Genomic DNA, 144,179 nt, shown 5'->3' with positions numbered 1-144,179 from the left:
TATTTTTCAAGAATAATTAAATAGATTCAACATCTTCCTTCTGCAGAATTGCAGACTGCACAGATGGTATCTTCGAAAGGACAAAGTAGTATTGCTTACTAGGGTATATTACACGTAACAGTTACTATATACAGTAATGGACTTCTAAACATTTTACATCCGATTAAAACTTTGTGTGTAACATTCAGATAATTATTTATTAAAAGCTAGACATTTTAAATGAGAATAAGAAAGAAAAGTATGTCTTTGTGCCCCACTTTTCTCTGTTAATGCCCTATCGGCCCCCCTGGCTAACTTTGCTAGATCCGCCCCTGCACAGTTACCAGCCGTCAGCTACGTAGAAAAGGATCCTGGTCTAGAAAGTAATATTAAATAAATTCTAACGACAGCTTATCAAGCTTAAACGTGCTGCTGTTATTCAGCCGCTGGTTTCCTCTTTCTGGTGCAAAGTGGGCCAAAAACAAAGAAGAGAGACGGACTCGCGACAGAAAAGCCGATCAGCTGATCATTAAGCAGGAAGCATTAAGCACGATTGATGTAGCAGCAGGAAGGGAGAGAGAGAGAGAGCAGAAGCAGTCGCTCCATATATCGGTTGTTAAGCTTAACGTAGGTACGCTTTACAAACATTCAGAGATGAACTTACACACTTGCTTTACTTCTCTCTGGGATTAACTTCCTCAGAGATGAAATGCTGGATTGCTAGCGAGGCTACAAATACACACAGCTGCTCTATCACGTGAGCACACTGCTCCGACGTGCTACGGTTGTGAGCCGAGTTACGCCGTGTCGCAAGTTTTGTGAGGTGCTTTTTTGATATTTAATGGATCGGATTATATTTTTTATTTCTCTCTGATATCCGATCCAGTAATTTACGTCAGTATCGGACCGATACCGATACCTAATATCGGATCGGTCCATCTCTACTCTGAACTGCCACTCGGCGCATAAGCGCAGATGACAGTCAGGGCCTGTTCCCCGACCCGAAGGCGAAAGGAACAAAACCTCTCATCCACCGGGAAGAACCCCAAAGTACATGCAGCAAGCCGAGGGGATATTGGAATACCCACCCCAGCCCGCCGCCTTTCACTAGGGGCAACTCCAGACTGAGACATAGTCCAGCCCCTCTCCAGGCGACTGGTTCCAGAGCCCAAGCCATGTGTTGAGGTGAGCCTGACTATATCTAGACAGTACCTCTCAACCTCACACACTAACTCAGGGTCCTTCCCCACCAGAGAGGTGACATTCCATGTCACAATTGCCAGTCTTGGTAACTGGGGATCAGTCCGCCATGGCCTCTGCTCCTGGCCGCCGCCCAGCACACAATGCACCCAAACTCTATGTTGCCTCCTGCAGACGGTGGGCCTGCAGGAGGCAGGTAAGGTAGGGATTCGCGGAGGGTTGTCATTCCAGTAGGAAGTTCAATTATTTTAGTTAACTGTGTGTGTTATTTAAAATCACACAGGGTATGGTCTATCTTAGCTCCTTGTCACACATGACACAGATTCTCAGGGAGCTAAGAGATGTCAGTTACCAACAATCCAGTACATAGCTTACACCCATGTTAACTTAACATGGATGTTTTATGTGAGTGTTTTGTAGGCCGATTACATCACAGTGACATGACGAAGTCTGTCCAAATTCGTAGACTCCTCTAAATTCAGCCGACAAATGCGTCCTCCTTTTCCCCAGATTTAAAGGATGGGTCGGGTGTATCCTTCCTGGCTCACCATATCCCAGAATTCATAGTATATACATGAAGCGTTCAGGTGGTGCATGGAAATTTGAGTGTCACTGTGAACCACAAGCTATTATGAGAATGAATTGAATTGCATTTCTTTCTTCATCTCTCTCAGCTTTTTTTAAAAAAAGAGCAGTTGAATACAATAAAGATTGATATTCCTAATTTCAATTGATATTGTAACTCTTCTGTATGTGAGAGAGTGAGAGAGAGAGAGAGCGAGAGAGAGACGTAATGAGTTTTCAGCTAAACTGACCTAAAATAAGCAGATAAAATACTTACTTACTTAAATTTAGTATCTGTGTTTTAGTGGCATAGTAACAAAATAAATAAATAAATCATACAAGAGACAAAAGACTACTGACTGACAATACAATGTATTTCAATGGGTCGGTTAGAAGGTTATCCCTCTACTTGGATCCACACAATTTAAAAAAATTTACATCTCTGAGCTTTGAAAGACACATTGATGGAAAGTGATCAACGATGGGTGTGTTTGAGGGTAAGATGATGGCTGTAGAGCAAACACTGTGGACACAGCAGCAGTTGAAACAGAAAATTTTAAGTTTAATTTTGGGAGAGTGACAGACAGAGTTCATTAACCCTTTAAGACTGACCATAGACGTCCACCAGAGCTTATGTTTATATTTTTAGATTCTTTAGTGCCATTATTGGGAGTATTTCAATTTGCTATACAGCAATACAACCGTTATATGTAAAATTGAAATAATATGTATGCATTAGGTCCATATTAACCACATAAATTGCAAAAAAGTGCAACAAACCACAAAAAAATTGAAAATGATTTATTTTTTTGTTACACATATTTCTATTTAGAGACATTTAAGGCGTATATCCCTCAAAACTGTAAATGCAAAAAAGTCGCACAAAATAGTTTCCAGCCACAGGAAATTTATTTGGGGGGTCTTTATAGTTTTATTTTCGAGATAGACCAATTTTTATATACTGTAGGTAAAAGGAAAATAAATACTATCACGTAAATTTGCAAAATCCCAGCATGTTCATCAAAATAAATTGTTTCCAACAGTGTAATTTGAGTTCTAAGCATCCCAGAAACTGTACAGAAAGGCATGAATTAATAAAAACACCAACATATCTTTGTAAATGCCCTATTAAAGTCACGTCATTTTTGCGGAAAGAGTACTTTTTTCCTAGTTTCAGGCAAGTAATGAAGGACATCAAATAGATAGTGCTGATGCTTATTCCAGTGTAGGAAGTGTTATGAACTGCTGATCAGAACAGCAAAGCATGTTTCTGGAATATTATGTTTTTGTTGCTGCAAATGCTTTTTACACAATTGTTGTTGAAGGAAAACATGACCTAGGACAAGCTGAATGGTAGATGTAAGATGTAAGATGTGTAGAATTAAAGAAATTAGTTTACTGCTGAACTGTATATAACCACCATCCTTATCATTACATTAATTATCATTTCATCAAAGCATTTATTGAAGATGTCGGCATGATGTTATAATTTGTATTACAGGGGTTATCATAATCAAATATTAACATGTTTATGACAGGTGCAGTTATAACCACTTTAAATCGTTGAGGTAAATCTATCATCTTAAAAGCTTATAGTTACAGGTGACACAAGGAGGACAAGTCCATGGAGACCTCAAAGGCCTGAGATCATCACCATATTTGAATGGATGCCAGAAAGGGGAACTTCTGTGTCTGCAGTTATCTCTTAAAATACATGAATGTTCTCTACATGCAAATTATGTGCTTGTAAACGCAAGAAGGGGCGTTACAATACCCTGATGTTATAAAAGCAATCTAGAGTGTATTTTGGGTAGAGATGTACAACTGATGTTTTGCAGTTTGCACCTCTCCACGCTGCGTGCATTCATTAAAATCAATTGTTTGACCGACCTCTTCTGGACCATCATTGTTTTACTCTCGTCCTCAATTTCGAACCCGTAACATTTGGTGCATTGGCCGAGGGTTGAGGGGAGAAAGTTGGAGATTGAGACCGAGAGGGTCTGATTTGCTCAAACGGGCAGACACGAGTCAGTGGTCGAAGTGAGTGGACATAAGCCGGCTTATTTAAAGGTAAGGCACTACCTGTTGAATTATTTCCAAACAGTGCTGAATTGGTTCTGACAAAATTGAAAGTCTACTCACTGAAAATTACTGGTAAAGGTCTGTTTTGATTTTGGTGAAAATCTCATGAGAATTGAAGTTGAAGTAATGATAATGTAAGGTTAAGTGACAGTACTGATTAAAGGAAATGCAGTTGGACTGCTAAGGAAAGAGAATTTAAAGTAGTTGGACTACTAAATAGGAATAGGTAAAAGTAACGGAAATAGGTAAAGGACAAGTTAAAGTAGTTGGACTACTGAATTTAGGAAATAGGTCATTTGAAATCTGTATATGGTCATACAGTTATAATTGAATATAAAGCTGGGCTTGGACATCAATATAGTCGGTTTTGTGGTTTCACAGGATGTCTTTAAAACACGATTAAATTTCTGTAGGACGGAACTGTGGGAAGTTCTAGGAAGTGCATTGCTCAGAGGTAACGCTTGCCAAGGTCAAGGACGCTTCGACCTTGTCCTCAGTTGAGGGATAGTCAGTTGGTCACTGTGGAGATTGGAGCACTCCAGAATAACTAGTGGTTGGACCACTTTGCCGTCCGGGACGGTGGTTTGCACTTTTTTGGTCAGTAGAAACCGGGTTTCGGGCGTGTAACTTGAATTAAAACTTCGGCGAAGCCTGGGATGTGAGGTGTCCCCAAAACAGAGCTTTTCCGCAAGGGTTTAGTTGGTTGACGCTTTTAAATTGTGTAGGGTCTTAGATATTTGACCACGGCCCGGGGCCGAGACTGGTTATAATTGATTACAAAAAACTCAGGGAGTTTATCGGTCGGACCGTTAGGATAAATTTTTCTAAATTTGGTAGGTTGTTCGCTTTCAGGCCTTGTAAATATTAGTCTATTTATGAGACGTCTCTGTGTTACAATTTATACTTATAATTTGTATGTTTGTATATATACTCTGTCTGCCACGGGCGCTGCAGCAAGCTGGTTATTTTGAGATTGTGTGTCTGTGTCTATGTAAATGAGATGCCTGTGACTTATTTAGAGTGACATTTCCTGTTTACTAATGAGTGGCTAATGACTGACTGCAGAGCCTGGGTTAAGGACGACTTGTATTGGTGTTTTAAGGGAAGAATTGCTTTTATTTCTACTTTGTTGGCAGTACGGTTGTTAGATACGATGACTACTTTATGATACATGTAGAATTGGAGTATGGGTTTTGCTTTACACGTGCTTGAACGACGTAATACTTGTTGAAAGTAATAGGACTTGTGTTTTATTGACTCTTTGTACTGACACCGTGTTTTTTGACTAACATTTTATAACAGTTTGTGTAAATACACATGTTGGATTCAGGGTATTGTGTAGTTGAATATACATGGACAGGAGATGTTTATGATGTAACCTGTCGATGTCACGCTGTGGTTTCAGATATTCATTACGGTGTTTTAGTAACTTCAGTAATAAGGCAATCAGAAGAAGCAGTATTAGATTTCGCATGTAGTAGTATTGTTATATTTCGGGCCCTGGAATTATACTGTAGGCAGGATAGAAATCTAAATCCCACTGACGCTGATTGAAAACACATAAGTATATGCACTTAGTACACCCACTCAAGAAATGATTGTGTGACTGATGCTACAAAACTGACCTAAAGAATGGTGATGTGTGTGGAGAAGTGTTAGTTGTCCTGATGTGTGAAAGAGCGCTATTAAAATGTGTGTGAGTGAAATGAAGGCATATTGCTTTTACATAAAGATTTAGTAGAATTACTGATTATTTGTAGACTGTGAAATTAAAAAGAAGTCTCTGCAGAAGCTGTAGAAACAGGAAACCGTGTGTGTGTCTGGGACAGGAAATGCATGCCCATAAAAGGGAAGCTCACGGTGACAAGTGTGCACCCAGAGTCGAGAGAGAGAGTTAACTGTGGGCAGATGAAGCAAAAGGGAGGTTTTAAGATAAACAATGAATATGATACTAATTATATGCTTTAGTGTGTTAATACAGGTGAACGTCTCTAAACCCGGAACCCTTGAGCACAGCAGCAAAAGCATAGATTAACACAATTGGGAAAAACAGGCCACTCTTTGGCTTAAAATTATAGCTTCACCTGGCACTTTGTCCTTGACTCTGAGAAGAAGCTCAAAGGCCAGCTAATCTCCTGATGAAGACCGACAGAACATCGTGGATCAACAGCAGACAAAAGTAACCGAACTATTAACACTGACGACGCCAGCAGCAGCATGTATGCAACATGTACTGTGAATTACAGGCTGGGCAGTTGAACAGTGGGATAAAGAACTGTGGAAAAGCATTGGGCACTGAGTTTCATGTTTGCCATGCTTGAAAGAGAAGACTGAAAGATGGCTGGAGAAGAACAAGAGAGTAAATGAAAATAAGATTGACTGACGACTCCAGAAGCAGAATGGAGGAAACCCCATGATAAAATATGCAGGGGGAACTGGAGGCTGGTCAAGAACAGTGTCAAATGACTGGGGGGCACTGAGGCGAAGGAACTGAATGTGGTATTTTGCCAGACTGGAACTTAACGTAAAAGAAGACGACGGAAAGATCAAGACAGAGAAGAAACAGACTGTGTTTGCTTTGAAGGCCGAACAGGACAGTGGGAAGAGAGGGACCAAGGTCAGGTGAACCAGGACAAGTTTGACTGCGAGCATATAGGATATGATTGGGTTGAAGTTGAACGCTGGACTCTTGAGGTTTTAGGGATGTCCACCACATCACAACAAAGAGGTAAACAATACAAAAGGTAAAGATAATGAAAATAACTGACAATTATATTAATGAATAGAAAACACACATATACAAACTGTTACATGTGAGCTTATTTTCGAAACGAATCAGAAGTGAGATAGTTTGAATGTAGAGCTCAGTGAAAAGATGCATAAATTAAATATGAATACATGAAAATGCAATGAATACATAAGGATGCAATGAAGAAGCAGCTTACACTCATGCAATGAAGAAAACAGCTTACACTGCATTTACATGACCATATAACGCAAGGAAGAACACGCTTACATACATGACATAATTGGTATTTTTGACTAGAAAAAGAGAAATGGGTCGTTTAGTGGGTTGTTTAGTGATAATAATGCAAATGTCTTAGTTTGTTATTTTCAGGAGTAAAGCAGACCCGGACCAATTCTCCAGATGCAGGAGTCTGAAGAAATTACAGGTTAACATGGATGGATATGTTAAGGCAAGTTTCTGGTTGAATTGTTTACAGTGTCCAGGAACCTGACAGCAAGCCCTAAGTGGTGGCGGAAGATCAGGAGGGCTGTGATTTAAGGTGGGGAAGTAAAATTTGGGTTAGTGATTGGGGGATGGAGAAAACTGACTCTTTAACTGGAGAATGGGAAAGTGTCTGAAAGACTGCGAAGCCATAGATGCATAAATAACACACACAAACAGAAAATGCATTAACTCTACAAAGACAAGCTCATGAAGTTTAATGCATAGAGACATTGAATAAACCTGGCTAAGAACATAAGCATATGCAATGAAGATCTGCTTGCTGCTTGTATGAGTGAGAGAATGGTGTGAATGGTTAATAAAATTGATGGAAAGATTTAAAAAGATGGAAAAAACATAAGAAAAGTATTAAAGCAGTTTTAAAAGGGTGACTTAGGAGCGCTGTTGCACTGATTGATAACAGCAAGTGATTAGTATAGAAAGAAAATGAAAATAATTGAATAATGTGATAAGGTTTAAACATGTATTTCTCTTGTGACTGAGTATGAAAATTAGTTGGAGAGCTAATGTGAGTGATGACAGAGGAGCTTGCTGTGTGTGTGTGATTGAGGCCTTCAAGGAGAAGTAGAGAGTTCAGAGGTGCAAATTTGATCAAGAGGTTTATAAATTAGTGTTGACATATTGTGAGAACGTGCTTATATGTTAGGTTGAATGTGAGTTTGGTAAAGTGCTTAAAGGGGGATATTGTGTACGAAACGGTGTAGCTTTTTACGTTTTGGGTGTGTTCTATGGGTGAAATTTAAGATTGTTAAAGATTTTTTGAGGTTGTTGTTTTATTTTTAAAGAGGGAGTTTTAATAAACATGGACATGTTTAAGGGGTTTTGTAACAGTGCACTTTGAAAGAAAAAACCTGTCAGGTGATTTTGTTTTGTACTTTGATGAGCTAATACTCAGCTCTCTTTTTTCTCATTTTTGTTCTAAGCAGGCCTGCAAAAGACAACAATGAATAACGGCGCCGACAATAGTCTCAGGAAAACAAAAAGTAAGGTGACCTTTTCCGAATTAAAATGGGTCAGATTGTGGGTCCCTGTCTAAAAGGATTGCAGCGAGCCAATCCAGTCCAAAAGTATAAAGAACTATTTTCTTAAGAAACGAGTAAAAAGAAAATAAATGATTATATAAATAAACTGAGTTTGCTGAAGGTGGTAAATCTGATTATTTGTGTGGAAGTCAACCAACACCCGATGTTAATGCGTGTGAGTGAATGTGTGGGAATGGACAGGTGAATGGACGGACCAGGCAGACCATAGGTTGGACCGACTGGACACTGACAAAAGACTGGACTAAGGTTGGACACATGACTGATAATTGTTCTGTTTTAACTTTTCTTTTATAACACAGGTTGGATAATAAGTGGAGAAACTGAGTATGAAAGGTGATGTTCTGTTTAACACACAGGCTTTTGTTTATAGGACGTTTCAAGGATGCAGGCTGTGGATGGACCCAAGAAGGGATTTTGACATGATGATTAATTTGATTTCATTCCTTAAACACAGGTTTGAAGGCCCGGAGCAACTATACCTAATATGATATGATTAACTTTTGTTTTAATTCCCTAACTTGAGTGAAGGATTTTGAGTTTGTAACACATGAGATGTGTCACAAAAAGGGGGGGAGTTACAGGATTGAGTGTTAATTTGAAATGGGTTTTAGGATTACTTGATGACGTTTGGGGTTTTTGATAATTTAGGTATGGTAAAACTGAGGCAGAAAGTGTTATTTTCAGGTTCTTTTTGATTTCTAGAATAAGAGGTTATAATTTAGGCGTGCACATACAGATATGTCAAAGGAAAATTGTATATATGTGATTAGCTACATGAAATGTGCTGTTTTAGGGTTACTAAGCAAATGTCTACGTGACCTTTACCTAATAACCTTTGTGATGATAAACTTGTTTACCGACTTGCTCTCTTGTAGAACATACAGACTTAGGAAAGGGGAACTTCAGCTCTGAGTTTTGAGAATAACTCTGTTAAGTTGACAGGAAACACGTCGGAATAGCCATATAGGGCAAATGTGTTAGAGCTTGTAATTAAATGTGGGACTTGAAAAGAGGAAGCAAATTTGGTACAGGACGTACTTGAGATGATCAGATGAGAGAAGGAGAAGGTTAGGAATAGTCTAAAGTAAGATTGTGAAATTAAATGGGGTAAAAGGGGGTGTAGCTTCAGGGCAGTTCACAGCCCGGCGTAAACGCAAGGTGCTGTCACACAGCTTAAGTTATTTGTTTGATTTATTTTATGACAAAATAATAAGGAAATATTAAAAATATACAACACGTTGAGGAGATCTCTTTTGTTATATTTTAGTGTTTAACATGAAAGATGCCTCTCTGGAGCTTCTCTCCTGATGCTACCCCACCAAAAGACGCTTATCCATAGAGACCATGTCAGCTCCCAAACAGACAACAACAAACCAAGACTAGCAATAAACAATCTAAACATAAATAATAACAAATAAAGAACAATACAGAATCCAGATCTGAACCGAAGAACAAAATAGTGAAATGTGGATTATTAAATATTAGGTCTCTCTGTTAAAAGAAGTCTCTGTTAGCTGACGCCAAGCGGTCGCAGCAGATGGCTGCCCGTACCTGAGCATGGTTCTGCCGGAGGTTTCTTCCTGTTAAAAGGGAGTTTTTCCTTCACACTGTTGCCAAAGTGCTTGCTCAAATAGGGGGTCACAAGATTGTTGGGTTTTTCTCTGTATATATGAAGCGCCATGAGGCAATTTTTGTTGTGATTTGGCGCTATATTTTTAATATGAATCTGCTCATTATCTTGTTTTATGTACTTTCATAATGAAGGCTGGCTTGTAGAGCAAGGCCACTTTTTACTGACAAACAAGTGCTCAGCCAGACTGAAAAACAGGAAATTTTAGTGCACAAGGCATATTAATAGATATAGACACAAAAAGAGGAACTCCCCATTTAAACAACATTCAAAATGTGTGAAGTATAAAGTACCGAAATAACACTATATAAGTCACAGCTGATGATTCTAATGTTAGAGAGCTCTTGCAACTGGCGTCTGAGCTGTGCAGAGGTCGCTCTTAAGACAGGTACTTATGTAGGTTAACATAAGGTTGAGTCCAACAGAAGCAAGGCACCCTAAATGCGCACAGCATGCAGCAGGGGTTGCCAAAATAATATAGGAAACAGCACATGTAGGGAGAGAACACTCACTAAAAGTTCTGACTACACATAGTGTGGTGGCTTATGTGAACTTGCAGGTTTTAATTATGACATCATTAGCACAACAGAGACTGAGTAAAGTTTTGGATGCTGGAAATGTGACACTTACACATGAAGGAATCAATATGGCAGATTTAATGGGATTAGGAGGACCTCATGATTGTACCAAGAAAGCAGAACTTGAAGGGAAAGTCAGGGAAGATTTAAAAGCAGGACCTGTTGGGATTTAGAGATTCTTTTATTGCTATCATATAATCTGCCTTATGATGACTGCATTAATAACAGGTTGTACAGTATTATTTTAATAGTATTGAATATGTTTATCATAACAGTGATGTCTCTATTTACAGGTTGAGTTGATTTCATACACAATGCATAACTGTGCTTGTTTAGAGTTGATGTTCCGTCCAAAAGGGTTTTAAGCTTCACTGGTGAGAGTGTCCAGGTGATACATGTTGAGGGAAGATGAGAACATAGCAGGTTAATTGCATGCACGCTTACAAACACACATGATTTAAATATAGGCCAGGCCGAAGGCCTGGACTTTATGTAGCTTTTAAATTTACAGCTCCTAACTTGCAGGAATGGCGTGGAGTGTAATAAATGAATGGAAAACATGATTACAGACACAAACATGTTATGGATTTATTTTGTAGGGTAAAGGTGGACCACATGTTGCTTTGTTTCTGCTTGGCAACTACTGAGCCGGGTGAAACAAAATGTTGTAGATAATGGAAACTTGTCTAAACTGGCATTAACAGTAACTTTTGCATGTTATGTATATGCTTGAAGCAAAAAGAGGCGTAAATGATGATAGAAAATTTTGAAGTGTGTTTTCTAGCGGAGATTTAGGCTGACATAGGGATGGTGTATATTTTACCCGGGGTGTTTTTAATAGAACTAAAAGCGTTGCTCACACACATAAAGAGTATTGAGATTAAGTAAAGTTAATATAATGGATAGAGCCCAGAACATGATATTGTCAACCGACTTTGAATAATTCAAGGAATATTAGATGAACACAGTAGGTTAGTGAGGTGTAGCAGAGAAAGGCTGTTTGTTTTTTATCCCTTACAGGAGAAGATTTCCACTAGAGAGGGACCCAGAAAAGGAGCAGAGACCACTTAAACATCAAGTGTTTTCAAGTGGGAGCTGGTGTTTTATTACTGGACCACCTAGAGGACATGAGGTGGTTGTCTGATTTGCTGAGTCAGAGCACGGCTAGAGAGGGTCAGAGCGAAGGCAGTGGACCTGGGAATGGTGGTTTCGGGGCCCATGATGCCATTAATGGATGTAGAGGTGACAGAGTGGGTCGAGGAGTGACACAAGGAAATGGTGTGGTGATGTCTCTGGAGAGACATCAAGAGAGGGAATTGTAGAATTAAAGAAATTAGTTTACTGCTGAACTGTATATAACCACTATCCTTATCATTACATTAATTATCATTTCATCAAAGCATTTATTGAAGATGTCGGCATGATGTTATAATTTGTATTACAGGGGTTATCATAATCAAATATTAACATGTTTATGACAGGTGCAGTTATAACCACTTTAAATCGTTGAGGTAAATCTATCATCTTAAAAGCTTATAGTTACAGGTGACACAAGGAGGACAAGTCCATGGAGACCTCAAAGGCCTGAGATCATCACCATATTTGAATGGATGCCAGAAAGGGGAACTTCTGTGTCTGCAGTTATCTCTTAAAATACATGAATGTTCTCTACATGCAAATTATGTGCTTGTAAACGCAAGAAGGGGCGTTACAATACCCTGATGTTATAAAAGCAATCTAGAGTGTATTTTGGGTAGAGATGTACAACTGATGTTTTGCAGTTTGCACCTCTCCACGCTGCGTGCATTCATTAAAATCAATTGTTTGACCGACCTCTTCTGGACCATCATTGTTTTACTCTCGTCCTCAATTTCGAACCCGTAACAGATGTAAGTAAATTTCCTCTGGTTTCATATGCAAAAAAAAAAAAAAAAAAAAATTGTGCTAACTTGTGCAGTTGCAATTCTGCTGGGTGTCTAAAATAGTTGCGCAACATGGAGTGTGCCGCTTCGATCGGCCATAAAGTGTTAACCCTCTAGAGTCCCGGTTATAATTGCCCGTTTTTGACTACTTTTGATTTTACCTCTATATTTCACCTTTAAAATATGTTTTTCTTGCCTTGTTTGGTATCATTATTTTCAGCACAACCTCAAATATCTGAAATTGGAGTTATATTTTTCATTTTGACATACTGTCTTAGCACAACTGATCTAAAGACAGACAACAAACTTAAAATCCGAGTAGAACAATGTTATATTTTTACTGTAAAAAACACAAGCATGTTTAACGAATCATTTTCATAACTTGAAATACAAATAGAAATTGTACATTTCTAAAATATATGCACAAGTTTTGCAAACAACAAAGGTATATGATACTATTTACCTGAAAATGCAGCCAAGGCCTGAGGTTTTTTTTTATCAAAACCATTTAAAACTATTCACAGAAAAATCAGATGTTCTGCATCAAATAAGAAGGCATATTATTTGTGCCACTTCAAAAACACTATAAGACAGAGGAGAACACCACAGGGATAAACTCTGCGGATCTGACAACATGAGATGTATCACTCCTGTTTTCCATGTGGAGACAGCGTTTACACTACAATCTGACTTTGGTAGCTTTTTTGGAGAAACTGTGACATTCACTAGTAGAACTGACACACAAAACAAAACAACTAAACTACACACTAACTATAGACTCCAAACACGCTAAACATCACAAATCTCTCGCGTATCAAAACCCAATCTATCTCTTTCCTTCGCTCGCTCTCTCTTGCTGGTGTCACTCCTAAAACTCCTCCCTCTTTCCAAACAACCAAATGTCACATGTTGCCATATCATTTTCTGATAGGTGGACATGGTACATTTTTCTACTAATAGGGAAGGGGTGTTTTTTCCTTTCCTTTTTTCACTCACAAGTTTGTCTGCTAGTGTTTGCTTGCGCTTTCTGTAAAAAATGCAGTTTTTACCTTTTCTTGCCACTGTAAACACCACTGTTTTAATCAGAAAAAAATATTACATGTATTTTTTATCATAACTCTGATTTTACTTGGCCTAACAACAGAATTCCTAAACTGGTATAAACTGGAGACTCTGGGTCGCTGCATCTTGTTGCTCTGTTGTTTTAAATTGGTCTTGTGATTTTGTCGACCCCCAAGGGTTAAACGACCCTCTTTCTGAAACTGTGACAAAACCCCTTTGGTAAACGAGTACAAGAGATCCACTCGCTTCCGCTTGTCCTTTTCAGGGTCGCAGGGGGCACTGGATCCTATCCCAGCTGTCAGTCTGCGACAGACTGACAGGTCGCCAGTCTGTCACAGGTGCTAACACAGAGAGACAGACAACCATTCATGCTCACATTCACACAGGCGATTTAGACTAATCAATGAACCTATCCCCACAAACTGCATGTCTTTGGATGGTGGGAGGTGTTTAAGTGAACTGTTAAATGCTGTCATTTTTATGCTTACCATCTCTACATTGTTTCAAACACTGCGAACAAAGGCATTCCTTTGTTCCCCTCCCCAGCCTCTCGAGGTTCTGGGGGGAGGCTGTAGTGTTTTATCACAAGCACATCCCATGTGAAGGTTTGTTTGATGTTTGGTAAGCGTCCTGCCTTGGCTTCACTGTGTTGTGTATGGTGAACCAATACAGGAATTGGGTGACCAAGGATGTTGTTAGAAACAGTTGTGATCAGGAAGTCACACATACAGACACACACACACATACACACACACACACACACACACACAGTGCCTGGTCTTTGTAACCAAGGAGGGTCTTATGAGGGGAGGCACTTGTGTAAACTATTTTTTATTGTAACATGATTTTTCAATAAAAGGCAGTGAGCGGAGGCAGGAGTCGGGGTCATTTGTGGTAGGATTCGAAGTGCGTTCCTGATACACCGACTGGCGCCTCCCTTGCGCAAGTAATATCGATCGATCGCTGACTGTCTTGTTTTCTTCATGAGGAATAAGTCTCTAAACTAGCGGGGCTTGTGGAAACACAGACTCAACAGGAGGAAGCCGGTGTACCCGAAGGGAACCCATGCAAACTCCACACAGAATCAACGTTTGAGTTAATGGGAAGATGCTCCAATTGTTCCCTCCTAGGGGTCTTTATACTGTGGATCCTATATAGTCCTGGCATGATTAAGAGTCCGAAATAACTCATACAATCAATGCTTTTCAAACACAGGGTTCTTCTGTATACGCATGGGTATAATAGGTTGTGTTGACTTACTGAGTTTAGTTGTAATGGAGACCTGCAGTGATGGTGTTAGCCCAGGGAGCTGCTGTAGTCCCATTAGCAGTGATGCTGCTAGCCTGGGGAGCTGTGGTAGCCAAGATAGCAATGATGAAATTAACCCAGGAAGCTGCTGTACCCCAGGTAGCAATGGTAGAATCAGCCCAGTGAACTGCTGTAACACCGGTAGCAGGGGTGATGTTATCCCAGGGAGCAGCAGCTGTAGCTGTAGTACCTGCCAGACTCTGTGGCTGCACCCTGGCGGCCATGTGGTTTACAAAGTGTAGGTATGTAATGGAGTGCCCTCCTGAAATCTGTAAAGAAATGCAAAAAATGCAAACATGCAAAGTTGTGAACAATTCAATTTATTTATGCAGCGCTAAATCACAACAAGAGTCACTTCAAGGTACTTTATATTGTAAGGCAGACCCTACAATAATACAAACAGAGAAAAACCCAACAATTGTATGACGCCCTATGTGCAAGCTCTTTGGTGGAAGTGGAAAGGAAAAACTCCCTTTTAACAGGAAGAAACAATACAATACAGTACATCTTTATTTATAGAGCAGATTTAAAAACCAGCGGTATTTGGTTTTTAAATGACATAAAATTAACATAAAAGATAGAAAGTAACATGAGTACAATAAGACCTTAGCAAAGTACCAAATATACTAACAGGTCATTGTCACTAATACACAGGGGTAGCATAAAATACATATCAAGTAAAAACATTGTAAAAGCGCAAGCCATAAAAGATATGTATAAAGGAAAATAGAGTAAGTCTAAGAGTAAGATACAGGCATTAACAAGCAGGAAAAGCAAGATTTAACAAATAGGTTTTTAACCGTGATTTAAATGATTGTATAGAATTGGACGCCTGGATAGCAATAGGAAGGTTATTCCACAACTCTGGTGCAGCCAAGGCAAACGCACCGTCACCTCTAGACTTTAGCCGAGATCTGGGCTGCACCAAAAGTAGATGAAAAAGTAGATGATCTTAGTGCTCTGCCGGGAACATACGATCGAAGAAGTTTGATAAGGTAGCTCGGTGCTGTGTTGTTGGTTATTTTAAATGTACGCAGCAGTATTTCAAATTGAATGCGGTATTTAATGGGTAGCCAATGCAGGTCAGCTGGAACTGGGGTAATAGAGACAAACCTCCCACTTCCGGTCAGAATGCATGCCACAGCATTTTGAACTGTTTGCAGTCTATGAAGAAGGGCAGAATGAAGACCAAAATAAAGTGAATTTTAGTGATCCAGCCTAGAGGTCACAAAGGCGTGGATGAGCTTTTCCAGGTCCTTATGTGGAACTGCCTAGCCTTGGAAATGACACACAGTTGGTAGAAACTAGATCTAATTACAACAGACACTTGTTTATCGAATTTGAAAGAGCTGTCCAGCAACATGCCCAAATTGCTAACGGTGTCAGAGAGGGAACTGGTAAGGGAACCAAAGGCATCATGAAGTTGGCCATGAGCGACGTTACTGTCAAATACCACAATTTCAGTTTTGTTATCATTTAGGATAAGAGAGTTTCCTAAGAGCCATTCTTTCACCTAACGCATGCACTCTTGAAAGCAGTGCAAGGACAAAGCAAGATCATCATTTAGTTCAAAGTAGATCTGTATATCATCATCATAGCAGTGAAAAGCGGTGTGGTATTTCTCAAAGATTGCATTTAGAGGGAGCATATACAGTGAGAAAAGAATACGGCCCAGCACAGATCCTTGTGGCATGCCACAGCAGATAGGAAAAGCAGGTGCCCAGGTTGACCAAGAAGGACCTATTGGAGAGGTATGATTTAAACCAATTAAGGGCAACACCTTTAATGCCTATAGTATGCTCAAGCCTTGCTAATAAGATGTTGTGATCTACCATATCGAAGGCAGAGGATAAATCCAATAAAACTAGGACCGCAGAGCGTGCAGTATCAGCGATTAGTAGAAGATCGTTAAGGACTCTAAGCAACGCTGTTTCGGTGCTATGATGTGGTTTGAAGGCAGACTGGAATTTATCATTAATGTCATTCTCCTCCAGGTACGCCTGGAGTTGTGAAAGAACTATCTTCTCAAGGATTTTAGACAGGAACGGGAGCTTAGAGATCGGCCTGTAATTCACATAATCATTATAAACAAGGTTCTTTTTTTAAGAACAGGCTGAACTATAGCATGTTTAAAAGCTGATGGGACGCAGCTAGAGAGTAAAGAAGAATTCAAGAACGATAAAATACTGGGTCCAATTACATCGAAGCAGTCCTTAACTATGCGAGAAGGGAGGGTATCATGTATAGGATTAGTATTGTTCAGTTATTCAACTAAACACTTAAGAGCCAGGAGTGACACGGGCTCAAATGGATGGAAAGTAGACGAACAACCAGGAGTTGAAAAAGGGTTTCACAATAAAGGAAGCGAAGACTTAACAGATGAAACTTTTTCTAAGAAGTGATTTAAAAATTGTTCATGAAGAGCTGGAGAGCACACCAGCGGCATATCAGGGCAGGGATTGACCACTGAATTAAAAATTTTAAATAGCGTTCGGGGGTTGTGACCATTAGCCATGATAATTTTTGATAAAAAAGCCGCTTTGGCCATTTTAGCAGCAGTTTGAAATTTCGAGCGCCTGGCATGTAGGATTTCATAAGATACCTGGAGTTAATCTTTTCTCCACCTCCTCTTATCACGGCGGCACACACTTTGTAAGGCATGTGTAGAGTCATTTAACCAACATTGGGAATAAGTTCTAGGGCGCTTCATTTTAATAGGTGCAACAGTGTCAAGGATAGAGGAGTATATGGTTAACAAGGTGTTAGATAAAGTCTTCCATATGAGAGGTAAAACATTCAAAAGTAGTGGATGCAGAATTCGAAAAAGAGACAGAAAAATTTTCCACAGTTTCAGCATTAACTATATGCATAGGGCGAAGGAGGGCATCAAGGCGCAGTTCAGTATTACCCAACTCAACATCAAAGATGACCGGGGAGTGGTCAGAGAAAACAGCATTGTTTATATCCTTGATGCAAATGTCCAAGCCATATGAAAAGATCAGGTCAAGGGTATGGCCTTTAGCATGGATTGGTACATTAACCCACTGACCAAGGTTAAAAGAGTCAGTTAATACAAGAAAGTCTTTAGTTAACAGGTCGTCCTTACAGCAGACATGTATATTAAAATTGCCAGTAATAAGAACACAGCCATATTTTAAAAGAACAGATCCTAAAAAGTCAGCAAATTCAGAAATAAAAGTCTTGTTGTATTTAGGTGGACGATAGACCACAACACACAGAGTAGTCAAAGAGTGAGTCATCTCCAGTAACTGAGCTTCAAAGCTGGGGTAGGTAGGGGAGGGTAGCAGCCGAACTTTATGGTTATTTTTAAAAAACGAAGCTAAGCCACCACCTCTGCCAGTGAGCCTAGCATATGGATAATCCGTAGCCTTGGCTTTAAGGTAAGCCTTGAGATGGACGCAAAGAGCACTCCTTTTACCCCGTTTCCTGTAACATTTCCTGTGCAGGTTGGAGAGGGGTAGGCAGGACATACTGGTGGAGGAGACCCGCCATAGAGGGGTGGCGTCCCCCAGGGTCCAATATGGATCCGAGCGATGCGAGTAAGAGAATTGTGTCATGGTCCGCGGCCCGGCACCCTAGGAGCTGATGGGATGCCCACGCCCACGGGCGTGGCTGTTAACTCCACACCTGCATCCCATCCCAGGCAATCGTCAGGTGGACTATTTGTTCCAGCCCAGCCTGCTGCTCCACGCCAGTCCGTTAGTCGTCTCACAGCGGTAACGTACACCTGCGGGAAAGCGATTGTGAAAACTCTCATCTGTCTGAACGAGCGCTAATTCTTTCCTGTGCACTCAGATAACAGCTCTGTGTGTTTTGAGCTACCTGCCTGTCCACCTGCCCATCTGGAGTCTGGATTGCCTTCAGCACCCTTCACCTCGACTTCCCTGGAGCTCCCCCCCGCGGACCCTCACCCCTCCCTCCGACTCCCACGGCCCCGCTTTCACCGTAAGACTCACTCTCTCCCCCACGTATGCTGCTATTTCCCCGCGCCCCTGTAATTCTTCTCCTTTTTTCTGTTGCAGCCTCCCACAGTCCCGTCCTCGGCGTTCCTGCGTTACTCATCTCCCGGTCCCTTGGTTTCTCTAGTTCCACGCGTGTTTTTCCTTCAACCCTCCCGGGACACCTTTAGTTAAAATAAAGTTTGTTTGCTCGTACTCCTGTGTGTGTTGGCTCTGCTTCTGGGTCCAGCCTGCGCTCTGAACTTCGGTTCATGACAAATTAGATATTTAAAAGCATTTGTCTGTCGTAAGTTATTAGTGCACAACCACCTGATGAGCATAAAACCAAACAATAAGGAGTACTATGTCAAAGCGCAGAAGAGGACGGCCTTCCATATACACCAGTGCCACCTTTTCTGAACCAGGCTGAGGGAGGGGCGGCCATCTGCCGTGACCGGTTGGGGTGAGAGAAGGAAGACACGATAAAAGACATGTTGTGGAAGAGAGCCAGAGATTATTAACAAGTATGATTCAGTGCAGATAGGGTCTATTAGGACATAATGAGTGAAGAAGAAACACCCAGTGCACCAAGGGAATTCCCCTGCAGCCTACGCCTATTGCAGGATAATAAAGCGATGATTCAGGGTCACCTGTTTCAGCCCTAAATATATTCTTTAGCAAAAAGGAAAGTTTTTAAGCCTAATCTTAAAAGTAGAGACAGTGTTTGTCTCCAGAATCCAAATTGGAAGCTGGTTCCATAGAAGAGGGGCCTGAAAACTGAAGGCTCTGCCTCTCATTCTACTTTTAAATACTCTAGGAACAACAAGGAAGCCTGCAGTGTGAGAGCGAAGTGCCTTAATGGGGTGATATCGGATTATATGGTTATTAAGATAAGATGGAGTCTGATTATTTAAGTACTTGTAAGTGATGAGCTGGAATTTGAATTCAATTCTGAATTTAACAGGGAGCCAATGAAGGGAAGCCAAAACAGGAGAAATCTGCTCTCTCTTTCTAGTCCCTGTCAGGACTCTTGCTGCAGCATTTTGGATTAACTAAAGGCTTTTCCAGGAGTTTTGAGGACATCCTGATAAAAATGAATTACAGTAGTCCAGCCTAGAAGTAATAGAAATATCCTGTCTCAGAGTGAAGCTGGAAAACTAGTTCATATATTTAATTTCAGAGATATTGCGCAAATGGAAGAAAGCAGTCCTACATATTTGTTTAATATGTGCATTGAAGGACATATCCTGGCCTAAAATGACTCCAAGGTTCCTCACAGCATTACTGGAGGCCAAGGTAATGCCATCCAGAGTAAGGATCTGCTTAGATACCATATTTCTAAGATTTTCAGGCCTGAGTACAATAATCTCAGTTTGATCTCAATTTAGTCTGTCTGAATTTAGTTAAACTAATTGGTGTGTGTTATCTGGCTTCATGGACAGCTAGAGTTGGGTGTCATCTGCATAGCAGTGAAAATGTACACTGTGTCTACTAATGTTACTTACTAGGGTAAGCATTTATAATGTAAATAGAATTGGTCCTAGCACGGAACCCTGTGGAACACCTTAATTGACCTTAGTGTGTGAAGAGGACTCTCCATTTACATGTACAAATTGGAGTCTATTAGATAGATATGATACAAACCACTGCAGTGCAGCACCTGTAATACCTACAGCATGTTCTAATCGCTCTAATAGGATATTATGGTCGACATTATCGAACGCTGCATTGAGGTCTAGCAGGACAAGCACAGAGATAGGTCCACTGTCAGAGGCCATAAGAAGATCATTTGTAACCTTCACTAAAGCTGTTTCTGTGCTGTGATGATCTCTGAAACCTGACTGAAACTCTTCAAATAAGCCATTCCTCTGCAGATGATCTGTTAGCTGTTTGACAACTACTCTTTCAAGGATTTTTGATATGAAAGGAAGGTTGGAGATTGGCCTATAATTAGCTAAGACAGCTGGGTCTAGGGAAGGCTTTTTAAGTAAAGGTATAACTACAGCCACCTTGAAGGCCTGTGGTACATAGCTGATTATTAGAGATAGGTTGATCATATTTAAGATTGAAGCATTAATTAATGTCAGAACTTCTTTGAGCAGTTTTTCGAGGAATGGGGTCTAAAAGACAAGTTGATGGTTTGGAGGAATAAATTATTGAAGTTAACTCAGAAAGATCAATTGGAAAAAGAGTCTAAATGAACATTAATGGTACTAAAAGTAGCTGTAGATGATATGACAACTGTGGGATGATTATTGCTAATTTTTTCTCGAATGATTGAAATTTTATTTGTAAGGAGTTCATGAAGTCGTTACTAGTTAACGTTAAAGGGATGGTTGACTCAACAGTATTCTGACTTTTTGTCAGCGTGGCTACAGTGCTGAAGAGAAACCTGGGGTTGTTCTTATTTTCTTCAATCAGTGATGAATAGTAAGATGTTCTGGCTTTGCGGAGGGCTTTCTTGTAAAGCAACAAACTATTTCTCCAGGCTAAATGATGATCTTCTAAATTTGTGACACACCATTTCCTCTCCAGCTTAAAAGTTATCTGCTTTAGGCTACGTGTTTGAGAATTATACCATGGAGTCAGGTACTTCTGATTTGACGTCTTAGTTTTCACAGGAGCTACAGTATCCAGAGTCGTACGTAGTGAGGAAGTAAAATTATTAACAAGATAATCGACCTCTGTTGGAGTAGCGTTCAGGTAGCTGCTCTGCTCTATGTTGGTACAGGGCATTGAAGATGATAACAGTGGGTGGATTATATTCTTAAACATATGACGGGTGTTACGGGTTCAAATATTGAGGGAGAGCACAAAAACAACAATTGGTCAAGGAGAGTCGGTCAAACAATGACTTTAATGAACACACGTGTGGGAGATGAACACTGTACGCAGACAGCATAAGATCTCAAAATGGTGGAGCATTGCTCAAACTCTTATAGCCTCTAGTGGCCCCCACCTAGTCATAAAAGCCTAAACATTCACATTCTTTCTCTCACATGGCGCCTAAGCTATGACCTTGGCTCCCTGTTTATCTGCTCCTGCTGAGATGGGGCAGAAAACCTCTCCGGTACATTCTGCTCTCTTCTAATCAGACAAATAAGATCATGACTCTCTGAAAACAGTATTTCTTATAACTCAGCCGTATAATGCATCATAAAACAATATCATTCATTCACAATAAATCAGCAGTCTAATGTAATGCAAATCAGTTTAACAAATGTAATAGTTATCACCTTCTTCTAATTCAGGAGAATAATGCAAACTAAAACTATATAAATATTTCACCATCTTTAATTAGGGGTTTAACATGGCATAAGGTAATATTATAATCCCACACGGGAAATTGTGTCAAATGCCGCACTGAGCTAGAGACGGATGAGAATGGTTAAAAGACCAGAATCAGCTGCCATGAGAAGGTCATTAGTACTCATTAACAAAGCAGTTTCAGTTTCTATGACTGGGGCGGAAACCAGACTGAAATTGTTCATAGAGATTATGATCATTGAGGTAAAGCTTGAAGGTAACAACTTTCTCAAGGATTTTCTAAATAAAAGGGAGGTTTGATATAGGGTGGAGATTATCAAAATTATTGGGATGTGCACCAGGCTTTTTGAGAATTGGAGTGACAGAAGCAGTTTTCAGGGATGAAGGAATAATTCCAGTGTTAAGGGAAGAGTGGATAATACTAGTGTTACGGCCGGTCTAGGAACCCCGACCCCAACACGAAAGAGTGATCCATCCCCTGCTCCACCCCAAGCAGCACATAACACCATAACTTAAAACATAAAATATTTTTATTTACAAACAAACCAAAGAGAAAAGATCACAGGAGTCACTCAGGCTTCGGGGTGGACCCACGCCAAAATAACAAACAAAAAGGGAAACTAACTCAAATGCTAACTCGTGTGCTTACCTAGCCCCAAAATAACATAACCAAACAACAGTCACTTACTTCCCTAACTAACGAAACATGAGAAAACTGTACCCAACAGAAAAGGCGATCCACCCCTACTTCCTCCTGGACCAGCAAAGCCACATATTGCATGTCGCAGCCCCTGCCGGTTGGGGTAAAACGGAGGATGGATGGCTGCCGTCTTCAATCGTGCCGCCTTATACTTCGCCTCCAGGGCAGCATCCAATCCTGGCGGACCGTCCTCAGGATCCACCACTCCCGGAGGCGCACCTGCACAGCCGTAACACCCCCCCACCCCAAGAATTAACATCCCACCACATGTTCAAGTCAACGAGAAAACTCCAGGGCTCTAGACAAAGTGTCGGCTAGCACATTATCCTGACCTTTCTTGTAGTGGAGCTTTAGGTTAAAGTCTTGCAGCAGCAGCAACCAGCGCATCAATCGCTGGTTGGAATTACGCATTTGAGACAGAAACACCAGTGGATTATGATCCGTGAACACCTGTACCGCTAACACTGTTGATCCAACATACACCTCAAAGTGCTGTAAAGCCAATAACAGGGCAAGAGCCTCCTTCTCGATAGTGCTGTAATGGCGTTGATGGTCATCAAACTTCTTAGAGAAGTAGCAAAAAGGATGATCGACCCCCTGCTTACTCTCTTGCAGCAAGACAGCCCCCGCACCAGACGCGCTAGCATCCACTTCCAACTTGAATGGGCGAGCGAAGTCAGGCGCTGCAAGTAAGGGCGCACTACACAACAAGGCCTTAACCGACCTGAACGCGGCTTGACATGCAGCAGACCACACAAAAGGCTTTGAGGGGCTGACTAGATCGGTTAGAGGGCTCACCACATCTAAAAAATGTTTTTACAAAACCCCCGAAAGAACCCGGCCATGCCCAGAAACCAACGCAACACGTGCCGGGTTTGTGGTACCGGAAAGTCCACCACGGCCTGCACCTTTGTGGTCACAGGTCGCACCTGCCCTTGTCCCACTTGCTTGCCCAAATAGGTAACAGTAGCTTTCCCAAACTCACATTTAGAGAGGTTGAGCGTGAGGGAGGCCTCGTTGAACCGCCGAAACACCTCAGAAAGTGTTGCCAGATGTTCAGGCCACGAAGAGGAATAGACGACAACATCATCCAAGTATGCTTCGCACCGAGACACTCCACACAGCACCTGCCGCATAAGGCGTTGGAACGTTGCAGGCGCATTACGTAATCCGAAAGGCATCACTGTGTACTGGAGGAAGTGATCGGGCGTTACGAACGCAGAGATCTCCGAAGCTCTGGGTGTTATTGGAACCTGCCAGTACCCCTTCAACAGGTCCAACTTTGTAACAAACTGCGCAGAGCCAACACGATTGAGGCAATCCTCCATCCGCAGGAGCGGAAACGAATCCGGTTTCGTTAACGCAATCAAAAGTCTGTGCATAAGCGGGGCGTGTTGTCCGCTTTCGGTACCAGAATACAAGGCGAGCTCCATGCGCTATGTCTGGGAATGGCAAGACCATGCTCAATAAGGTATTCAACCTCACGCTGCATCAAGCCTCGCTTTGTGGGGTTTACACGATAAGCGTGCTGTTTTATTGGCCTGTCAGTTTCTACCTCGATGTTGTGACACAGCACAGATGTTTGCCTAGGGTGGTCAGAAAACAGGGGTTGGTGAGCTGTCACTAACGATAGGATATCCGTGCGGGCAGGGAGTGGCAAATGAGAGAGGGAGGACTCCAAAGCTGCCAACCTCTCGGAATTCCTCAACTGAGCATACAGCCACTTTTCTCCATCAAACCATCCTCTTGTGGGTGGTACTCAGCCGGCCCAGCACACACCGAAATGGGCGCCACAGAGCAGATTACAACACCAGTGGTGGGCTCGTCGGACACATAGCGCTTGAGCATATTAACATGACACACACTCAACTTTCGCTTCCGATCTGGCGTTTTAATGACATAGTTAGTGTCGCTGAGTTTCCGATCCACCTCATAAGGACCAGAAAATCGAGCTCGAAGGCTAGACCCAGTCACCGGGAGCAGAACCAGCACCTTCTCCCCCGGGGCAAAAGTCTGAACCACGGATTTCTTATCAAACCGCGCTTTCATGCCACCCTGTGCTCGCCCTAAGTGGTCGCGGGCTAACTGCCATGCACGAGAGAGACATTCCTTAAAAGCACATACATAATCCAACACATTATGCTCCACCCGATGCGATTCAGACAACCATTTCTCCTTAAGTAATCGCAACGGCCTGCGTACCGTGTGTCCAAAAACGAGATGAGCTGGACTGAAACCGAGAGATTCCTGCTCCACTTCCCGAACGGCGAACAACAATAAGGGAAGGCCCTCATCCCACTCGTTACCAGTCTCGAAACAATACTTTGACAACATATACTTCAGTGTCTGGTGAAATCTCTCCAGAGCCCCTTGCGACTCAGGATGATATGGGCTAGATGTCTGATGCTCAACTCGCAGCTCCTTTAATACCTGCGCAAATATTTTTGACATGTGTTACGTCTGTGGCCATAAGATCTCTGTGTGGGCTGTTTTGTTCTGTCACTTTACTGTGCTTAAGACTCTTTGCAGGTCCCTCCCCTAATGAAGAGTAGTGAGCAGCTGATTGAACCGTGGAACACGTGACCGCGTTCAAAAAGCCGCTCTGACAGCTCCCGCCAGGCAGAGAGAGAGAGAGAGAGAGAAGCGAGCGAGCAAGCAGTTTGACAGCCGACGCGGTCCTGGCCCTGGTTTCCAGCCTATACTTTTGCTGTGTATTTGTGTGAGCATGTTCTGTGAGAGCCGCTCTCCGTGTGTTAACTTAGTGCTTAGGCACCCATAGGCTGAAGCGGAAGGGGTGAGCTGCCTTTTTCTTTGGGAACCGTTTTCTCCTGTTTTCCGGGTTAGGGAGCGAGGGTTAGTATTGTCTTTTGTTTGTTTTGTTTCTTTCCTAGGGTTTAGTTAGTTTTCTCTGGTGGGACTTAGTTGGTTTTGTTTATTATTATTTTGGCCTGGGTTCACCCTGGAGCTATGCTTCATTACCTTCAATAAAATGAGCTTTTTTTTACTCACAACTGGTTTTGGATGTTTGGCTTGGGAATCAGGGCGGGTACGTGTCTCTCTCTCCTCCAACCTTATGTGCGTCTCCACACGCCTAGACTAGGGGCGTAACACATGAAATTCGTGCCTTGATCAGTTTGGATTACCCTGCGCAGCCCAAAAGTGGAAAAAAACTTTGTGAGAGCCTTCACTATGCCTTTGGTCTTCACAGTACGCAACGGAAACGCCTCAGGAAAACGAGTAGCGGCACACATTACTGTCAACATATACTGATGGCCAGATTTCGTCTTCGGTAAGGGTCCCACACAATCTAACAATACATGCTCGAAGGGCTCCCCAACCACAGGGATAGGTTGGAGGGGCGCAGGCGGAATCGGCTTATTCGGTTTCCCCACCATTTGACATGTATGACACGAGCGACAATGCTTCGCCACATCGGCTTTAAGCCCCGGCCAAAAAAAATTATGCAGCACGCGCTGATACGTCTTGTTGATGCCAAGATGTCCAGCCTAGCTGGCATCGTGTGCAAGGCTCAAAACCCGAGATCGGTACTCCTTCGGCACTTTGTGCAGGCCAGTTGGATCAGGAGACCACTCTCTCTGTAACACGCCACTCTCAATAAAAAACACCACTGGCATGTCAGACTCCCCCTGTTTTGCAGCAGAAACGTAACAGGGCTTTAGCGTCACATCACGCTGCTGAGCTTCAATCAGCAGGTCCTTCGTGATGTTAAGGCTTAAATTCACATCAATGGGTAACATAGCCGAATCATCACCCCTCACCACACACTCAGAGCCCCCGCAAATCTCCACCCCGCGGCCTCCATCCGCAGTAGCCAAAAACGAATTCTCTAAATCTACCACTCCCTCCATTCTGCAAGCCTGGGCCCGCGCAGGAAGGGAACAAACCCAGTGGGAGGGAGGCAGGATCAGCAGCAGAAATGGGAATCCCCACAAGCTCCGGAGACGGGAAAACACGCCCGCCCACCAAATCATTCCCCAGGATGAAAGAATTTCCCGCGACCTCCGACTCCCGAAACGGAGGGACCAACGAAATGTGTTTGCTGATATCAAAGCTACTAGGAGTGGACACACTAACATTCGACATTATGAAAGGAGCCAATGAGGGAAGACAAGCTCTAACTAAAGCAGTGGGAAGATGGTCGAGCTGACAATTGGATGATTTGGATTTTTTAATAAGATTTGATACATCAGCTATTGAGGGAAGAGTAAAACTTCAAAATGACTGACAGGAAGACGGTGAGGAAAACAGAAAGTCTACTTCACAGTTAGAAGCTCCTACAGGGTTAAGTTGTTGGTGGATATCAGCAATTTTATGAGTGAAATAAGATATAAGACAGTTGCAAAAGTCTGCAGAGTCCATATGAGAGGGGAATGAGTGTGGAGGTTTTGTAATTTTACTAATCAATGAAAAGAGAGACCTGGAGTTACCTTTACTAGAACTAATTAAACCAGAATAGTATCCAGATTTGGCTGAAACAATGCAGTCCTTATACAACAAGATATGATCTCTATACATTTTTTGTGTATGGTAAGTCTTGAACAGACGTTCCAGTTGGCATCATTTAGCTTTGAGATGGTGCAGGTTAAGAGTAAACCATGGTGCTGAATGGGAAAATGAGACAGTTTAAGTGGAGCAAATATTTTAAGACGGTTATGGAGTTTGACATTATAGTGAGAGACAAGTTCATCAGGGGATGAGGAGCTGTGAATAGATGGAAGGTCATAAATGGCAGATGAAAGATCAGCAGGGTTTAATATAACTAATTTTCCTAAATGTGATGTCACAGGGAGTGACATCAACAGGTTTTGGAGGCTGTTGTATTTACAGTAAAAGACATAAACATATGATTGGATTGGGGAAACAAATGGGCTCTACAGTGAATCTGGGTAACACCAGAACAGCAGACCAAATCCAAGAAATGACCTTTAGAATGGTTAGAAAATTTTATATATTGTAGAAGCCCAAAACTGTCCAGACAAGAAGTTAAATCTCTGGAAAGAGGGATTTTTATCATTGTCCATATGGATATTGTAGTCACCAACAATTATCAAATTTGGGGAAAGTACAGAGAGATGAGTAAGAAGAACACCAAAGTCATTTAAAAAATCCTTATTTGGCTTAGGTAGCCAGTACACAGTACATATAATGGTGGGAGTAGATCCAAGGAGCTGTATTGCAATGTATTAAAATGAGTAGAAGGGTGGGGCAGAGACAGGGAGAACTTTCCAGTCCTTACGATGAATTATCGTGAGGCTGCCGCCCCTCTCCAGTTACGAGGTTGACAGATGTAAACAAACTTAGATGGTGTGGAGTGATTAAGTGAAACAAAATCACTAGGCTGTTGCCAAGTTTCAGTCAAGCAAAGAAAACCCGGTCAGTTTTTTTGGGGGGGGAGGATGACGAGTTTTGGACCAGATACACACTACTGAGTAATTGGTAGTGAAGTTTCGCCGGAAACTTCACTACTGAATGTAGACGGTTGGAAAAGACTGAGAGGCAGCTGAAGTGCAAGCAGTAAAAACCCGCAAAATTGCGAGAGCAAGTCAAAGCAGGATTACACTTTAAATACGCTTTAAATACTTGATTCAAGTTGTTGTCAATAACTTTAAAACAAGTAGAAACAAAACAACGAGAACAAATCGGTGAGCAGCGGCACCCAGACGCCCCAGCGTTCACTCAGCCGGTGATATTCTATAAGGATGTTATGTGTTTGTATACTTTCTGCCCAGTTTGACCCATTTAGCAGAATCAGTCTGTTTAAGGCTTTGATATCTATTCTGTATGACTTAAAGCAGTTATGACATGGTCTGATGTTCTCACCCAATAAAGTAATATTTAATATATCAGTCTACTCTTCATTTTATCAGAAGAAGTTATCACAGCTCGTAAATTTTGTGGTTACACATATACGTAAGCATTGAGCCAAATTTAGTAATGTCAACATAATGAAAGAACAATTTTTGTCTCTTATACATATAAATACACTGTAAAAGATACTTGTCTTTGAGTGAAGATTTAAGGTGATCGGAAATAAAAATAAGGGTGACATGTTATATGGTAAAATAGTAAATGGCCTGTATTTGTATAGCGCTTTACTTGGTCCCTAAGGACCCCAAAGTGCTTTACACATCCAGTCATCCACCCATTCACACACACATTCACACACTGGTGATGGCAAGCTACATTGTAGCTCGCATGGAATACCAGAAAACACACAGTTATCTTATGCTATGAACTTGTAGATCGATGACAGTCTCTTCCCAACACTTGAGCCATGATCGCCCCTGCTATGACATCATACTGATATTGCTAGGTTAAACACATGTTAATGCAAGAAAGTGTGAGTGGATAAGAATAGACTGTAGTGGATTCTTATCTGGAGTGCAGTCAATATAACCACGGAGTGGTGCCGGGGTCGCGGTAGAGCTATCCATCCACGTAGAGCCGGTTCACTGCAATGACAGCACGGGAGCCTTTCTGGAAGAAACTGTGTTGGACTGGTCGTTATGGTCATAACTGGTCGTTATGTTGGACTATGTTGCGGAACTAGTCATTCATGTTGAAGTCCGTTTCTTTCAGCTCCCTGCCGCGACTCTTCACCTCTTCCTTCTGTTTGAAGTGGCTGAATTTGGCCACAATTGGATGTGGTCTCCTGACCGCTGACCTTATGGCCCCCACACGATGCACTCTTTCAAAGGTGATGTTCTTCACGGTTTCCTCTGGCAGCTTCAAGTGGGTTTTAACGAAGGCTATCACCGTTGTTTCCAGCAGATTCTGGAATAAATTGGCCTGTACTTGTATAGCACTTTACTTAGTCCCTAAGGACCCCAAAGTGACCCTGAATCCTCCCTTAGTTATGCTACAATAGACGTAGGCTGCTGCGGATTCCCATGATGCACTGAGTTTTTCCTTTCCAGTCACCTTTCTCACTCACTATGTGTTAATAGACCTCTCTGCATTGAATCATATCTGTTATTAATCTCTGCCTCTCTTCCACAGCATGTCTTTTATCCTGTCTTCCTTCTCTCACCCCAACCGGTCGCAGCAGATGACCCCGCCCCTCCCTGAGCCTTGTTCTGCCGGAGGTTTCTTCCTGTTAAAAGGGAGGTTTTCCTTCCCACTGTTGCCAAAGTGCTTGCTCATAGGGGGTCATATGATTGTTGGGTGTTTCTCTGTATCTATGAAGCGCCTTGAGGTAACTTTTGTTGTGATTTGGCGCTATATAAAGAAAATTGAGTTGAAGTGTCTTGCCCAAGGACACAACAACCGAGCCTGTCGGAGCCAGGGCTCGAACCGGCAACCTTCCAATTATAAGAGAAACTACCAACTCTTAAGCCACGATCGCATGGAATTCCAGAAAACACACAGTTATCTCTTATGCTATGGACAGTCTCTTTTACTTTATTATTTTCTATGTTTAGCTGGGTCACATTTTCGTTGAGAGATTTGACCGGCTCCCGTAGCGAGGCATTTTCAGCGACAAGTGTTTCCACCTGCTCCTGGCTGAACTCCAGAGAACACCGTTTAAATGCCTCAGAGATTTCTAAGGAGCTTGGAAAGAAAAGCGTCTGGACTTCTTTATGTTGCCTGAAGATGTTTCACATCTCATCTGAGAAGCTTCTTCAGTTTAAGGTAAAGTGGTGGAGAGTCCCAGATTTAAACCCCGTGGGTGTATCGCCCCAAAAAGGGACAAAAGGACCCCCTGATGATCCTCTACCTAATCACATGAGCCAAGGTGTGAAGATGGGACCGGACCAGACGGTGTCTCACCCTCCTGCCTCAAGACCTGTGCTGAACAGCTGGCTCCCATCTTTACTTGCATCTTCAACAGATCCCTGGAACTGTGTGAAGTTCCCTCTTGCTTCAAACGCTCCACCATCATCCCTGTTCCCAAGAAACCCACCATCACAGGACTGAATGACTACAGACCTGTTGCCTTGACGTCTGTGGTCATGAAATCCTTTGAACAACTGGTGTTAGACCATCTGAAGGACATTACAGGCCACCAGCTGGACCCTCTGCAGTTTGCCTACCGGGCAAACAGGTCGGTGGATGATGCAGTGAATATGGGGCTGCATTACATCCTGCAACACCTCGACTGCCCGGGAACTTATGCCAGGATCCTGTTTGTGGACTTTAGTTCGGCTTTTAACACCATCGTGCCTGAACTTCTCTCTTCCAAACTCTTCCAGCTCAGCGTGTCTCCAGCTACCTGTCAGTGGATCACCAGCTTCTTGACAGACCGAAAGCAACAAGTGAGGCTGGGGGAGATCACCTCTGAAACTCGGTCCCTCAGTATTGGTGCCCCTCAAGGATGTGTCCTCTCACCACTACTGTTCTCCCTCTACACTAATGACTGCACCTCCAAGAACTCAGCTGTAAAACTCCTAAAGTTTGCAGATGACACCACCGTCATTGGCCTCATTCAGGATGGTGATGAGTCTGCATACCGGCAGGAAGTTGAGAGGCTGGTACTCTGGTGCAGTCAGCACAATCTGGAGCTGAACACTCTTAAAACTGTAGAGATGACAGTGGACTTCAGGAGACATCCCTCAACTCTGCCCCCCCTCATCATATCAGACAGCCCTGTGTCGACTGTGGAGATCTTCAAGTTCCTGGGTACCACCATCTCCCAGGAGCTGAAGTGGGAGACCAACATCAACTCCATCCTCAAAAAGACCCAGCAGAGGATGTACTTCCTGAGACAACTGGGGAAGTACAGTCTTCCACAGGAGCTGCTGATCCAGTTCTACACTGCAGTCATTGAGTCTGTCCTGTGCTCCTCCATCACAGTCTGGTATGGTGCAGCCACTAAACAGGACAGGAGCAGACTGCAGCGGACTGTACGGGCAGCAGAAAGGATCATCGGCGCCCCCCTGCCCTCCATCCAGAATCTGTACCTCTCAAGAACCAGGAAACGGGCAGGGAAAATCATCACAGACCACTCACACCCTGGAAACAGACTTTTTGATCTGCTGCCCTCTGGCAGACGATACAGAAGCCTGCAGACCAGGACCACCCAACACAGGAACAGTTTCTTTCCCCTCGCCATCTCCCTTCTAAACAGTTGACCTGTCACACTGCTCCCACTGCCAGACTGCAACTGCACCTTATGTACATTCTGTGGTATTCATTCCACCTCATTTCATTTCTGTATTTTATGTATATACGTTTAGATTAGTTATTTATAGTTGGTTTACACAGCTTTGTGTATGTATGTGTATGCATGTGTAATGTATATATAGATACGTGTGTGTGTGTGTGTGTGTGTGTGTGGGTGTGGGTGTGTGTGTGTGTGTGTGTGTGTGATTTACATTGCTGTGCTCGAGAGCCACCATCTACCGGAACCAAATTCCTTGTATTTGTCTGCACATATACTTGGCCAATAAACACGATTCTGATTCTGATGGGTGTGGGTCACAATCAGCCAGGGTTTCGGGTGAGTTCATTGTGAAATCTAGCCCCACCCTGTCATGTGATTTCCTGAGGTCAGATTGCGCAGGATGTGTGGTTTCTTTTTCTAGCTGGTGTCTGATCTTCTTATCTGTGCCTTCTTATCCTCTGGAGGATAAGAAGGCACAGATGCAATAACATTGTCATCCCATATGTAGCCAGTGTATCAAAGAAACTTCTCCAAGCACGACATCCCAGTGCATTTCAGACCCAGCAACACACTCAGACAAAAACTGGTTCACCCGAAAGATTCCCAGTTTCTTAGTTCTTAGGCCTTATTTTTCTTCGTTGCCTGAGATTGTGTATGATTAAGCTTCTAAATACAGCAATAAAGCTGCATATTTTAGTAAAAAAATTTTATCTCAGATTCCTGCAGTTGGGATCTACACTGCATGCAACACAGTATTTCCTGACAGATGTAGCTGCTCAGTAGTCCTGGATCTTTATTATATTTATTTGTTTCATGATGTGTCTGATGTTCTCAGTCTATCAAAGGGCTCACATTCTGAACTGCAGGCAGGTCAGTTTAGCACCTGGACTCTGGGTGCTGTAACTGGGCAAGACACTCAGCTGCATATTTGCTCAAAAGACAATGCCAGTATTCTCAGTTTGATCACCAATGCTTTGGAATCAGAGACTCTTTTCTAAGCACGCAGAAACTGAAAGATATTTTTATGAGTCACAGGGGACGGTCTGATGACTGTCTTCTTCTTTCTTCCAAGTCCCATTTTTCCCTTTGAACAATCAGAGATATAGAGAAACTTGGCAAAGTGCTATATAAATGCAATCCATTATTATTATTATTATTATTGCTATTATTATTAATAATAATCCAAACTGGTCTTGGACATTAAAGAATAAAAAAGAATTTAAAGAAGTCGAAATTTCAAATGTTAAAGTCAAATCAGAGAAGATTTGTGAAGACAGGTTGTCTGTTTCACTAAGGGCTTTTTGCCAGTGTGGAAATTATGAGTCAGACATTGTTTACTGTCATACTTTAATTAAAAATATGTCTCATATAGCCTCTTCATGTACAGTTATTTCTACAGACAATACACAATAACCATTATTGTCATTCTGATGTTTGATTCCAGCCATCAAGTGGAGTTTTATAAAGGAAGGCTTCAGAAAGTCACTGAACTGAAAAGACACAGATTTGCTTAATATGTTTTTTGAGCAAATATCATAGTGATGGAACTGTAAAGGCAAGTTTCACATTATGTGCAACTACACATAAACGATTTTTTCCTTTGCTTTGTGATCAAAACTTTCTACACTGACACTGAGTTATAAAACTGAGTTAAACACACTGAGGTAATATGTGCACATTATTATTAGTAAGATTCATTACCCTGTTTTTATTAAGTTGCATTATTTCCAATTAAATGTGCTGTGCTACCAGCTGCTTGTCACATTCAGGCTTGTGAAACAGGTGACGTGACTGTGTGGTGGCACTCTCAGAGAATTGTAGTCAGAATGCACTTTTTTTATTTACTAAATCTTATAAAGACTAATAATATTTTTTGTGGCCTGATGGACTTCTTTTGACAAATGTCCATACATCTGGCCCTCATGTGATTTTCACTTCCCAGTCTGGCCCTTACAGAAACTGTTTCAAAATATATAAAAATGAATAAAAGCAGGTAAGCTTTAAATCCTAGGTTTCTTTTAACATGTTACTGTAACTAAATTGCAAAACATTAGAGTTAGATTACTTTTATGACTCTAAAATATTTTAACAATGAATTTGAATTTGGAGCCAGTCTAACAGGGGTTATGTGATTCACCCTGTTTACACAGAAATTCACGGCAGACAGTGACACTACCTACAGGTTATTCTCTCTTAATTTTCATCATGAGAATATATTAAGGATACATTTAAGAATTTGCTACCTACCAGTCATGTTACTGATTTTGTTTGCACATGACACAAAGAAAGAGTGAAGAATACACAGCAGTGCATCATGGGTAACTGGAGCAAAGTTATCACCAAACCTGTTTTTTGTTTTTCAAACTGATCACATGACTGTCGGCTATGTGACAAAGTGGAAACTACAGTTAAATTGAAGATATAAAGATCAGAAATGCCTGAAGAAAATGGCAGCCCTGTCAATAAGACTGGATTGTATTATAACTCACCTTTGTCTTTTTGTTTTCTCTTTCAGAATAAGTTGTTCCCTCTGCCAAGTTTCTCTTTTATTTTTACAGTTTGTTCTCTGCAAACTGAAAGATGTGTCAGATAAGAACGAGGATGTTTTGTGAAACCTGTTGGTTTCTGTACATTCCTGAATGTTCGGTCTAAACAATTAAACTGTTGATATGATTCCCAGTAAACCCATGGAATTTAGTAGCTGCAGTAGCAGTTTTTGATATGGGTGACACAAAAAAAAAACCGTGCTTGCACCCATGCTGCCCTGAGATCATGCCAGCGCATTTTGGGGATTTCATGGGCACCGATCGGTTTCCTATTGCTCATTTGTGAGTAGTAAAGGCACCCTGCTGCTTTTTGCCACAAAATGAGGAGAGCGGAGGGACGGGGGATTCACTGGCTGGCTGGAGGGTTAGGGTAAGCCAGCTCGCAAAATAAAAACAAAATAAAAACAAACAAACAAACTTGGGCTGTCAGCGTTTTACGCTGTCATCATGATTAACATGAATAAAACTTTAAAGCAATTAATCCATCTGGAGTCCAGAATGAATCCCTGAAATGTCTCTGGACAAACTGCTTGAAATGCATTGACAAACCAAAGAAAACCAAACCAAACCATTCTGCACTCCAGATGGGTTGATTGTGTTAAAACTTCAATTCCGGTAATCATGATGACATCGTTAACATGTTAACATTGACAGCCCTACAAAAAACACAAAAACTGAAAACACTATGACATAGACATATAATTTCACCGATGTGTTTTCTCAATTCTATCACACACATATACGTGAAAAGTGGTGGAGGCCCTCTGAGAGGAGAAACAAGCAAAAGATACAGGTTTGTCTTTTTTTGTTAGCCATTTGTGTACTCTCTCTCTCTCACTATAAAAAATATATATTTGGTTAAATTCAATACAGTTACAACAACAGTTTTCATAATAACATATGTTAATGTACAATCCTTAATATGTCTTGTGTCTGTGTGAGTACGTGTGTGTGTGTCAGGGATGGGGGACAGGGGCGGCGGCGGAAGAGGGATTGTTCGCCCAGGGCACCAAACAGGCCAGGACCACCCTTGAGTAGACCTTTTAGAATAATTCACAGTCATAATGTTGTCACCATCAGTTTTATGTAAGTCAGTCTGTCTCAGATGCCTAATTTTTAGCCCAGGAGTTTCATGTTCTAAACCACTTTTTGTGGTGGAGAACCATGTATAAATCAGCATTCATGTAGTCTTTAGTACTGCTTGTTGTCAGTCTTCGTTAATACTAATGTGTTTGAGGATCCTGGATGTTCTGTGCACTTCTTTGGTATATCTGTGTCTCATCATTCTTTCAGTATCAGACTAACCTGTACCTAAGGACATTTAATATATGATAGCACTTGATTATTAAAGATTTGGTATATGGTTAATAGACTGTTCTAGAGAGCTTTTCTACTCTACTGAAGCATTGAACATGCTCCATAAAGCATGTGTCATTCACCGTTTCAAACAACCACTTTTTTCCCCATCTAACATTCACACCCCAATGAATGCATCAGAGAGCAACTTGGGGTTCAATATCTTTGGCTTGCAGACAGCCAGGGATCAAACCACCAACCTTCTCATCAGCAGATGGCCTAATCTACCCCCTCACCTACAGCTGCTCCAATGTATGAGTAGCAGGACTTTAAATTCATTTCTGGGGCTAATGAAGAGAAGCTAATACAAAAGAAATTTGCACTCCCATTCTAGTCTCTGTCATCTGCAGCATTGTGGATCCAAAGGCTTGTAAGCGAAATTTTAGGAAATACTGATAATAAAGATAATAAATGCATGAACTCCTTTTATAGCATCACTCTGAGATTCTTAATTTTGACAATGTTGGATAACTGAAAGAAGACACTGCTTAATATTTATTTAATATTCATGTCAAAAGACATATCCTGGTCAAACAAGTTGTTGAAAGTTGTTATACTTTCCTCTGCTCGATAGAAAAATGATAATATAATCACTTCCTACACAAATCAATAACATTTAGAGCTGGGAATTTAATGGGTTAATTGGAATTAATTAATTTGAAAAAAATAGCAAGTTAAAATTTTTTTACCCATTTAATCACACTTTGCATTCGAAGCAAAGAACAACTTTTTGTCTATGTACAGTATACCGACTACACAGATGCTACAAAAATGGAAGAATCAGAAGAAAGCCCGTTTCTAGGACTGATCAGAGGCAAATTTTATTTCTAAAGAGTACCCGATGGAAGCCTTGATAAAAGTGTGGTTTAGTGCAAACTGTGCAAAATATCTAATATCTAAATGCAAAATATGTTGCAGTGAGCACAGAAACTGTAGGAGCTGTTAGCGCTAGCAGTCCCAGATCAGCAGCCCAAACTTGATGAAATGACTGGCTTCAGGACCAAAATTAACAACTCAGCATCGGACAGTCTTACAAATTCTGATGCAAAATGGATTGCTCTGGACTGTAGACCACTATCAATGGGAGAAGTTAGGGGGTTAGAAAATGTGCTACAGATTCAGATTAGGAAGCCCTGTGTAACAGGGCCCTGAGTTTGTACAGAGCAGAATCCACCATCAGCGAGTCAGACTGCCCACTGCACTTGTGCCCAGTCGAGCAGGGACCCATCCACAGCTGTCTGTCTTGGCCTGCAAGTATTTGATAAGTCCTACCACTTCTGTCCCACGTGACAGACTGTTCTCACTTGCAGGTCACATAGTGAAAAAAACAGAGAGCTGCTCTGAAAATGTGAACAGGCTAGTTTGCCTAATTAACTGGTTGAAAGAGACAGACAGTAAATAAGCATGGAGGTATAGTGAATGGGTTTTTTGTTCTTGCATTAAAATGTTTGATGAACACACTGTTTTAGCCTAATGTATAAAATAATGTTGGCTAAGGTTACTCAGAGTTTAAAGGTGAAGCTGGTCAAATAACCTTCTATGTTTCTGCCTTAGTTTTTTTTAAAGAAGAAAAACTGCACTTCATGTTGACATTTTTATTATCATTCTTATTTAAAGACAATACCATTTTAAAAATGTACTGAAAGTATTTAAAATAGGAGTATCTTTTTAAATCTGCCCAATTTTGTCCCCTGCAGCGGCACTGCAGACCACGCCCCGCCACACACATCAAACACGTAAAATAAATATTTATGCACTTTTGCATTCACTTTTTGTTTTTTGTTATTTTTACACAGTGTTCTGAATGATTAACAATGGAGTACAGCCAATCTTGTGTATTATTATACAAACTTTGGTTGTAAGATTCAGATAACTATTTAATAAAAGCTAGATATTTTATATGAGAGTAAGAAAGAAAAGTATATCTTTGTGTCCACCTTTCCATGTTAACGCCCTACCTGGCCCCCTGGCAAAAGCTTTGCTAGATCCGCCCCTGCACAGTTACCAGCTGTCATGGTCATTGATCAGTTTCATGACTGAAGTTTCAACAGGCGAGAGAATGACAGGGGAGGCTGTCATAAAGTTCAACATCAGTAACTTAGCGCGCACCCAGCTGTATAGAAACTCCGTCGTGCTAGCTACCACGCAGTACGAGTTATTGTAAGTGATTGTAAAAAGTCAGCACAACGAAAATAAACTACACCTAAACTCGGTTTATATCTGACCCAAATAGAGTGCAGTTCATAACTTCTTACCTGAAATTCAGTTAACCTGACGCTCCAACCTCGCCTCTTTTTGAGCTCCGTGTTAGCCACCGCCGCCTCGTATGTCTCTTTCCCCCGCATGTCCTTTCTGTCACACACCGGTGGATAGCTGCCTTCTGTCGTAGCTCTGCGTTAGCCACCACCAAACAACTCAGTTATTTTTTCCACATCGACCAGCATCATCGGCCCAGCTGAGACACAGACTGTTTGCGAGCGATCGGGGGGTGAAAGGAGTTAGAGCCGCGTTTCTGTAAGCCAAGCCCGGATGCTTTTTAGCGAGCTAGCACGACTAGCGAGCTAGCACGGCTAGCTACACGTAAGAGAACTGTTGCTAATATGGGATGTCTTGATAAAACGAGCAGATATTTGAAGTTTACGCACCTACATTCTCACCTGAAAATGTCTTAAAAGTTTATTTTGTGACCTAGAAACACGAATAAAAGACATATAAAATGAAGTGGTGGCCGCCATTGTTTGACTCTGTAGAGGCATGCTATGAATTGTGGGATATGGTGTTTTCCACCAAGCATACACCCTTTCGGCCGTACTACTCCCAGTATACCACTAGAGAGAGCCAACACACCACACATGAAGTCTGTTTCTATGGGGCAAAAAGATAAATCTTTCTCATGGGCCTAGAAATTAGCCTAAATTTGCACTAAAATCTAAATATTTAAAAAACTATAAAAGTCATAAACACCAAAAGTCATAGCATGCTAGTCCAGATCCAGCCGCACAAAATGATATAACATATATAACCCTTGTGTCAAAACTGTGCGGCAGATAAGCGCGGGAAAATTTGCACTAAATTATTAATATTTAAAATACTAAAAAAGTCATGAACACCAAAAGTCATAGCACACCATTCCAGATCAAGCCGGACATAATGAGGTAACATATATGAAGCTTGTCTCAAAACTGGTGGGCTACGCTACAAAATCTCAGGCGGTTTAACTGGTAATGTAATTTATAGAAGTATGATAACATAAGTATTAGTGATCCAGATTGGGGAAGCAATCTTCTAGTGTAAAATGTGGAATTCTACATTCTGGACTAGACTAGACTAGAAGTCAATTCCATATACTGCATATCAGGCTGCACTATTCCTCTATCATCTTCTTTTTTCTGTCCATATCTTCTGATGATTGAATTATGCTTGCTTTGCTAAGTGCTAATGCTGCTATAAAAATGTTCAGGAGCCAAGCTAACATTAGCATTTCTGCCTTAGTTAACCCAACTTATCATCCATTCCTCGTTTTACTCTTTGAATTAGTAAAATACCTTTTTTTATTTCATTTACCATACCTCCTGACAATACATGCAATCAGAATCAGTGGGTGGGGCTTACAAAGAAAAGAAATGAGATAAATTCATGGTGACTACTGCTTACTGCCACTTTGACTTTTTTCAACAATCTCAACAAGCTGAACCTGTTTCTACAATGGGTGACTCATACATTATAGCAATAGACTTTGGCACTGCATACAGTGGTTATGCCTACACTGTAGCTCCCAAAGAGGAACAACTTGATCCCATTTTGAAGAAGTGGGGGAAAGAACATCGATTTGATACACCAAAGACTCCAACCTGCATTCTGCTCAATGAACATGAAGAATTTCTCAGTTTCGGTTATGATGCAAAAAAAATCTATATTAACTTGCGTGGAGAAGCGGCAAAAGCACACTACTTCTTTGAAAACTTCAAAATGGACATCTATGACTCAGTAAGAACATATGATTTACATTCATATCCCTTAAGGGTGTCTTCCTCATATGTAAGTTTTAACATCTTGATAAGTGCATTATTACCAGAGGATGGGATTTTTCAACAAAGAATTTCTCATGCTTGTAGTGTTCACAGAAGCAATAAATATAGTCAAGTAGTTACTTCTTCAATAACCAGAAGAAAAGCAAACAGTTACAAATTCAGGTTGTATATTAAAAGTAGAACTAGTTTATCACTTACGCTTGCAGTGATTGTTTCGTTTTACTGCATTTCTGTAAAAATCTGTGGTATTTGATTGACTAATGAATTCAACACCCAAAATCAGCTTATCAGGCATCCTACATGTGACTCCATTTTTGACATTCAGATATGTAACAATTTCTGAATATGAAATATGGCGGCAGGTACAAATATGAACTAACAACTTTTGAACTGGTTCCAGAAAATCAGCAGAGATGTGATGATTAAAGCTGCAAATGGCAAATCAGTTCCAGCCATGAAGGTGTTCACAGAATCACTGAGATACCTGAAAGAAGATGCACTGGAAACCATTAGTGGCAAAACTAAGAGGGAGTTCATAGCCTCTGACTTCACTTGGGTGCTGACTGTACCTGCCATCTGGGATCCTTCAGCAAAGCAGTTCATGAGAGAAGCTGCAACTCAGGTAACATAATTTTCTTGGGAAAAACAACATTTAGATTAAAAAATACTAAATAAAAAATAAATAAATTAATAAATTAAAATAAAAGGAAACAACCAAAAAAGATTACTATGGAAATCTGATATAAATTGATTCACACAGCTTTTGTTTTTGTAAGACTTTAATTTGCCCCTTGATGCTCTATATTGTTGTTTCACCCCTTTGCAATCTGCAAAATTTAAACATTTATTGAATCATTTATGAACGTTATTGACAATGTAACAAAAAGTCACCCCCTCTGCAGGAATAAAACTTTATTTGAGAAATGTGACACTGCGCTTGAGTTAGTTTGTGCAGTGTGACACACAGACTCAGGCACAGACCAGGTATCAGTTGTACAAATGATTACTTGGAGTTTTCACTGTAAACAAAATAACTGTTTTTCTGTATGGGGAGAGGTCTAGGGCTCTAGGGTCCGTGGGAAAAGACAGGGTCCACACAAACTCCTCTCTTCACAGAATTCCACTCCACTCTTCTCTGTGGCCACTCACACTTGCTCCTCGCTCGCCGGACTCTTGGGTTTACCCATCACCATTTTTTCCATCTGTATCTGGAAATCCCAAAGGATCTTAGTTTGGTCACTCTCTACCACCCTTGGGAGGGTCTCCCATTTTGACATCAGGACTTCCAGGCCATATTCGGCACATTTGTTTCTGTATACTGTGCCACCCACTTGCTTATGGCATTCCATATATGCCCTGCCTGCTAGCATCTTACACCCTGCTGTTATGTGCTCAATTGTCTCAGTAGTTGTGATATTATAGGGAAGAGAAGTTTAAACCATTACATTCATATGATCAGAAAAGACTGCATCATAATTTTTAAGGTTATAAACAGGTAAACCATGAGACAAAACCAGATCCAGAGTGTGTCCATTTTTATGTGTGTGACCAGTGACAGACTGCCAAACATTAAAAGCATCTAGTAGGTTTAAAAAGTCCTTTGCCAGTGGTTCAGTAGGACAGCACACATGAGCATTCATATCACCCTGTATTAAAACCTTGTCTTACTTTGTTAATGACTTCTCTGAGTTCTTGGCTGAAATAATGCCGAAGTTCCTGTTATATTTAGGTGGACAGTAGATCACATGACAAAGAAGGGGATGACTGCTACCAAGTTCAAACATTTTCAGTTCAAAACTGGAGAAGGTGACAGTTGACAGTTGACAACAGTGAAAAGTATTTTTGTAAATTGTTGCCACTCCTCCACCTTGGCCCGTAGTCCTTGGTGAGTTAAAATAGGAACAATCTGGTGGTAATAGTTCTAAAGAAGAGCTTAACTCACCGTCACTTTGCCAGGTTTCTGGCACACAGAGGAAATCCACATTATGAGCAGTGAAGAAATCCTTCAACATGAATGTTTTACTTGCTAACACCCTGGCGTTAGCCAGGGCAGTCCTGGTAGGCTCCATCGGACCGGTGACATCCATCCAAAGAACTTTTTTTAGTGGCTGGAGATTCCACGGATTCACTCCACCGCTGCGAAGACAAGGTAAGAGAAGGCGGGGAAGCTGGATCTCCTCAGCCGAGCTGATAACAGGTACCAGCCAGGTGCCAATAGGTTCCAGGAACACAAAACACTGGCCTGAATTCAGCCAGAGTGCATTGGAAAATTGTTCTGTTACTGCCAGATGAAAGAGCCAAATATGTTTTCAGTTTTACTAAGAGACGCTACGTTTTCCCCGATATCTAAAGTGCTTCTTCTTATGAGATGGGGTAGGGGTGTAGCCCAGGTGAGCCGGTACTCCAGATAGTAGCATGGGTGGAAAAAAGTCCTGTCCCCAAACGCTAGTCCTTACCAGTTTCTCTGTGGCAAGTCGAATATTTAAGAGAGTTTCACAATCATGGGTCAGTAGAGAGCCATGCACACCGGCGCCACCTTGGATCTGGCAGAGTTTGAGTTAAGATAAATGAGAGTATTATTATTATTGTTACGTTATTTACATTACTGTATTTTTGCACAACTCTGTTGCTTGAGAAGCTCGCACACAAGAATTTCACTCGCATGTACTGTACCAGTGTACCTGCACATGTGACGTGACAATAAAAGTGATTTGATTTGATTTGATTTGAGAGAAAAACAAGATTTTGTTTTACAATGACAACTCCTAAACAAAACCTTTCTTCTTCTGCTAACAAACAACAGAAAAAATCTAACAATTTGTTACAAGAAGTGAGCGTTCAAATAATTTTAAACCCCCTCAAAAACAAAATTAAAACTGAAGGCCAGCTTACAAAACAAGGGTATGCTGCCAAAACCTAAAGATAAGTTTTTGCCTGAGTATTTCCTCCATGTGTACTCAAATGCAGACACCTCACGGAGGCTCCAAATGGTACAGTGAAAACAAACGATTTATTTGGGCACTACAAGCAGCATATGGTGAAGTTGGAAAACGCAAGTAAAATACTAAACATGAACAAAGGGCGAACATGAACACTAGGAATTACTCCAGGCCAGGACCACAAGGTACAGGGCTACGCTCTCAGAGTCTCTGTAACAGAAGAGAGCAGAGTCAATGTGAGACCCACGCAGCACTCCGGGGAGTGAAGGCAACAAACTACACAGTCTTACTTTCAGGGTGGAAGGCGAGGCTTGGGGAGGAATAAAGGTGATGTTAAAGCAGTTCGCGTTCACTCACAGTGAGGTGCTGGGCAGGGAGGCAGGCAGGTGTGAACTGAGAACAGGAAAGCAAACCAGCGACGGGAGTTGGGTGCTAAATGACAGCCAGTTTCAAACATCAGTGAAGCTGTAGTGGGGAAAAGTCAAGGTTAGCTCAGAAAAAGACCTAAAACTATGAGTCTCACTAACATGGGTTAGCTGACGTTCCGGCGAGGAATGTTTGACAACACTGGTCTTAAGAGCCTGCCAGCTGATTACACACAGGTGCCCCAATTTGATATAAAATAACACTGGTTATATTTTAATCACACGTGTATAATTTTACAGGAATTTAACATTTATTGTTTATAGTCATTACATTTCTATACATCTTACGAATGATATTGTCATGGCTGGGGCAGCAGTCGTGTTGTGGATGAATGAGGACCCAAAATGCAAGCAAGCGACTGATGAAGAGTGTGACGTTTATTGACAAAAGTGGCAGGGTGGCAAACAGGCAGTGAGGCATGGCAAATAACTGAAGGAGACCTAAACTGGGATAAACTAAATAACAAACCTGAGAGCATACAAAAAGGCTGCGGGGCAGAGAGACACAGACAGGAACGCAGATTAACGCAGATAAACGCAGACGAGCCGACAACAGGCACAGACTGACACCCACTGTATATACACACACAAACAAGGAGAGCAGGTAATGACATACAGGTGGGAGTACAGCTGATTCTAATACACAAGACGACCTGAGGATACAAGCTGAACACGATGACAACAGACACAGACCTTCAGAATAAAACAGGAAATCCAGAACACGAACAGGGCACAAGGGGAGGACACAGAATTCAAAATCAGAATAACTAGAACAGAGGAAAATAATCATACAACTCAAAATGCTGGGTCAACGACCCAGCACCGTGACAGATATGGATTAAGTGTTTTTATTTTTGTTATTTTTCTGTAATAATACCAAATTTTTTAAGATAAAACACACCATTTGACAGTTTACTACTGCTTGCAGATGTTTTATGCTCATAAATATAAACATTTATTAAAAAAAATTATAAAAATTATAATGAAAAAAATCAAATAGTATTTTTCCCACCATTTTACTTTCTCAATAACAGAAATTTACTTCTTTTAATGTCATTTTACACTCAATACATCAAATTCTAGATATGCATTTAAAGCATAAAATTTAAAAGAATTTCAAAAAATTCCACATTTATTTAAAAAAATAAAATTGTTATCATGTACAGACAAATATATATTCTGTCTAGCTATAAGAACAGAATAACAAAATACAGAGAATTTTTAAATCTTAAAAATTTCTATCACAAGACCAAATACACATTAAAAAAAAAGGGGTTTGTGTCGGTATTCAGATATAAATGCATCGTAGGTTTTGTTTTCTTTTAAATTTGAGTCATAATTTCACAGGCAGGGATTGTTACAGAAGAAAGTCAGACAAAGCTGGTCATCGCACTGGAACCAGAGGCAGCCTCAGTCTGGTGCAAGAAGCTTCCAGCTGATGGCTTCATCACTCAGAACCATGATGGAGGATCACTGGATCAGTCTCCAGGAACACACTACATGGTGGTGGACTGTGGAGGTATATATTTGACTGTGTTACACTCTGTTAGACATTCATCCACAGACATGCTGTAAGCATCTTACACATCCAGGCACATCACTCCCATCAAACACAGTCGGAAGTGATTATTTGTAAGGGTGCCGCAAGAAATATTCAAAGACTAACAATAACTAATGATTAAATACGGAGAGGTGTATAAATACAAAGTGCCTTAAGAAGAAACATTTAGTGCATCATGGGAATCCCCCAATAGCCTGGAGCTATTGCAGCATAACGGCAAGCAATTGTCCTTTGTGTCTTCCCTGGTGAACTTGATGTTTTTATCCACGGCGTTAATGTGCGCAGTGAAGGATTCCACTTCTTGTTTTTTGATTTTGACCCAGGTGTCGTCTACATATCTGTACCAGTGGCTGGGTACTCTCCCTTTAAAAGAGCCAAGAGCCTTTCTTTCCACTTCCTCCATGTAAAGGTTGGCTACAATAGGTGACACGGGGGAGCCCATGGCGCAGCCATGTTTTTGTCTGTAGAAGCCCTCGTTGTATTTGTACAAATACGCCTTTCCTGGACTGCGCTGTGCACATTGAAGAGAATGGCAACCTCAACATTGAAGCCCACACACACGGACCAGTACCTCCTCTTTGACTCCCATCACCATCTGGAGCACAAACGTGTAGTAATTAGGACCCTACACCACCGGGCAGAACATGTTCCCTCTAAGCCTGAGGGAAAAAAGAAGGAACACACATGTAAAGGAAGCACTTAAAACATGTGGCTATCCTAACTGGGCGTTTATAAAGTCAGCAAAGATGCACAGAAAAGAAGATCAGACACCAGCGAGGGAGGATAAGAAAGACAGACGCAACAACATTGTCATCCCCTATGTAGCCGGTGTATCAGAGAAACTCAGGAGAGTTTTCTCCAAACACGACATCCCAGTGTACTTCAGACCCAGCAACACACTCAGACAGAAACTGGTTCACCCGAAAGACAAAACTCCTAAACACAAACTGAACAATGTGGTGTATGCTGTACAGTGCAGCGAGGAATGCCCAGACCTCTACATCGGAGAGACCAAACAGCCACTTCACAAGCGGATGGCACAAAATAGAAGAGCCACCTCCACAGGACAAGACTTATCTAAAGGTCAAAGGTCACTCTTTCGAGGATGCCAGCATTCACATTTTGGACAGAGAGGACAGATGGTTTGAAAGAGGAGTGAAAGAAGCCATTTACGTCCACTGTGAGCGACCATCTTTGAACAGAGGCGGTGGTTTACAACACCAACTGTCCGCCTCCAGCGGAGACAGAAGGATGAACGGGCCCCAGGGTCCCTCCAGGAGAGACACACAAAGGCTGGTGCGGTTCCCCAGAACCCCCAGTGGGAACAACACACGAAGGCCGGACGGGCCCCTCGGACCCCCCAGCAGGAACAGGTGACTGAGTAAATGACTGAGGAGGTAACTGAGCAGGTGGAAAATAGTCTTTTAAATCCAGAGAGGATGAAACAATTGGCTCTGAAATTAGTGCAGTCTGGGATTGAGATTCCACAGAACATGTCACAGACTCAGCATTACTGCAAATTGCTCTGTAATCCCGGATAAGGGCTGAGAAGAGGAGTATCGGTGGCAAGGGCGACGTTTCCTTCTGTAAGAGGGAACCGGTGGAGAAATGGAGAGCTCCTCCTCATCCTCCGACCACATAGCCCCCAAGAAAAAGGCAGGCTAGGAACTAGGACCCGGCCCTCGTGGGGAGGGAGACGAAAACCGTGGCAGCGGCACAGAATCTCTGTCCCACTATGGTGACCGCTGCAGACGCTGCTTTACGGCGAGCTCAGACTGCTACTGCGTTGGCGTGGTGAAAGAGGGGGCAAGCTCACGTGCCCTGACCTCCCCCCTCCACGCAGCTAGGGTGTCCGAAGCAAACTGCTGAAGCCGGGGGCTGGTTTTCACCATTGCTTCCACTTTGCTCAGACCCACAGACATAGCCCGTAGGCTGTCGGACTGGGATATACGGTCCAGCAATTTAACCAGCCTTTCCATCTCAGCATCCAACTCTGAAGTGAATAGGTCTGCGGGGTCCATGTTCTGGTGGTGATCTTCTCTCATCTGAAGGCTGTGTGCAGGCAGGAGGACCCGGCTTTAATGCTGAACTCAAACAGGGAGGCAGGGAGGCAGGGAGGCAGGGAGGCAGGGAGGCGGGCGGGCAGAACACACAGCATGAATGAGGGTAGATCGCAACCCTGGCACAGAGAAACACAGGGCTTAAATACACAGAGGGAGCAATCAGGGAATGGGTAACAGGAGGGAAACACAGCTGGGGCAAATCAGGCCTAACGAAACAGGGGAAGCAAAACCAGATACATTAACATAACATGGACCTTCAAAGTAAAACAGGAAACATAACACAGAGACGCAGTAACAGGGATACAGCAGCTATGGAACAGAACAGAAACCAGAAGGCAGAACCAGAAGGTTTATTAAGACTCTGACAAAGAAACCAAAAGACTACAAATGATAATTAAAGGCTAAAATCAAAGTACAATAAGAATGAAAACTCAAAACTCACCTGATCCAGCCCTAACTACGTGCTTTATCGAAGAAAAAAAAAAAATTGAAGCCTATTCTTAAAAGTAGATCGCACAATAATAAATACAGAGAAAAACCCAACAATCATATGACCCACTATGAGCAAGCACTTTGGAGACAGTGGGAAGGAAAAACTCCCTTTTAACAGGAAGAAACCTCCAGCAGAACCAGGCTCAGGGAGGGGCGGGGCCATCTGCTGTGATTGGTTGGGGTGAAAGAAGGAAAACAGGATAAAGACATGCTGTGGAAGAGAGACAGAGATTAATAACAGACATGATTCGATGCAGAGAGGTCTATTAACACATAGTGAGTGAGAAGGTGACTGGAAAGGAAAAACTCAATGCATCATGGGAATCCCCGGCAGCCTACGTCTATTGCAGCATAACTAAGGGAGGATTCAGGGTCACCTGGTCCAGCTCTAACTATATGCTTTAGCAAAAAGGAAAGTTTGAAGCCTAATCTTGAAAGTAGAGATAGTGTCTGTCTCCTGAATCCAAACTGGAAGCTGGTTCCACAGAAGAGGGGCCTGAAAACTGAAGGCTCTGCCTCCTATTCTACATTTACATATGCTAGGAACCACAGAGTGAAGAGCTGTAATGTGGTGTATTATTCAATACCTTTTATATGAGGATGTTTGCTTGCCCTTGTCTTGCAGGTGGAACAATTGACATCACTGTTCATGAAGTCCTGGATGGAGGAGGACTAAAGGAGCTGCAAAAGGCCTCAGGAAATAATCTGGGGGGACAAAATGTCGACAGAAAATACAAACAGTTCCTCAGAGAAATCTTCTGTGATGGTGTCTGGGATCAATATGAAGAAAACTTTCCAAGTGACGTTCAGAAAATGATGCATGACTTTATGTATCTCAAACAGGTAGATGATGATATTCAGGTGACCTGCCCATTTACTCTGGGAACATTGGCTCAGAAAAGTCAGGAAATAGAAAGGTTCTTCGAATCAGTGCAAGGTGCTTCTTGGGATGAAGGAGCAATCAGAATCTCCAAAGAGACACTGAGGTCTTTCTTTGCTGAGAGTCTTGAGGGCATCACTGACAGTCTCCGGCAAATCTTGAACAAAGATCTAAGTGTTGAGTACATTTTGTTAGTTGGGGGCTACGCTGAAAGCCAGATTCTACGTCAACACGTTATTGATCAGTTTGGTGATCAGTGTAAAGTTCTGTGTCCTTTTAGACCACAAGAAGCAATCGTGAAGGGAGCTGTAAAGTTTGGAAGAAACCCTGGGCTGGTGGCATCTCGAAAAAGTGCCTTTACTTACGGAGTTTCTGTTTATGAGAAGTTTGACCCATCAAAGCATAAGAAAGACAAGAAATTCACAAACAAAGAGGGTGAGTGGTGTAAAGACATTTTTATGAAACTGGTGGAAGAAGGTGAAGATGTGAAATGGAATGAAACAAGAAATCATATTTTATATCCACTAGAGAGAGATCAGAGAGTGGTAAACTTCACATTTTACTGCACAGAAAGAAAAATGCTCATGTATGTAGATGACTGGGGAGTAGAGGTAGTTGGATCTTTCGTTGTTGACATGCCTGATACTGTACAAGGCAGGAGGTGTGAAGTCAAACTGGAAATTAAGTTTGGTGCCACAGAGATAACAGCCACAGGCTTTGTGTCTGGGTCAAAAAATTCTGTCAAGATTGACTTTATGACCAAAGCATGAACATGTTTCAGAAACATCAAGAGTGCAGCAAATGACTTCCAAATGACAGAACAAATGAAAATAAAAAGTAGAAGGCTGATAGCAATCACTTCTCACATAATGACACAGCTTCAGCAGGGTTTATGGTTTGTTTTTGGTTAGTTTTGATTTTTATCATTGTCATTGACAATAACACCTTACATGAATGTTTTATCGCTTTGTTATGATACCTTTTTTATTAACTCATACATGTTCTAAACCTAGCAGAGCAAATCAAGATTTTATGCTTTTCAATTGCTGATGTGTCGTTCAGGGATGAGTCGACTCTAAGTGCCGATTCTTTGTACGGAACAACAGGATCTGACTCCCGCTGTACAGTACTATGTCATTAAGACAAAATGGGATGTGATTACATCCTTGTAATGTGAGGACCAGAATTTTAAACTTGATTCTGAAATTCATAGTCTCCTTATCAGATGGAAATATTAACAAATTTACTGTCTAGTCAAAAACATACTTTTGAGAACAGCTAAAAACCATTAGATAACAACAATATTGCGCCTGTTCTATAATTTGGATCCACATGCGTGCACATGTAGAGGCACATTTTTTTTTTATTATGTGCTTGAATATCAACCTATCTCTACTTTTCATGTTGAGGCGTTTTTTGTTATTTGTTTGTGCTAATTTTTTTGAAGAAACAATCAGATTGCTTATTATTGGCAAGGGTAAACTTCTTTCCTTGGTTAATTAAGTGGGAGTATTGTGAAAAGGACTTACATATATCTAACAGTTCAGCAAAGGAATGGTTCAGCAGTTCCTGGGGTAGCTGTTTACAAACTGTTGTATCCATTCCAAAAAATGATTGCAATTTTCTTGTGGCCTACATATGATACTAAGGCCACATCACTGTCCTTTTAAACATTTTATTTTTTTAAAATTCAGGTCTTTAGTGTATTAATTCATACAGAAAATAACAAGGCCATGTGGTTTACTTTTGAATTACCACCAGCAACTTAGGCTACTGGTGATTGGTACTGAAGGCCTGATCGTAGCCTGGCTGTTTTTCCTGTTTTATTGTTAGACACATAGCTCAGTTATTTCTGCAAAAAAAAAAAAAAAAGAACAATGGCTGTCTTTTTTTTTTTTTTAAGGGTTTTTATGTTTGTTGTTTTGGAGACTTTGGAGATCCTAAAGCTTACAGCCTTCCTGTGTTTGGTTATTTTTATTTTTATTATGTAATTGGTTGGTTTGCCTTAAATGTTAAATAAATATTTGTTTTATGCTGACATATTTTTAACTTTGTGTCACACCCTGTGCTAGATAAAATATTTGTTGTTTAGAACTGTTTCTAACATAAATCTGGGCTCAACTGGGATCATTTTGAACATGGCACTGTTCAGTCTGGTAAATTTAGTAAATAAATAACATTACAACAGTTTGATGTATGTCAAAATGATGATTTATGTGCAAGTGCCCCCATTATGGAATCTCTGTCTCTAAACCTGTGATAAAAAGTTAATTAAAATCCCTGTGTTTAGTAATTTGGAATAAAATGGGCTGTTCTCATTAGAAGTGGTTAAAGAGGATGCCACTTCAGTTTTTGAAGCTGTTGATAGCCTGAGGTTTGTGCTGAGGACTGACTGAGGACGCCTTGAGCGCATTACTGTTGTCTGGTACTCACCCAAGTGAGTTTGGTCCCTTTTGCCACAGTGCAAATTAGTTGATAAAGTGCAGGAAGTAGGTGCAGCTCTTACAATTACAGTTGCCCTTTGGGCATAGTGTATGACGGCTACTAAAAGGTCAAAAAGACCTGACACACAGCCATGTGGATCACATAGCTTGCGGTGTGTAAGGCCATATAACATGGAAACACTGGAAGATGGTAGGGAGATCATCATCACATTCAGCCAGTAGACAGCTAGCACATCTAACCAGAGGTTTGCTAACAAACTGTCAGAAGAAATGACCATGTCAAAGATGCACTCGCACTCTCCTTCTGTCTACTCTTGTACATCATAAACTGGGTCTGCTGCAGCCAAGGCAGACCCGAGGCACAAGCACATAAAGAAACACCAAAGGCTCGTCTTTCTTATGCTGAGGAGGAAATATACCCCAAAAAATGAAAAAAGGCTAAATTGGAAGCTTCAAGGCAAATGAATATAGAAGTTAAGAAAGAAACTGCTGCAGCCATTGCTGAGGCAGACGTGCTAGAAGCTGCAGTTCATATCTGTAGTGAAAGATGTAGTTGTGACCTCGAACTAGATTCCGGCCCTTCAGAAACCACTCGACGCACACCACAGTATATTGTGGACCAAGGCAACGAATCAGAGACAGAGAACCAGCGACATGAAAGTGTTACGCCAATAAATTCCCCAGATCACAGGGGATGCAGATCTATAAGGAGATGTTCACAGACTCAAAGGAACAATGGTGGTGCATTGTTCTTGGCCCAAGCCAAATGATTTTATGAGATATCTCGCACGCCATGAGCTTGTGTCTGCAGGTTTACTTCAGTCTAAGCACAACCCGCAGAATTACAGAGCCTGGAAATGCTCATTTCTGTCCGCAACCAGTGGATTAGGTTTAACAGCGAGTGAAGAAATGGGTCTTCTTTTAAAGTGGCTTGGCAAGAAGTCAAAAGAGCCCGCAGAGCAGATCAGAGAAATTCATGTTAATCGTCCAGGAGCTGGACTGAATATGATATGGGAAAGACACGATAGAACCTATGGCACAACAGAAGTAATAGAGGATTCTCTCTTCAATCGCACTGACACATTTCCAAAGGTAGGAAATTCAGACTGTGCTAAGTGAACAAAGTTGAGTGATCTTCTGATGGAACGTCTTTTTTCTAAGGATGAAGGAGACCAACCTGGACTTTTGCTCGTTGACATAGCAAGAGGGGTCAACCCAATTGTGCAGAAGCTCCCCTTTCATCTGCAAGAAAAGCGCGCTTCAGCTGGCATATTGTATAAAAGGTGAGAGCATGTGCCGTATCCGCCCTTTGAGTCCTGCACTCAATATGTTTTGGTGCAATGTGTTCAAGAGGAACAAAGAGGATAACCAAGTTGCTCCTTCAATTCAGGATGCTTCATTCATGAAAATAATGAAGGATGGGCTACAGAAAGACACAAATAACAGCTGGGTAGCCCCTTTATACTTCAAGAGTCCATGTCAGCCACTAACAACAGGCCTCAGGCACTGAGGCGTCTCAAGTTTCTCATGCACAACTTTGAGAGGAAGCGTGAAATGAGGGAACACTTCCTTAGCTTCATGGAACAGATGTTCAAAATGGCCATGCAGAGTTGGCTGACAATTGAGTGAGGAAGAAGAACGATGGTATTTACCAACATTGGGTGTGTACCATCCCAAGAAACCAAAGACAATCAGAATAGGTTTTGACCCTGGTCCTTAGAGCAAGATGTCTCCGACATCACCTTTGATCTTGTGGACCAAGGTTCAGATCTAGATCAGATCTATCCAACCGCTGGTGTCCACATTAAGCACTGTCACTGCATCCAAGCAGCTTGGTTCCCAGCAACAAAGTTTTCTTCGTGGAGGTCACTGGTTCGTGCCATGACCCATCTGAAACAAATTGCCAATTGTTATAACACGATCACAACAAACAAACCTTGTAAGGTGTTCTAAAAACTCTTGATCCCTTTATTGATGCACACAGCCTACTAAGAGTCGGAGGTCATCTTCACTATTCAGGTCTTGTTCAGAGTGAGAAGACTCCTTTGATTATTCAAGGCAATCATCATATTGCAAACCTATTCATTAGACCAGTCTTTCTCAAAGTCTAGTATGCGTACCACTAGTGGTACTTGGACTCTTTCTGGTGGTACGCGGGAAATCTCTAATTCTTTTTAGGATTAAATAATAAACCATTGTGAAGGTATGCAAAGACGACACAAGAGTTCCCAAGGCTCTTGTGGTAGCCGGAGTCAACCAGAAAACGTGTCCGTGAGTCATCTATTAGGGTAGCCTTTCTTTATTTCTAGGAGCGCGGGAGATGCCGTCAGTGAGTCAGGAACTATCGCCCAGATGCCAAAGCTCCTGGTAGCCAGTAGAATGTGATCCACTTCTTCTGCACTTGAGTGGTAATCCTTTGCGGCGAGCAGCAGCAGGGAGTTGACGAGGGCAGCACGCACGTAGCAAGGACAGCATGCTCTCCATGAGCTTGAGAGCAGTACCATCACCCAGGCCCTAGATAGAGAGGAGTTTCTCAGCCGCTCTGCATCGGAGAGGGAGTAGCGCTGCAGCAGCAGCACCTTGAGAACAGTGTATTTGCCTTGGTTGGGGGGTATCCTGGAGGAGGGTCATCACACGGCAGTTGGACAGTGGCTCGAGCAAGGCCACCACATGATTGCATTTCATGTCGTAGGCCAAAACGCTACAAAGCGCAAATTGAGGTTGGACGGGCATGAACCACAAAGGACAGTCGTGAAACCAAAAATCCAGCAGCTTAACCGCCACAGCAAAAATTTAAACGTACAGCTCTGCTATCACTTCCAACATAAATAAACACAGAAAACTAAACAGCAGTGGCATTTGTAGGGTTACTGAAGGTTACTGAAGTTGGGCTAGGTGGTACATAATGATGCGCTGCGTGGTGGCTTGCTACACAGCTATGGTTAGCATAACATAAACCAATTGAAGCTGGAGGATGAAAGCTAACTTTTTTCCACTTGATGAGGGTGTAGGAACAAATGTAACTGTATGGCAGGATGCAGTTAACGGACCAAACTTCAGTCAGGAGAACAACTGCAATATAAGGTCAGTCATTAATATACTGCTGCATGGGCTGGGCTGTAGTTACATTTTACGATTTTAAAAACTGATCTTTAAAATGAAGAGTGATAATAACAATCCAAGAGAGCCTGACAGTGATCACTGACATTTTTAGGGGCTTGGTCAGATTAAATAGAACAAAATACAAAGCATTAAAACATGTTAAAAACACAAACACCTTTAATAAAAGCAGAGTGGTTTGGATCCCGAAGCAGGTTTCATCAGGTCATCACTTAAAGATTGGATATCCCACCTGCTGTGAATGTTTTAATGCAGTACAGTTGTTTTTATTATCACTTGACACATCCTGTTTATGACAGTCAAAATAAATAACATTCATATAAGAAATAAAATTGTCTTGTACAAACTGTGTGTGGTGTTAAATAGGCCTATATTACTGTACTTTAATGTCGGTCATAAGGGTGGTACTTCAAGAGCCATATAGTTTATGAGGTGGTACTCGTTGTGAAAAGTTTGAGAACCACTGCACTAGACAGTACGATGAACAAGTTCACCATCTTTTGCTGTGAAGTAGCCAGACTTTTGACCGCTTCGCCTTGGGCATTTTTAATCTGTATCTCTGCTCTAAAAGAAAGTATGTACATGGGCCCGCCTACTATCTTTGGAAAGGTAAAATGATTGGCTAGAATCCAAAGTGTATGACATCTCAGGGAAAAAAAGCACCGAAATGTGCGCTGCTTTTCGGTCTGGTTAGTACCTTTTATGTCAGAACCAGTACCCATCCCTAGTCAGGGATAAATTGAGAAATTTAAAGTAGGCTTAGGCTACAAAAAGATTTCCCAAGCCTTGAACATCCCACGGAGCACTGTTAAAGCGATCATTTAGAAATGGAAGGAGTATGGCACAACTGTAAACCTACCAAGACAAGGCCGTCCACTTAAACTCACAGACCGAACAAGGACAGCGCTGATCAGAAATGCAGCCAAGAGGCCCATGGTGACTCTGGACGAGCTGCAGAGATCTACAGCTCAGGTGAGGGAATCTGTCCATAGGACAACTATTAGTCGTGCACTGCACAAAGTTGGCTTTTATGGAAGAGTGGCAAGAAGAAAGCCATTGTTAACAGAAAACTATAAGAAGTCTCGTTTGCAGTTTGCCACAAGCCATGTGGGGGACACAGCAAACATGTGGAAGAAGGTGCTCTGGTCAGATGAGACCAAAATGCAAAACGCTATGTGTGGCGGAAAACTAACACTGCACATCACTCTGAACACACCATCCCCACTGTCAAATATGGTGGTGGCAGCATCATGCTCTGGGGGTGCTTCTCTTCAGCAGGGACAGGGAAGCTGGTCAGAGTTGATGGGAAGATGGATGGAGCCAAATACAGGGCAATCTTGGAAGAAAACCTCTTGGAGTCTGCAAAAGTCTTGAGACTGGGGCGGAGGTTCACCTTCCAGCAGGACAACGACTCTAAACATGAAGCCAGGGCAACAATGGGATGGTTTAAAACAAAACATATCCATGTGTTAGAATGGCCCAGTCAAAGTCCAGATCTAAATCCAATCGAGAATCTGTGGCAAGATCTGAAAACTGCTGTTCACAAACGCTGTGCATCTAATCTGACTGAGCTGGAGCTGTTTTGCAAAGAAGAATGGGCAAGGATTTCAGTCTCTAGATGTGGAAAGCTGGTAGAGACATACTCTAAAAGACTGGCAGCTGTAATTGCAGTAAAAGGTGGTTCTATAAAGTATTGACTCAGGGGACCGAATAATTACGCACACCCCACTTTGCAGTTATTTATCTGTAAAAAATGTTTGAATGTTTGAAAATGTATGATTTTCGTTCCACTTCTCACGTGTACACCACTTTGTGTTGGTCTTTCACCTGGAATTCCAATAAAATTGATTCATGTTTGTGGCTGTAATGTGACAAAATGTGGTAAAAGTTCAAGGATACTGTTGCAAGCCACTGTATGTGTAGGACATATCTGCTTGTAGGTTGCATGATCTCCGTCTGCGCAGAGGTTTTAAATAAAAGTATTACAAGTGGGTGTGACTTCTGAGTTCTTCCTTTCAGCTGGGTGACAAAAGAACCGGAGGTATAGAGTGACAAAACAAGAGTGTCTTTGTTTTTTCTTATTTTTTTTGTTCTAGGTGCTGTGTGTTTGCTTTGTTTGTTTGTCTTTTGCAGGTGCAGTAGTTCGCAATACATTGTGCATTTCTGTTTGTTTCTTTCCCCCCTTTTTTGCCCGTTTTGCCTTAGTACATTATATGTGGTATAGTATGATAATATCTACCTGAAATAACACGAAAGGAAACAAATAAACAGATAAAAGATTCTCATTAAGAGGAGGAGCCTATAGAGATTCTACATAGCTATCCTTGCAAAAGGAAAAGGTGTTCAGCACCATGTTATGGAAATTTTAACAATAACCTGCAACACACCCAGTGAGCTTGATTTGAAGTGGGTTTAATAAACGCATTGCTATGTGGAGAGAGTATCTCAGTGAAGTACCAGGATAATCTCTGGGATGTGACCACATCTTATATACAGAGACACAGACAAAGAAAATTCCACAAACTCTTACTTGTTGGCCCCTGTTAAGAAATAAATATATATTCTCAATGCTTATTTGCTGATTATATTGTTTCTATGCATAAGAGAGGGCCAACTCTGAGTACAGTCTGTGCCAAAAAGTACAGACAGGAAACTGCATGCTTTTGCAGAGAATATGAGCTACAGGCAGAAAGTGAAACTAAGCAGAGTGTTTAATCAAAACTTAAAATGTGTGTAACGTACACATTGTTTTTAGAGAAAAGGGGTGTGGTGTGTGTGTGTGAGAGACGATTATCTTTTAAGGAAGTTCAGGGAAGTGTGCAAAATGCTGATGAAATTATTGTGTGAATGATGCTACAAAGCTGAGCTAAAGAATTGTGATATGTGTGGTAGTGATGCGCGAATCATGAACGAATCGTTCAATACTTGAGAATCACTTTACTGACTCATGAATGATGATTCACAAGCCCAACTGACTCAGTGACTCATCCCTGTTGCTGTTAGCAGCAATATATCTAGCTTATAATTGAAATTGTGGAGAAAAACGCAACATCCATTATCTTAACAAAAAAAATTCTGTGCTGAACTGGAAGAAAAAACCCTGAGTAGAAGCTCACATCAAGAAAATAGCTCCTCGGTTCACAGTAGCATCGCTCTGCTAACATGCTAACAGCACATTTGAGCTACTCACCCCCTCCCTCCGTTGCTGAATCGTAAGCGTAAGCAAATCACTCTGGACTCGCTCACCCCCTCCCTTCTGTGCTGAACCATAGCGCGAACGAATCACTCACTCACTCAGCCCCTCCCTCCTGGCTCACAGCTTCTTCTTCTTCTTCTTCTTGGTTGGCAACCAATGTTAAGGCGCATTACCGCCCCCTGGCTCACAGCTCAGTGGACATTTAGATGAGAAAATATATACTTGACACATTTAAGGAAAATACTAATAAAATAAAAATAAACAAAATACATATTTATTAAACAATTTTGATAGGAAATTGCTTAATTTTAGAAATGTTTTTGCTCTTTTTTGCTCTATAAAATAGTTGTTTTCTTTTAGAGTCACTCATCTTAGCAGTAGGATATACATGAAAAGAGAAACAAATTAAGTTTGAGTGAAAATGTACATTTTTTGCACTCTCTGGTCAACTGACTCAGTGAATCAAATGACTCAAAAAACCCGATTCACTTTGGTGAGTGACTGATTAAAACTCGATTCAGTAAAAAGAATCAAATTTACCATCACTAATGTGTGGAAAAAATAAAAAATAAAACAAAAAAAACCCAAAACTGTTAACTGTCCTGAGGTCTGAAAGAGCTCTGCTAAGCACGCTGAAGATTTTGATGTGAATGCTTGCAAATGCAAAGAGATTAGTATATTTAAGTATGTATGCATGTAATAAGGGTGTATTCTTTGTATTTCAACATTTAGCAGAGTTACAGAGGGTTTATAGACTGTAAATAAAAAAATAAGAGTTCGATTAGGCTGTAGAAACAGATCAAAATATGAGTGTGTGTGTGGCTGTGGGAGTGTGTCTGGCAGGAAGTGTGACTTTGCAACATGAAAACAGAGGAATTAGAGACTTGAATGTATTAAGACATAGCAATGAAAATGTTATTATTTAAATGTTTTAGTGTGTCAATACAGGTTGATTCTTCTAAACTTGAAAATATCAGTACACCGGCAAAATGATAGATTAACACAATTGGGATGGAAAACAGGCCAGGCTTTGGCTTAAAATTTGATAGCTTCACCTCTCATTCTGTCCTAATCCTGAGAAGAAGCTTAAAGGAGAGTCAATCTCCTGATGAAGACAGAAGACAGACAGAACATGTGAAATTATTTTTGGAGAGAATCAGAAGTGAGACAGTTTGAATCCACAGCTCAGTGCAAAGATGCATGAATTAAACCTGATTATAAAAACACATCGAGGCAACGAAGATCAGCTTACACTCAATATTAATCTGAATACAAATATATACACGCAATAAAGACACGTGAATACATGACATAAATGCTAAGTGGTGTAGATTGAACATACTTAAAGCTTGAAGTTGAGGAATAACTCAGGAAAGTTCCATGACAATAGAGTGATTTTTGTGAAAAGGAAAAATGATAAACTAGTGATTTAAAGCTTAAAGTAGTTTTAAAATAGTGAATTGGTAGTGCTCTCGTGCCAATTGAGCAAAAGAAGGGACTACGGTAAAAATAAAAATAATTTAATCATGTTGTAGTGTTTTAAATATGCATTTCTCTTGTCAAGACAACTTCTTGAGATATGACTCATTATGCAAATTAGCTGAAATCAGTGGTGACAAAGAAGCTTCCTGTCTGGCAGTGTCTCTGGGGCTTCAATGAAGGAAACGTAGCAGTGACTGAGAAGAATTACTTGCTAAAATATATAATGGCAAAATACTGGAAAATTAAATAAAGTGGTCTGGTCTGTCCAGAAGTGCAGATTTGGACAAGAAATTTATAATTTAGTGATGACACATTGTTATAACCTGTTTAGAAAGTGCTTAATGGGGAACATTACTGTTGTGCAAACTGTGTGGCTTTTAACAAGATTTTCTGTGTATTTAGCAGGTGAAATTATGTCAGTTGACCTCAGATTATCAGGATGCTGAAGAACCTGAGGCCAACATATGGATAGATTAATAAGCAAAACTTTTCTGTGATTAAGATTTTTGGGGTTGTTATTTTAGTGATGGGTTGATTCTGTCAGTTAGGTTTGCGTTGTTTTCTTATTTCAATAGAGGGAGTTTTACTAATCATGGACATGTTTATAACTGGGCACTTTAAAATTATAACAGTGCACTTCGAGAAATCCTGTCAGGTGATTATGTTTTGTGTTTCTTGAGCTACTAATCAGCTCTCTTTTTCTCTATTTTTTCTAAGCGGGCCTGCAAGATTGAATTAGCAGCGCTGTAAAAAAAAAAATACGGGAGAGCAAATATAAGGTGAGCTTTTCCAGATTACAATGGGCTGAGGAGAAGGCTACCTGTGGGGACCTGATCAGAGTGTGAGTCCCTGTCTAAAAGGATAGCAGCGAGTAAATCCAGTCCAAAATCATAAACAATAGTTTTGTTTTTTTCCTTTAAAAATGATGACGTGATCTTGCTGGTGATGGATTTCATTCAGATTTTCACTCAGATTTCTTCAGATTTCAAACTCTGGAAATGAGGCACTTTTTTCTCTCGTCATATCTTTTTGATAGATTTCCACAGAGACCTGAAAATTTCCGTGACTGTTCACCAAAGCCTGCTGTCTCTTACGGTGAAAGAATTATATCTATACTCCAAATAGATTTAGAGTTACAAAGCGTTGTTTGAGGGCAAGTCAAGGCAGTTTTTGCTTCGCCTCTACTCAGTTATGGTGCATTAGAAGTAAAATAGCTTCAATAATTCATATTATAATGATAAATTGTCAACACTTGCAGATTCCCCCATCTCTTCTGAACAAAACGGTGTAAGAATGACCGTTCTAGCCCCTACGGTTAGGAAATTATAGCCATTTGTTTGAGGGGAATCCTGACTACACAGCGTCTCTGATTGGTGGATTCAAATTTAGCAGCTCCCAGACTGCTTGACTGACCTAGAAACTTACTTTTCTCTTTGTGTGTGTGTGACAGAGAGAGAGAGATAGAGAGGGTGAGAGAGAGTTTTTATGGGAGCATCTTATTGTATGATTTAAATTCAATATATTTAGACTGGTTGACTGAATTTGATCCTGTGTGTATCTCTGTGCTTGTGTGTTTCCATATGTGTACATATTTGCGATTGTGTGACTGTTATACTTTTTTCTGCTGATTTCTTTTTCATTTAACAATAGCATGTTCAGCATTTTTTCAGCTGTCCATTTTGCTTTTCCAATTTTTCTATTTAAGTTATTAGCATTTCTGCTGCTTTTCAGTATTTGTGCTAAATAAAGCATTTGTGCTAAATCATACTATTTCTGCTATTTTATAGGATTTGTACTTAATATAATATTTCTGCTTAATTATAGTATTTCTGCCATTTTATAGTATTTGTGCTAAAACATAGTATTTCTCCTAAATGCAGTATTTCTGGGTAGTCATTGTATTTCTATATATTTTTGCCAGGTCCCCAGGGAGTCAGTCCTCTGTAAGGACTGTAATATTCAAATTTACATATCAGGACCTGGACGGCTTCCCAGCAAGCCAATCATATCTGAGCCCTGGCACATTCAAATTTGCGCATTGGGGCCTTGTGGCTTCTAAGACAACCAATCCAATCATCTATGTCATATATCTATGATATTTCATATTTTTATTTTAAATGGACCTAGAAACTTGATTTTCTCTCCCTGTGTGTGTGTCTGTGTGTGTGTGTGTGTGTGTTTGTTTTTCGTTTTAGGAGGACAATTTTCAAGACAAATCAAAGAGCAATGAGGACCCTCTGTTATAGGAGGACATTTTGCTGTCCTCATAAAATTGACCTTTTAAAATAGTTTGTGGGCATGTTGTAATACCCAAAAAGTGTTTTTCTCAAAAGTCTTTGTAAACCAAAAACTTGACATATGTTGTATATTTGTGTGTCCGCCACTGCCCCCTGTCGGTTGGAATTGTCCCCGCATGCCGCACACACAAGCGCGGGAAATTATACACCAGCGCGGGACATTATACACATGGCGCGAAATTGGAAGCTGCGCATGCGCATTTTAGCATTACCCATTTGGACCGTGGATATTTACATCAATGATTTAGACTGACTGATTGGGCGCTTCTTATTCATCCTTCAATTTTGGCAGAGTTTTGACACGCTTTGGAGAAAAGGTAAGAAGGTAATTATAAAACTTTTAAAAGACGGACGTTCTGACAGACACAGTGCTTCAGAGTAGGCACAGCCGTGGTGAGGCGGCAGGTGAGGGAACGACGACGAGGTACGGTGGAAAGCATACGGCGGAAAGCATACGGCGGAGAGCGCACCGCGGGGACCGGACCACGACGAGCGGACGGCGGAGAGCGCACCGCGGGGACCGGACCACGACGAGCGGACGGCGGAGAGCGCACCGCGGGGACCGGACCACGACGAGGTGAGGACGGCGGAGCGGGCCGGAGCACGTGGAACGGTTCACGGAGGTCACAGCAACACGCGGGGCGGGGATTCCCGGACCAAGCACCGGGATCGTTTTTTTTTTTTACCCTGGCCTAATCTCATCACTTGTTTCAAGGTAAGAAATTACACAAGTGTGTGATGTTTCACTGAGTTTGAAAGAAGGCCTTTTTCACTACAAGATCACTTGTTTAATGTAAAATGGCTGCTACTACTACAACTACTATAAGTACTACTTCTGTAACTAGTAGTTGTAGTAGATGCAGTTTGTAGTAGCAGTAGTACTCACACCTGTCTTTTTTGTGGTAGTTGGAGCCGTTTTCCTCCTGTTCTGTTTTGAGATGATTAAGATATTAAAAGATGATCTTTGCCCAAATACCAAGGAAACATTCGACGGCAAATACAAATAAACTTTTTTAGATTTATGAAATTAAATTGAGACAGTATTGATGTCACTCTGCACACATTTGTTTATAAAATATTGTAAAAAAAAAACAAAAAACATTATTTTTGTTTTGCTCTCTTATAGTTGTGTTGATGAAGCACATTATTCCTGAGAGATCTAAAGCTTAGTTTGACAGACAGGTTTAGGCTAAGTCAGAGTTGGGCTTTAGTTAAATTAGGACTTTTAAGTATCTTTAATATCTTCAAGTGCATGCTTTCTGTTAAAACAACTCAGACATCAGCCTTGTCTGTGTCTGTTATATGAATGTAATGAAAGCATAGAACTCAATTGAAACAGTTTCAGTATCCATGCTATTAGTGAAATAAGAAAAATTGGGTGGAGCATGTCAGATACTTGACTTAATCAACACAGGTGGAACACAGTCAAGTTAATCTGCACAAATACAGCCTCGCCCCCATCCATTTATCTGTTAACCAGAATCCCTCCAGCACTCATCACCAAACTAAAATAACCTTAAACTAATAATACGCTAACATGGGGGGTGCTTCTCATTCAGGCTTTACTAATGCCCTTGTAAGCATAAAGGCTTTAAGTTTTGATGTTGTTTACATTTTTATCTTAATTTCCTTAGCAAATCATGTCACGGAGAACCACTCCCCTTCAGGATGCCATTAATCACATCCTTGCAAGAAGAGACAAGAATTCAATGTTAGAAATCAAATTTATTAATTCAGTTAAAGGTGAGTGACTTTGACACACTGCAGGCTAGACTGAGGGGTTACGCATCACCAGTGGTGACCTGTACAAACATCAATATAAATTAAAATTAAAGGTATTTTAATAATAATTTAGTTATTAGCAAGCCTGGCTATTTATGTTTTCTGCAGTCGGACATGTTTTCTTTATTATATATGTAGAATTAAAAAAAGCACAACATTGCATACTTGCAATTTACAGATATACATATTTAATTAATTGATTATTTGCAGTGCTGCCACGCCTGTGTCTCTAATATGGTTGTGTTTTCAGGTCGTGGCATCTTCACTTTAGCCAATTTCAAACAAGGAGACTTTGTGGTCGAGTATAGAGGGGAGCTTATTGATGCAACTGAAGCTGAACACAGACGTAACCTGTACCACAGCGCATGTTCAGTCTTCATGTTTGAATTCATATGGAAGCAGAAGACATTGTGGTAAGTTCAAAATGACTGAATGTTTACATTTCTATTGCAAGGTCAGGATTTCTGAAGCAAACATCTCATATTGCTCTTTAACGAGTCCTTACCTCTAGTACCCGGCCCCGTCAGTCCCCAGAATCTATAGAAGGGGGAGTGACGGACCCGTGGAATAGCGGGATCTCATTTCCTGGTGACCCTGTGGTCCCCGGGAACTCGCTGTACTGGGGACGTACGGGACTCCCACATATGCTGAGGGCCCGTCAGTCCCCGTATTCAGCCTGTGTGTGCCTTCTCTAATACACACTCACGGGCGTAAAGTACGGGGTTAGAGGGGTAATAATATAAGCCTACATTTTACAGCTAAGACAGTGTGCTCACGCTGCTGTGAAGATTTAAAATATAATATAGAGATAGAGAAAATAATAAGAGAAAATTCAAATGGCCAGGGCTGAATGAGCGGCCCTGTGTCTGTGCGCATTTGGCACATGTGGACACGGAGACTCGTGCACTGTTATACTGTGTCCAAAACTACTGTATAATATGTACAATACCAAAATAGTACATGTCAAGTGTTCTCTGTCTGTGAGGTAGGTAGATGGATGGCTTGATGGATAGGTGAAAAACCTTTCAACACAAAAAATAAAGAACATTTCATTAATCATTCAGATAAATTAAATGCATTATACAGAAGACAAATGAAATAACAAAAATATACACTTCAGTAAAGCCACTTTTGTCTAAACTATCATTTATCCTAGTTTTAGTTTTACATTCATTAGTTTTTAAATCAGAGGTGAGTAATTTCAAACAACGAAGATGAAATAAACTGTGGTCTACCTTGCATTTTTTACACTTTCTGTAACAATTACATTTTTAAAGTATACATTTTAGAGTTTACAAATATTTTAATAAAGACTTTAACCAAGGATTTTTTTACAAAGAATTATTTTCCTTAAATTAAACCAAACATATTTACACTAGTTTTAAGATTTAACCAAGGATTTGGGGTAATTACTTTTAGTATTAATTAACATAAATGTGTGGGAAACACTAGCTACATAAACAATTTATTCAAACTTAAACATTTATTTTAATATCAATATAATTTTTTAAACTTAAATGCAGTAACTATTTCCCAAAGCATAAATACATTTCCACAATTGAGCTTCCATAGTTCCCAAACATAAGCAGCAAATATGAGTCCGAGCCTACCGATAGCCCGTCTAACTCAAAGTCTTCCTCACAGTGGAAAGTGGATTGTGCTTGGTTTGCTGTCCTCTCAGTATGTCGCACTCGGGTCAAATGACTGCTGCATGCATTTTAAGGTCTACTAGGCACGCCCGCCCTTGATTGCTCTAATTCAACTCACCTGGTGGAGCAGTGCGCACCAGGCTGCGCTTAGCTGTAGATTGCACAAGGTCTAATCAGCGGCCACGCGCAAGCAGCAGCAGCACAGAGCAGGTAGTGGGCAAGAGGAGGAAGAGAAGAGAAGAGTAACAGCCACACCTACTAGGTCAGCGCAACAGTACAACAAAACCACGTTTAAGCTCTAAGCCAGGGGTGCCCAATCCCAGTCCTTGAGAGCTACTGTCCTGCAGTTTTTAGATGCATCCCTACTCCAACACAGCTGAATCAAATAGTTGGATTACTTCTTCGGCATGCCATCAAGTCTGGCAAAGGCCTGATAACGAGGCATTCATTTGATTCAGGTGTGTTGGAACAAGGACGTATCTAAAAGCTGCAGGGCAGTAGTTCTCGAGGACTGGGATTGAGCACCCCTGCTCTAAGCACAAGTAGGAGCGCAAACACTTATCTCAGTCAGAAAGCAACGCGTCCTTGACTGATGGACCCTCTTTAACTTATCAACTATGCATTTAACAACTAAACTTGTATTGGATGTTGTATTTGTGTTGGTGCTTAAAAATTATAGTATAGTTCATAGGCGTGTCACTATAAATGTTTGTTTAATGTATGTTTCCAAATTTGCAGTATTGATGGAGCACTTGAAGATGGGTCATTTGGGCGACTAGTAAACGATGAACACAGGACACCAAATTGCAGAATGAAGTTGATTGAAGCAGAAGGGAAGCCACATCTCTGCCTTTTTGCACTGAAGGAAATTGCGGCAGGAAGTGAAATTACTTATGACTATGGTGGGAAAGAATGGCCCTGGCGGAAAAAGGTGGGTCATTTAAAAAAAATTTTCCCCCTATGAATTGTTGTTTAAAACCTACATATCTAGATGTCACAATTAGGGCTGCAACTAACGATTATTTCAATAATCGATTAGTTGTCGATTAGTTGTTTCAGCCCTAGTCACAATATTTAAATGTCCTCTTGGTGGTATTCAATCTGGTTTAACTAAATCTTGAATTTGTATGACTTTCCCAAGTGATGATTGCAAGCTTATCTGTTTTGTGTCCCCTCCACAAGTGTGTTTTACTGAGTGGCCACACACTGGAGGTGAAACAGTGAAAGCATCAGTTTGAGCTCAGATGTCATTATGAGGCTGATGGACAGTGTCCTTGAAAACCTTGGGTTTTTCTGTGTCAGACATATACATGCACCTTTTACTCACAGTCACTTTAGCTTCTTAGTATTGTCTTACTTTGGCTTTACTTTACTAGGTAAGGGTTAATCACTCCGTTTCCTTGCAGTTAGGGTGAGAGTTAGAACTGTATTTAACTGAAGGTGAAGCAGAAAATGCTTAACTATGTGTGTGTGTCTGACACAGACAAACTCAAGGTATGTGAGAACACTGTCCTGACATCTGAGCTCAAACAGAGTCTTTCACTGTTTCATCTCCAGTGTTTGGCATACTCAGAAAAACACACGGGTTGAGGGGACACTGGTTAGAAAAGACCACTCGTAGTGGATTAAATACATTTCCACTGTAGCTGCCAGATGTTTATAATATTTGTTCTACTTTTCATACCCAGCTAAAGATCGCAAGCATCCCTTCTGGTCAACAGTGTGTTGCAGAGCCTATTGCCCATGACGTGGAGCACCATGTGATCTCTACAGACTCATTCACAGGTGAGTCCCTGCTTGAGTAAGCACTACCTGTTAAACCCTGGGGTCTTGCAAAGCACTATGCCTCCATGTCTTGTGTTCTCTTCTACAGACAGAGAATTAAGAGCAGAGTGTCAGTCATCTAGACCTACAGCAGACAACTCTGAGCATGAGGTTAGCATGGATTCATCTGTTTACTAAACATTGTATCAATGTGTAGTTTGGTAAATAGTGTGGTTTGTAAAGATCATGTTTATCAATTGATTACAATTATACTGCATGTACAGTCTTTAAATCATGCACCTTTTACTCAGTCACTTTAGCTTCTTAGTATTTTACTTTTGCTTCATCTAAATAGATTCCCCTCTCTCTAACTCACAAATCTCAGGAATTGAATAGATATGCTTCACTATTTTATCTAAAAAGTAACTCCTATCTCCATTTCCATCTCTCCAGAAGGATTAGTAGAAAATATGTAAAACGGTCAAACATTATTTTTAATTCGTCATAAAATATTTGGGTAAAAATGTTTTGTTTCATTTCATGTTTTTAATTTTTTCCAGTGTACAATTCATAGGCTGGTATTTGAATCGGTGAAACTTGACAAATGCGGGATATGCCATTCACCTTTGACAGCTATCAGATGGCACGGTCTAAGATGCAAGCGTAAGTGTATTATTTATCTTGTGTTAATTAATGCATTTTTTCACTATACCATAAGTTACCATGAGTCAGGTCTACATTTTCATATGTAAAGAATAAAAAAAATCACTTCAAAGTTTTATCAATTCAAACCATTGCAATGATACTCAGTGTAATGGCAGATACTATCACATATCATGCATTTGAGTTTGTCTGCTTAGTGTGGCAGAGAACAGAGAGCATACTGTAATAATGTATATTGCCCTCTTACTCTTTGTTGATTAGACTGTTGAACTTTACAACTTTAAATCTTTGTTTCACTCTTTCAACATCAAGCTCATATAAGCTAAATAAGCATCTCACCGTGCGCAAGGCATGCCTGTCCGGGTCAAGGGTCACGACTACCCAGCGTGCATCGTAAACAGTAAACACGGCCGCGTGTGATAGCGATATTGAATATTTTGAGCGTCCTAAAGTCAATGTTTTAAAAGAATTTGGTACGAAACGGGGATACAGTGCTGCTGGGAAGAGAAAGAAAGAACTCGTGGCCCTCGCTTGGGCGTTTTCACTACAAAAAGCCCCTATAGTTTTAACAAAACAGCAGGAGCGGGAGGCTATGCTACCTTGGATATAAGTCTCTGCTCGAGATCGAGACTGACAGTTGTCAGATGACAATTCCAGATCCCTTAGAGCTGAGAGAAGGTTGGTACAATGAATCGACAGCTGCAAATAAACTTTCACTTTCAAAGCCTCATATCCGGAGCCATCAGCCTCTGTGGTGCCCGGAGACGCTCGTGCGGGGTTTGGCCACTGACGTCTGGCAACCCTGGCACAGCACTTCCCCGTAGGCCTATATCCATGGATGTATTAAAAGAACCAAGCCTTTATCTGACGGAGAAGTATAATTCAGCCTTTACATCGTGGGTAGTGGTGTACTCTGACCCGGCCGCGCCGTGCATGCGTACTGACAATGCTGATTTAGCTTATTTGTGATGTTACAATGCAAAAACCACAGTTCCTGATTTGATCTGTTATATAAAGATAAAGCAAAATGCACAAATCTTTAATTATATTTAAGAGAGTATCAACATGTATGAAGTAAACTGCCCTCAAGTCTGTTTGTCATTCTGTAATTACACATATACACACAAACTTGGAAGATGATGTTTGATGATAATAAACCCTTTGAGTAAACATTGCATCAAACTTGCAAACTTCTTACAATGTCAATATAGGAAGCCCAATAAGGTACTGGGTCTGATTAATCCAGACCTATTCCAATAGATCAATCAGGCAATTTGCAATACAAATGCTTGATGGTGTCTCTACATGGCCCATAATGAGTAGTTTGGTCAGGTCAAACTGACGAGAGAGAGAGAGAGAGAGAGAGAGAGAGAGAGAGAGAGAGAGAGAGAGAGAGAGAGAGAGAGAGAGAGAGAGAGAGAGAGAGAGAGAGAGAGAGAGAGAGAGAGAGAGAGAGAGAGAGAGAGAGAGAGAGAGAGAGAGAGAGAGAGAGAGAGAGAGAGAGAGAGAGAGAGAGAGAGAGAGAGAGAGAGAGAGAGAGAGAGAGAGAGAGAGAGAGAGAGAGAGAGAGAGAGAGAGAGAGAGAGAGAGAGAGAGAGAGAGAGAGAGAGAGAGAGAGAGAGAGAGAGAGAGAGAGAGAGAGAGAGAAATGTTTTATATCTCAAATCTGATGGAAAAAATTGATTATTAGGATGATGCAGTATATCATATTCATAAGTTTAAAATGTGTCTTAAACTTAAAACAAAATCTGCTTTTTATTCTGAATTATGCGTTTGTTTTAAATTCACTTTATGCTTGTTTATATTTAGTGGTCTTTGTGAATATAATTTGTGATGTGTGGGATCGCTACTTTTTAAATTATAACTTAATGAATCATCGGTTGTTGTCTAATGCTGTGGTTTCTTTGTATTTGTAGAATGCCGTTGTGTGTGGCATAAGATCTGCCTCCAGACATCTTCAGAAGACTGGGATATGTCCGACGTAAGTGTACAGTGAAATTCAACCTGGAAAGACTCAGATATGGAGAAAGAATTAGACATGCTTTATTGAACATTAAATATTTGGCGGTCAGACCCCAGCGGGAAAACTGTTGATAAAAGCATTGCTGATTGAAGTAGGAGGTGTTCCCCCGGGGTCTGGACACTGGTGGTGGTATGGAGGCAGGGGGCAAGCATGGGGTTGCAGGGGTGGTGGAGGGATGCAAAAACGCTGAGAGGCCGAGCTATGGGTGAAAGAGCTTAAATGCCCGGATGCTGAATGGAGGCGTAGGTGCGAGGGAGCTCCGGATTGGCTGCGCCGGAGTGAGCAGCTGAAGGGAGTTGAGGTGATGATGATGATGATGGAGACGATGTGCAGGTGTGTCTCCCAGGTTGAATTTACGCAGGCTTCATTATAATATAGTTAATATTGACGTAGATGCAGTTCGTGAAGATTGCCACATGTTGCTTGCTCTTCCTTTTTCTTTCATCACAAAATTATAAGGATAATCCGTTTTGTAAGTGTTGTCTCAGAGAATTGAAAGCAGAGAGATTTTGGACTGGATAGAGTGTAGAAGTTACGTGAGAGAGGCCAGAAATAAACACATTGTAAAAATATTACTTAGATTGTATTATAATCCTTTGTTAAAAAAAACAAAAAAAACAAAAAAAAAAAACAAAAACAAAAAAAAAAAACAAACAAACAAAAAAAACAGTTTCATACAATCTAGTCTCAAAAGTTTTACAAATTTTGATCTGTGGGGGTCATTGTGGGAGGGGCTCTGGGACCAGGTTAGGGCTGGTGTCTTAGTTTTTTTGTTTTGTTTGTTTTTTTTTTTTGTTAATGTCATTGTTCAAAAAATATAAATTGGATATTAGAAATGGGACAAATATCAAAAAAGTACTGAATCGATCACAGATTGCAAATTGATCAAGCAGAATCAAAATACTTGCACAAAATACATATCTGCTGCACATTTTCTTCTTTAAATCAGGAGGTATTTCTTAGTACTTTTAAGACATCTAGAGACTTTGGTTTACGTCCCGAGCTCTGTGACGTGAACAATTTAGCATTTATCCTTCCCATGTTTATTTCTGTTATTTAATCTATGCTGCATTTACGAACAGGGTGATGTCTCATCTGATGAAGAATACATCCCAAATTCTGCATCAGATTCAGAAAGCTCAGGAACAGAGTTGTCTATTGAGTTACCTGGACCATCAAAAAACTCCCATGCTGCTAGCATGCCTGATTTATGCGTTACTTTTGCTGAAAAAGAACAGACCATGGATGTTAAGAACAACTTTGAGCACATTTTGAATGATCTTGAAACTACTGATGATCTTCATCCCGACCAAGAACCAGACAGCTCAGAGTCATGCCAGCAGAAAACAAAAGATGCATGTAGCGAAAAGAGTACTGTGGATATTAGCCAAAATGAATCCCCAACCAAGTCAACAAAATTAATCAAAAGCACAGTCAATTTTTGTTTTGTGTGTGGAAAACCTCAAACAAAATTTGCACGTCATCTGGAGACGCATGTAAATGAAAATGCTGAAGTCGCCCAGGTGCTTCAGTTACCCAAATCATCAAAGGACAGAAAAGTTCATCTTGAAAGGTTACGAAACCTTGGTAACTTCAAGCACAACTCTGCTGTTAAAACCACAGGATCAGGTTGTCTTAAAGTGAAAAGGATCTCAAAAAAGAGCAGCAGCAGCGCTGAGACATACGAGTACTGCTTATACTGTAAGGGTATGATATCCAGAAAAGAAGTTTCTCGGCATATGAAAAGATGTGCTTTAAGACCAGAGAATAATGCTGAAGAGAAGCTGAAAGATAGAGTCTTTGGTATAGCATCTACTCAATCCACAATGTCTCAGCCAATTTCAAGTGAACTCTACTCAGTACTGGGCAAGATGCACAAGGATGATGTGTCTAGTGCAATAAGGAATGATCATTATATTATGCAGTTGGCTCAGTCTCTTTTTAATAAGCATGGAAGTGACAGATCAAAGCATGAGTATATAAGACAGAAAGTAAGGGAACTTGGGAGATTACTTGTGACTTTGCGTCACACAACAAGAATCCATAATATGGAAGAGGCAATAAAACCAGCCAACTTCTTTATTCTTACTAATGCTGTCAAGAGAGTTTCAGGTTTTGATACTGAAACCAGCACATTCAAAGCCCCAAGTTTGGCCCTGAAGCTTGGACATTCTCTCAGAAAAATAAGTGATATTATCATGTGTCGTGCTCTCATGGAAGAGGATCAAGAGGCGATCGATTCAATCAGGAGGTTTCACACACTTCATGAAACAAAGTGGTCTGAATTCGTTTCCCATTCAGCCTTATCAAACCTGAGTGAGGCAAAATACAACAAGGTCGACAGCCTTCCACTGACCAGAGATGTTCAGAAGCTGCAGTTATATCTTGGTCAGCAAGTGGAATCGGCTAGGGAGAAACTAGGTGATAACCCAACAGCAGGAACTTACGCAGCACTAGCAAAGGTGATCCTTTGTCAAGTGATTTTGTTCAATAGGAGGAGGGAAGGTGAAGTAGCACGTATGACTGTCAAAAATTTTGAAGATCGTGACATGTCCAAACTAAACGATGACATCAGCTCTGGGCTTACAGAAGTTGAGAAAAGGCTTTGCCAACAGTTTGCCAGAGTGGAACTGAAGGGGAAAAAAGGACGAAAGGTGGCTGTGATCCTGACTTCTGATATGACCGATAACCTGTCACTCCTCGTTAGTAAGAGGAAAGAGTGCGGGGTATCTGAAAACAATATGTACCTTTTCGCCATTCCTTGTAGTGATGGTCACTACAGAGGGCAGTTTGGTCAGTTTGCAGATGCTTGCGGAGCTGAACATCCTCAGAACCTCAGATCAACTAACCTTCGCAAACAGATTGCCACGATAAGCCAAGTCATGAACTTGAAAGATAATGAACTAGACCAGCTGGCCGATTTCCTCGGCCATGACATCAGGGTCCATAGAGAATACTATCGACTGCCCCAATCAACAATTCAGCTGGCTAAGATCTCCAAGTTGCTCATGGCCATGGAGAAGGGAAGTGTGAAGGACATTCAAGGAAAAACTCTGGATGAAATTGGTGGTATGCATGGTTTATATGTTGTTAAATCGGCTTGGTGTTTGTGAATATGGTTGGTCTAATAACATTTTTTCAATTTTATAGATGACATAGATGGGATGGCTACTGGATCACAGCAACTCCCTGATGCTTCCACATTGCGAGGTACTGAAATTATTGTATTCCGTGTTATAGACTTTGCAGTTGTATTGATAAAATATTTAAAATTTAAATTTTTATATATTTAGATAATGTTATTGCAGTTCTGTTTGTACTTTGCTGTGTAGTTAATACCATTTACAGTGAGGAAAGTAAGTATTTGCTATTTTGCAAGTTCTCCCACTTAGAAATCATGGAGGGATCTGAAATTTTCAGCATTGGTACATGTCCACTGTGAGAGACAGAATCTAAAAGAAAATTCCGGAAATCACAATGTATGATTTTATTAAAATATTTTTGTATATTACTGCTTAAAATAAGTATTTGAACACTTGCTTATCATGCAGATTTCTGACCCTCAAAGACCTGTTATTCTGCTTTTAAACAGTCCAACTACACTCTGCTCATGATTCTAATTTAGCAGCACCTGTTTGATGCCGTTAGCTTTCATAAAGACACATGCGCACCCCACAATCTGTCAAAAGTGTTGCAGCAACATGAGTAAAACCAAAGAGCTGTCCAACGACACAAGAGACAAAACTTTAGACCTTCACAGTGCGCGTGCACGCATGTGCGTGTGCGCGATGGAGCGTGTGCAGGTGACTGTGCGTACCCTCTGCAAGACTCCTGCAGGCGCCCCTGAATGGAAGAGGCTAATGTCTTCCTCGGACTGGAGCCCCACGTAAGATCTCAGCTCGTGGGGTGTCAGTGATGCTAAGAAAGGTGAAGAATCAGCCCAGAACTACACGGGACGAGCTGGTCAATGACCTGAAGAGAGCTGGGACCACCGTTGGCAAGGCTACTATCAGTAATACACTGAGACGTCATGGTTTAAAATCATTCATCACACTGAAGGTTCCCCTTCTTAAGCCAACCCATGTCCAGGCCCGTCTGAAGTTTGCCAGGGACCATCTGGATGATCCAGAGTCATGGGAGAAAGTCCTGTGGTCAGATGAGACCAAAATAAAACTTTTTGGTCTAAACTCCATTGTTGGGGTTTGGAGGAAGAAGAAGGATGAGTCTCATCCCGATAATACCATCCTACAGTGAAGCATGAGGGTGGAAACATCATGCTCTGGGCTGTTTTTCTGCACAGGGGACAGGACCACTGCACTGTATTAAGGAGAAGATAAACGGGGACATGGATTGTGAGATTTTGGGCCAAAACGTCCTTCCCTCAGTCAGAGCATTGAAGATGGGTTCTGGCTGGGTCTTTCAACAAGACAAAGACCTGAAGCACTCAGCCAGGAAAACCAAGGAGTGGCTCCGTAAGAGGCATTTCAAGGTTCTGGAGTGGCCTCACTAGTCTCCAGACCTCTGTCCAATAGAAAATCTGTGGATGGAGTTAAAAGTCTGTGTTGGCCCAAAACATGACAGATCTACAGAAGATCTGTGTGGAGGAGTGGGTCAAAAGACCTTCTTCAATGTGTGCAAACCTGGTGAAGAACTACAGGAACTGTTTGGCCGCTGTAATTGTTAACAAAGGCAATATTAATATAGTTTGACTCAAGTGTTCAAATACTTATTTTACAAAGAAATATACAAAAAACTTGTTATAAAATCATACAATGTGATTTCTGGAATTTTCTTTTAGATTACGTCTCTCACAGTGGACATGTACCTATGATGAAAATTTCAGACCCCTCCATGATTTGTAAGTGGGAGAACTCGCAAAATAGCAGGGTGTTCAAATACTTACTTTCCTCACTGTATGTAAAATATATATATATATAAAATAAATAAAATTTTTATTATTTTTTTTGCTAGAAAAATCTATCAATGACAATGAAGAAATATTAACTTCTGTGACTTCTGATTTGCCTCACTTCTCCGAGACTGCAGCTCAAGGTACATTTTCAATGTTGTACTCAAAGTTTGCCCAACATATCTTATGTAATGAGCTGGGATCTGTGAGTTAGTCCTGTTCAGAGACAAATCCAGTGAAATGTGCAGTAACGTATTTTAACAGCGCACATCACGTATGATAACGATGCTCTCTTGTTTCATTAATGCCACTTGCATCTCTGTTTTTCATTGCATTAAAAATGAAATCAGACTTTACTATTAACACTACTATGCTGATTACGATAACCTGGGATTGTGTATAGAACAATATTACTAACCATCAGTACATTTTTACATGGTCGATTGTTAGTTGTTCCATTCCTTATTGTGACACTAATGCTTTATGACTAGTATTTTGATGCTTCATCAGTTTTGGCCAAGCAAGATTTGGCCTGTACAAAATCTACATCATTTCCCAGTAAACTTATTACCCAAGGTATTGTTGACTTCATCCAGTTCAGCAGCACTGCCATGTGTATAGTTATTATAATAGAACTGGCTGTCACTGTCCCCTCTGTGCCCATGGTGTTTGATTGGTAGGCAGAAAGCCTCTTTAAGCCCATACATTTATACTGTGCAATATTTTTTAGATGACCAGGGGACTGATGCCTGTGTGACTTCTGGTTCACCTCCTGTCCCTGACTCAGTTACTAAAGGTATGATACAAATCAGATGCCATGTCCATCACTAGGCACTATGTGCAGTCAACACCAACATCATGTGGTTAGACATTATATAACATATAAAGAAGCTGAATGTATTTTGTGTTTACCAAGCAGTGTGATGAACTATCATGTTAATGAAAACAATCAAACTTTAAATTTTATCAGGTCTACAGTCTATTTATTATCACACACAATTTGTTTAGACAAGTACCAGCTTGTTTTCACAGTTTTGAACACCATCTCTACCTACAAGTGCATCTCACATGATCTTTTTAAACTTCAAATTTGTTTTGTTTTATTGAACAGGTTTACGTGTTTCAGCAAGGCGGTGTGTGAAGAGACCATGGTCTGAGGAGGAGATAGGAGCGGTGATGAAACATATGAAGCCTTTTATTGAAAACGGTATCACTGTCACCAACCAGCAGTGTCTGAAGTGCAAAGAAAAGGAACAACCTATCTTGGAGACGAGATCTATTCAAAACATTCGAGATTTTGTGCGCAACAGAGGACTGGCCTTTAAAAAAAATAAATAAATGTTAAACACTAAATGCACTTTTTTACAGTCTGAGCCTTTACCTTTCTGGGCCTGATTTCAAGGTTAGTGTTCTCCATTCAAAAAGTATGTAGTTGACTTCACTGTGCTCACAGGCAGTGTTTTGTTTTGATGTGTGGTTAGCCTGAGTCTTTTAATGCCAGGATTCACTTTTATTTTCCTTCAATAATTGTTACAATGCTGTCCTTTTAAGGAATTGATTATTGAGTTGGTTATATTAAATATAGTTCAGTAATTCAACAAATGTGTTGTGTGTTGATATAAGTCTTATGTATAAGTCATGGTGTCAGCCCGACTCACCCCTGGTGTGCAAAGGTGCTGTTTTATTGGTCAGCCACTCAGTGCCAGTTTCTTCAGGACAATGAAAAACTCTATAATACATAGTTTGTTCTAGTTGATGCAAGCACTGTTGTGTTATGCTTCTAGTTGTTTTAATGACACTTTGACCACCTGTTAGTAGATCACAACAGATATGATCTGCGGTGTTTTATGTAAGCTTGTATGTCAGATTGTAATGCTCATCAGAAAAAACCAAAATATAGTCTTTTTATTATTTTTTTAATTTATTCATCCATCCATCCATCTTCAACCGCTTATCCGAGGCCGGGTCGCGGGGGCAGCAGCCTAAGCAAATTTATTCAATTTTACTATAATGATGTATCAGTCACAGTCTTATAATACACGTTCTTTTCTAAGAAGGTTATACTTAGTGCATGTGTGAGTATATGTATAGTGAACTGGCTTTACACACCATGTGTCCTTTTAAACCAGATTTACTCAGAGTGTGTGTGTGTGTACAGTAGACTGGCTTTACACACCATGTGTCCCTTCAGAACAGACTATACTTTGTGTATATGTATGATGACATCACTGACCTTGTACACCAGACTGTCCTTATAGACCGAGCTACAGAAAAGTCTCTACAAACCACCAGAATGTCTGGAAAAAATAGCCTTTTTTATATCTCAGTTGAGCAAAGAAAATGTTTAAATTTTAAGTTGTGTATAGGTTTGCTGATTTTTTTCATGATTTTTGATATGCATATTGTAGCTCTAGCACCTCTGGAACCCGGTGTCCCCATAGCCCTATGTCCAGTCTAATTTGCCAAAAATTTCAGAAATTGTCCCTCTAACCCAAGAAACGGGTATAGGTGTGTGTGTGTGTGTGTGTGTGTGTGTGTGCGTCTATGTGGTATGGATGGACAGTTGACCTGACGCTGTACCTGGGCTACAGGGACATTTCGACTTTTTACTGTGTATTCATGTGTCCCCCTAAAACATGAATTGTAAATGCATTTTTAAGTGTCTAAATAATAATTTTTTTCTACTTCTTATGAGGTCATTATTTATCTTTTAACCTGTATTTGCTTAAACTCTAGTGTAAATTTATTTATTAAACTATAATTAAAAGATTTTCTGATTTTCTTAAAAGTAAACCTATACCACTCACCTGATTTTTGTGTATTCCAGTTTATTGCACAGCGACGTTTCGAGTTAGAGTGGATGTGTGTAAGTACTACAATTTAATACACATTTTCAATACACACGGCCGGAAGTCATTGTGATTGGTAGGCTATATATATAGGCGGTACTTACCGGAAATGATTTCGCGCGCGTGCCCTTTAACAAGTACATGTCGACGGCAATACGAAGACTGATTAAAAGCACAAAGGTAAGCCTTTTTTAATGTAAAATGCACCATGACTTTAATACTATATGAAATTATAGGTGTACAGGCTTATATTAAACTGGTTTAATATATGCTTTATGGACTGTTGGCTAGTTTTTGAAGAAGTAAAACTGCCTCAGCGTTTGTCATGGAGTAAATAAAATAGGGCTGATGACTAACCGCGTCAACGCGATAAAGCGGGCTAACCCGTGTTAGGATTTACTCGGTGTTAAAGCATTAATGTGGCTTAAACGTGTTAATGCCGACATCGCGACTAACGTGATTAACAATTAAACCAGCGCAGTCTGAGTCAAAATCCCTGATGTCGCTGTCAGCTAATTTCGGGCAGTTTGTCCAATGTCTGTCCATTCTGCTGACAGCCCTAAAATAAAAGCAAGGGGTATAAGTGTATTTAATCCTGTATTTATTTATATGTCTGAAGAAAAAACTTCTTACAGTTTTGATGCCTAAGCTTTCTCAGTACTTGTATCACTCTCTGCAGTCGCCATTACAGAAATGTCACATGTCGCCATTTTGAGAACTTGGCTTTTAACATTTTAAAAGAAGGCATAAATTAGGACTATGAATAAGTCAGCTGTGTTTATGCTGTAAACTACACTACTGCTAGTTCCACTACTACTGATGATGATGACGATAATCGTAATACTTTATATGCTTTGGTAATACAGGCATCAAAACGTACAGGAGAACATGCGAAGGAGACGCATTCCTCCACGGGAGGATGCAGTCTGTCATGTTTCTGCTGGAAGGGACAAACTGGGACTTGATATCCACTACATAAATGCCTTCAAAGGTAAGTTGGTCTTTAGTTTGGATTAGATTTGGAGTTTGTCACTTTGTCTTTTGTCACTCACTTGGTATGCCTCTGCAATTCAGGTCGGGGCATTTTCACGACTGTTCCATTCCAAAAAGGAGACTTCCTTTTGGAATACAGAGGTAAACTCATACCAAAAGAAGAATGTGAGCGGAGACACAGAGTTTATCATGACAGCCTGAAGGTGTTCATGTTTGAATTCAAGTTTGATGGAAAACTCTGGTGGTGCGTATTATATCAGTGTAGTTTGATTAAGATTAAATTACACTTTGCTTTTGATTTATGAAAAAAAAGCTTCCTAACAAAAACTAGTTAAGCTAATACTTTTTTGCCTAACCCCACAGTGTGGATGCATCTCAAGAGGATGGGTCATTAGGAAGACTTGTCAACGACAACCACATCAGTCCAAGTGCTAAAATGAAAATATTAAATATCAATGGAAAGCCCCATCTATGCTTATTTGCAAGCAGAGACATAAGTCCAGGCGAAGAAATAGACTATAATTATGGTGACTCGGATTGGCCCTGGAGATGCAAGGTATTTCTACAATTGTACTTTTTGGAACTGATAAATTGCATACCGTAAGCCATTTTTACATTTGTACCAACTCAAATTGGCTTAACGTGACTTAGGGCATCTAGTTTTCCATTGAAATTGAGTATCACCTACTGTGCCTTTGGTCACTATAGCAATGCAGCCGAGCATCCAGTGATATAAATGTATTTTCATTCTCTATCTGTTACACACGAAGACTGAGACCAGCCAGATTGAGAAGACTGTAAGCTGCCTAAAGCCGCAACCAAACTTCATTCCAAACAATTCAGTGCAAGATTCTGAAGAGGTAACATTGACCTAGGACAGATTTTAATGAATGTTTCTCATGCACGATGTGTACCTTTTGCTATTTGCTGATAGTGAAATGGTTTATTCATCCTCTTGAGTGATGCATTTTTAGTAACTGTCAGATTACTGTTCTTTTGTCTTCATTCTCTATCTGTTACACACGAAGACTGAGACCAGCCAGATTGAGAAGACTGTGAGCTGCCTAAAGCCGCAACCAAACTGCATTCCAAACAATGATCTGGACCTGAAACATCCAGAGCCTGAAAGGGTAAATATAATCCAGTGTACCACTTAATGAGCTAATAATTTAATCTATCATCATTCTCTATGGATGCTGTGTGTGTGTGTGTTTGGCAGTCACCTGGGTGTAATGTGATTTACATGGACCGTGGCTTGTAGGTCCTTTTCATTGTTTCAAAGTGCAAGTCTGGATAACGTGTGTGTGTGTGTGTGTGTGTGTGTGTGTGTGTTAACCACCCAAATGTGACTTAGGAGGACCACACTGTTATAGGGGGACTCCGTCAAAGTTTGCTTCATGGTGACATCACTCTGGTTTTAGGAGGGGTCTTCTCTTATTTTTTTGACAGTTTGACCTACAGCACGCAGAACTGACTGCATGCGCTTTGTTTCTGTGTTGAAATGGTTTGAAACTCAGGCTTGAACATTAAGATAGATAGTACTATACAACTGCTTAACTTGATTTAGGCACTTTTTACTGCTGTAGTGCATGGGTTCTCCCTGGCTGTGTACTCTGGCTTCTTCCCACAGTCCAAAGATGTAGCTTATGGGGTTAGGTTAACTGATGATTCAAAACTGCCCTTTGGTGTGGATGCAAATGCCTGTCCTTCCATGTTAGACTGGTGATCTGTCCAGGTTGTACTGCCCTTTGGTAGCTGGTATAGGCCCCAAACCTGCTACCCCACAATCCTGATAAGGATAAGTGAAAGAGGATGGATGATTGCCACGGAATCAGTTGTTAATTGGAGTGAGAGGCTGTCGCAAGGTATCACATTGACAGACTCTAACACAGTCACACCTATGGGCAATTTAGAATTACCAGTCCAGCAAACCCCACTAACTGCATGTCTTTGGGCGGAAGTTGTAGTTGGCAGATACAAGTCGGGTGAGAGGCATTGTGCACCCACCATATTTGGAATAGAGGTTCCAGCCGCAAGGATAAGCAAATAAGGAAGGATTGTTTTTATAAATTTTGTTGTTGTTGTTTTTTTTTTACTCTGACCCACTCCACACAGATAAGAATGCATGTGCCATTTTTAAGAAGTTGCAGTGTTTTAAGTCAATTAACTATTCTAGATAACAACAAAGTGACAGAATCAGTTCCCCTAATCCCAGTAAAATGGTTCCAGTAGAAAAAAGTGAAGAGGTTGATTGCGTTCAAATTTTATACTGGGATGAAGTGTATTAGTTGATATCTGCAACTGAATTGAAAACACCTCACCTTTCCAACTGTCCAAAACAAATAAATGTTGCAATATTTTGCTAACAGTGTCACAGTCATCGTCTGGTGTGCACAACAATATCATCTTTGGACAAGTGCATTCAGTGTGTGGGACCGGTTTCCTCCCTCAAGTGGCTTGGCTATAAGTGCAAAGGTGAAACATTTAGTGAATAGGTACAGTATATAGTAAAAAGCATTAATAGAGTTCAACAAGTTAAGACTACCTGAAATGAACACTGCTCCCTTTTTAATCAGTGGGTGGTCACGTCTAATTAAAGAAATTTAGTATTACCTCTTTGTTGCAGGACCTTGTAAAAATGGTATACTTGGGATTGTCCTCAATTCCCCATTCCATAACATAAACTGCTCAAAATAATAAAGGGAACACTTAAACAATCCAATGTAATTCCAAGTCATTCACACTTCTGTGAAATCAAACTGTTCACTTAGGAAGTAACACTGACAACCAGTTTCACATGCTGTTTTGCAAATAGAGTAGACAAAAAGTGGAAATTATAGTCAATTCACCATAATAAAGGACTGGTTCTGCAGGTGTTGAACACAGACCACTTCTCAGCACCTATGCTTTCTGGCTGATGTTATGGTCACTTTTGAATGCTGGTGATGATTTCATTTTAGTAGTAGCGTGAGACAGAGTCTACAACCCACACAAGTGGCTCAGGTAGTGCAGCTCATCTAGTGTAGCACATCAATGTGAGCTGTGGCAAGAAGGTTTGCTGTGTCTGTTAGTGTAGTGTCCAGAGCATGGAGCTGCTACCTGGATGTGGAGTAGGCCATAGGAGGGCAACAACCCAGCAGCATGACCGCTACCTCCACCTTTGTGCAAGGAGGAACAAGAGAAGCCCTGCAAAATGACCTCAAACAGGCCACAAATGTGCATCTGTCTGCTCAAATGGTCAGATGGCTTGAGGGTCCAGCGTTCACAAGTGGGGATTGAGCTTGCAGCCCAACACCATGCAGGACATTTGTCATTTGCCAGAAAACACAAAGTTTGGCAACTCCGGCACTGGCACCCTATGCTCCTCACAGCTGAAAGGAGGTTCAAACTGAGCACATGTGACAGTCTGGAGATGCCGTGGGGAACGTTCTGCTGCCTGCAACATCCTCCAGCATGATCATATTGGCAGTGGGTCAATTGTGTATTTGGCCCTGGGGTCCACCTAATGTGAGAGGACACTGGACCTCATGTGGCTGGAGTATGTCAGCAGTTCCTCCATGACAAAGGCATTGATGCTATGTACTGGCCCGCCTGTTCCCCAGACCTGAATCCAATTGAGCACATCTGGGACATCATGTCTCACTCCATCCACCACAAACTGTCCAGGGGTTGGTGGATGCTTTAGTCCGGGTCTTGTAGGAGATCCTTCAGGAGACCATCCGCCACCTCATCCCGAGCATGCCCAGGCATTGTAGGGAAGTCATACAGGCATCTGGAGGCCACACACATTCAACTACACATTTTCATGCCATTCAACTACCTAAAGAACAAAGTATTTAATAAGAAGAATTCATTCATTCATATCTGGGATGTCCTTTTTTTTGGGGGGGGGGTTAGCAGTGTATGTGTAGTCATTAAAATATCCTTAAGTGTGAACAGTTTGTTTTGTTTTTTCAGCATTTGACATTACTGCAATGCTTTGACAAAAAACTACTTCACTTAAATAGAACTGCAAAGCTAAATTAAGTCTATCAAAATGTGTTTCAGTTTGTTTAGGGGTCTGGCACAAATCCTGCCTTGCAAAATTGGCAAATCAGAATTGTCACCAGTCAACACAGGTGTGTATCCCATTCATATTTGGCTTGACTTTTTTCAGTTTATTTTTTTACCTGTCTAAAGTATTGATCAATTAAAATAACTTTTATTCTTACATTCCAGAAAGAAGAAATTTCTGAATATTCAGAGGAAGATGGATTGCCACATGCAGTTCTGGATCAAATATCAAGCGATGATGATGGCAACCACAGCATATCAGAAGAAGAATATGTGCCAGATTCAGAGTCATATGATGAAGATTCAGATAAAGACATTTCATTATTGCCAAGCACATCAAAAGGTCTGCTATGGCAAGATGACATCTCCAAAGCGCATGAACAATCAGATTCAACAAGTTTAATCCAAAACTTGACAAAAGACAAGCCAGAAGATAAAAGTGAGCTTTGCGAAACTGAATCAGAAAAAATGACTTTAAGTAAAAGAAATTACTGCTATTTTTGTGGCAAACCACAAGCTAAAATTTCCCGCCACCTGAAAACGCACAAAACAGCTCCTGATGTTGTGCATGCATTTTCCCTGCCTAGAGACTCAAACGAGCGTAAAAACCTGTTAGAGAAATTGAGAAATAAGGGAAATTTTAAGCATAATGCTGCAGTGTTGCATGGTGGAGTGGGACCACTGAAAGTGAAGAGAAGACCCAAGATTAAAGCAGTAGAGGGAAAGTTTGCTCATTGCTTTTATTGTCAAGGGATGTATGTTCAGAAGGATCTTTGGAGACATGTCCGCAGATGTCCTAACAAACCAAAAGATGACACAGATAAAGAACCTGGAAGAACCAAAGTACTCGGCCTGGCTTTAACTCTGGAGTCTCAGTGTTATCCGCAGGTGTCAAGTGGAGTGTGGAAGGTTCTTGCTGTTATGAAACAAGATGAGATTGCCTCAGCTGTGCGAAATGACTTTACTGTTATTCAGTTTGCCCAGTCCCTCTACAATAAACATGGACAAGACCCTACTAAGTATGATTATATACGACAGAAGCTTCGTGAAGCGGGACGTTTGTTGTTGTGTCTGCGTACAGAATTCTCAGTGCAAAACATGGAAGAAGCTATTAAGCCTGCTAACTTCCAGAGAGTTGTGCAAGCAGTAAAGAAAGTTTCAGGTTTTGATGAAGAAACACTGTCATACAAAACTCCAAGCCTTGCGCTGAAACTGGGACATACACTGCATAAAATGTCTGACATTATCCATTGTCGTGCCCTCATGACAGAGGATGAAGCCCTAATCAAGTCCACTGATGCGTTCAAGAAGTTGTATGTCTCCAAATGGTCCGAGATGGTGTCTCACCGTGCCTTGAACACACTGAGCGAGGCAAAGTTTAACAAGCCATCAACATTGCCCTTTACAGAAGATGTTCGGATTCTCCATCACTACCTTCAAAAATCTGCAGAAAGTGCCTTTTGCAGCTTGGAGAACGAAGCCACAGCTCAGAATTATGCCCAACTTGCACAAGTTACACTCTCACAAATCATTGTGTTCAATCGAAGACGTTCTGGAGAGGTTTCAAAGATGCGGCTCAAAAGTTTTCTTGAAAGAGACAAAACAGCACTCCACACAGATTTTGCCATGGGGCTTTCAGAAATGGAACAGAGACTCTGTAACTATTTCTGTAGAATAGAAATAATGGGAAAAAGGGACAGAAATGTTCCAGTTCTGCTAACACCAAGCATGCTGGATGCTCTGTCACTACTGGTTAGTAGGAGGCCTGACTGTGGTATTTGTGCCACTAATATCTACGGTCCTGATTCGAGATATTGAGAACCAAAACAAAATATCAGAGGCCCAGAAGGATGCAATCAGATGAAGAGTTTATTGACAACACACGCGTGGGAAGAAGCACACAGCATCACATCTGTGAGGTTCTTCCCCAAACATACACAGAGAATGGTTTTTATAGCATCGGAGTATAACGCCTCCTCTTGCGTTCTATAACATATTTTTGTATTTCTAAGAACATCATTTGCATCTTGTACAGACAATGATCAATTTTAGAGCCAAAGTCAGACACAGAAGTTCCTCTTTCTAGCATCTTCTTTCCAAATATGGCGATGATCTCAGACCTTGGATGTCCCCGTAAACTTGTCCTCCTGTTGACCCATCACCTATCATCTGTTGTTAAGCAGACTTTAGTAAAGCAAATTACACCAGAAGCTGATTACATTCAGGCCTTCACTCCAGCCTGTTTCTAAATTATCTGTACTATATGTGTTTTATAAACCTATATGCAGTTTTAACCTTAATGTTATATGTGTATACAATGATTATGGCTGCTCCTGTAATACAAATGTCAACATATGATCATGACAACACCTGTAACACAAGTTTCAATGCAATGCCAACAGCTTCAACAAATGCTTTGATGAAATGATGATTGATGCAATGATAATGATGATGGTTATGAATAGTAGCAGCAAAATATTTCCCTCATCCTGACACTACCTCTCTTGACCCTCTTTTTTTTAAAAGAGGGTCACCACCCTTTGCTTGTGTCATTTCTCTGACCCTCTCTAGCAGTCCTCTGGCTAGGGAACAACCTCAGGCGTTCGAGTTGGTCAATCAGAACGCACTTCTTAATAAACACAATATGCAATGTGTATAAAATGATTAGAGGTTACAATGAGAAACGTTACTCTGAGGCCTGCTACTTAAATAAACATCTCAGTGCAACATCAATGCTATAGGTTCTATAATTAATGCAATGCTAATGCGAGCTGAGCTCAATCAGCACTCCTCCCTCACCACTGAACTCACTCACACCGGTGAGATACCCCTTACACTTGTGAATCTCCAGTGGTCTGGGCTTCAAGCTCCACTTCCTTTCTGTGGCTCTGATGAATCCAATATGGTCTCTCTACAATTTTACAGGCTTGAACAACCTTAAGCTAAACTTCACATCATAACTGACTAAGGTGCCTCTTCATATTAATATTATGTCATTATTAGTGTTATTATCTTTTCATATACCAGCAATAGTATATTACAATATTCTATTAGTATAGTACAGTATGCTACTGTACTATTAACATACAATAGTTTATTATATCATTTTGTTTATATTTTATTTTGTATCCATCAAGGGCTCGGGGTGATCTGCAGTTTCACCCTTTCCCAATCTGGAGACATTTTCCTTTTCACACACTTTCCTTGGGTTAACAATCAACACAACCTTAATATACCTTATGCATCTCTTTATTTCATTTAATATGTCTTCGTTTCAATTATCATAAAACACACTTCTTCTTTTTTTTTTGTAATGTGGTGGATAATCCTAAACCTCCATGATTTAGCTTCCATTTTCAATCCAATTATATCCTGTACCTTCTCGCTCGAACCCGTCCGGGCTTGACCTCTGACTGGTCCCTTACCCTCTCTTCACAGTGTCCTGTGTGGCCTTAAAATCTCCAACAACACAGTCCCACTCAGATCTTTCTGCTCCTCTGTTTCTTCTCCGTTGGTCTTTCAGTCTTTTCTTTCAGGTCAAGCCTTAGCCTGGCAAAATATCATATTCAGTGCCTTCAAACAGTCATGTCACACTGTTCTTACCAGCCCGCAGTTCACCGTGGATGTTTTCATCACGTGCTTTCTTTCATGCCGCTGGACTCATCAATCGTTGTGAGTGTGAATGCTTCACTTGCACTGTCTTTTGCCTGCTATTTAATCTTCAAGTCCACGATGTTCTGTCTGTCTTCATCAGGAGATTAACTGTCCTTTAAGCTTCTTCTTAGGATGGGGACACAATAAGAGGTCAAGTTGTAAAATTTTAGCCAAAAGCCCTGGCCTGTTTTCATCCCCATTATTGTTAATCTATTCTTTTGACCACTGTTCTCATGTTTTCAGGTTGAGGAGAGTCCACCTGTATTGACACACTAAAACATGTAATTAATATCATTTTTCATTACTTTTTCTTAAGACAGTCAGTCTCTAATTCCTCTGTTTTCATGTTGCAACGTCTCTCACCAGTTCACAAGCTATAATCAGACTTCCTGTTTGATGCACACACCATGCAGTTTGCCTACGCACACACTTCTTATCTCCCTGAGTTGTCATCTGCTTTTATAACTTAAACAAACTCTTGTTTTGTATTTACAGTCTATAAACCCTCTGTAACTCTGCAAAGAGTTGATCTAAAAAGAATGTACCCTCAGTACAGTACAGTTCTTTCAGACCTCAGGACAATTAACAGTTTTTGTTGTTTGTTTTTTCCACATGTAACCTGGACGTGTGTCCCTCTATCTATGAAGAGATGATCTATACAGCTCGCCCAAGTGCAATGTCTACAATCTCTGAATCTAGGTTTGGGAAGGAGATTGGCAGTAGCAACTCTGTAAGAGCAATAAGACTTCCAACCCACATAACACGCACGACCACAGGTTTGTGAAACAAAGTTTGCTTTATATATATGTTTTCTTTGGATCAGTTCCCTTTGCTCATCCTCAACATAGGGATACCTTCAAATGCAGCAAACAACTCAAATGCATCACAAAAATAATTGAAACAATCAAAACAGATGTAAGACAGGAAAGAAAACACAATATTTCAACACCCCAAAGAAAAGGAAAAAGAAAGAAAATGTGGTACCACTAGACTTTTACTGGTTGTCAACCGTCAGTTTTTATGATGTCAGTTTCATTTAGTTACCAGTTTATTTGGGTTTGAGAACAAAAAACAACCTGAGTTCCAGGCGAAGAAAAAAGTAGCAAAAGAAAATGATAAAGTGTCTCTCAGGTGGACTTCCTTTTGTTTTTTTTTCCTACCGCCCTCCTGGTACGGCAGGCATCAACGAGTCGCGTCCTGACACACAGAAGGCCTCCACAGCAGCAACAGAGTCCTAGATCTGCGATGGCAGCTCCTTATGCAGCACACATGGAATTGTTCCTCAACAAAAAAAAAAAAAACCAGTCTGCACACAACATGCAGAATGTTAGATGTCCACATTCCTTAAAAGTCCTTATTCATAATGTCCTTGGTTACTCTTAAATATTAAAATAAATACACTGGTATTACTGTGCATCACCCGCAGTTACAGCTACAGCCCAGCTACAGCACATGTACTGTGCATAACCACTTAGCTGGCCGCGGCTGAACTAGCAGGCCCAAGAAAGGAAAAAACACTAAACACTCATAATAACAAAACCTGTCACAACATCGAAATATGAATACATCTTAAACATCCTTAAACAACACTTACTACTATTCTGACTGGTTAGTTATTTTTCTTTTAGTGCACTGAACTGCAATAGCGGTGCTAAGTGAGCTAGGCTAACTCACCAGAATAGTTCAAAAAGTTCGAAGAAACACTCCGACTCCTTCGAGGTAGGTACTCGTCTGTGGTTCACCGCTAACGGCAGCTCTCTCACAAATGTTAACGGAACCTCTTTTCTCTCTTTCAACTGGAAAACCGTGCTTCGCGGCAGCATGGAGTTTTTCCTTGCCGTCTTTGTTCCTCTACACCACACCTTCACGCGCACCGAGCTGCAGGTGATGCCTTCAGGGCAAGCCCGGAAATTAAACTATCAGACGAGAAGTACGATGCATTCAAAGAGCCCTGTACTTCTGATTGCTGTAAATCTTACCAGGGTTACACACACATCAACTTTTTTCAGCTCAGTTTTTGTAGCATCATCCGCACAATACTTTCCTCAGCCTTTTGCATCCTTCCGTAAACTTCGTCGTCCCACACACACTTCTCTCTCAGACGCCCTCTGTCCACGCACTCTAAGTCATTATCACTTATGTATTATTTGGTACCCATCACACAGAATCATTCAAATCCACTACTCACAACATGCACACACTTAGAATCACTCAAAACACGCTTTCCTAAGAATATTTGATCAAACATGCTTTCTCAAAAATCAGAAAGAGCAAGTCAAAGAAAAACAATTCAAACCTCTAATAATTCTCACACCACACACAAAAATGAAAAAATAAAACACACCAGGTATTGCTGACAGCGGAGACTCCCGCACACCTAATCGGATTCTTCCACCCTCAGCAATATGAGCTCATTCATTTGTTTCATTTTGTTTTGTTTTTAGGAAAAGAGTTCTTTATGCTTTTGGACTGGATTGGCTCGCTGCAATCCTTTTAAACAGGGACTCACAATCTGATCAGATCCCCACACGTGGCCTCTTTCCTCCGCCCATTGTAATCTGGAAGAGGTCACCTGATGTTTTTGTTCTTCCCGAGACTTTTATCAGCGCTGTAGTTCACTCTTTTTTCAGGCCTGCTTAGAACAAAAATTAGAAAAAGAGAGCTGATTATTAGCTCATCAAAACACAAAACAAAATCACCTGACAGGATTTCTAAGTGCACTGTTACTATTTTAAAGGGCCCAATTCTAGACATGTCCATGTTTAATAAAACTCCCTCTATTATAATAAAAAAACCAAAAAACAACCCAAACCTATATGTGACAATTCTCCCCATCTTAGACAAAATGTGACCATAAATATCCTTTTCTAAATCATGTTCTTCTCTTCACACAACTCTTGGCCTCCAGGGCATACACTTTGGACTTATAACCGTGATATAAGATAAGATAAGATAAGATAACCTTTATTAGTCCCACATGTGGGAAATTTGTTTTGTCACAGCAGGAAGTGGACAGTGCAAAAGTTATGAAGCAAAAATTAGAATAAAATAAAATAAGAATAAATACAGTACACAACTGTACAGAATAGAATAAAATAAAATACTATATACAGTAGAATAAAATAGAATAAAATATGCAATAAGATAAAAATAGAATACAAGTGCTATATACAACTCAGTAAAAATACAACGATACCAGAAAAGATTATTGCACATGTGTGAATGTGTGTGTTGATCAGTTGGAGTCTTTGTTGTGCAGTCTGACAGCAGTGGGGAGGAAAGACCTGCGAAATCTCTCCGTCCCACACCGTGGGTGCCGCAGTCTCCCACTGAAGGAGCTGCTCAGTGCTGTCACAGTCTCATGCATGGGGTGGGAGATGTTGTCCAACAGGGATGACAGCTTAGCCACCATTCTCCTGTCACTCACAACCTCCACTGGGTCCAGAGGGCATCCTAGAACAGAGCTGGCCCTGCAGATCAGCCTGTTCAGTCTCTTCCTGTCCCCAGAAGAGATGCTGCCGCCCCAGCAGACCACACCATAAAAGATGGCTGAGGCCACCACAGAATCATAGAAGGTCTTCAGGAGTCGGCCCTCCACTCCAAAAGACCTGAGTCTCCGCAGCAGGTACAGTCTGCTCTGCCCTTTCCTGTAGAGGGCGTCTGAGTTATGAGTCCAGTCCAGTTTGCTGTTCAGATGAACACCAAGGTACCTGTAGCTGTCCACAGCCTCAATGTCCATACCTTGGATGTTCAGTGGTTGCAGTGGAGGATGTTTGTGCCTGCGGAAGTCTACCACCAGCTCCTTTGTTTTACTGGCATTGATCTGGAGGTAGTTCAGCTGGCACCAGTCCACAAAGTCCTGAGTCAGTCCTCTGTACTCCTTGTCGTCCCCATCAGTGATGAGGCCGACTATAGCAGAGTCATCAGAGAACTTCTGCAGGAAGCACTGGGTGGAGTTGTGGGAGAAGTCTGCAGTGTAGATGGTGAAGAGGAACGGAGCCAGAACCGTTCCCTGTGGGGCCCCCGTACTGCAGACGACCCTGTCCGACACACAGCCCTGAGTCCTCACATACTGTGGTCGGTCGGTGAGGTAGTCCAGAATCCAGGTAGTGAGGTGATGGTCCACTCCAGAGTTCTCCAGCTTGTCCTTCAGAACCGAGGGAAGAATAGTGTTGAAGGCACTGGAGAAATCAAAGAACATGATTCTCACAGTGCTTCCAGCGGTCTCCAGGTGAGCGAGGGAGCGATGTAGGAGGTGAATGACGGCATCATCCGCTCCAATGCCAGGCTGGTAGGCAAACTGAAGTGGATCCAGTGATGAGCTCACAAGGCGCCGAAGCTGAGCCAGGACCAGCCGCTCCAGGGTCTTCATCAGGTGGGATGTCAGAGCCACCGGCCTGTAGCTGTTGAGGTCCTTGGGGCGTGAAGTCTTTGGCACTGGTACAACACAGGAGGTTTTCCAGAGCTGTGGGACTCTTCCCAGCCTCAGGCTCAGGTTGAAGAGGTGCTCCATCACACCACACAGTTGGTCTGCGCAGGACCTGACGACCCTCGAGCTGATGCCATCTGGACCCGCTGCCTTCTTGGCTTTAATCCTCCTCAGTTCCCTCCTAACCTGGGTGGTTGAGAGAGACAGGCTGGAGCCTTGTGTTGATTGTGTATTGGATGCTGTTGTTGGGGGTGGGGAGGAGTGAGCAGGGTGAATAGAGGAGGTGTGAAGTGTCTGAGGTGTCAGAGGTGGAACAGCAGCAGTGGGGGTGGGTGAGTCTGCAGCCGATGTTGAAGACTGCCTCATGGCTGAATCAAATCTGTTGAAGAAATGATTCAGTTCATTTGCCCACCTCACATCCCTCCCAGGCAGAGAGTTCTGATGTTTGTGGCCCGAGATGGTTCTGAGGCCTCTCCAGACTTCACCAACGTTATTTTGCTGAAGCTGGTTCTCCATCTTCTGCCTGTAGCTGTCCTTCCCATTCCTTATCAGTCCCCTCAGCTCTCTCTGCACCCTTTTCAACTCCTCTTTGTCTTTGGATTTGAAGGCCCTCCTCTTCTGCTTGAGGACGGCTTTAATTTCTGGGGTAATCCAAGGTTTGTTGTTGGAGAAACACCGTACAGTCCTGGTAGGTACGGTGTTATCCACACAGAAATTAATATAGTCAGTAATACATGTAGTAAGGCTGTCGATGTCCTCTCCGTGGTCGTCACAGATCACCTCCCACACAGTCGACTCAAAACAGTCCTTAAGAGCCTCCTCGCTCTCCTCCGACCATCTCTGTACTGTGCGGGTGGCTGGTGGCTCCCTGCGCACTATAAGTCCTCACAGCGCACCAAGCACAGAGAAAATTCAACCTCAGTGCTTTAAAATTCTCACCAAGATTCAAAAACTGTTTCTGTCATTTATCTGCGCAAGAACTTCATCAAATTGACCTCGCTGGGTCCAGTAATCTTCAGCACATGTACATCACTGCCGCCAGTGCTGATTTAAAAACAGTTTCTTATCTCAATGCACCCAGTATTAACTTATCAGATGGACTGCAACACTTGTATCACAGCACATCTAGTAATATTTTCAGAATTACTTCAACATGGTAAACATTGATTTTCCTTTCAAATCAATTTACCATTAAAACTCAAGATCACAGCTGACTCGATTCTCTGAAATCCTGAGTCAGTTAAACACCTTGCTCAACTCAAGGTGTCCTTTTCTCAGACTCCCTCGTCTGAGCTCACTCTTTTACCCCGGCATTTCCACCGGAATGTTACAAGATCTTCCACTCTTACTTGGTGAAAGAAGGTAACTTCGTAAGGTCTCTCCACTGTCTCACAGTAGCAAACAACCTGCGCATTCAGAAGATCCCCTTCCCACTGTAATTCACTTTTCATAGACCCAAAAGTAAACATATTATCCCCTAGTCAAAAGTGAAACCGTGCGTCACACAGTAATACGCACTCAACCCTTAAAGTGAAACCAAACCTCTTCTTGTTTCAAAACTAAAAAGAGGAAGTAACCAGCGCCCAATTTTAGCTGCGCATGTTGTCACTCAACAACACACACACACCGAGACAGACCCAGTGCAGTTCTTCCTTGATCATTTATCAACATTCTACACCAACACAGTCAGCAGTGATAATTTTCTGGACCTCACGGGATCCTCCGAAATTCACGTGAGTGTATCAGCTGATTCTGCCTGTCAGACCTCGCCGGATCTGTTCTCTTGTTCTTTTCTTTTTCTCACAGAAGTCCCCACTCAGAGCGTCATTCAAACCAACACAGTCAGCAATGGTTATTTTCAGGACCTCAGCGGATCCACCAAAATTCATGTAACTGTATCAGCTGATTCTGAGTTCAGACCTCGCCGGATCTATTTTCCGCAACAGTACCCTACTCAGTGTTCATGCACACCAGTGTGGAGCAAAGCACCCTGAGCATCTAAGATCGACACAGCTCAGAAAACATGTTGCCACACTCTCACAAGTCCTTAATTTGAAAAACAATGAACTTGATCAGGTTGCAGATTTCCTGGGTCATGATATTCGCGTTCACCGCGAATTCTACAGATTACCAGTTCCCACAACACAGCTGGCCAAGATTTCCAAACTGCTTTTAAAAATGAAAAAAGGACATCTTTCCCAGATCCAGGGGAAATCACTGGATGAGATCGAAATTGAAGGTTTGTATTGAAAGGAGCAAATATTAGGGCAGTTGAATATTATGCTTTATCAACAGAATTAAAACCTAAAAGCACAGACCATTCTGTTAAATGTCCATGATTTAAGGTTCTTGAAGTCTGTTGTTTCATCACTTTGCAACATTTGGCAAACTGCAGAGTGGTGGCCTTAAATAGTAAAACTATGTACTGTGGAAAAAGTATGATTTCCAGTATTTGTTCTGTATTTTGTCATATGTCGTTGTTAATGTGAGGTTTTTGGGGGGTTTGTGTTTGTGTTGGGGGTTTTTTTTGTGTTTTTTCCCACAATTTCTCAGATGAAATTGCATTAAGTGATGCTGAAACAAAGGACAGTGAGAGTGAATCAGATGATGATGACACAGCACTCACAATGTCAGCGTGTGGCACCAGTGAGCCTGTACATGCAGTAGCTGATTCCACAAACACAGCGCAGCTACAAGACACTGTAGATTGTGGTAAGTTACCACTAGCTTGATTTCTGTGGATAAAATGTTTGTAACAAATATTAAAACTAATTCAAATTGTGTAATCAGCAGATGAAAAACCACTCATAATGCCTGCAGCAAGTGAGACTGCTGCTCCCTCTGAAGGTAAGGGGTGCAGTTGGTTCTCTAAGCTTATGGACACGTTCTTTGTAATTGCATTGCAATTCTGTCTCTCTACACCACCATAATGGATTTTAAAATCAAACAATATCCATATGTGTTAAAGTAGACTTCCTGCTTTAATTCTAGGGATTTAACGGAATCATCACATCACAACCATTATGCATAGTCTATTATTCTTAGAAGCTCAAGGGTAATTGTATAGCTGACAAATAATTTAATGACTGGGTGAGGCCTGTCTACAGACTACTTCATGTGACATACTATGGTGCTTGCATGATGCATTCTCATTATCCAGTTAAGTAAGTAAAAAGGTTTATTCTGTTCATCTGAACGTAGTTTTTTCAGTGGGAGAAATCAAATCAAATCACTTTTATTGTCACGTCACATGTGCAGGTACACTAGTACAGCTTCACAAGCAACAGAGTTGTGCAAAAATACAATAACGTAAAACAAGCAAAATATAAAAATGGCTAATCTAAAAAGTAATAAATATATGTACAATATATAAAGGTATATACATTACTGAATGTGTGTACTAAATACGTTTTTCTACGTGTGTGTGTGAGTGTGTATATAGTGTGTATATACATGTTTTACAAATGAAATAAAGTAAACAATAAAATAAGATATATAAAATATACAGAGGTTGATATGTGCAAAACAGTGGCATTTATATACAGTATGGAGTGCATAATGTTGAAGTTCCAGTAGTGAGGGTGAGGTGTCTATGACGTGTTCAGCAGTCTGATGGCCTGATGGAAAAAGCTGTCTCTCAGTCTGCTGGTACGGGACCGGATGCTGCAGAACCTCCCTCCTGATGGAAGTAGTCTGAACAGTTTGTGGCTGGGGTGACTGGAGTCCTTGATGATCCTCCCCGCTTTCCTCAGGCACCGCTTCCTGTAGATGTCTTGGAGGGAGGGAAGCTCACCTCCAGTTATCCGTTCAGCACACCGCACTACTCTCTGGAGAGCTTTGCGGTTGTAAGCGGTGCTGTTGCCATACCAGGTGGTGATGCATCCAGTGAGGATGCTCTCAATGGCTCTCAAATGTTTCGTCACTTAGATGTTTGTGCTTAAGGTTCTTGAATTGTTCATCATCTATTGTTTCATCACTTTGCAACATATGGCAAACTGCAGAGTGGTGGCAAGAAGTCACTTGGATGAGTGACAAAATGTTTCTCCCACTGAAAATGCTACGTCCAGATTAACAGAATCAACGTTTTGGGATTTACTTACCTGGATGATTGAGCATGCATCAAGAGACTTTTATTCAATGTTTTATTCAGTCTTTTATTCACAGTGGAACACTAAATGTTGTCTCATTTTAGAAATTTGATAAATTTTCAAAGAGAATTTTAGCTGGTTTTGATATTGATGGTACCAACACATTTCAGAAGTTAGGACAGGGTAACATCCATTCTTTTAAAAAGCAAATGATTTTGGGTTTTTTTTTGTTTGGTTTGTTTGTTTTAACTACTACTACTTTATATATCTTCCAGATAAAAATGCTGCTCAATCCCACAATTCAAGAAGAGCTCCCAAAAACATGTGGTCCAAGGCTGAGGTGGCTGCAGTGATGAGGCATTTTAAAGACCACATAAACGAAGGGAAACTGGCCACCAAAAATGAATGCAGTCATTGCAAATTGGTAGAAGATCCGGTGTTGGCAGGAAGAACAGTTCAAAACATAAGAGATTTTGTAAGAAACAGAGGATTAACTGCAAAAAGGCAGAAAAAAATGAACTAAAATAACTGTTTAGCCAGATGTGGTTTTACATCTTGGTCAGATTGCTGAACTGTTGTTAAAACTGACTTATTGTGCAGCAGGCTGCCTCACTGATGTTCTGTTTAAAGAAAAAAAAGTTCTTGTTAATTACAGAAGTAGTTTGTATTTCATAACTTTTAAATTTAATTGATTTAGTTTTTTTTGACAGGTTCTTTAATATATATTTTTTGACAGGTTATATTGAAAATAAAAAAAATATAAATGCATATTTTCTCCCCTTAATATTTACCTTTAAACTATTAAAATTCATTTTAAATGTTTTTAATTTTTCTGTTTTCTATATTTTTATATTTCTGTGGTTAGCGTGGGCATTTTTGTCCATAGATTTCTTTTTTATTTATGATTAAAATTAATGTTCAGATCCAAGAACAATAATAAAATAATGTCCCAGTAATCCTGTGTCCTGTCAGATGTGTAATCATGGTAATGATGAGCTATTTAATAATGACATCATTGTCCCTTTAAAGTCCTGATATTGTTTCTTTTGGACCTCATAAAACACATCGTTGTCAAGTGGACAATGTCTCCAGAAAACACAATAGAGTCTGGTTGGTGTGTATCAGTGTATCTAGACTTCTATAGGGAGTGTATTAGGTCTGAAGTGACCCAAATTTTTTTCAGATTTTTTTGAACACTTTAACCTCGCTCCCTTGGCTCTAAGTCCTCTGGAAACGGTAGTCCCCTTAAACCACCGCCGGGCGGATTGACGTAGTATAGTCCCGCCATACCACATAGACCCGTATGTGTGTGTGTGTGTGTGTGTTTGTGTGTGTATGTGTGTGTGTGTGTGTGACAGACAGAGAGAGCCTTTTTATGGGAGCATCTTATTGTATGATTTAAATTCAATATATTTAGACTGGTTGACTGAATTTGATCCTGTGTGTGTCTCTCTGTGCATGTGTGTTTCCATATGTGTCCATATTTGTGATTGTGTGACTGTTATACTACTGTTATACTGTTATAGCATGTTCAGCATTTGTTCAGCTGTCCATTTTGCTTTTCCAATTTTTCTATTTAAATTATTACAATTATGCTAAGTCATGGCATTTCTGCTGCTTTTCAGTATTTGTGCTAAATACAGCACTTCTGCTAAATCATACTGTTTCTGCTATTTTATAAGATTTGTGCTAAATATAGTATTTGTTCTAAAACACTGGATTTCTGATTAGTTATAGTTTTTCGAACAAATCTAACCATATTCAGGTTTTCTTCAGCTTTCCATTTTGTATTTCCAATATTTCTATGCAAGTTATTACTATTGTGCTAAATCATAGATTTTCTGCTGCTTTTCAGTACTATAATATTTCTGCTAAAACATATTTCTACCAAATACAGTATTTGTGATATGGTATTTCTGCCATTTTATAGTATTTGTGCTAAAACATAGTATTTCTATATATTTCTGCCAGCTCCCCAGGGAGTTAATCCTCTGTGAGCACTGTAATATTCAAATTTACATATCAGGACCTGCACGACTTGCTCCAACAACCAGCCAATCATTTCTGAGAGCTGGGACATTAAAATTTGCATTTTGATGCCTTTTTGGCTCCTAAGCCAACCAATCATCTACGTCATATATCTCTAATTATTCATAGTTTTGTTTTAAATACATAATGCTTAAGGATTTCCCCATCTCTTCCGAACAAAACGGTCTAAGAATGACAGTCTTAGCCCCTATGGTTATGAAATTATGGCTGAAGCGTGTTTCTCTCTCTCTCTCTGTTACTGTGTTGTGTGTCTGTGTGTGTGTGTGTGTGTGTGTCAAAGCCGCCCCTGCACTAATTACTGATAGTTGAGAACAAGTCTTTGTGTATTAACAGGTTTCCACTCTATGAAAATGATTTTCTTACAAATATGATTTTTACATTAACATGTGGTTTCAGAAAGTGTAACTGTTAAGGCTATAGTTTAGATGGTTGTCTTTAAAACTTTCACTGAAGAGTCTTTTTGGGGACAGCCACAGCTTTACCTCACTGTAGTTGTCCACGCTGTAGCTTTACCGCACTGTGGGTGAACAAGTGGGTGCAAGTCCATTTAGGTCAGAATTTGATATTTGATATACCTTTATTAGTCCCACAAGGGGGAGTTTATATGATTACAACCATTATGATTTAGAAAAAAAGAAATAAATGTGCAATGAACATTTCAGGGGTCACTGTTAAAAATTCTCATAGCAGTGGGGTTAAAGGACCTCCTGAACCTCTTGAGTCCTGCAGAGCAGTGAGATGAGACTCTGCAGCTCCTACTGTCCTGGAGACTGTTCTTATTACTGCAGTCAGTTACATAAATCTATCATAATACAGTACATTTTAACATAATGACCTTATGTTTATTTATGTCTTTTAACCATTATTTCAAATTCAAAGAATCCTGTTTGAAACATTTATTAAACTTATAGAATTAAATTTCTACTAGTTGTTTTTTGTTGCAAAAAAATCTAGTATAATAATATTTAAATCTACATATATTTTTCACCTTTTCAATGCCAATTTTGTGTAATGGCGAAGTTTCCCACTACCCGTGAATGCCTCTTTTTTACGTCTACGGCTGACTACTGAATCTCCGCCCAGTCTCTGCTTGATCCCTGCCGGTAAGCGCTGCCTCTCTGTCTCTCTTCTCTGAAATTAAATGTGTATAAACTGTTTGAGTGATTTACTGAGTTGTTGTTAGTGACTTATGAAGCCAGTCGAAGTATAAGTCATGTTAAAGTAACACAATGGCTGCTTTTTTAGTGAAACGTTGTAATTTTAGTATTTAAAAGGAGTGTTTGGTATGCTAGCCCTAACAACCTAAGCGCTAACGCCTAGCCTAGCTCCTATAGGCCTAGTGTGAAATTAATATAGTTCATTTGATTGTTTAATCCAGATATTGTGTTGTATTTGGTTCATTCGGTGTGTTAGTGTTTCTGAGTCTCTTAGGGAAGCTGAAGTTAGTTCTCCTCTTCACAAATCAGTCAGTTAAAACGGCCTCATTCTTTAGGTTATAAGGTAATGAGCCGCCATTTTAGAACCACTGATTAACTGCTGAAGCAGCAGGGTCGGCAACTTCAAAGGAGCCATTTTACGGTCTCTGACTGAAGGCCGGGAGAAAAAGATTCACGTGCCTGTGCGGGTTAATTAACAGAAGGGAGAGAGAGACAGAGTGAGGATAAAACACATAATATAAGAATAATAACATTTCTTAACAAGAAGTTTTTTTAATTAATCAATTTTAGTTTTTTAGTTAAATTTTAAGAACTGTTTAACAAACACTTGTTTGTGCAGGTTGTTTTTAAGTAAAACCTACACCTGCAGCTCTGTTTAACTTCTCACTTTGTGGAAAATTAATGAAATATAAAAAAAGGCCACCTTCAAATAAATAAAATGCAGCAGTGCACCATTAATATTATTAACATGATATGTAGATATTTAAAACAACAACATATTAAATTAAACTACACAGCAAAAATGCCAGTGTTGATTTTTCAGTGTTAGTTGAATTCAACAGAGTTCGGAGTCTGATCAACACTTAATTGAGTTAAAATACCACATCGGGAGTGGATTCCTGAAAAGTGTTAGTGTGGATTTTAGTTGTTACTGCATTTTAACACTATGAGTTTTAAATTAGACCACACCCTCATTTCCTGTGGAGCAGCGCATTTCAGAATCTTCTTCGGTCGCCGTCTTTTCTTGCTGCTGCGGTAAATTTTATTCGGTTAAATATTAAGTTTTAGATTGATATTAGTACAAGTAACACGATAACTAGTAAGAAAATAGCGTTTCTATCAAAATGCATGATCTTTAAGTGTCATATTTGAATTTTAACTGTTTTTTTTATTAAGCTGGTCTACTGCTAGCTAGAACTCCACCAAAGTACCACTTACTTTCCTAATATTCATTTAGCATATTCTGGCTGTTGGGAGAATATAACAACTACAACTTGTTAATATATATCTCAGTGTTTATTAAACGCCCTTTATTTAATTTCGAATCAAACTTGCCAAAGCCTTAGGTCAGGCGGGGCCACGTGCAATCCACGTCACTCCTACATGCAGCCTGTATATTTAGGTGAAGAAACAAAATGCGATTTAGCCCTTGAAGTGATTTTTTTCATTATTCATAAATGATTTAATGTGAAGGCAATATGTGCAGAGTGCTACAGGCCCTTGTAGGCAGTGTAGTCGGTGCTGCAGGGAGAACGTGTGGGACTCCCCCTCCCGTTCTGTGTGGGAGGGAGAAACTTAGGAGTTGCTACCCTCGAGAAACGCTAAATGAAAGCATGTAAATATAATAATAACCACTGCAGCCAAAAAGAGTGGTTGATGAGCCCAGCGGTAAGTAAGCTGTTAAGACTCGACTGTACACTGTGTTTGCTGACAGTAAAGCTAGTTACTGGCTACGAACCCAACGCGGAACCCGTTTATTGCTTTGGGAGCTAATTAACATAACGCTACATTAATCTGCCTTCTCCTGTGCGCTCACCAAAGAATTTAACCATTCCTTTGAAGATGTATATTTTAATAGGCTTGGTTGAGTTATCTGATATGACTTTTTATTATTTTTGCAATATTTACATACATTTTACACACGTCAAGCCCTAACACCTACTTTTCCTCTTTTTGGATTTCTTCTAAGATGTCATCATGTTGCTGAAAGTCAAGTACCAAAGTTCCAAGAAGTACATACGGTTACAGCCAGGTTTCACATACTTGGAGTTCATCAGTGAAGGTGGGTGGCAATCTTGTAAATCTTTATAACAAGCAGGACAAGAAAAAATATTTTTGATATTTTGGCATGAAGCAGACCTTGGAGATAGCCGAAAAATGCACAGTGTGAACTGGCCAGATTGACTGCTTGTGGGACTAACAGTGTTGAGTTAGCACACATAAATTACTCAAATTGGTTTTGCAAACACACAAGTTAGTGACTGAAATGTCACATTGCTAAACTGCTTTTAAATAAAAGCAATGTGGAATTTCACATTAGCTTTGGAGATACAGCCTTTGTTCCATTCGAATTCAATTCTGTTTCAGATATGTTTACGTCACATGTTATCATCTTCCTTTAGTGAAAAACAAGTTTGGACTTCCTGATGTTACTGAACTGCACATTTTTGATGAGACTGACACAGCGGTGGAGGAAGACATCTTTCTTGAACTTATAGAGGCCAATCCTGACATATGCCTGACTGTATGTGACAGTGCAGCAGGAGATGGTAAGGTTTCATTTCATTGTTAAGTCTTGTTTTAACGAGTGTTCAGGGATTTGCAGCTGCACATTTTTTTACACTATTTGGCTGTGGCAATTTGGATATTAAAATGTATTAAGACAAAACTGAGCATACAATTAGCAAACATTTCAAAGTACAATTGATACATTATTGTATTTTACATATTAAGCACACTCTTTTCATGAAAGCACAAAAACAAATTGCTTTACATAATTAAAACTGATGAAAAAACTTTACACATGTTAATTGATCCAAAATACATGAATAAAAGCTATGGTACACATGCACTCAGAAACACTTATACCCTTATCACACTCATTTATACACTCCATCCCCCTTCCTGCAAAAAAGCTATTTTCTTTTTAGTTGAATTTGGAATATAAATAAAAATAAAGAACTTAAATGACTCTGCCATATTGTCATTCTGATTATTTTAAGTTGTATGTAGTTATGTTATATGGTAGTATGATACCCCAGAGTTGCACCCCTCTTCTAGGTCAGTCATCCATTAGTTTTGTCTTTCATTTTCATGTTTTTAAGCTTGTTTTTTTTTTTCTATAGCTCATTCAACATCATCGTCCCTCACGGATACCATGTCTCTGTCCTCAAGTGACAGTGATCTTCACAGAGATTTGGGGATCCCCGTTACTGGAAGTAGACTGAGCACTGGGGCCAAGAACAAGCCTACCACAGAAGTTTCAGAGTCAGAGGCTGCAAAAGAGGTACTTTAGATGCATTTTAAAAATGTAATTAGCTAATTATTATTGTAAGTTTAGCTTGTCACAATATAAATATGGTTTCATTTAAACTTATAAAATTTTTGCAAGGTAAGATAAGCACGGTGGCACGGTGGTTAGCACTGCTGCCGCACAGCAAGAAGGTCCTGAGTTCAATTCCACCATCAGGCCGGGTCTTTCTGTGTGGAGTTTGCATGTTCTCCCCGTGTTTGCGTAGGTTCTCTCCGGGTACACCGGCTTCCTCACCACAGGGAGGAAGCCGGTGTACCCGGTTAGGTTAATTGAAAAATCCAAATTGCCCGTGGGAGTGAATGTGAGTGCGAATGGATGTCTGTCCCTGTGTGTTAGCCCTGTGACAGACTGGCGACCTGTCCAGGGTGTACCCCGCCTCTCACCCTATGACAGCTGGGATAGGCTCCAGCCGCAACCCTGGAAAGGATAAGTGGAAGCGAATGAATTGGATGGAAGATAACTTAATGCATTGCTGATGGGATTTCGGTGTGTGGGAGTGGGGTTGCTCTGTACCCTATTAATGTTAGTTTTTTGTATGAATCTGTAATGGTGGGTTAGATTTATTTAATAACATACATGTGCTAATTGACAATTCTTTTGTTGAAGATGGTAGAAAATGCATTGCGCATAAAACCTGGAGGTGAGGATGTCTTGGAGGAGTACAAGTCTGAGAAATCACTGCAGCATCGCACGCGCAGGCAGCTTGTTAACATACTAGCTAGTCACATGACTGAGATGCATGGGTAAGTGGTTTTGAAGAAACAAAACTAATTCAGATCAAAAGAGGTGATCTAGGACTGCTTTGTTTTCAAGACGTGTAACACTGAATTATGTTTAGGAAACCACATTATTATTAAAGTGGCAGGGTTTATTTTGATTTTTCTGTTTGTATTTGTTTTCTTTGCTGTAAAGGAGGATTCCTTCACGTAAGCAGAAAGAGAAGTATGCCTTGGGAATCATTACACTTTTTCCTTCGCTGAAGGATCCTTTTTCTCCAAAAGGCTATGTAAGTAAAAAAAACAAACTTCATACCTGAAGACAATTTAGCTTTATAGACTGTAACTTTTCAATGTTTGTTTGACATATAATTCATCAGTTAAAAAATTGAAAAACAAAAACTTTTAGTACATTTTTTTCTTAGTTGCTTATCTAAAAATGTAATTGATTATTAAAATCTTTGTTGACAGTAGGAATTTATCATAAAATGCATAACAATTGTTGAAAACATCTATCTATCAAACTACAACCCTATAGATAAAAATGTAATTTTTTAGGTTATAAAATTACAACTGCAATTCTAAGATCACTTAGTGATTTACTTATTTTTCCACATTTTTGAAAATACATTGACAGGAGCACTTCTATGATGGAGAAAAAGGCACAGGATATTTAGCATGGCGCCTCAAAACCATGTCCAGGAGTAGAGATCGGAGGCCAGAGAAGGTAGCCACATCTCCCCAAGCGCAAGGACCAAACCGCAGAAGATCAACAGTGACAGTGCCTCAACAGCTTGATGGAGATGCCTGCAGGGAGGCTGTATCGTTTCTTCTTCACTGTAATGATGAGACAGTCATCTTTGAAAAGATGAAGATGACCTTTCAACATCGGCAGAACCTCGTGCATGATCCACAGAGAACGACAGATGTCCTCAAAACCTTCCCACGATTTTTAGACATCAAGGGACTAGTGAGTGGTGTTTTTATTTTTACTGCTGTTTTTTCTTATCGGGCCAAATGTTGGCAATTTACAATGGCATTTTACTTAAAGTATTTTTATGTATTTATGATTAATAGCTAAACCAAGACTTCCAACTGTTGTTTGGGGCTGAAACCGCATCTAAGCTCCTTGAGAAGTGGGAAATAGCGTTTAAACCCAAGATTATTGATGAGGCCCGACATCTGACTCGATCAGCTGAGGTGCACCAACTTCTGAAAGCTGCTGAGAAACTTGCAACAAATGATGAAACCAGTAAGGCTACTCTCTCTCTTGGTTTGTATTCCAGCCAGCTAAAGCTTTTTTATTTTTGAATTGTAATAGTCCATATGTCTTGTCTTTTTCCTTGTCTTTCCCTGCCTAAAGACTGGGACAGTGATATGGCTTCTCTGCTGCTCCTCCTTCATTTGTTGCCACCCACTGCTGGTCGGAAGAGGACAAAAATTAGTCCATGTGATGCTGTGGACAAAATGGTGCACTTTCATAAGGTGAATATACCTCTTCTACTACAATCCAATAACGTTAACCCATTAGCAACAGCATATTTTTAAGTTGACATTACAAATAGACTTTTTATAATGTAAGGCCATGTCCTGTGCAGTTTGGTCTCCTACAGCTTTCTGGGAGCACTGGTAAAAATTGAAGACTTGCTAATTTTTCTGCTGTGCTGCTGTTAGGTGTCCCTTCTGATTTTTAATAGTTTTCCTCTTACAAAAAAGTGAACAATTACATTAATATCTCTCCATCAATTTCTAGACAATATTTCAGATTCTTTAATCGCTCAAGGGACATACTGGAGTACTTAAGACTAAAATATGACTGTAAATATGTGTCAGTTTCAAGTGTATGTTTCTTTTTCCCAGTCAAACTGCAGCATTGATGAACACCTGCGGAAACGAGAGGGAAAGCAGCCATACATCCTTGCTGTGGGCCGCACCCAAAACAACATCCATCAGTTCTACATTGTCGTGGACAAGCACCTTATCCCCTGCCAAGCCACCAGCTCCTTGGGTGCTTTTGATGAATTGTTTAAATCTCACTACGTTTTCAACCTGTCCTATGATGAGTCCCTGGTCCAGCTCTACACATTTGTGCAAACAGCAATCTACAGCATTGATGCTACAACAACAAGTGGCTCTCCAAGGGTTTGTGAACTTCGGGCAAAGTTCTTCAACTAAGTTAGAAAAATGTTCAAATGTTTCATCTGTCAAGCTGTACATGCCGCTAGCCAGTTACTAATAACTCACTTAAGACTTGACCATAGTTTCTATCCAAGCACCAGGTTTAAGTTGGTTTGTGCACAAGACCGCTGTAGGCGACAGTTTTCAACGTATTCAGGTTTCAAAAAACATTTGGTTGTTCATGAAAAGGAATTTTGTCAAAGTGTTGATCCAGTAAAATCAGCATGTTTCACAGATAACTGTTCAGGAGACAATGCTGAAGATGGAGATACAAATTCCATGCAAAACCCAGAAACTAATAGCTTTGAGAACAAGGGATCTGGTCTTCAAATCCAAAATGTGAAACATATTTGTGCTTCAATAATTGGTAAACTGCAAGGAAGTGGTATGGCAAATAGTGTTGTTTCATCAGTTGTTAATGATTTGGAAGATCTTGCTACTGGTCTACATGCTCAGGTAAAACATGACATTTTGGCTCATTTCTCTAAGGATGACCCTGTAAGAGCTACATTAAACGAAAGCTTTGAAAATTACGAAAACCCTTTAATTAGCTTTAATACCGAAACCAAAAGAATGGCATATTTCAGAGAGAAATGGGGCATTGTGGAGCCAGTTGAAATAATGTTGGGAGTTCGATTTGATACAAGGAGAAATAAATTAACAGGCACCTATGATCAAGTTCCAGTTAAAGAAACATTTATTTACATTCCAATTTTGGAAACGATTAAATTTATGTGTCGTAATGCGGAAATTTGTCAGTTGCTTAGAGAGCCACATTTATCAAAAACGAACACATTTGAAGACTTTTGTGATGGAAGCTATTATAAGACACATCCCTTGTTCTCTAAAGATCAAAGTTCTTTACAAATTCAGTTGTACTATGATGACTTTGAAACTGCAAACCCTTTAGGTTCAAAACGCACTGTCCATAAAGTAGGTGATAACAACGATCCTCTTAGCTGACAGTACTACGTTCTTCCTTGTGGACAAACTTCTGGTTGATAACTTCAATGAGCATTTTCATGCCTACAGAGTGTTTGAGACTGATGAAAAGGATGTTATAAAACCAGACAATCTTATCATTTACAAACCCTTTGACCTGCAACATGCACATACTGGTGTTGACTGTTTATATGTTGTTCCTTTATTTTATTTGTAGTTGTATTAAGGCAGCAAATTGGTGGCCAGTTTGTATTGGTGCTTGGAACACTTCCTTTGGAATAAAATGTTTATTGTTTAATTTGTTTATGCATCTTTTTTCTTGAGCCTTTAAATCAAGCACATTCAAGCTTGGTAGAGATTAATTACATTTATTTTTCTGTTGAAATGATATATATAAAACACTCAGTGTTATTTTGTTACACTTTTAAGTGTAACAAAAAAAACACTCGCAGTGTTATTTTGTTTAACCACGTTAACACTCACAGTGTTTTGTTTTACACTTAAAAGTGTAACAAAATAACACTGTGAGTGTTAGACAATTAACACTACAAAAGTTATTTTGTTACACTAAAAAATGTAACAAAATAACACTGTGAGTGTTAGACAATTAACACTACAAAAGAGTTAAAATATTAACACTATTGAAAGAGTAATTTTAACACTGGACCGGTGAGGATTATATAAACACCGGGATAGTGTTAAAATTAACACTAAGAGAGTTAAATTTACACTTACAATTTTGCTGTGTAAATGACACTGTGTGCAGGTGATAATATTTTGAGGAAGCAGAATTTGAATGCAGACCAACTCAAATGTTAAAGCCTACAGATATATCACCCAGGCTTTCATTTATGTTTGTTCATGCTTTTAAATTGTGATGTCACAATTTGATGAAGTGTGCAGTGCTAGCTGTAGCAAATCATTGCTTATTAAATCTACTGTGTTAGCTAATAGCACCAAACTAATAGAGCTATCACATAACTGAGAAACGTGTGTGGCTTATTACAAATGGATGAAACCACATATTGCCTTAATGAAGGCAGTAATCTTTAATAAGGTGTAGAAAAAAAGAGGTGAGTTGTTTGTTGCTGTGGTAAACAAATAAGTGTACTGAATCTTTGGGACTACACAGAGTGATGTAGTATTGACTCTGATGCTGATCTGAGTTGTCTCATTCTGTATTTTTGTGCTTTGTCTTTTGTTACACAGAGTGAAAGAGATCTTTGGTTTTGCCTTTGCTGGTAAGTAAACAGTGATTGTAACTGAAGCAGTATGAACCTGGCATTGTGTAGCACATTTGACGACTTACATACAGTAGTTTGACTTTTTGTGATATGTTTCCATTTACTGATTGGCAAAAACACAGGATTTGTGACCTGTAGCAGCAAAGTCCCCACACAGGGCCTCTGACTGTCCCTGAAAATGTCCCTGAAGTTTAAAAGCTCATTTATGTATGATTTAAATTTCTTATGGCTAATCAAATCCAAACATAGCTAAATGTCAGATGTCTTTATCCAGGTGTTCATTTTCTACTTATGTTTGTGGATTTAAGTAGCAGACAAAACAATGAAAGTGTTTTAGGGGAGTCAGTATAAGTGGTTGCTCAAACACCTAAGAGCTGCACAGGTATTGATTTATATTGTCTCTCAAATTCTGCTGATGTATTACATTAAAGTCAGAACACTGTAGAAGTATTTTGCCTGACTCGGTATAAGTAATAGCTTTAACAGTTAAGCAATAATAAAAACGACGAGAACCAGAGGTGTGAGTGGACATTGTTAGGTACATTACAGCCAGTGTGTCCAATTGGTTTATTACTTATTTAGTGAATATAATATGTTTTAAAATTAAATAGAAATGTTGCCAAAAAAGGAAATTGCAAAATACATAAATATTCCTAGCAACTGGTACAATGAAAGGAATTTTTAGTGTAATATTTTAAGACATTTCATTTTAATCACAAAGCATTCTGCACGTCTGTTATTGTAACATGTCAATATTTATATGTATTTTAGGATTTGCATATTCATATCAGACTAACCAAAACATGATGAGGTTTTCTGTTGCTTCTGATTTAAAGAATTACTTTGTATTTAGTGTTTTTAACCTGAAAGGACATTAAAAGTTGTGGTTTTTCACACTTTATTAGAACTGACCTGTTGCAGAAAATGTTGGAGCCACAAGGCTTCTGTGTAGGAAATATTTGGTGTATCCTGCACTTGTGCCAACAAATATTGGTGCCTGTAGTAATAATGCTTTTATTACACATGCTAAAGCCATGTGAGACCCTGCAGTTCAATTATCTCCTCTTTAGACTACAGTGAACTTAAAAAAGTAAAGTAATTGAGGATTTTACTAGTTAATTTGTGTCACAGTCAATTGGATTGTGTGTGAAGAGGCTCTACAGTCTGAATCATCAAACAGTGATCTGATGAATTGTTTCCTTTCTCTAGACTGCTGATCTGATCGTCTCAAGTCTGGTAAGTAAAGGTTTGTCTGAGGTGCAGTGCTGGGAAATGTTTCTCATTATAGGAGATTCAGTGTAGCGCTGTGAGTCAGCACAGCTGTTGGTGATTATCAAAAGTCATCAAATCCTAGAAAAGTCTATGTAAACATTTCCAGACTTACAGATCTCGCTTATCATCATACTACATTTTTAATTAGGCCCTAATATCGGCCATGCTAAGTTTATTGTAGATTTAGCGGGGTGTGTATTAAACATGCCCCATATTTGACTGAAATATGTATAAACTGCTGTATAGGAGTCATCTGTCTCCAAATTTTTCATTTTGCCAAAAGTCATACTGAGTAAATTATTTTTTACTTTTATGTTAACGGCTCCCAAGACATTATGATATACTGTTGTACCAGGTAAGTACACACAGAAATGGGAATTTGAGACCTTTGGGCATTTAGAAACATGTGATGTGTCATAAGTTTGAGTTGAGTGCATGTGAAGTGTTTAAAGCAGGTGGTCTGAAACTGTCTGCTCTAACTTCATTGTGTGGGTTTAGCTTGACCATATAATGTTTACAGTAAGTTACTGTAGCACCACATCTTGGTTTACAGACTCTGTTTTTATTGTGTTAATAGAATGTAAAAATGTCCTTAGAAATGCTCCACCAGCATATGTTAAACATTTTCATTCAGTTGAATCTAATAATTTACTGTACAACTCTTCAGTGTGTAATGATATACATGTTCTGTATTTTTCGGACTGTAAGGAACACTAAATTCTAAGGCACATTAAGTCAAACAAAACAGATAAGTCAAACTTTATTCAACTCATTTACAATAACTCTCAACATTGTTCAGTTGTAAGACATAAAATACAGAACAATGCACTCACTTTTCAGGATTTGTGGATTGATGAATGTGGATTGATCAGTTTGAAATCTGCTTCGTACGCATGTCTCTAAACAGATGCCAGGTCCTCATACACACACCATAATATTATGTTTAAGCACAATACGAATTACTCCGCGAGGCACCTGACTACTGTAGCTGTAATGCTCCAACAATCCATCAAACGGTGCAGCTTCGTAGCTTTCCAAAGTCGTACTAAAACATTTTGACTGATGTTTGATTGCCGTGTAGCACATAAAATTGGGTTGAGGACATTAAGCATAGCCAGAATTAATATGTAAGGTAAACTAAGGTAAACAGGTGACCTGCTGCAGAAAACCCTCTCCCTCTATCTTTGACAAGCCATTAACAAGCATATTCAGTCTGTCCTATCACTCTCCCTCTCCCTCCCGCTCCATCTTTTTTGACAAGCCATTCTATCTATCATTTCTCCGCCATGAGCTCTATCTAAGTTGACAAGCTTGAACCTGAGTTGAAAAGCAAAACAAGTTTGAAAAGAAACCAAGTTTGACAAGAAACCAAGTTTGAGAAAACCAAGTTTGAGAAGAAACCAAGTTTTTGGAATTGAAGTTACCACAACTTCATCGATCTGTTTTCAGAATTCGGAGAGATCTCCGCTCTCATGGCTTCTTCTTTCCTGTCATTAAACTTTCATATCCACTCTTTTTGCTGGAAATTACAAGTAAAAAGTTGAATATACAGTAGTAGAATTACAGTACAGTAGAACTCACTGTAGAAACTACTTACAGAGCCCTACATTTGTCATTTTAATTTTGCATTACACTTTGAAATAAACACTGATAGTTTGGCTTACAAGTGCAATTTGATAAATTATATAAACTTATATACACCTTTTTTGAGATATATTTGTAGTAAGATAATTGGTTATTTTGTAATTCAGACTCTTATATTCACATAAATATTAAATTTGATTCAAATACATTTTTCAAGTCTGTTTCATTGGTTATAACATTTGACTACAAGTTTATACTATTATTATTTAAGGACAAACCCTTTTTTGTCACTCAGTGTAAGTGTTCAGTTACAGTTGTCATCTAGAGGCTGCCCTAAGATCCCAGACTTCCTGTTTCCTGACTGCTGCAGAACATCCAGCTGAAGAATCCCCATCACCTGTCATCTGATCACCGCACCATCACAGCTCCTTATATTTGCTTTAAATTTTAAATATCTGAAAGATTTACACAAAATCTACTTAAAAGCTAAGAGTTTTATTATAGCCTGTTGGTTGATTGTTGAGATTTATTCTGCATATTACATTACAGAAGTATAGACCTATTTATTAACCAGTCTGGTTAAAAAAATAGAAGTAATAATATACAGTTTTTGAAAAAGCTACAATAAAACTGTTTTTAAAGAACTTTCAATAAGTTTTATATTGAGTTTGTATTTAAGTAAGCCTTTTACATCAATTACATAGTTATAAGAGCACTTTACCATTTGTATAGTTTTACATTTCTCCATTTAATAGAAACTTGAGCAGTCATTAGTTTGTCAGTGTATACAGGTTGAATTTTGTTTACATTTGTGTATAAATACATATAAGGTCCAGTTTGTACTTGCACAAGATGCCAAGGAAAGGTCAAAGGTCGCTGTCCCAGAAGCTTAGTTGGCAAAAGCAGAAAGAACAGGTAAATGTTTCTCAGAGCGGTGAGGAGGTAAAGGTGTCTGTTACAAGTATTCCCAGTCCAGAAGTGCAGAGCAGTGCTCAGACAGCAGCAGTGTCTTATGCAGATGTGGTAAAGAGAGGTGTTCACGCAGCATGTGTGCCAAACGCTAAAGTACAGCAGGTAATCCAGACTGAACCCCAGGTAACTGTACAAACGCAGCATGATGGAGAAGCTCCAGGACCGTCTCATGTACAGGTTACAAACAGTGAAAGTTGTCCAAGAATGAGTAGCATCTGTGCGTCCCGCAGCCAGGCCTCTCCTAAGTATGGGAAGTACAGGAATCATCAATGCATGGCTAACAGTTTGGTTTTCCTGTCATTCTTACACGAGGATGAATTCATTACGAGAGCAGATCTTAACCGTGTGTTGGACAAAGGCCATGCCATGCATTCAGATGCCAGAAAGAGGTTTGTGAACAGAGTGTTTCTAGCCTGTGATGAGCTTCCCACCGTGGTCACCAGCCGCAGACATGAGTATCAAGTGGACATGTCTCAGTTTGCTCATTGTGGCACATTTGATGGTACAGATCACATTCCCAGCCTTGAACAGGGACTACAGTGTTTTGCTTCAGCGGTTCGCTATGCTTTGCTAGTCATAGGAGGAACAGTCATCGCAGTTTGCAGGCTGACTTCAGGTGAATGTGCATATTTTGACCCTCACCCACGTAAGTCTACAGGAATGCCATTGTTGCTAGGTGTAAGTGGTGGAACTGCAGTTATGTTAAAATTCACACGTCTTAATGACATGATTGACAGGCTCAAACGTTTGTACCGAATGGTTAGCATCGCCCCAACCTGCACTTATGAGCTACAGCCTATTGAGTTTCAAAGTGAAAGTGCTGCTGACCAGAGAGATGCTAATCAAACCACCGAATACAGGCAAACTGCTAAAAGTTTTTCAGCACCAGTTTTAAATGTACCGGTTCATCGGTTACAATGCCAAACATGTCCTGAGCAGACACGTAAAACTGTGACCGACACTTTAACCACTCAAGTCAAGTAGATTATTCAAAACAGACAGCTGCTGCTGAGAAGAACCATTGTCCTTCTGATTATTTAAAAAAAGAAACATCTGCAACTTCTGTGAGAAAAACGCACGTAACATCAGATTCTGTTTGTCAGAATGATCCAACCACTCCCTCCTGTTCAACTAAGACAACACAGGAACTCTCACATAAACTATTGAAATGTAATAAACGTTCAAGGCAAAAAATGAGGAGAAGATTATTGGCCCAACAAAAAGTAGCACAAAGTAAGGAAAAAAACAATTCCAGTAGGAAATATAATGATCCTGATCACAGACAGAAGAAGAGAGTGTACAAAAATAATTTGTATAAACTAAATGTTACATATAGAGAGAAACAGACAGAATATTTGAGAAGAGTCTATAAAGAAAGTGCTAAAATTAGACAGAATAAAAGAGAACGTGTCATAAGGACATGTAAAGACAATCATTTATTCAGAGAAAAACAAAAAGAACATATAAGAAGAGCATATAGAGAATTGCCCAAAATTAGAGAACAGCAGAAAGAGTGTAAAAGGAGAACTTACAGAACTTGTGCTGGATCCAGAGAGAAACATAAAGCTTCTATGAGGTCATATGTTTCTAAACTATATAATGACAGTGAAGACTTTAAACAGAAAAAACGATCTTACATTACTAAACGTTATAGAGAAGAGATACAATTTCAGCAACAACATAAGGACAATATGAGAGAACGAATGAGAGTAAAATATTGGAACTGTTTTTCTTTTAGACAGATGCATAATATCAGATGTGCAATGAACATAAAACGAAAATATCGTCAGATGCATCAGCCAGCTGAAAGTTTACAGTGTCATCCAGATAACAGTTTAATGAATGAGGCCATATCTCGTTTCAGATCAAACATTAAGTCAGCACCATCTTATGTTTGTACTTTATACGTGTTTCTAGCCTGTGATGAGCTTCCCACAGTGGTCAGCAGCCGCAGACACGAGTATCAAGTGGACATGTCTCAGTTTGCTCGTTATGGTACATTTGATGGTACGGATCATCTTCAGAGTCTTGAACAGGGACTACAGTGTTTGGCTTCACAGGTTCGGTATGCTTTGCTAGTCATGGGAGGAAATGTCATCGCAGTTTGCAGGCTGACTTCAGGTGAATACGCATACTTTGACCCTCACCCACGTAAGTCTACAGGAATGCCATTGTCGCTAGCTGTAAGTGGTGGAACTGCAGTTATGCTGAAATTCACACGTCTTAACGACATGATTGACAGGCTCAAACGCTTGTACCGAATGCTTAGCATCGCGCCAACCTGCACTTATGAGCTACAGCCTGTCGAGTTTCACAGTAAAAATGCTGCTTATCAAAGAGATGCTAATCAAAACACAGAATACAGACAATGCGCTACAAGTGCTCTAGCACCAGATTTAAATGAACCTGTTCCTGAATTAAACTCCCAGACATCCACTGAGCAGACACAAAAAACTATGACCGACACTTTAACTACAGAAGTGACATCATCCAGAGTGGATTATTCAAATGAGACAGCTGCTCCTGAAAGCAACCATCATCCTTCTGATTTTTTAGAAAAAGAAACATCTGCATCTTCTGTGAGAGAAACTCAGGTAACATCCGATTCTGTTCCTCAGAAGGATCCAACCGCTGCCTCCTGTTTAACCAAGACAACACAGGAACTTTCACATAAACTGCTGAAATATAGTAAACAGGAAAGGAAAAAAATGAGGAGACGGTCACTGGCCCAACAAAAACTACCAAAAAGAAAGGAAAATCAGAAAAAGAAAGAAAGGCAGATGTACACTTCCAATGAAAGCTTTAAGGCAAAGAAAAGTAATTCCAGTGGAAAGTCTAATGATCCTGATCACAGACAAAAGAAGAGTGTGTACAAAAGCAATCTATATAAGCTAAATCCTACATATAGAGAGAAACAGAGGGAACATTTGAGAAAGATCTATAAGGAAAGAGGTGATTTTAAGGAAAAAAAGAAGGAGCAAATGAGAAGGATCTATAGAGAAAGTGCTAAAATTAGAGAGAAAAAAAGAGAACATGTCATAAGGATGTATAAAGACAATCCGATATTCAAAGAAAAGCAGAAGGAACGTATTAGAAGAATATACAGAACTTGTGCTGAATTCAGAGAGAAACATAAAGCTTACATGAGGTCATATGTTTCTAACCTATATAAAGAAAGTGAAGAATTTAGACAGAAAAAACAATGTTATATCACTAAACGTTATGCAGAAGAGAAACAATTTCAGCAACAACACAAAGAGAATATGAGAGAACGAATGAGAGTAAAATCTTGGAACGGGTTTTCTTTTAGACAGATGCATAATATCAGATGTGCAATGAAAATAAAAAGAAAATATAGTCAGATGCATCGACCAGCTGAAAGTTTATAGTCTCATCCAGATAACAGTTTAATGAATGAGGCCATATCCCGTTTCAGATCAAACATTAAAAAAGGAAAAAGGTACCAAAGCATTAGGGCACACACATCCCGACTGTGCAACAGCTTCTTCCCACAAGCCATCCGTCTCCTCAACAAAAAGGAACTGGACTGATACACACACACACACACACACACACACACACACACACACACACACACACACTCTATCACTCAGCTCAACTCAACTACCTCAAAGCATTGAGACTGGACTTACACATCAATCTGAAAATGCTCTTTTTGCACAATATTTTTATGTTTACTGTTCCTGCACTACCTACATACCAAGTATGTTTACGGTTTCCTTTGCACTACTTACCTAGTTAGAATAGTTAGTTTTAGTTAGATAGTTAGTTTTTGTTAATTTATGTTGTAATTTATGCTAGGTCAGTCTGCCCTGTCTCGAGCTAGCTAGTTTAGTAATTTTCTGTTAATTTATGTTGTAAATTTATCTTGCATGTAGCACCTTGGCCCTGGAGGAACGCTGTTTCGCCTCACTGTGTACAACTGTATATAGCTGAAGTGACAATAAAGCCAACTTGACTTGACTTGACTTGAAAAAAAAGTCAGCACCATCTTATGTTTGTACTGTTTGTCTAAAAGCTTCTTTTCCTAATCAGGTGAAAATATGCAAAAGAGAAAATTACTCAAAACACCAAACTGTAGCTCAGCAGTGTCTAACTGGTAAATTTGTTCATGTGTGTGATGTAGCATGTAATGATCACTGCAGCTTACCTGTTGAGAGAAAAAAAGAGTATATCTGTCACACGTGTCACAGTTCCCTCAAAAGTGGACGCATGCCAAGGCTTGCTGCTGTCAATGGTTTAGAACTGCAGGATATCCCAGCTGAACTGTGTGATCTCAACATCCTGGAGAGACATCTGATTGCCAAATGCATACCATTTGCAAAGATTATTCCACTTCCAAAGGGCAGACAAAGACTCATACGTGGTAATGTGGTGTGTGTACCATCTGAGGTCCAACAAACAGTTGACTCTTTACCTCGGCTCAGAAACCAATCACAGATAATGAGGATCAAGTTGAAAAGACGACTGTGCTACAAAGGTCATCAGCTGTTCCAGACTGTCACCTGGTCTAAACTGATCCAAGCCCTGCGTAAACTCAAACAGATTCATCCACAGTACACAGATATTATTATCAGAGATGATGCATTGCTTTGTGATCCAACATTACCTGATGATGACAGCAGTGATGAAGCCAGCATGGCAAGTGATGATTATAATGAAGCAGATTTAATGGAAATTGACAACTATGAAAAAGATGCCCTTTTGTGCGAAAGTGAGTCTGAAAGTGAACAAGCTATTAATATGCAATCCTGTGATGAACAACCAGAAGAACAAAATCCTGACGAACCAGAAAGTGATTTGAACAATGGAGGTTTTGCTCTAGAAAGTTGTCTGCAGCCTGTAGACATTTCAGAAGAGATTCTCTGTTTCACTGATAACACATATTGTGTGGCTCCTGCAGAAAGAAACAATCCAGTTAGCTTCTTCAGAACTCCTCATTTGGAAGCCATGGCATTTCCTGTGCAGTTTCCTACTGGGCAAAATACACTGGATGAAAAGAGACGTCTTAAACTCACACCAAGTGCTTACTTCAAGCTAACCCCTTTTCAACATTGATGCAAGATTTGCTAAAGATACAAATTACCTGTTTTTCTCACAGTTTGTCACTGAAATACACCTGGCTAATTCCAGCATGACAATACAGCTAAGGAAAGGTAAAACTATGACCAAAGATGGACGCAAAATCACATCAGGAATGTTACAAAGTAAGACAGAAGTAGAGAAGCTGGTAAGAAATAAAGATGCAATCAGATTTATGCAGCCACTCAGAGGAACTCCAGCTTACTGGCAGAAAACTACCAGAGATCTATTCAGTATGGTTCGCCAAATAGGAACACCTCAGTTCTTTGTCACTTTCTCTGCTGCTGAGATGAGATGGCCTGAAGTGATTCAAGCAATAAAGAGACAGCAAGGTGAAGAGGTTGATTTTGAAGCCCTGGACTGGTCAGAAAAGTGTGAAATTCTAAGATCAAATCCAGTAACCACCATGCGAATGTTTGATAAGCGTGTTGAGGCGTTGTTCAGAGATTTGCTTTTTTCTCCTGCACAGGCCCTTGGTGAAATCATTGATTACTTTTACAGAGTTGAGTTCCAGCACAGAGGTAGTCCGCATATACACATGTTGCTGTGGATTAGAGAAAAGGTAGAAGTAGATGTGGATGACGACCAAACTGTCTGTGACTTTGTGGACAGATACATCTCAGCTCAACTCCCTGATCCAGAAAAACAGCCTGAACTGCACAAAAAAGTCGCTGAACTACAAAAGCACAGCAAAAACCACACAAAAACATGCTTTAACAGTGTGAACTCTGGTTGTAGATTTGGGTTTCCAAAACCGCCAGCCACAAGAACAATAATTGTGAGACAGGATGAGGATTAAGACACTGAAGCTGCAAAAGCCAAACTCAGACCTTTGTTGAACCTGCTGAAGGAACCTGAAGCTGCTTCCCTCACCATAGAGCAGATTCTGTCACGATGCAACTTGACAATGAATGAGTATGAACAATGCCTCCAGGACATAAACAAGAAAACAGCTCTTATTCTGAAACGTGACCCAAAGGACTGTTGGATCAACAATTACAACCCACACCTGCTTAAAGCCTGGAACTCTAATTTAGATGTCTCATTAATTTTGAATGCCTATTCTTGTATAGAATATCTCTGTAAATATATAACGAAGAAAGAATCTGGCCTCTCTAAATACCTGAAGACAGTTATTGACAACTCTTCAAACAACACGGTCAATGAATGTGATGAAATGAGAGCTGTGATGCAGGCTTATTCAAAAAAGAGAGAAATCAGTGCACAGGAGTGTGTGACTCGAGTCTGTGGCCTAAAAATGAAAAAATGTTGCCGCAGTGTTGTATTTGTACCAACAGATGATAATCCGGTAAAAATGAGTCGCCCGATGATCTATCTGGAAACCACAACACATGACAGTTGTAATATTTGGATGACAAGTTTGAGTGATAAATACAAATGCAGACCTGAGACACCAGAATATGAGGAAATGTCATTGGCTGATTTTGCTGCCTTGTGCCGGTTGGTGAGTGGTCCAAATGAAGGAAAAGATGTGCTTCCACTTCTAAACCAGCTTGGATTTGTACAAAGGCGAAAGAATGATAAACCAGCTATAATCAGGTATTACCACTGCTCACAAGAAAAAGATCCTGAGCAATATTATGGTCGACTGTTGAGACTAGAGATGGACCGATCCGATATTGGGTATCGGTCCGATACTGACCAAAATTACTGGATCGGATATCGGAGAGAAATAAAAAATGTCATCCGATCCATTAAATATCAAAAAAAGCACCTCACAAAACTTGCAACACCGCGTAACTCGGCTCATAACCGTAACACGTCGGAGCAGTGTGCTCACGTGATAGAGCGGCTGTGTGTATTTGTAGCCTCGCTAGCAAGCCACCATTTCATTTCCGAGGAAGTTATCCCAGAGAGAAGTAAAGCAAGTGTGTAAGTTCATCTCTGAATGTTGGTAAAGCGTACCTACGTTAAGCTTAACCACCGATATATGGAGCGACTGCCTCTTCTCTCTCTCCCTCTCCTGCCGCTACTTCATGAAACTGTTTAATGATCAGCTGATCGGCTTTTCTGTCGCGAGTCCGTCTCTCTTCTTTGTTTTTGGCTCACTTTGCACCAGAAAGAGGAAACCAGCGGCTGAACAACAGCAGCACGTTTAACCTTGATAAGCTGTCGTTAGAATTTATTTAATATTACTTTCTAGACCAGGATCCTTTTCTATGCAGCTGACGGCTGGTAACTGTGCAGGGGCGGATCTAGCAAAGTTTAGCCAGGGGGGCCGATAGGACATTAACAGAGAAAAGGGGGGCACAAAGACATACTTTTCTTTCTTATTCTCATTTAAAATGTCTAGCTTTTAATAAATAATTATCTGAATCTTACACCCAAAGTTTTAATCTGATGTAAAATGTATAGAAGTCCATTACTGTATATAGTAACTGTTAAGTCTAATATACCCTAGTAAGCTATAGTACTTTTTGCTTTGGGAAGGTACCATCTGTGAATTCTGCAATTCTGTAGAAGAAAGATGTTGAATCTATTTAATTATTCTTGAAAAATAATTTATTTCTGTGCATTTTTTTTCACACTGCATCAAATTAAAGTTGATTACGTCGATTAAGCATCATGAGGTGGAGGGTGGGTGGTTCCCTATTTATTTTTTTTTTGCTGGGAGTTTTCAACCCTATTAATTGCTTAATATTTCTGCTAAGTACTCTTTAAAATACCAGAATAGGAAAGATGGAGTAAGTCTAAGTTTATTAGATTGATGAAATATTTTGGGTGCAGTATATTTTTTACATACAGTTATAACAGAATAGCTTTAGTGTTGTTGTTTATTTAATCTTGAGTATGATCTTATACAAAATGCAGCACGATATTAAAAAAACAGTTTTATTGATTAAAAAACACACTATATCGGATTAATATCGGTATCGGCAGATATCCAAATTTATGATATCAGTATCGGTATCGGACATAAAAAAGTGGTATCGTGCCATCTCTAGTTGAGACTTTACCTTCCACACAGATCAGAGCAGGAACTGAAACCACAAGGGTTCCAAACCTATCAGTCCTTCTACAACTCGGGTTTTGTACGACTTGCATGTTCAGACCAAAGTGAGTCTGTGAAAAGGGTTGTGAAAAGAAATAAAGACAAGTATGAGAAGAACTCTGAGGATATTGAGAGTGCACTGGAAGAGTTTGAACAAAATAGGGATGTTGTGATCGATGAATGGTGTAATCTTGCTCCTGAATCTGAAGTTGTGAGGTTGCAATGTGATGAGAATCTTCCTGAGAGACATTCTGATGATGAGAACGAACAGGAGAATGTCCCCGACTACAGTCGTCAGTCTGATGCTGTAACAGAGATCAGAGCCGTCAGAGAACAACCTGCAGTTGATCAAGCTGTGGTACGTGTAATGTATCAGAATCTGAACCAGAAGCAGGCCTGCGTGTTCTATGCTATAAGAGACTGGTGTATTCAGCGAGTTTGTGGTTTGAATCCAGATCCGTTTTTCTTCTATATCAACGGTGGTGCAGGAACTGGAAAGTCACATCTGATTAAATGTATTCACTCTGAAGCATCAAAGATCCTGAGCAGACTGCCTGCTAATGCAGAAGAAGCTGACATATAAAATCCAACTGTTTTACTGACGTCATTTACCGGGAAAGCAGCTTTTTCTATCAATGGCTCTACATTACATTCTCTACTGAAACTACCCAGAAGTCTGAAACCACCCATTCAAGGACTTGGTAACCAACTGGATGAAGTCAGATGTGAGCTTATAAATGCTGAAATTATTGTTATTGATGAGATTTCAATGGTTTCAAAACCCCTTTTTGCTTATGTGGATGCAAGACTGAAACAAATCAAAGGCACTCAGAGACCTTTTGGTGGAATGTCAGTTTTAGCTGTTGGAGATTTTTACCAGCTGCCACCAGTGCGACAGTCTAAACCTCTGTGTGTTTACGATCCAGAACAGATTGACCTATGGCAGGAACATTTTCAGATGATCACTCTAACCGAGATCATGCGTCAGAAAGATGATGTTGCCTTTGCAGAGATGCTGAACAGGATTAGAGTCAAAGAAAAGACAGATGAGCTTTCTCAGTGCGACAGAGATTTGTTGTCACAGGCCGTGACTGCACCAGAAGAATGTCCAACTGAGGTCTTACACATTTATGCCACCAACAAGAATGTTGAATCCCACAACACAGATACGCTCAAGAAGCTTCATTCAAACATTATAATCATCACTGCAGACGATTGCCAGAAGGATAAATGTACAGGCAGAATGGCACGAAGAGACAGACCATTTACAGGTGGGAGAAATGATTTGCCCGACACTCTGAATGTTGCTGAAGGAGCTCGAGTCATGCTTACCAGAAACTTGGACACACTAAACGGTTTGGTCAGCGGTGCTTTTGGTATACTGATAAAGGTGGTGAGATCTGAAAATGATGGACGCATAATTAAACTGGGGCTCAGAATGGACAACCGGCAGCCTATGAGACACAACCGCAGTTCTAATGCAGCATCTGATGATCTGGTTTACATTGAGAGAGCAGAAGAGAGTCTGAAGTTTAAAGGAGCGGTACGCAGACAGTTTCCTGTAAAGCTAGCATTCGCCTGCACAATCCACAAAACCCAGGGTCTTACAACACAGACAGCTGTAGTTTCAATGAAGAACATTTTTGAACCAGGTATGGCTTATGTTGCTCTCAGCAGGGTGACGTCTCTCAGTGGACTCTATTTGCAAGACTTGGATGAGAAAAAGATTTACGCCAATCCTGAGGTAACTGCAGCACTCCAAACCATGAGACAAGCCAGTGTTGAGGAAATGATGCCTCTTCTTCAGGTCAGAGAAACAGCCAGCAGACTTGACACTCTTACACTGATCCATCACAATACGGAGGGTTTACCATCTCACATCAGTGACATCAAGAGTCATCATGAAATGTGTTTAGCAGATGTTTTGTGTCTCACAGAGTCTCACCTCCAAGGCTCCTTTGTTGCAGACAGTCTTCATTTGGACGGCTACACCATGTTCAAACGCAACAGACATGTGTCCTACACAAACTTTCCTCACATGACCAGCAGAAGTGGTGGTGGAGTTGTTGTGTATTTGAGGAATCATTTTCAGGTTCAGGTAAAACAGTATCTGCATAATGTCACTGATCTTGAGTTTTTAGTGTTGAAGGTTCAGGCTCCATTCCCTGCGCTCATTGCTGTTGTGTACAGACCTCCAGACTACAGTTTGACACCATTCATGCAAAACCTGGTAAGTCTTTTAGATTCACTTGAAATAATGGACTGTCACCCAATAATTGTGTGTGGAGATTTTAATGAGAACCAGTTACAGAGTGGAAGGAAACAGATTCTGGAGCAGTTTCAGTCGAGAGGGTATTCACAGCTGATCACTTCTGCCACTACAGACAAGAACACCCTGCTTGACCTCATTTTTATTTCTCAGCCACAGCACAGTCTACATTCAGGTGTCCTGAGGACATATTACAGTTACCACAACCCTGTGTTTTGTGTCCTGTCCTCCAGCCAATCATGAAGTCGTCTGGTGAGTTTTGAAACAATTACAGATCATGTTTGTTACAGAGTTTACTGATTGTAGAGCATGAAAAAGATTTTTCATTGAAAAATCATATTTCTTCATATTGTCTTCCCTACTCTGTCTGTAAGAAGACCCTTTCTTATTGCAATGTTATTAATCAACCAAATCATGGCTGTGCTTCATGCAGAGCCGGGAGATCTGCTTTATGTTATCCTGCACCTCAGATCTGAAATATGCTGCAAAAAGTATTAAACTGACATAATTTATTTTTTATTCTCATGTTTTAAATGACTAAATCTACTAATGCATTTTTTCATGGATGTTAATTGTCATCTCCTTTTTTGATACTTTTTTTACTGTGACGTATGTAGCTCAACAAACGAGAGCTTCCGCTCAAAGTGCTTTCAAATATGAAATAGTAAATAAATAAATCCCAGATAAATGCAGGTATTTATTATGGGTCACATGAACAAATACAGACAATTATATTTTCTTGATTATAGTACATTTTGTAGAATCAAATGTTTTTGGGATGAATGAGGTTTTGTTTATCATGTTTTACAGGTAAAAAAATGTTAAAAGTTTTAAACTATCTTTAGGCTACCAGAGATGTCTATAATGACATATTATGTAGAGAAAAACATTTTTACAGCTTACAGAATATGTATAAAAACTGATTTAGAAGTACATGGAAAGTTTCTGCATCCATTTTCTGACTTGGCCTTTATCCGGGTGGGTTTGGGTTTGGGTGGATAAAGGCCAAGTCAGAATTCTCTGAGCAGCTGGAAAAAGCTGCTAGTAAACAAAGACATCAGAAAGCGGGGGCTTTAGGTGTAGTCCCCGCTTTCTGACGCACTAATTAGATTTAGTAACTGACATTCCATACCAGCATTACATAGACACTTGGGGGCAGAGATGGGTGGGTGGGGAGGGTGGGTGGGTGGTGTTAAAAGCACTTTATGTTTTGTAGATGTATTTTTTTCAGACAGGGCACACACAGTCCTGTTTCCTTTGTGGGAAAACCTTCGAACTTCACCATCCTCAGCTGAAACAACAACATCTTAACACCATCTTCATGAACTGCTGAGCCAAACCTGATCCATCAGTGCTGGACTGCACAGATAACTACATGCCACAAGGAGACTGCTGTGTTATGAACTGCCATACTAGTGTGTCTTCAATGGAGAAGATGACACACACATCACCTGACCTCCTGCCTGATCTGGAGACCATCATCATGCTGCCACACTACACACCTCTGTGACCATCAATGATTACTCAAACTGAGGAAACTGTATTTCCTGTCAGAGATGCTCAGTGATCCTCAGAGCAGAGAGAGGTATGATTCTTTATCTTTGATAAAAAATGCAATTGATTTTAATTCATTTAATTCATTTAAATCCTGTTTATTGCATGAATAATTCCACACTCAAATGATTATACTCGTTGACACTTTTTGAGTTTTAATTCACATTATGGATTACAAATCTATGCTTTTTCTACTCTGTCTCTCTGTGCAGGTATTGCTGTCTTCTGAGTTCTTCAGTGTCCCAACTGAGACATTCAAACCTCACTGCAGAGCTCATGTCTTTCCTCACCATCATGTGAGTGTGAGATTGCTCTGGATTCTGCTTATGTGGCCTGCAGCACCTGTAAGGTATTTCAACATTGTTCATTTTAAAACTTATTTCTAGTTTTTAGGCCTTAACACAAATAAAATGTTCCTTTTTCTGTATTTTTAGAACAAGCTCGTACAGTTTGCCTGCATTTCAGCTTCTTAGACTCTACGCAAGTGGACAGAGTATCAGTGTTTGGCCACTCTTACAGACACCGACTTCTGTCAACTCACTGCTACTGATCAGGCACCTCACTCCAGGAAGACAGAGGGCTGCAAGCCTGTCATCGTTTCCAGTGTGGCTTTGTATTCTTGGGGTAGTATCAGATTTTTCCCACAAATACTCAAAGGTAACACTTATTTTGAGCTTATTTATTAAATCAAAAGTCTTCCCTTTTGTTAATTTTTTAATTTTTAATTTTTTTGTTTGTTTGTTTTCTTTTAGATTTATATGCAGTGATCGGATGTGGTGGAGCTTTGTTAACTGTGTGGAAGACATCTGTTTGTGATTATATTTACAATGAGGCTTTAAGGTGACAGTTTCCATGTAATTTCAGTCCTTTTACTAAGCAAAAACATGTTTGCAATTAACATATTTCTTTTGGATTTATGGTTAACATTCCTCTGTGACAGCAAATACTAAACTGGTCCAAGTAACCAGCACATCATTGGTCAAAGGCAAAAAGGACCACATGTCACGCTAGCAAGGAATTTTTGACTGTGTTTGTGTCACCAGATTTAACAAACAATATCAGACATATGAAACTGAACTCTGGATTAATGTGCAGATGTTTTTTTTTTGTGTTTTTTTTTTATTGTTGAATAATTATTTTGTAGGACCAACCCAATCAATTTACCCAAACAATGTAACTTGTTTGGGTAAATAGTGGATTAATATATCTAAGTCTATAACTATAGCAAGCTGAATTCATACAAACACACAGCTCTAAATCTTGAATTGTAGGATGTACAAAAATAATCATGTGATTATTATGGACAATTGAATAATTATATCTATTGAACCATTACACATATTCTTTATAGAAATTACACAATCTCAAAATGTGAAAAAAGAAGGTGTTTAAGTGAATAAATAATGTGTATTTGTGTGAATCCTGCCTTAGTATGGGGTGTCAGTAACTACATTAGTATAGAGTAGGTCTAACAGTGGTTTTCCACATCTTCTCCAATATATATAGATAATGGGTCAGACATATAAAGTCATTTTGAAAAGTTCATAAAGGTCACATCCATTTATATATGTTCCTCTTTATCATTTTATATCAGGTCACACAGCTGACTTTTGTTTTGATCAGAGTAGAACCATAACATTCATTCTAATGGTTCTACTGTTTACAAGTTACTTTATGATGGATTTCATCCTGGTCACAGCACTATGTGAAAAGCTGTTAGAGGTAAAGTTAACCCAATTAATACCTCATCATAAGTCACTCTTTAACGCAAAGCAGGGATTATTTTCACTGTAATTTATTCCACAATAATGTTCTTTATTTGATTCCTGTTTCTTTAAATATGCACATCGATTGTTCAGCTGTGTGACTCTCTACACCTCAAATATATTACAATGTGGACTTCATTTCGACAGTATTTTGTAGATTGGTACCATATGTATTATAAAATCGGGAAACTGTAAACTAATTTAAAAAAGGAAGCTTATGAAATTTTTAATGTGGCATTGGAACATGTTGTTTATCCTTGCCAAATGGTATTTACACAAAACTCCAGCAAATCAGAGGATATATTTTTCTCTCTCACTTGCTGTTTATATATGTGTATATTTTTGCAGTTAATAGCCTATCATGTGTCTGCGCATCTTAGGGACATAAACATAAACATGGCAAACAAGGATATGTTCACAATTCCAACAGATGCTTCAATTGTTTGTATAGATGTTAGATTCATTTGATTTGCATTTTCTATTTATATTTTTCTGTTTGTCCCAAATGGGATTTTTATTTTTCTATGCCATTATTGTAATCATTGGAAACAACTGAGTAAATATTTTGTATCATATGTTTCTAAAAATATTTGAATGTTCTACTTTTCTACTACTGGTTTTCTACTTTCTAAACTTTCTTCCACTCTTTGGCATTTCAATAACATTATTTTTTGGGTGTTTTTATCTCTGACCGCAGCATCTTGTGCATTTATTACCTAAATGTTATTTGTGTGGGTTTTGTTTTTGTTTGTTTTTTGTTTTGTTTTTTTGCCATTTTTAGATTTCAGCAGCTGTGTAAACTCTGCAATTTTACCTTGGTTTTGTTCCACATCAGTTTATCTGCTGGCTGATTCTCTTCCTTTTCTAATGTTTATGGTAATTTTTTACAGTTAAACAAGTAACTTTGAGGTTACTTCAGCCTTTTCAGCTGTTATCTGTTGACTGTTTTGCCTAATTATTACATTTCTGCAAAATTATAGCAGTTCTGATAACCTGTAATATTTCTGCCAAGTTTTTAATTTTCTACTAAATTATATTAATTTTGCACTACTTTTGTTTGTTATGTTATGTTATGTTATTCTAAATTATTACATTTCTGCTAAGTTGTAGCTTCTGGTAAACTACAACATTTCTGCTGAATTGTTATGTTTCTTCTAAGTAATTGCATTTCTGCTAAGTTATTACATTTTTGTTAACTTGATGTTGTTCTGCAAAGTTATTAAATTTCAACACCTTTTTAAACACTGACTTTGATTTCTTCAATTTCTTCAGCTATTTTCAACTTTTTTCAGCAGACAGCTTCAGGTTTAAAGCATCCACACTGCATTTTCGCAGGAAATGCAAATTTTTCTAGTTGTGTGGATGCCTCAAGGCATCCAAACTATTGTTTTCCTGTTTCTCTTTATTCTTTATTATTCCTGTTGCTTCCGTACGTTTTTCGGCACTTAACTACTCCCTCAGTTTTCTGCCGATTTTCTCGGTTCAAACTCTAAACTGTTCTGCTCTTTCTGCTAATTCCAGTTATGAATTTTGGTGTTTATTACTATTATACTTTTTAAAATATTACACTTTTTTCCTTTAATTTGTCCCTTTGAAATGAATGGGAAACTTCCACAATTCTGCTAAAACTTGCTTGTCTTTGAAACTTAACTACTTCCTCATGCTTTCACCTAGAAACTCCATTCAAACTTTTAAATGTTCTCAGATTATTGGGCTATAATCTGTCCTTCTCTCAGTCTTCAAACTCTGGATATGAAGCCGTTTCATCTCTCGTCATATCTCCGCGATGGAGGTACAAAGAGCTATGTTTTTGAGTTACACGACATTTTGTAACTCCAAAAACCGGCGTTTTTCGCCTCTCACCGCGATCTAATTCTGACTGCTCAAGTCGCTGTGTTTTAGACAACCGCCCCCTTTGTGTCCAGACCTCATTTGGCTCAGGGGGTTGAGCTGCTGCTGTGAGACCCGGTGACAGAGGTTCGAGTCCTTCCTGTGACAATTGCTACACATCTTCCCTGCTTGCATGCACTCTCCTTTCTTGACACTCTTCAGTGTACCCTTACACATAAAGCCATCTCCATCAAGCGCGTCTACACCTCTTTTTTAGCAGAAATCTGTCCTTCTCTCAGTCTTCAAACTCTGGAAATGAAGCCGTTTCTTCTCTCGTCATATCTCTGCGACGGAGGTACAAAGAGCTATAAAAATCGCAGTCAAAATACACCAAAGCCCGCTGATTCACCCAGTACAAGAATTATGCTGCTAGCCCTCCTAGTTTGTGAGTTACATGAAGTTTTGTAACTCCAAAAAACGGCGCTTTTCGCCTCTCACCGCGATCTATTTCTGATTGCTGATCTCTTTGTTTTTCGGCCGCCCGCCCCCTTCCCAGGTGGCGCAATCAGTAATGACACGGCTTTGCAGCTCAAAGGTCCTGGGTTCAATCCCACCTTGGTCAACATTTTTTTTTCACTACAAATTTATACACTATCACAGACCTGTAATTTCTATTGATAATTTTTTTCACTACAAATGAGTAGTGCAAAAACATACTATGTCTGCAACATCACAGTATATCTGTTATGTTATAGTATTACTACTAAATCACAGTATTCCTGCCAATTCAAGGAGGCTGACTGTTACTAAGTGAATCAGTGTACATAGGTCATCTCTTGTGTTGGAGTGCCCTCTTGTGGCGAATTTTGGGTAGTGCCTTAGTAAACGTGAACACTGCAAAGAAGTGGTATCAGACTGGTTTGTAGTGGAGGAATTTGTTGCCAGTTTCTTTCATCTTTAATCCGTATTCATGTTGTAATGTAGTAACTTTTGTGGCACAAATACCACAATATGGCAGAAATACTATGTTTTGGCTCAAATACTTTGATTTGGTATACTTTAGCTTCTAAAGAACTCTTTTCAGCAGAAATTCTGCTGATTGATCTCTTTTCAGCAGAATTTTCAGAATTTTAACCTCTTTTCAGCCCAAATTCTGCTTATTCACCTCTTCTGCAAAATTTCCATCCTTTTCACTTCTTATTAGGACAAATCTCAGCTGTTTTCAGAAAAAACTCTTTTCAGCAGAAATTCTGCTGATTCATCTCTTTTCAGTGCAACTTTCTGCTTCTTTACCTCTTTTCAGCAAAAATTCTGCTGATTCACCTCTTTTCTGCAAAATTTTCAGCTATTTTACCTCTTATCAGCACAGTTCTCAGCAGCTTCTACCCATTTCAGCAGAATGGTCAGTCTGTCCACCTATCCTTTGTGAGAATGAGTATGGCTCAGTGAGATGAGTAGCAACCTTTAGACTAGGAGGGCCAGGTTCAAATCCTGTTCAGGGTGACTTTTTTTTTTTTCCCACCACCATACAACTTTTTGCAACTTTTCATCTTTTTCAGCTTTTCAGCAGACAGCTTCAGCGTTAAGGCATCCACACAGCATTTTCGCAGGAAATGCAAATTTTTCTAGTTCTAGTTGCCACTTTTTGTACTTTTTTTGGCACTTAACTACTTCCACAATTTTCAGCCGATTTTTGCCGTTCAAATTTTAAACTATTCTGCTATTTCTGCTAATGTGTGCTATGACTTTTGGTATTTTTTGCTATTATACTTTTTAAAATATTAAGCTTTTTATTCTTTTTTTTCCCTTTGAAATGAATGGAAAACTTCCAAAATTTTGCTAAAACTTGCCTGTTTTTGAAACTTAACTGCTTCCTCATACTTTCATTTAGAACAACCATTCAAACTGTAAAATGTTCTCAAAGTATTGGGCTATTCATGTATGATTCAGCTTTTTCATATCTGTTACCATTTTCATCTTATCCCTTTTTAAGTTTTTAGTTGCAAAATTGTGATTTTTCAGAAAATACATGTGTTGTTATGGTTGCTATGCACTTGGCTCTCAGTGAGCCACTGTAAGTTTCGCAGTCTTCTCTTCATGTCCAAACAACTTCTTGCTACTCACTCAATTTTTACTCAACCCACACAAATTATAAATCAAAACGTAGGTATTTTTGCTGGCTTTCAGAAAATGTCACTATTATTGTTGTGGGTTTTATAGAATTTTGGCAAATCTCCTTAGAGCAACACAAACTCTCAAAAATCCCCATAGAAAGTCAATGGAGAGTTCGTTCAAAATCACCGCTGGATTTCTGTAAAGAGAGGCATTTTCGAATCGTCATATCTCCCGAACGAAGCGAAGTTAAGACATGAGGCTTGTGCCAGTATATCTTCAGACACTCCTGACGCTCACAATTCAAGAATTTTTTTCTCATCTATTACCATTTGGCAATGAATTGGGTTTGTTTGAGGGTAGGAAATTTGTCCCTTGCTCAGATTTCTTCAGATTTCAAACTCTGAAAATGAGGCAATTTTTTCTCTCGTCATATATTTTTTTTGGATTTCCACAGAGACCTGAAAATTTCCATGACTGTTCACCAAAGCCTGCTGTCTCTTACGGTGAAAGAATGATATCGATACTCCAAATAGATTTAGAGTTAGAAAGCGTTGTTTGAGGGCAGGTCAAGGCAGTTTTTGCTTCGCCTCTACTCAGTTATGGTGCATTACAAGTCAAATATCTTTAATAATTCAATTAAAGACAACCAATCATATCTGAGGGCTGGCACATTCAAATTTGCATATTGGGGCCTTCATGGCTTCCCAGCCAGCCAATCATATCTGAGGGCTGGCACATTCAAATTTGCATATTGGGGCATTCATGGTTTCTAAGCCAACCAATCATCTATGTCATATATAGTGTGAGTACAAGAAAATAATTATTAGAATGTAATGTGTTAAATTTGTTTAGAGCAGATCAATAGGAAATGATTGGTCTGTGTTTCAGTTTGTTTTAGCTGTGGCCCGAGAGTGTGTAACTGTTTAGGGAGAAAGGAATTTATGGACACTGGGGGTCTGCTGTCATAAAAGGAGACAGGAAGCTACAGTTGGGGGTTGCTGATGCTGATGCTTGTACCTTTAATAAAAACTCATAATTGCCATAACTTAGAAGTAGGCTTGCAGGAGACTCTCCACCTTATCTGTAAATGTAAGACAATGGCTGCAGAGTGGGAGTCTCAGTGTTTGTAATATGTTAACTCTGTTTTCTATGTTGTGTAGAGGAATTTGGTTTAACTTGGGTGAGGAGATTACTTTTATGGCCCCTAGGAAGAGACACACACCCACAGTGTTTTAACTGATACACTCACACATCCACATGCACACTCACTCACGTGCACTCACACATACACAAAGGGAACGCAAACACATAGGCACTTACGTGCTCGTGCACATACACACTGAGACAGAGTTTACAGCATACCATGGGGGGATTTATGATAGGGCTGCTTCTATAAAGCTGGCTGTGACTAACAAAGGGGTGAAGATTGTTTCAGAGGGACACCGGCCTCGTCTTCCCTTCTAGAAGTGCATGCTTAAATGAAGATGAATAAAGATGAATAAAGTTTTTGTAACAATGACTACTGGGTCCGGTGCCATCTCTGGGAGCCCGAGGAATAAAAAAGAACCGGGGTAAAACTGATTTCCCAACAATAGGGATGGGTATAGTTTAGGTTTTATCCGATACCGGTGCCAAACCGGTACTTTTGAAACGGTGCCGGTGCTTAAACGGTGCTCAAACCGGTGCTTAAAGAATGGATAACACAAAATTACTCCAAAAACCTCTCATCTTCAGCTGTTTTTTTTTTTTTTGTAAAAAGATAACAATGTTAGCCTTTTCTGCAGCTATAGGGCATACATGGTATCACTCTTGGCTGGAAGCAGTGCTTAAACAATGGAAAAAACACAAACTTTGTCCAAAAACCTCTCATGTTTAACTGTTTTCCACTTTGTCTCTGGTCATTTTAGTCTATTTGGCCAGGGTGAAGCGAGTATCTGCCATCAAACAAAAAGACAGCCGCATGTAACTACGACGGTGTTTGCTAGTTCACCTTACATGCATTAATGTAATAATGTGGTTAGCGTACTCAACATTAATTACACACGAACAACATGAAGCTACTCACGCAGAGGAGAACGGCTGCTGCTGCCATCATCATCCGTCATCATTTCTGCTACGCTCACAGGGCTAGGAGCCAGGACTCTCCTCTTCGGGTTTTTGGGGGATATTGCTAACTCCAGGTCCGATAACAGGCACCACACCCGCAGTAGATGTGCACGGTGTGAGGTCTCGCAGCAAGCTATCAAACACAGCGCATTTCTTGGCTTTAAAAAAAAACGCTATGCGTCGCCAGGTGTTTCATCAGATTTGAGGTGTTACCTCCTTTGACAGTATGACAGTATCAGCTTAAAGCACTTGTTGCAGGCTGCTGAGTTTGCATCTTTTGCGGTGAAGTACAGCCAGACTTTTGACCGCTTAGCCTTGGGCATTTTTAATCTGTAGCTCTGCTCTAAAAGAACGTACGTATAAATAAACAAATAAAGCACCGAAATGTGCGCTGCTTTTCAGTCTGGTTACTACCGTTTATGTCAGAACCGGTGCCATCCAGAACCGGTACCTCAACCTTGGACTAAAGAAGAAATGGATAGGCTCAATACAGCAGGAACTCAGCGTAATTGGCAGTCCACAAATATAATCAAACAGTATATGAGCGACTTTGGTGTTTGCGATGCATGGCGCTCCCTTCACCCCAACAGTAAGAAATATACTTTTTTCTCACATGTTCATCACTCGTACTTCCAAGGGTGAAGCGATTCCAAGATGGCGGCGCACACTGTTGCAGCGGCCTACGGCTCTCCGTCTCATTACTCCTTTTTTTTGTTTAGTTTGCTTAGTTTGTATGTCTTTCTTATTTTTTTCTGCACCATCGGCTCTACTTTCAACGTTTGCTACACCCGCCAGAGTCTCATAGACATCGGTGACCAGCATCAAACATCTGTTTCACTGGACTTTCTTCGCACGCACAACATCCCAGATCACATAGCGAGACCACCGGGCTCCCCGTGGATTGTTATCGGGACTAGGCGGAGGCGCAGACGGAGGGAGAGGAAGCAAAAGCGGGGCCGTAGGTCCGGCATTATGCTGAGGCTAAAAAACAAACCACACAAGCCACCTCTGCCGAGCCTCTATGTTACGACCCGGCTCGTAATGACCGTAACCAGCGCAGGATGTCACGCGACTTCCCACGCCCAAACAAACACAGCCACAGCGTCAGATTCTCAACAATAATTTATTTACAATAATGGCACAATGGGGGAGTATATACTTCGGGGTGAGCCAAGGCCAAAACAATAAACAAAACTCAACCTATGCTTCGGTTCCCCTCTAACCTGTCTACGGAAAAGAAAACGGAAAAAGGAATAACACAGACTGACCTCCCTGGTCTAAAAACACAGGAGAAAAGAAGGCATCTCAAAATAATCGGCAGCTCACCCCTACTTACTCCGCACCTCACACACATGCCTGACTTGATACTAAAAGACTGTAGCTGCGGCCGCGCCGTCTGGACCAGGGGCAGGTGCATGGGAAGTCTGCCACACATCCCACACAGTGCAGCTCTTCAGTCGCCCTTTTGTAGCTCACGGCCACCGCAGGAACCAGTCACATCAGACCGGCCAGTAGATCCACCAATCACAGCCGAGCCCCTGCACAGGTGAATTTACATACACACAACAGATAACCAACAGCACACGTAACACTCTATCTCTCCAACGCCAGATCCCTCGTGCAAAAAAAGGACGACCTGGAATTACAACTAGTGGGAAATCGCTATGTTTGAGACTGCTGTGCCTTGATTACCCGAATACCCGATGCTAGCGTTCAGCTAGCAGGCAGCACTCTGCTCTGCTGGGACAGGACAAAGGACTCCGGTAAGAGCAAGGGGGGGAGGGCTCTGAATTTACGTGCATGAAAGCTGGTGCAACAACGGGACAATTATAAACAGTCACTGCTCCCCGAACCTCGAGTACATGTCGGTAAGATGCCGGCCTTTCTTTCTACCGAGAGAGCTAACAGTAGTGATCATCACGGCTGTGTACATTCCACCCGATGCCAACGTAAACACGGCGCTCTCTATCCTGCTGAACACCATTAACGAACAGCAGCGGGCCCACCAGGATGGTGTTCACATAATTGCAGGTGATTTTAATAAGGCCAACATAAAGACTGTACTCCCAAAGTTCTACCAGCATGTCAAATGTCCCACCAGAGGAGAAAACACTCTAGATCATGTTTACTCCAACATCAAGCATGCATATAGAGCCATACCCCTCCCCCACCTCGGTCAGTCCGACCACCTTTCCCTCCTGCTCTCCCCAGCCTACACCCCCCTCAGGCGCAGTGCCAGGCCCACCACAAGGACTGTTACAACCTGGCCGGAAAATGCTCTCCACAAACTACAAGACTGCTTCACAGAGACAGACTGGGACATATTTGAACACCAGGACCAAGAAACTTTCACAGGATCAGTACTGGACTACATCAGGTTCTGTACTGCAAATGTGACAGTGGACAAAAGCATTCGGGTTTTCCCAAATCAAAAACCCTGGATGACCAGCGAGGTCCGCTCACTTCTCAAAGCCCGTGATGCCGCCTTCAGGTCAGGTGACAGAGCTCTGTACAGGGCTGCTTGAGCTGACCTGAAAAGGGGGATTAAAAAAGCCAAGTCAGACCACAAAAGGAACATCGAGTCCCAACTGTCCAGCAACAACACACGAGAGGTGTGGCAGGGAATGCAAGACATCATCAACCACAGAGGCAGCACTGCGAAAACAGAGAATTCGAGTGCGCAGCTGGCAGAGGAAATAAACAGCTTCTTCGCCCGCTTTGAAACACCACAACAGCAACACTCATCTGCTTCAGCCCTGCTCCCATCCTCATCCTCACCTGGTTCCTGTACCGCTCCACTCACTGTAACGGAGCACGATGTCAGACGTGTGCTCCTAGCAGTGAACCCCAGAAAGGCGGCCGGTCCAGACGGAGTACCTGGCAAGGTACTAAGAGCATGCGCACACCAGTTCACCCTCATCTTCACCAGACTCTTCAACCTATCACTGGATCAGGCAGCCATCCCATCCTGTCTAAAATCAGCCACAATCATCCCATTGCCGAAGAAGTCTCCCATCACCAGCCTGAATGATTACCGCCCTGTGGCCCTCACACCGGTAATCATGAAATGCTTTGAGAGACTAGTCCTTCAACACATCAAGGATTACCTCCCCCCCAGGATTACCTCCCCCCACCAGTTTGCATACCGTGCAAACAGATCCACAGAAGACGCCATCGCCACAGCCCTCCACGCTGTGCTGAGTCACCTAGAGCAGCGGCAGAGCTACGTCCGAATGCTCTTTGTGGACTACAGCTCAGCCTTTAATACTATCATCCCGGACATCCTCATCACCAAACTGGTCACTCTTGGCCTCCCTCCTCTCACATGTGCCTGGATAGAGGACTTTCTCACAAACCGGCACCAGACTGTAAGGCTCCGCCCCCATCTCTCCTCCACTCGCACACTGAGCACCGGCTCCCCACAGGGCTGTGTGCTGAGCCCCCTCCTGTATTCTCTCTACACCCACGACTGCAGTCCGGCCCACAACAACACCCTCATCATCAAGTTTGCTGATGACACCACGGTAGTCGGACTCATCTCAAAGGGAGACTTGGCAGAGTACAGAGAGGAAGTCCTGAAGTTGGCAACATGGTGTTCAGAAAACAACCTGGCACTGAACACCAAGAAAACCAAAGAGCTCATTGTTGACTTCAGGAGACACAGCACTGACTTAGCCCCCCTCTACATCAACGGGGAGTGTGTGGGGAGGGTCCACACCTTCCGGTTCCTTGGTGTCCTCATCTCTGCTGACATCTCCTGGACGGAAAACATCTCAGCGGTCATCAAGAAGGCCCAACAGCGGCTGCACTTCCTGAGAGTCCTCAGGAAGTACAAGCTGAACTCCAACCTGCTGCTGACCTTCTACCGCTCGTCCATTGAGAGCCTGCTAACCTACTGCATCACGGTATGGTACGGCAGCTGCACCAAGGCAGATAGAGTGAGGCTTCAGAGTGTGGTCAAGACAGCACAAAAGATCATCGGCTGCCCTCTCCCCTCCCTGATGGACATTTATTCCTCCCGCTGCCTCAGCAGAGCAGCAAACATCATCAAGGACAGCTCCCACCCTGGTTTCAACATGTTCAGCCTTCTTCCCTCAGGGAAGCGCTACAGGTGCATCAACACTAAAACCCACAGACTCAAAAACAGTTTCTTCCCCAAAGCGATAACCACCCTGAACTCACACATGCACCGATAACACAGCCCCCCACTTCCCACTTCCTCTATGGACCACCACTATTTATACCAATTCTATGTGCAATAACTGTATATACATAAACACTATTTATACCAATTCCATGTGCAATAACTCAACTGTACATACATAACACTATTTATTACATATTGTTTACGGTTTGTAAATTGTACATTTTATATATATATATATATACATCTTCTTACCTATGTTAATACTGTCCATATGTATATAGCGCTGCAGAACTGTACCCCCCCCCAACATGTTTACACTGAGTAGGAGATGCTCTGTATCTCATTGTACAACTGTATAATGACAATAAAGGCATTCTATTCTATTCTATTCTACTCTCGTCTGGATTATTTTTTGGTCAGCAGCTCACTGCTGAGTGACATTTCAGACACTGAGATTTACCCTATAGCTGTCAGCGATCATGCTCCTGTATCTTTAACGCTAATGCACAAGAATAATACTGCGCAAAGTAAAAACTGGAGATTTAATACATCACTGCTTAAAGATGAAGACTTTATTAAATATTTTAAAAAAGAGTGGACTTCATATTTAGACTTTAATGACCCTCCCGGAACATCAGTTTCTGTTCTATGGGAAGCAGGGAAAGCTGTGATGAGAGGTAAAATAATTTCTTTCTCATCACATAAAAAGAAAAAAGAAAACAAGAACATTCAGGAATTAGAAAAAACCATCAAATCACTAGAAGAAGCCTACGCGTCCCACCAAGATCAGGAAACACTGAACAAAATACGCGAAACAAAACTAGAATTAAACGAGATAATTGATAAACAAACAAAATTCTTAGTACAAAGACTACGCTTACAAAATTATGAACATAGCAATAAATCCGGTCAATTTCTAGCAAACCAGCTAAAAATAAATAAAGAAAAAACAACTATATGTGCTGTTCAAGATTCATCTGGGAAGACAATATATGAACCGAAACAAATAAACAACATTTTCAGGGATTTCTATAAAACGTTGTATTCACCACAAATAAACCCATCTAAAAAGGATATTGATCAGTTTTTAGACAACATAACTCTCCCAAAATTATTAGACGCTCAAGCAAAGGCACTGGATTCACCACTGACATCAGGTGAACTCCAGGAAGCCCTGATAAGTATGCCCAATAATAAGGCTCCAGGTCCAGACGGCTTTCCTGCAGAATTCTACAAAGAATTCTGGACGATTCTAGCACCAGTTTTTTACAGAACGTTGTTGGAAATCAAAGGGCAGGGCAGACTTCCATCAAATATGAATTCTGCAAACATTAATCTCCTGCTAAAACCAGGCAAAGACCCTGTATATCCCTCAAGCTATCGTCCAATAACCCTTATAAATGTAGACCTCAAAATAATCTGCAAAGCTCTCTCGAAGAGACTAGAGAAAATAACCCCCATCTTAATTCATCCTGACCAAACTGGTTTCATAAAAGGCACTCATCAACAAATACACATAGATTACTTAATTTAATAGACTACTCATACAGTAAAAACCTTGAAACTACTATATTTTCTTTAGATGCAGAAAAAGCGTTTGACAGAGTTAACTGGAAATTGCTATTTGCAACTTTACACAAATTTGGTTTTGGATCTTCTTTCATCAACTGATTAAAAATATTATATAATTCCCCAACAGCTTGTATCAGAACAAATGACCAGACATCCTCCAGCTTCTGTCTCCTGACGGGCAACAGGCAGGGATGCCCACTCTCCCCTTCACTGTTTGCAATTTTTATCGAACCACTAGCAGCAGCAATTAGACAGAATTCAGTAATTAAGGGCATAAAATGCAAGAACGTGGAACATAAAATCAGCCTTTATGCGGATGATGTGTTACTTTTTCTCAAAAAAATTCACAAACCAATATCTCTGGGGTGATTGAACTGATAAACTCTTTTGCAAGAATATCAGATTACTCAATTAACTGGTCAAAATCTACAGTCCTTCCGATTAATTGCTCCTTCCATAATTCCTCTTCTACTCCACTGCAATCGGGAAATATAAAATATTTAGGTATTAATGTTTCTCCCAAGCTTGCAGATCTAACTAAATTAAACCATATCCCACTTTTAAAGAAAGTAGAAGGGGATCTGGCTAGGTGGAAATGTCTACCCATATCACTCATGGGAAGGGTTGCCGCTATAAAAATGATGGTATTACCAAAAATAAATTATTTATTCTCAGTGATTCCAACTAAACCGCCACAAGATTTGTTCAGATCTCTAGATTCATATATGTCCAAATTCCTTTGGAAAAATACGCCCCACGTATAAGCTTAAAAACACTACAAAAGACCAAGGATAAAGGAGAATTAGAACTACCTAACTTTCAGCACTACTTCTTAGCCAACAGGCTTCAGTTTATCTCAGGATGGCTAAAACATACCATGTTAGATGAACCTTGGCTAGACGTAGAACAAGCACTTTGCAATAATCTAGAGATTTCAGATCTACCATTTATCAGCTCAAACATCCAACGACATGAATGCTTCAAAAGCATCAACATCAGCTCTTCTCTGACAGCATGGTGGGAGTTTCTGAAGTTGACATTAATCCCATGCAAACGTACACCTATCTGGAACAACCCTGACATATTACAAAACAATAATATGATAAACTTTTCAGATTGGAGTGGTAAAGGAATCAAATATTTAGAACATATACTAGAAGGAACAGAATTTATTTCATTTGACAGACTAGTTACACAATATGGGATCAACAAGAAAAGATTTTTAGAATATCAGCAAATTAAATCCATAATAAAAAAGAGATTTAAACCAGGTCAAGTTGAACTACAAACACCACCAAGTGTGGTTCAATTTCTTACTCTTAAAACCCCCAAATTACTATCCAAAATATACAGAATGATTTCTAAAACAGATGAATCAATATCACTTCCTATTGCAAAATGGGAAGCGGATTTATCAGTTAACTTAGACCAAAACTTCTGGTCTCAGATTTGCTTAAAAACCTTTCATCTAATTAGAAATCCGAGTCTTCAATTAATTCAATACAAAATACTACATAGAGTGCACTATACAGGTCATCGGATGTTCAAGATGGGCTTTACGTCTACCAACAACGGCTCACACTGCCAAAACACTGCCAATCCAATTCACCGGACAATTATATCCACGCTCTTTGGTTCTGTCCACCAGTTCAGAAGTTTTGGCGCGAGATATGTGAAGACTTATCAAAGTGTCTGAAATTTAACATTCTAACTTCCCCTTTAGTGTGTTTGTTGGGCATCTTAGATAATGTCACTACGGAAAAGAATATAGCCCATATGGTTTTCACTGCCCTATGCATAGCCAAGAAAACAGTCCTCATGAACTGGAAAATTAAAAATAATCTTAATTCTAAACAATATAGAAATTATCTATTGGATTACATTAGTCTTGATACAGCCTCTGCCACCACATCAGATCAATTGGTCTGGGCTCCTTTGATCAGCTCCATCATATAGTGGGGGTGGGGGGTCATAGTTTGGTCCGACCTTCACTGTTGTGATTGGTGTGGGGGTAGGGACAGGCTTAGGGCATCGGGGGGTTCCCCAGGAGCATCTTCCTTGGGGGACTCAGCCCGGGGTAGCGGTCAAGGCCAATTAGGGGCTCTGTTGGCTCTTAGGTGACGGTTTCCTCGTGGCTGCGTGCAGCGGGGCTAGGGGAGGGTCTGTGCTGACGGACGTGGGTTACTGACCTGGTAGCCTGGCTGCCCCTGGGTGGGTCCGGGATGGGCGTGAGGTTCTGGGGGCGCTCCGTCTCTGGGCTGGGGCCCTGGCCGGGCCTCAGGGGCTTCGGTCCTGGTTGGTGTGTTGCCGGGGTTGTGGGCGGGTGGGTGTATGGGGGCCCAGTCCTGGCGCAGGGTGCCGCCGGTGCATCGAGCCACCTGGGGGGCTCTTTAACTGGTGGGGGAGGTTGTCACATCTTGCAGGAGCTTTCCTCTCTTCAGGAACTCTCTCTGCAGGAGGTGGAGATACAGGAGAGGTGGAGGAAGATCTCAGCCTGGGCGTCTATTGTCTTGTGTAGTCTGGAAGATGAGTGGATGATGGGGTGGGTGCAGTTTTCTCTGTGGTGGGGTCAGGTGGACTGTCCCTGGCTCTGTGGGGCCGGGCGGCGCTGCTGCAATGGGCCCCGGTCCGGATGGGCCTGGGCCCCCTTTCCCTGGCGGGTTGCAGAGTATGGGGGTGCCTACTGGGGTCAGCGGGGGAGCTGGCCCCAGGGAGGGGTCACTTGCCCCTCCCTTCCTTCCCTCCCCATCTCCAGCTGCCTCCCTCTTTTCGCTCCACCACAATCACCCACACATGCAGGGCCTTGGGGTAGGGGTGTGTCACCAGGGTGCAGAGGAGGCATCCCCCCCCTCTGTCCCCTTCTGGCTGCCTCTGCCTCAATTTTATTCCACAACTTAGACATTCACATTACTCACACTCTCATTACACATACATATAGGATCTTGGGGGTGGGCACGCCACACAGAATCCAAATTGCCCACCTCTCAATTTTAAATACACGTAGACATTGAGGGCTAGCAGGAGGGGCTATACGCTTACCTGCTGCTCTGGCAGGTAGCTCCATGTCCTCCTGGGTTTTAAATGCACCTTAGAACACACATACATCAACACTACATATGAGCGGGTGGAGGGAGGTTTGGAGTCTTCACACACCCCCGTTCTCTGCGGCCTGCTGGAGCGGGGGGGCTGGGAGGAGGACTTGGCCGTCCGACTGTTGTCTGGAATGTGGGGCCTCCCTGCTGCTGCGGAGTCGGGGCGGTCTGCTTCTACCCACCGCAGGGAAAAGGGTAACATCACCTGGGTTTGGGTGCAGTTTCCCTCTCCAGGGGCAAGGGTACCTAGACCCGGTGCGTAGAGTATGCTTGGGGAGAGTGATTGTGTGTACAGCGTCTCTTTATGTCTGTCTCTATGTTGGTTGAGTGTGGAGTAATTGCTTATGAGAGCATGAGGGTGGGAATGGATGCTTGTATCTGTGTGGGCCTGTATGTCTGTGTCTATATGTCAGGTTGGGTATCAGACGCCACCTCTCTGGGGACATCTCAGGCCCTCCAAGGTTTGGAGGCCTATCTCCCCCCACCACTTCCCCTGCCAGTGGCAGACGCCCTCAGACATCGGTGCATTGGTGGTTCTTTGTGTCCGGGGATGGGCGCCCAGGTACACACCGGCTCACTCCTTGGCGGCTGCTTATCGCGGCCTGGAGCCTGGGGCTCGCTCGGGCCACTTCAGAGGTGGGGTGCCCTCGGCCCGGGGCTCGGTCACTCAGGCACAGCTGGCTGCCGGCGGAGCTCACGGGCACGTCACTGCAACCCCCCCTAGCTTTCGCTCCACGGCTGCTGAGTGACCCCTCATCTGGGACTCTCCTCAGCTCTTTCTGGGATAGTGACGCAGCTGCCCCTCTGTTGGTCTTCCTTGGTCTCTTGTGTTCTGGGGGCCTCTAGATGTCCGGAGTTTTGATCTCCTCCATACCTGCGTCATGCCCTGGAGGACGGGGCAGTGGCCCCCCACACCCTCTAGCAGATCATTACATGAAGGAACCTTTAAAAAAAAAAAAACAAGCGCGTCCATGCTCACAGGTGTACACACAGGTGATCACACAGACAAACTACTCTTACCTCTTACCTCAAAGCACACTGTGCGCTGTCGATCTTACGTGCTGCACAATAATGTTTAATATTTAGTATTTACTGTCATATTCCCATATATCATTGTGATGTTGTTCATTACTCACGTTTTCTTCTGCTTGCTTTTTTTTTTCTTTCTCAGCAGGTGATCCAGGTGATCGATATATGTATTTTTTTGTCTGCTTATTCTGTTGGTTTTTGATTTTTGCCCTTTTTTCCCCGAACCTCTTCTCAGCTGTTTTTCTTTCCCTCTTTCTTTCTCCCTTTTCTTTCCCCCAGTAAAGTCTGTCCCGTATTCAGCAAGTGAAAATAAAATAAACAATAAAAGGTGAATCAAATGGACCATTACGGCAAGGCTGGGATGGTCAATTTGGTAAAGTAAATCCGTTGGGCATCTTTCTTCGCCTTTAGACAATAATTCTGATGGCAAAAGAACCAAACGGGACAGGTTAAAGGAAAAAAAAAAGAAAAAAAAAAAAAAAAAGAACCGGTGCCATCATGGCACCGGACACCGGTACCCATCCCTAGTCATATATCTATAATTATTCATTTTTTTTTTTAAAAAAAGACAACACTTGACAATTCCCCCGTCTCTTCTGAACAAAAGAATGTTAGACTTGAGACCTGAAAATTTCCATGACTGTTCACCAAAGCCTGCTGTGTCTTACGGTGAAAGAATGATATCGATACTCCAAATAGATTTAGAGTTAGAAAGCGTTGTTTGAGCGCAAGTCAAAGCAGTTTTTGCTTCGCCTCTACTCAGTAATGGTGCATTACAAGTCAAATATCTTTAATAATTCATGTTGTAATGATAAATTGTCAACACTGTAAGATTCCCCCATCTCTTCTGAACAAAACGGTGTAAGAATGCCCCTACGGTTAGGAAATTATAGCCATCTGTTTGAGGGGAGTCCTGACTATGAGAAATAGACTGCAGAAATCCTGTCTCTCTCTGTGCTGCGTGTGTGTAAAAAGAGGTGCACCTGTTTTGGCGGGAAAAAGTACACATGCTCTCTGATTGGTGGATTCAAATTTAGCAGCTCCCAGGCTGCTTGACTGACCTAGAAACTTGCTTTTCTGTGCAAGAATTATGTTGATATTGTAACACTAAGAAGCAGCAGTTTTCGCCTCTTATCACAGTCGGATTCTGACTGACTCCTCATTAGTATGTTTTCAGCACCCCCCCCCCCCCCCGCGCTGGAGGTCCAATGAGTAAAACCACGCCTCTTAAGCCTAAAAGACGTAGGTTTGATTCCACCTTGTTCAACCTTTTTTTCATGACAAATAAACACTATGAAAGGCACTTGATCTATAGTGTTACATCATATTTTATAAGGATGTTTTGTGTTTCTATCATTTCTACCTTGTTTGACACATTTATCAGTAGTCAGCCTCTTATGTATTTATGATATTATGATATATTTATATATTTTATATTTATTTATGATACATTTATGATATAACCTGATTTTGTTATACAATAAAGGAATATTTAATATATCAGTTTACTCTTCATTTTATCAAAAACATACACATATCATAGCTTATCAATTTTCTTTTTACCCATATATGTAATGGCAACATATTTTAAAAGAATAAAGTTTCTCTGTGTTATATATAATACATCTACATATATACTACAGTCAGAAGACACAGATAAATGCAGCCTTTCCTTGGTGGATTCTAATTTAGCAGATTAAGACTATTTCAGTGCCATAAAAACACAGAGTGCACAGTCTCAGTAATTTGTTCACTGGATGCTCTGTGTGAATATGTGTGTGTGTCCACATTTTTGAGCACTCTTAGGTGCAGGTGGAGGAATGCTTGAGAATTCTAATGACAAAAGCAGTTTTCAAAGATGAAGGAACAATTCCAGTGTGAAGGGAAGAGTGGATAATACTAATTATGAGAGGAGGCAATGAGGGAAGACAAGCTTTAACTAACACAGTGGGAAGAGGGTCAAGTGGATGATTTAGACTTTGAATTGGATTTGATACATCAGCTATGGAGGGAAGAGTAAAACTTGAAAATGACTGACAGAAAGACTGAGGAAAACAGAAAGCCAACTTCACCGTTAGCGGCTCCTACAGAATTAAGTTGTTGGTGGATATTAGAGAGTTACTCAACTAACCAGAGTGCATATGAGAGGCGAATGCCTCCGGAGGTCGTAATTTTACTAAACAAATAAAAGAATGACCTGGAGTTACCTTCCCTAGAACTAATTTAACCAGAATAGTAAGCAGATTTGGCTGAAGCAATGCAGTTCCTAAAAACAAGATATGATCAGTATACATTTCTCTGTGTAAGGTAAGTCCAGTTTTCTTGAACAGACATTCCAGGTGGCAGACGTCTGGTGGATGTGTGGTGAGCAAAGCTGCCCCAGCTGTGCTTTAGTATATTTAGTGATGTCATTTTAGTGATGCTGTTTGGAGGCCAGCATATTGAATCTATCATAATGGTAGTAGTCAAAACTGGTCACTACCAATAAATCAGCCAAAGACATGGTAAGTAGAAACACATAAGACATTCAAAATCTTCAGCTGTGGCTGTACCACAACACCAAATAAGATCTTCTTAAGGTATGTGCAATGGTGCAGCATTTGTGTGGCTTATCTGTGTATCCATTTAATTAGATACTTATAGATAACTTCTTATTTAATCTTGTAATGTTCACTCCCTAATTTATAGTCAGAGTATTCACTCACTATGTCATTAGGGATTTGCTAGCTTAGCTTAGCTTAACTTGTAGCTGACTCGTTAGCACCATGGCTACTTCACCTGTCCCTCCTGCACTTTCCTGCTCATTGTGTCAGATGTTTAGTTACACCTCGGCCTCCTCTGTAGCAGTGGTAATACTTGCAATAAATGCAGCCTATTTGCAGCTCTGAGGCCAGGATCACTGAAATGGAGACTTGGCTTTGCACCCTTAAAAAACCCATAGCTAGCCATTCCCATGTAGCCAGTGCACCGAAGGTAGCAAAGGCTCCGCTAGATGCCCCCTGACAGACTGTCTCAAGTAGCCGGGGAAATAGGATGGCTGGGTGACGGTGAGGAGGAAGCATAGTCTTAAACAGAAGCCCTAGGTACACCACCAACCTGTTCCTGTGTCTAACCGCTTTTCCCCACTCGGCGACACACCCGCCGGGGATCATACTCTGGTAATTGATGATTCTGTTCTCAGACATGTGAAGCTTGAGACACTAGCACTTGCATAGTCAATTGTCTTCCAGGGGCCAAAGTTGGTGGCATTGAGGGAAATTTAAAAATGCTGGCTAAGGGCAAATGTAAATTCAGTAAAATTATATATATATATATATATATATATATATTTTTTTTTTTTTTTTTTTGTCTGTCCCATTTGGTTCTTTAGCCGTCAGAATTGTTGTCTGAAGATCAACAAGGATACCAAATGGATTTATTTTGCCAAATGGATCATCATGGCATTGCCGTATTGGTCCATTTGATCAAACTTTGTTGTTATTATTTATTTTATTTTCAGTTGTTACAGATGGGACAGACATGATTGGGGGATAGGAAAGGGAGAAAGAAAGAGAGGAAGGAAAAGAAAAACAGAAGGGAAAAGGGACAGTGAGAAAGGGCACTTACAAAGACAAAGAGACAGAAAAAAAAAATCTCATGGATCACCTGTTGAGAGAAAAAGAAGAGAAAACAAGCAAACCCCCCCCCCCCCCCCCCCCCAAAAAAAAACAAAACAAAGCCACACACTAAACACAACACCATCACGTTTATCTAGCTAAGTGTGAATAGCAGTAAATACTAAATATTGAAAGTTGTTGTGCAGCACGCAGGACAGACAGCGCACAATGTGCTTTGAAGTAGCAGCTAAGAAAAGTGTAGTTTATGTCTATGAACAGTGAACCCCCGTGTGCACACCTGTGTGGATCAACGCGCTTGTATACAAAAGGTTTCCCCATGTAACGGTCTGCTAGAGGGTGTGGAAGGCCATAGCCCCGTCCCCCAGGGCATGAAGCAGGCATGGAGGAGATCCAGGCTCCAGACATCCAGAGGCCCCAGAGTGCGAGAGCCCAAAAAGTATCACCGAAAGGGCATCCGTGCCACCTTCCTGGGAAGGGCTGAGGACATCCCCAGACGAGGGGGTCACCCAGTAGCCACGGAGCAGAAGCCAGAGGGGGCTGAACCGGCGTGCCCGCCGGCTCTGCCGGCAGCCAGCTGTGCCAGAGTGAACCGAGTTGCAGGCCCCGAGGCCGGAGGCCCGAGGGCCCCCTTTGCCCCGGAAGAGGCCTGACTGAGCGACAGGCACCAGGCCCCGCCAATTAGCCACCGGGAGTGAGCTGGTGCATACCTGAGCGCCCAGCCCCGGACACCACCAATGCACCAACCCCTGAGGGCATCAGTTACCAGCAGGGAGTGTGGTGAGGGGAGATAGGCCTCCACACATGGAGGGCCTGGGAGTACCCAGGGAGGTGGAGTCTAAAACCCGACCTGACATATGGACACAGACAAACAGGCACACACAGACATAAACATGCTTTCCCATCCTCATGCACACATATACAAACACTCAGCACTCATCCAACGTGGAGATAGACATACATAGACATGTACACACAATCATACTCCCCAAACATACTCTATGCCCCGGGTCCAGGTACCCTCGCCCCCAGAGGGGGAAACGGCACCCAGACCCAAGAGATGTGACCCTTTCCCCCGGGGTGGAGGCAAGCAGACCGCCCCAGGCTCCGCAGCAGCAGGGAGGCCAATCGGACAGCCAACACCTCCTCCCAGACCCCCGCCCCGATGGCTAGTAGAGAACGGGGGTGTGTGAAGACCCTATACCTCCCTCCTCCCGCTTATGTGTAGTGTTGCTGCGTGTTGTTCTAAAGTGCATTTAAAACAAGGGAGGGCATGGTGCTGCTGCCAGAGCAGCAGGTGTTAGCACGGCCCCTCCCGACAACCCTCAATGTCTACATGGATTTAAAATTGAGAGGTGGGCACCGGCGCCAGAGGTAGGGTTGAATACACAGACCGTCCTCTGGACGCCGTTAACATGGTCACCCTCAAGGCCCTATATATGTGTGTGTGTTATGAGAGTGTGAATAATGTGGATGTCTAAGTTGTGAAATAAAATTGAGGCACAGGTGGCCAGAAGGGGACAGAGTCAGGGGGAATGCCTCCCCTGCACCCTGGTGACACACCCGCACCCCAAGGCCCTACCTGTGTGGGTGGGTGTGGTGGAGCGGGAAGAGGGAGGCAGCTGGGGATGGGGAGGAAAAGAAGGGAGGGGCAGGATGCCCCTCCTTAGGGCCAGCTCCCCCGCTGACCCCAGTAGGCACCCCCGTCCTCTAGTACCCACCAAGGCAAGGGAGCCCAGGCCCATCCAGACCGGGGCCTATGGCAGCAGCACCGCTAAGCCCCACAGGACCTGGGGAAGCCCACCCCACCCCACCGCAGAGGAAACTATACCCACCCCAACATTCAATCATCTCCAGACTACACAAGACAACAGACACTCAGGCTAGGTTTATTCTCCACCTCTCCTGTTTCTCTCCCCCACCTGCAGAGTGGACATCTGCAAGGATGGAACAACCTCCCTGCCAGTTAAAGAGCCCCCCAGTTCGGCCGATGTACCAGAGGCCCCCTGAGCTCCCGTGCACCCACCCGCCCACAACCTCGGCGACACACCAACAAGGACCGAAGCCCCCAAGGCCCAGCCAGAGCCCCATCACGGAGAAGAAGCACCCCCGAACCCCAAGCCCCCCCGCCTGCCCCGGATCCACTCAGGGGCAGCCAGGCCACCAGGCCAGTAACCTACGTCCGC

The 144,179-nt window shown here is 40.9% G+C and overlaps 4 protein-coding genes and 1 long non-coding RNA gene across 5 annotated transcripts; all 5 read left to right on the top strand.

Annotated features, from left to right (window-relative positions):
* The first annotated feature begins 39,275 nt into the window (after positions 1–39,275).
* LOC134621118 (heat shock 70 kDa protein 12A-like) lies at positions 39,276–48,731 on the top strand. Its single transcript, XM_063467563.1, has 4 exons — positions 39,276–39,557; positions 40,002–40,223; positions 44,313–44,484; positions 47,707–48,731. The coding sequence occupies exons 1-4, from the start codon at positions 39,276–39,278 to the stop codon at positions 48,729–48,731; spliced, it is 1,701 nt and encodes a 566-aa protein (XP_063323633.1).
* Positions 48,732–61,201: 12,470 nt separating this feature from the next.
* Positions 61,202–70,895, top strand: LOC134621117 (uncharacterized). The gene is made up of 10 exons (XM_063467562.1): positions 61,202–61,215; positions 62,135–62,243; positions 62,533–62,695; positions 64,670–64,862; positions 65,620–65,716; positions 65,805–65,866; positions 66,256–66,358; positions 68,275–68,339; positions 69,464–69,752; positions 70,876–70,895. The coding sequence occupies exons 2-10, from the start codon at positions 62,141–62,143 to the stop codon at positions 70,893–70,895; spliced, it is 1,095 nt and encodes a 364-aa protein (XP_063323632.1). The 5' UTR covers positions 61,202–61,215; positions 62,135–62,140.
* LOC134621330 (uncharacterized) lies at positions 70,849–74,774 on the top strand. The gene is made up of 5 exons (XM_063467783.1): positions 70,849–71,450; positions 71,532–71,591; positions 73,353–73,433; positions 74,021–74,086; positions 74,402–74,774. The coding sequence occupies exons 1-5, from the start codon at positions 70,901–70,903 to the stop codon at positions 74,626–74,628; spliced, it is 984 nt and encodes a 327-aa protein (XP_063323853.1). The 5' UTR covers positions 70,849–70,900; the 3' UTR covers positions 74,629–74,774.
* A 16,101-nt stretch (positions 74,775–90,875) lies between these two features.
* On the top strand, positions 90,876–94,128 carry LOC135932325 (uncharacterized). The gene is made up of 4 exons (XR_010573417.1): positions 90,876–91,507; positions 91,822–91,980; positions 92,059–92,115; positions 93,632–94,128. It is a non-coding gene; the product is annotated as an uncharacterized LOC135932325 (long non-coding RNA).
* Positions 94,129–98,481: 4,353 nt separating this feature from the next.
* LOC134621065 (uncharacterized) lies at positions 98,482–102,766 on the top strand. The gene is made up of 8 exons (XM_063467480.1): positions 98,482–98,624; positions 98,965–99,111; positions 99,688–99,848; positions 100,482–100,618; positions 100,788–100,881; positions 101,669–101,835; positions 102,013–102,076; positions 102,452–102,766. Exons 1-8 carry the CDS (start codon positions 98,540–98,542, stop codon positions 102,764–102,766), a joined length of 1,170 nt encoding a protein of 389 aa, XP_063323550.1. The 5' UTR covers positions 98,482–98,539.
* Positions 102,767–144,179: the final 41,413 nt, after the last annotated feature.

This window comes from Pelmatolapia mariae, linkage group LG23 (assembly GCF_036321145.2).
Source record: "Pelmatolapia mariae isolate MD_Pm_ZW linkage group LG23, Pm_UMD_F_2, whole genome shotgun sequence".
Lineage (NCBI taxonomy): Eukaryota > Metazoa > Chordata > Actinopteri > Cichliformes > Cichlidae > Pelmatolapia > Pelmatolapia mariae.
The sequence above is the reverse complement of the archived record's forward strand: the minus strand, read 5'-3'. Positions and strand labels throughout refer to the sequence as shown.

Bases quoted from the DNA above. Each gene is read 5' to 3' on its own strand.
- LOC134621330 (XM_063467783.1), top strand. From the start codon at position 70,901: ATGACTGTCAAAAATTTTGAAGATCGTGACATGTCCAAACTAAACGAT. The intron at 71,451-71,531 runs GTATGCATGGTT...TCAATTTTATAG, and splicing joins AACTCTGGATGAAATTGGTG to ATGACATAGATGGGATGGCT. The intron at 73,434-74,020 runs GTACATTTTCAA...AATATTTTTTAG, and splicing joins CTCCGAGACTGCAGCTCAAG to ATGACCAGGGGACTGATGCC.
- LOC134621118 (XM_063467563.1), top strand. From the start codon at position 39,276: ATGGGTGACTCATACATTATAGCAATAGACTTTGGCACTGCATACAGT. The intron at 40,224-44,312 runs GTAACATAATTT...ATAATTTCACAG, and splicing joins TGAGAGAAGCTGCAACTCAG to GCAGGGATTGTTACAGAAGA. The intron at 44,485-47,706 runs GTATATATTTGA...CTTGTCTTGCAG, and splicing joins CATGGTGGTGGACTGTGGAG to GTGGAACAATTGACATCACT.
- LOC134621065 (XM_063467480.1), top strand. From the start codon at position 98,540: ATGTTGCTGAAAGTCAAGTACCAAAGTTCCAAGAAGTACATACGGTTA. The intron at 98,625-98,964 runs GTGGGTGGCAAT...ATCTTCCTTTAG, and splicing joins CTTGGAGTTCATCAGTGAAG to TGAAAAACAAGTTTGGACTT. The intron at 102,077-102,451 runs GTGAATATACCT...TCTTTTTCCCAG, and splicing joins AAATGGTGCACTTTCATAAG to TCAAACTGCAGCATTGATGA.
- LOC134621117 (XM_063467562.1), top strand. From the start codon at position 62,141: ATGTCACGGAGAACCACTCCCCTTCAGGATGCCATTAATCACATCCTT. The intron at 66,359-68,274 runs GTAAGTGTATTA...TTGTATTTGTAG, and splicing joins GCACGGTCTAAGATGCAAGC to AATGCCGTTGTGTGTGGCAT. The intron at 68,340-69,463 runs GTAAGTGTACAG...ATTTACGAACAG, and splicing joins AAGACTGGGATATGTCCGAC to GGTGATGTCTCATCTGATGA.